This window comes from Miniopterus natalensis, chromosome 2 (assembly GCF_054644295.1).
Source record: "Miniopterus natalensis isolate mMinNat1 chromosome 2, mMinNat1.hap1, whole genome shotgun sequence".
In the NCBI taxonomy this organism is placed as follows: Eukaryota; Metazoa; Chordata; class Mammalia; order Chiroptera; family Miniopteridae; genus Miniopterus; species Miniopterus natalensis.
This window is the reverse complement of record NC_142082.1, coordinates 137,882,527-138,020,730: the sequence shown is the minus strand read 5'-3', so window position 1 is coordinate 138,020,730 and position 138,204 is coordinate 137,882,527. Positions and strand designations below refer to the sequence as shown.

Below are 138,204 nucleotides of genomic sequence, written 5' to 3'. Positions count from 1 at the left end.
TGACCAGGATGGAGATGACCTAAGGACCTTGGAGGCCACACTTGAAAATGGCAGACCCCTATCAGCCTGGGCCCCTGAATGACCACACAGAACCGAAGAGCGCTGTTCCCTCTGACTAGGAACACATGACCCTTTGGGCCATTTTCATGATGGGGTCTAGTTGTTACAACACCTAGAGACATGAGGAACTACTGGAGAAACCTGTGAAATAAGTCTGCAAGTTATAAATGAGTGTCACTGTGAGGGGCTTTGATCACTGCTCCAAGCCCAGCTCCTTTTGCTGGGCTAAACCAGAACCCATGCTCACCTCTAACCGCTGGGTGCTGGGCTGGTAGGCATTGAGAATGGGGGCCACTGGGAGCAGCCCCTGGCCAGGAACCTGTCGCCGGAGCCGAGGGCTCTGGAGACTATAGGACAGGGTCACCACAATGGCCCGAAGCTTATCTTTGACATTGTCCTGGAAAGGGGAAAGATAGAATGAATACAAAAACAATCCCCGGGCCCCAGCCTTGGCCAGAGCTCCAGCCAGACCCAGGACAAAATTCTGAAACTTGGAAACAAGTTTAAGAAGATGAAGGAGAGAGGTGGAGAACTGAGCAAGAAGAAGGGAGACCAACTGGGGTGGAAAAGGAAAGAGACTCAGGATCTAGGGCTTTGAGGACCAGATGTGACAATGGACCCTGCCATCTCCATCTCTGGGGAGTACAGAAGTTGGCAGGAGACATAAAAAGGCAATAGGTGAGGAGGAGGTCAGCCCATAAGGAAGGCTTCCTGAAAGTCAAGACCTCAGAATGAGGTGTTAGTATGTTAGGGAGGAAGCCAAGGGGAATCCAGGAAAAGAGATCCTGTGATAACAACGACCCTCAGAGGCCAAGGGTTAGTGTCCACCTGTAACTGAAACATGGTGTCTCCACAGACTTGGTCATGCTGGTGTTTCAGCCACACGGTGCCTGAGGCCTGGTGCTTAGGGTCATCTGGGCCACGGTTGAGGAAAGTCACACGGGGAACCTGGCCCCGGAGCCTGCGGTCTGTGTCCCCGTCTAGCACATAATCCAAGGCTGTGGGGAGAGGAGAGGAGACAGTGAGCTGGGGAACTGCTTCAATGTGACCCTGTTCCCAGGGGCCCTTCTCTCCACATTGGAGTGCCCCCCTGAAACCAAACAGGGTGGGAGGTGGGAAGGAGACCTCACTCACCCACAATAGGGCTGTAGCTGCTGGGTGTTGCGATGTAGCTGAAACAGACCCTTAGGTCCACACTGTGGGGGGCAAAGGGTAGCTCTTGAGTCAGGCAAGACTGATGGGCCAAGTCCCCACCCCCACCCTGCCCACTCCTGACCCAACCTCACCCCCAGTGCCAAACGAGGCAGAGAAATGGAGAACGAAGAGGAGCCTGGAGGCCCTAGAGGTCCCCACCCAGCCTCCCTCTCCTTGGATCCCATCTCACCAGACCGAGTGGCCGCCAGAACAGTTGGGCTGTTCTAGGTCGATGGCTAGTGGAGTAATCAAGACATCATGGGAGACATGGAGGACAGGTCTGGCCCTGGAGAGTGGGGAGTTGAGGGCACAAAAAAACATGAGAATATGAGGCTGAGAAATTGGGGGGTATGCAGACTCTTCAACATCAGATTTGGTGTGAGTGGGGCTTATGGCCTCAGGAAGGGAGAAGATAGAGGAGAGGCTGGGGCTCACCTGAAGAGCACAGCGGTGTCAGCCAGGGAGCCCACCAGCAGGTCAGGGTAATGGTTCCCATCCATGTCCAGGCCGCCCGACAGAGAGTAGCCAAAGCTCTTTAGGCTCACGGCCTCACCCTCCAGCACCTGCAGGACCTGACTGTCAGCTCCCCCACGCACCGCTCGGGCCCCTAGGTCACTGCCTCCTCCCCTGCCTTCTGTTGCTATGCCCCCTTATTCCACCCACACCCACTCCCTCACCTCAACAAGCCCCCTCACCTGGGAAGGTTTGGTGACAACTCCCAAGCTGCTCCCGTGGTAGATAAAGACTTTCCCATCCCCATCAAAGGGAGCACCCACTGCAATATCTGAGTGAGCAGAAAAGGTAGTCAGACTGTGGGGGCCGGGGTGACAAGGTCCAGGCCCCAACTTTCCCTCCATCACTCAGTTCCTATCATGTGTATTCTATCTTATTGAGAGGCCATTAAGTCCAGGGCACCGTACACACCTCATTTTTAAACCTCTCAGCTGCTCTCTGTAGATATTACTAGCTCAGAAAGGTTAGGTAACTTGCCCAAGGTCATAAGACTGGTAAATGGTAAAGTTCAGGTGTGAGCCCATGTTGCTTCCCTCCCCGAGCCCTCAAAAAATCTCCCCTTTGGCCAGGTCAGTGTGGCTCAGAGGTTGAGCACCGACCTATGATCCAGGAGATCATGGTTCGATTCCCAGTCAGGGCACATTCCCCTACTGTGAGCTCGATCCCCAGTAGCAGGCGTGCAGGAGGCAGCCAATCAATAACTCTCTCATCATCGATGTTTCTATCTCTCTGTCTCCCTCTCCCTTCCTCTCTCTGAAATTAATAAAGACATATTAATAAAAAATTTTTAAAAAGACCTCCCCTTGGGGGGAAAATGGGGAACATCTGTAACAGTGTCAACAATAAAAAAGAAAAGAAATAAAGAAAAGACCCCCTTTGTCCTCCAAGGCACTTCCCTGTCCCTGTCCCTGTCCCTGTCCTGCCCCTGTCCCTGCCCCCTCCCCTGCCCCCTCCCTCTCTTGAGTTCCCAGTTCCGGGTCACACCTGGGAAGCCGTCTTGATTGAGGTCCCCGAGGACAGCCAGGCTGATCCCAAACATGGAATTGGGGGAGCCACAGATCCGCAGAGGGGAGACCCCAGCCCAGTGACCCCCCTGGTTCAGGTACACATACACAGCACCCCCCAGCTCTTCTTGGCGCTCAAAGAAGTAGGGGGCACCCACTACCAGGTCTGCCCAACTATGGAGAAAGAAAGATAGTCAGTGTGGAGTCCCACCCAGCCAGGGGAGTCAGGAGGGGATGCCAGAGGCCCCTCAGACCTCCTGGACCCAGCTGCCCAGCTCCACCCGCCTCTGCCCACTCACCCGTCATTGTTGAGATCAGCCACAGCCAGTGAGTAGCCAAAGCCAGAGGTCAGGCGCTCGCCGGACAGCATAACTTCGGGCACCAGGCGACTGGCACTGTCTTTGCGCAGAATGACCACAGCTCCCTTGTGGTTGGCACGGGGGGCCCCTGCCACAAAGCTCAGCTCCTCTGCACGCACCAGACCCTTCCCCGAGTCAATAGAGAAACCTGGGCAGGGGTGACCTCCTAGTGAGAACTCTCCATGAGACTGGGGAGCCAGGGTGTGTCACAGCCCTACACACACACACACAGAGCTGGAGCCAAAGATGGAGGCATCTTCCAAGTTATCTCTGCCACAGCTGGACTTCTCCAACCCCTCCAGAGACCTAGCAGCCCTCCCCCATCCAGAGACTGGAGTTTGACACAAGAAGTGCAATGAGGTCGGCCTCAGGGACTGGGGAGGAAAGAGAAAGGCAATGGCTGAGAAGCCAGACATGGCAGGATCGAGAGCACTGGCAGGAGCTGGAGCACGACACACCCCTCAGATTCCCAGGGAACTGCTCTTCCCTCTGCACACCCGGGAGGCCCCTATCCTGTCAAGTGCACCTTCTTTGCCCCCATTCCCACCACACTGGCAGGGAAAGGAAGTCTTCACATGGAGGGGAGAAGCAAGGGGGAGTGGGGAAGAGCTTAATTCACCCAAATATCTCCTGGGTCTTGTTTCCTCCTTCTCTGCAGTGGGATGCAGATAAGACAATGAGAGGGACTTACCAACATAACTTTTCTCCAGCATGTGCCCACCATCCATCCCTGAGGAGACGTCCCCCTAGAGGCCTAGCCTCTCCTTCCCAGCATGGTCTCCGCCCACCTGGTTCTTCCTCCACGGAGACCCCTGTTCACAGCCCCTACGGTTCTCCCCCTTGGGGCCTCTTCTTGGGTCTGGTCACTGGGCCCAGCTTGTCTCTGAAACTTGGGTCCAACAAGTGTTTCCCTGGGTGTGTGTTGGGGGGCGGGGAGCAGGAGTGGAGGGGAAGCCAGGCCAAGCCCCCAGGGCCCAGGAGGATGTGGGTGGGCGCTTACAAACCTAAGTAGCTATTCAGGGCCAAGTCTCCGGCTGGTCCTGGGAGCCGGTCAGCGGGGTCCAAAGTTTTATACACCAGCTGGTCAGGGTCTGAGCTATCAATGTTGGTCACAAAGAGCAACCCTGTGGGGGTTGGGTGGGGGAGAGACACCAGGGAAGGGACATCCAGAGGAGGGGTCACGGAGTGGAGAAACAGAGCCAGACACAAAGGCAAGAAGGGGAAGAGGAGGTAGAGAACGAATATGAAAGAGACAGAGACCAAAGGGACAAGAATAGAGAAACAGAGACAGAGACAGAGACAGAGACAGAGACAGAGACAGAGACAGAGGTGGAAGGGTGGGAGTGTGGAGAGGGAGGACAAGAGAGAGGAGCAGAGGGTTAGAGTGGCTCTGGGCCAGGAGGGGTCCCTACCAAAGTAGCTGTTGGCAGGGACCGGGATGAGGTGGGGGTCCTGCTCCTTCTCTCCCCCCGCCTCGTAGGGCCCGTCGTCCAGGTGGGCCAGGTCCGCTGAGCCCTGCGCACAGAGCTCCACCCTGGCAGTGCCTGCAAGGACAGACCTGTTAGTGCCCAGGCAGAGAACAAGGAGCACCCTTCAGGCCAGATGCTAGTTAGACAGTCACACAGGGAAGCCCCTCCTCTCCTTTCCAGCCCCTTCTCCACCCCCTTCCCAAGCTTCTGGGTCCCGCAGACTTGGCACACACTCACCGAGTGTCAGCTCAGCCAGCGGCAGCGTGCGGAGACGGGAATGGGAGTGATGAGGTGTGGGCTGGTGTGTTGCTAAGGAGGACCAGCCGTGCGTGTGGGGCTCATGCCAGCGTGTTGAGGAACACTCGGCCATGCGGAGGAGAGGAGATGCCTCCATTCATGTGTGTGCTGGCATGATAGGAGTGGAAGGCATGGCAGTGCCCCAGGGCTACATGGCAGTGAACATGTGGGCATGCTTGGCCACGTGCTGCCCGCAATCCCCTCTCTGAGGTAAGAGGATGGTTTGGTTCCCTTCTCCCCTCCAGGGGGAGTCACTCACCCTTCCAGTTATAGGTTCCTGGGGCCCCAAAGAGGAGGTAGTGGCTGTCAGGGGAGAAGGCAGCGGCTGCTCCCTGCTGGCAGAACCCAAATTGTTCGTGGCCCTGGGGGCGCCCCTCACAGAACTTCCATTCGCCACCATCCAACTCATCATGGATGGCCAGGTCCTGGCTTAGCACAAAGCAGCGACCAATCACGTCCCTTGTCTCCAGGATTTGGTTCACCCGCTGCCTCGCTTCGTATCTGTGTGCACAGGTCTGCAGGAGGAAGGAATGGGGGCCATTCCAGTGGGTGGGCCAGGGACCTGCTTGTGCCACGCTGCCCACATGCAGGCATTTGGCAGACGCTGGTTCATGTGCACATACCACACACACACACACACACACACACACCCCACCCTGGCATAGTTACAAAAGTGGTACTCACAACAATCTTGCCCCCAGGTCCCTGGCTCCGAACACTAACTCCCAGCCACTGGTTCTCTTTGCTCTCCTTCTGCACATCAGCTGGAGGCAGGACACTGGGAATTAGGGGAGGGAAGAAGAGGCCAAGTCCTCTCCTCCTCTCCTCATGTGCCCCCCCCAACTCTACTCCCACAGGGCCCGTACCTCCCTGGTCAATGTCCACTCTGTAGCAGTCAGTCTCCTCCAGGCTCAGGGGGCAAGCGAAGAGGCCTCCAGTGCGGTTCGCCTGCTGCCCAGGCAGAGCCAGGGCCTGGGGAGCGCCTACCAACAGCCTGCACAATGGGGCAGGGGCAGGAGTTAGCAACCAGAATGCTCCCCCTGCAGAGCTGCCCAGGCCCAACCCCTCAGTATCTAGCAGAGTGTTGAAGGGCTATGGACAAGGGCGAAAAGTCAGCTTCCCAAGTCCTGACCAGGGCAGGTTAATATGCTTGGCCATGTAATCATCATACTACATATGCACATACTATCTGGATGAGGGACCACATGCACAGTATACACACACACACACACACACACACACACACACACACACACACATACACACACACACACACACACACACGCGTGCGCGGCAATCCAAACAGCCTGGGCAGCACTGCTAGTTTGAAAGAACCGCCTATTCCCAGCACCTGTTCCTGACCAGGCCTTTCCTACCCACTCCCTGGCCCCATTCCCAAGCTCTGCCCTCCTCCCTAGTCCTTTGAAACCTTCCCAGAAATGCCAGGAATGCTGGGAACAAAAGTAACAGGGGCCCAGACTGGCACCACGAGGTAGCCCAGGGATCAGCTTCGAGGCCAAGCAAGAGGCTAGATATGGGCTGCTTCCCTCACCCCTTCACCAAGGACACGTCAAAGACCCCCACCCCCGACAACCCTGCCAGCCCAGGATTCTATCACTGTGACTGGCAGCAAGATATGGGCAAATTTCTCATTTGGTCTCCAATCCCCCTCCATTCTCTCCACTCTTCCTGAATCCCATCTCCCATCCTGCTTCTCCTCCCCACAGCTATGATTTTCCCATTCCTCCCACCCCACCCTACTCCCTCCCGCCCCCTCCCAGTCTCCTCTCCTACCTCCCCCCCAGACGCTTTCCCAGCTACAACTTTCTTGGCAGGACAATTTTCCATAATCACAGCCAAGGCTTCTTCCCTGAGAGAGGACAGTGCTGGGAATGGAGGCTGCCTGGGTCCCTTGGGGTTGAACCCCCAGGCCAGGAGTAAAGGAGGGGGTGAGATGAGGTGATTGTCACCCAGCTGGACAAGGAGCCTCTTTTTGAAGGAGAGACTCAAAAGTGGCAGCAGGGTAAACCTCAAGGCCTCTCTCCCACACTGTCTTCCTCCATCCCCCTTCCTGCAGAGAGGCCCAAAGCTGTGTGGGGCAATACTGCAGACAGGCATCTGTGGGGCACTGTGCCATTGCTGATGGAGCAGGGGGAGGGGAGGGCACAGAGCCACTCTCCCTTCCCACAACTCCTCCTCCTCTCTGCCCAGCTGTCATCCCGTGTCAGAGCCATTGTCAAGAGAGAGAAGGGTGAGGGGAATAGTAGTAGGGAAAAGAGCATGGCATGCATTTGGCATTTGTTAACAACTATTTATCGAAAGCCTATTTGCCAAGCCCTGCGTCAGGCACTGGTGAGACAAGGAAGGAATATTTATTCGGCACCTACTCTAGGTCAGGCTCTAGGCTAAATGCCAGGGACATGAGGAACTAACATTTATCACTCTCTACGCAGGTGCCGGGGCTAGGCAAGATATGTGCATTATCTCATTTAATCTTCACAGCAATCCCACGTGAGGCTCCTTTTCTGGCCTTTCAACATGAGGACACTCACTCAGACACATTAAGTAGTACACTGGAATTCAAATGCACATCTGCCCAACTCCAATACCCATACCTTTCGCACCACACCCAGTGACAGGCCATCCCCAGAACAATGAGACCCTTCCAGAAAGGGAAGAGGAGGAAAGAGAGGGGAGAGGACCCCCAAGCAAAAAAAGAAACTGGGTGGCATGGCCAACCTTCAGACAAGTCTGCAGTGATTCCAACACATCAACACGGAGATGGCCATCTCTTAGAGGAGGAGAGCCGTCTCACTCATCTGCGTGCTTCCCCATAGGAGGCTGAAGCACACTTCACATGGACTCAGAGACAGCCAGTACCTTAGATGCTCAACACATAGCTAAGCACCGGGAGAAGCTAACTGTCAGTGTTCAGTGTTCACTTCTCCTCTGGAGGTCAAGAGGAGAGAGGAGGGAGGCAGGGAGGGGTCTACAGGGAGGAAAGAAGTTAAGCACATGAATCCACCCAGCCCCACCCCTGGTGAACAGACCAGCCCATCCTCCCTGGAACAAGAGTTCCCACATGTAGCCTCTCTGGTCCCTCCACCTCTGCCCCAGCCACACGCTCCTTCCTGGCTTCATCCCACAATCCCCAGACACCCCAGGCCTCTGGACAGAACAGTAGCCACAGCTGCAGCCACTACAGAGAGAAAAGCAAAAACATGTTGGCAGCTGGGGGCAGAGGAATTCCCTGGGATCTGGGATAAGTGGAGGGGAAAGAGAAGCCCACGACCACTGCACCTCTTAGCTCTCCACACGCTCCATGCTCCCACCCAAGTCCAGCCCTCTCTGACTCTCTCAGTCTGGGTGGCCCTCTGCAGAGGGTGCTGAGCCTGAAGGCTGGCCAAGCCTTTGGATCTGGGCTTGCTGTATGGTACTAAAGCTATTCTCTCACTCTGTGGATCCCAATACAGGAATTATAGTACTAACACTTTCACAGCATTAACTATAGGTCCTGCACTGTTCTAAGCATTTTACTTGCTGGGAAAAGAGACCTGGAACTCAAAAGCTGGGGATGAGCAAGGTGCTTGGTCTCTCTCATGTGCCAACAGGCAGCAGAGCGCCCCCTGCTGGAGCAAAATCCCGGTAGGCAGGCCCCTGTGGGAATGCCCTCAGCTTGACTCTGGGAGACAGAATCAGGGGCCACCTTCAGAGATGAGGGGGAAATGACAAGAGACCAAGCTATTAAAAATAACCTAGAATTTGCCTGGAAATAGCTCAGAGAGTTCAGCATGTCCTAAAAAGGCCTCCAGTTCTGGAACTCTGGCAGATGGGGGAAGGAGGGAGGGAGACAGATGAGGGAGGAAGCAGACAGAAAGCCAAGGAAGAAATGAAGGCAGTTGCTTTCTATCTCTCCCAAACTTTGAGGGACCGCTGACCCTGCTCCTTGATGACAGGGATAATGGAAGAAGAAAGATCAGAGCTAACCCCGCCTCCCAGAGGAGGAAAAGAGAAATGGGCTCTTGTCACTACCCTCTGCCCCCAGGCCAATAGTAGATGGCAGAAGACAGTCCCTGTGGATGGCATTGATCCCAGTAATGGACACTTAGTATGGCTTAAGCCTGGCCTAGGAGAGAAAAGCCCCCTGGCAGGAGGGGGTGGGAAGCTCTCTTCCCCCTCCTGTCTCTCTTATTAAAATCATTCATGTAGCTGGAGCGAACAGGAAGCATGACAGTCACTGGCCCCATACACAAGGGTGTCCTTCTCCCATGGGTCCTGGACTGATTAGAAAATAACCAGAATTGTCCTCTGCCCCTCACTCCTCCCTGCCTTCCCCCACTGCTGAGATTCCTGGAGCTGGAAATTTCCTGAGGAGGAAACGGAGCAGCCTGGCCAGCATCCTTCCTGGATCTCTGTCTCACTGCTGCTACTACAACTTGTGGGGGCTCTGTTCTCTGCCACTCTCTGTCACTGAAACACCTAGTGCAGGTTACCAGACCCTGCCAGGTCCTCTCCCAGCTTTCCCTCAGTCTTGGGCCACAGAAGTGGCAGGTCTCTCCTGGCCTCCCAGTGTCCTGCTGCCCTGACTCCATCCTATGGCAGGAAGTTATTTCTGGAGTCTACCCTGCACCCCTCCCATGGCACTCTAGCCTCTCTGTCCTTTCCCTCTTTTCCTATCCTAAGAACAAAATGCTCAGTCCCCCTCCCCGGGGGAATTCAGCCCTCTGAAGGAGGGGAGCCACCCGTCCTGGGACTGAGGCTAGGATGCAGATTGGGGGGATGGGAGAGGCAAACCGAGAGAGTCCCTGCCAAGACAAGAACCTTGCTCTCCAACTCATCCCCAAAGCAAGAGCCTGGGTCTTGCGACCCTCACTCCTCCCTGCCTTCCCCCACTGCTGAGATTCCTGGAGCTGGACATTTCCTGAGGAGGAGGAAGGGGAACAGCCTGGCCAGCATCCTTCCTAGATCTGTCTCGCTGCTGCTGCTACAACTTTTGGGGGGCTCTGTTTTCTGCCACTCGAGACAGATGAGGCACGGGTACAGGATGTCTGTGGACAGCCGAGTCTTGGTGGGGTTCGAAGACTGAGAGATGAGGTGGGGGTTGGGGATCTGTGCCTCGGGCACAGGGACTCCGGGCGGGCGCAGTGACTCACCAGCTCTGGGGTCGGGGCTGTAACTGCCGGTGCAGAGCCACAGAGAAGCCGAAGAGGCTCCCTGGCTCGCCCTCCTTGCGCAGGGCGCCCATCACATCCAGATTGAAGGCGACAGCCCCCGAGGAGAGCAATCCGGCGAGCAGGGTGCCAAGAAGGTAACAAATCCCGGGGGCGCGCCGAGGATCGCGGCCGGGAGTCCCGGCCATGGGGAACCCCGCGCGCTCTCCCCTCGGGTGCCAGGAAACTCGCTCGCGCTCCGAGCCCCAGGTCTCCCGGGCGGGGCCCTGGTCCTGAGTCCCGCTGGTCTTCAGGGGTCTCCCAGTCTTTCACCTCCCCACCGCCCCACCGCCCCACGCCTGTGGCACCACTGCGGCGGCCGCAGCTCCGCGTCCGCTGGGCTCCCGCCCCCGCCCCGCGGGCCCCGCCCCGCCCCGCCCTCGGCCCGCCCCGCGCTCCGCTGCAGGTGGAGGCTCCGCGGCGTAGCGCAGGGCGCCCAGGGCGGCCCAGGGCGGCCCAGGGTGGGACCCGGCCTCGCTCCCCCCCGGCCCCGCCCCAGCTCCGCCCTCCGCCCTCAGGGCCCTCACCCCCCCACTCCTGCCCCGGCCCGCGAGGTGCGGAGGCGGCGCCTAGGAATGGGGGGCGTGGAGCGAGCGAGAAGCGCCGAGAGAAAGGGACCGAAAAAGAGAAAAGGGGGTAAGAGATGAGAAGTGGGTGAGGCTACAGGAGTCTGGGAAGAGAGACCGGCGAACGCGAGGAGAGGAGATGGAAGGGGAGCGGCCCCGAGCCTGGGTCCCGTGTGGTCCCGCAGCGCTCCCTTCTCCCCTGGGTCACACGAGGCACCTCTCGTGCTGTTTCAGCCAAACCGCTTCCCGCGGCTTCCTCCCCACCCGCGGCGCCGCGTCCTCCGCATTCGAGGGAAGAGAGGGACAGGCCTGCCCGAAGAGAAACTCCGCAGGCCTGGGGAGGGGAGCAAAGGAGGCAGGTAGAGAGAAAACAGAAAGAGAAAAGAGATGGAGAAAGAAGCGCAAGAGTTTGTTCAATAAGGGGTGGGAAAAAACAAGAAAAAAGACTGAGGGTGATAGAGGAACATACGCTGGGAAAAAGGAAAGATGAGAGATTGGACCCAAGAGGCAGAGGGATGGGAAGGATGTCTCCAGCTCCCAGGCCCTTCCCAGGACTGTGCATTTCCCACCTCCAAAGGGGTGAGGATTGGGCTGACCCAGGCAGGAGCTGGGTGGGGCTTCCCGGGGATCTCCAGGGGACCCGCAGGCCTGTCCATCTTCCTCCCCCCCCCCCCAAGCTGAGACAGAGCAAAGGGAGGGGGGACATTTTCCAACTCCCTGCTATTTATAACTCCAATCCAGAAATGGGGCCAGGAGGAGAGATAGGAAATAATTTGGCACAACTGGAACCTCGCTTGCTCCCACCTCCCCTTCCTAGTTGCCTTTCTTACTGGGTGTTGGTCTTGTGTATATCCATCTGTCCATCTCTCTCTATCTCTCCCTCTCCCTCTCCTCTCCCTCCCCCTCTCTGTCTCTCTCTCTCTGGTTTTGGCTCATCCCAAACTTTATTTTTGTCCCCCTTCTTGGAATCTTTCTCAGACTATTTCTCAAGGTTTCTAATGTTTTCTCTGCCCCTCAAACACTGTCATATTCTTGCGATCAGGTCCTCTCCCTCCCTTTCTTAAAAGCCCCAATATGTGTCCTACCTAGTTTCTCTTCACATGCTCCCTTTGTCTCTCTTACTTCTCTGTCCAAGATTATACTTTTAAACAAAAAACAAAAAAACAAGTTAGCTCTTACTCTGCTGGCACTGAGGCAATTCTTGCCTAGGTAATTACTATACAGGGTTGGGCCTCCATTTTTTACAATATTACACTTGTGGCCATTTCCCCCAGGAGACTAGGCAACCTCTACACAGGTGCTATTGAGGAAATACAAGTGCTGCCAGCAGGCTGGCATTGAGATCCTACTGTTATTATCCCCTAGATATGCTCTTTCCATCCCTTTTCTATTTCAGAGCCACAGACAATAGAGAAGAGCTGATATGAGAATGCAAAATAGTAAAATAAGGATAGGACCCGGGACTCCCGACCCTGAGCCCAGACCACAACCAGGGTCAGAGTTCCTTTAGAGCCACCGGCTGCCTTCCTTTTACACCTACAGCTTCTGCCTCCCTCCAGCTCTACTCCATTGCTCTTGCTAAATACAAGGCTGAAATCAGATGCCAAAAATCTGCTGCTGACTTCCTCTGGCCAAATATTTGAGAAGTCACCTCACTGCCACAGGAGGAAGGAGAAGGAAAGAAGAGAGAGAAAGGCAGCCCAAAATTAGCCTGCCTATAAATAGTGGGGCAAGGGTTGGCGGGAACATGCAAGAGCTCTAAAGCAGCCTAGTGAGTTTAGACATGTACATTTTCTCTAACAGAGAAGTGAGACCAGATTGTTGGAGTGGAAAGCAATATATTTTTAGGAATATTGTAGGTGAAAGGGGGAATGACAAAGCTAGAGGGATCCTGAGAACGGAGGAAGCTAAACATTAGAATAAGCAACCTGCTAGCGAACTTTTTTTTTTTTTTAGTATATCTTTATTGATTTCAGAGAGAGGAAGGGAGAGAGAGAGAGAGAGAGAGAGAGAGAGAAACATCAACAAGGAGAGAGTCATTGACCGGCTGCCTCCTGCACGCCCTCCACTGGGGATCAAGCCCACAACCCCGGCAAGTGCCCTGACAAGGAATCAAACTGCAGTCTCCTGGATCATAGTTCCATGCTCAACCACTGAATCACATCGGTTGGGCACCAGAGAATTTTCTGTATTTGAGTCAAGAGTTTGGGAATTCATTAAATTAAAACCAGTGCTGAGCCCTGTCAGCATGGCTCAGCGGTTGAGCATTGACCTATGATCAAGGAGATCACAGTCTGATTCCCAGTCAGGGCACATGCCCGGGTTGTGGGCTCAATTCCCAGTATGGGGGTTGTGCAGGAGGCAGTCCATCAATGACTTTCTCATCATTGATATTTCTGTCTCTCTCTCTCCCTCTCCCTTCCTCTCTGAAATCAATAAAGACATATTTAAATACGTATATTCCAAAAAAAAGTGCTGATACTGTATGATTCCACTCATAACATTCTCAAAATAATAAAACTATAGAGACGAAGAACAGATTAGTGATTGCTGGCCGGGGGTGAGGAGTGTTAATATAAAAGAATAGCACAGCAAGTTCCTTCGTGGTGATGAAGACTTCTGTTTCCTGACTTTGGTGATAGTTATTTGAATCTACACATGGGATAAAATTGCATAGAACTACACACATGGGGACACACATACACACAAAAAAAAAAATGAATGCATGTAAAACACTGGTGGAAATTGGATAAGGCCTATAGACGAGTTAATAGTATTGTAGCTGTGTCAATCTCCAGGTTTTGATATTGTGCTACTGCTATATAAGACATCATCGCTGGGGGAAGCTGGGGGAAGCTGGGGGAAGGATACACAGGACTTCATGTACTATTTCTGCAACTTCCTTTAAGTGTATAACTATTTCAAAATAATTTTTAAAACTGATAAATGCTCAGGCTCAGCAAAGATTTGTCTGAGTGGAAGCTGAGGCTTTCTCCAGCCCCCCTCCCTCTAACAGCCTTCTTCCCCTCCATCCGGGATCCCTCTTTTCCAGCTGCTGTCTCTAGCTTTCAAGTAAATACTTCCAGAACACACACTGCCCGGTTAACTTCTCCCTCCACCTCATCTGGCAGCAGAGCCTTGGTGCATGTGTCCCAGGGTCAGCCTTTTCCTCCTCACCACACACAATGTGATGACTTTCTCACCCCACCCACCTCTCCAGCACTGGAATCCTTCTGCCTGCCTCTGAATTCTGGCTGTAGCCAAAGCTTGAACTATGGGAGTGGCTGGGAGAGAAAGAATAGAAATGTGATCAAGGGGAGTCACTGGGGAAACGGCCACTCGGGTCTTTGAGGGTCTAAGACAAACCCTTGTATCTTGGGGAGAAGGTCTAGGAGGTCACTTCCCACAGGGAGCCATTTAAACTGTCTTGAGGGCCTCTTTTCTTTGAGCACTGGCTGCAAGCCAACATTTGGAACTTGGCCACACCACCAACGGCCCCCCTCTTGAAGCCCAACCAGATTTCCAAGTTTGAGAGGCCTTCTCCACTCACGCCATGCCCTCCCTCAGTCCTCACCCAGCCCCTAACAACTTAGCAGCTTCCGGCTCCTGATGTTTCGCCCAGTCAGTCAGCTTGGAGCTTGCTAATTAAAACTAACTCAGAAAGAGACCTCAAAAAAAAAACAAAAAAAAAAAACAGGGAAATGAGTGGCGAGAAAGAGCATGGAGTTACATTCATTCATCCTAAGGAAGAATAATCAGGGTGGGACATTGTAAGGAGAGGTGGGCAGAAAGAGATTTCAGATATCAAGGCTCATTGCCCGGATGTGCATACAGCTTTTCTCTATCTCTACCAAAGGCAATGGGGCTAAGCTTAAACAGCAGAAACTAAGGCTGGACAGTAAGCAAGAAAGACCCAGAAAAAGAGCAGCTGGAGGATGACCCTGGAGAGATCAGCTGCAGTCTTCAGATACAGGTACCCATGTCCTCTGTCCAGCTCTAGGGCAAAGGAACAGCCAGTACACCAGAGAAGAGGGCGGGGCTGATGTCTGCAGAATACTGGCAATCTTTATGCTGATTGTGAAAATGTCAGATGGTCGTGCCAAGCAGGGTGAGGGTAATACAGAATGGGCCTGGCACTCTCTCTGAGTCAGCCTACTCTTAATATTCACAGACTCACCACTGAAACCCCCAACACCAACCCCCCTCATTAGCCCCTGCCCTCTGTTTCACATCCCTTAAGTCATCATTCTCAAGTCCCCCTTCCAACCCCTGCCCTTCTTTCCCAGGCTCCACAGCTCTGGGAGTGAGGCACCAGGCATGTTCCAGTCTGCCTTTATTTTGCTTGCTCACTGCACTTAGAAGCTGGAGCCAGGGGGGGTGGGGAAGGACTGGGTGAGGCTGCTCTGTGATGCTCTCAGTCTTCCCGCTTCTATTGACCAGCCATTCTCTGGAGAGGAGCCTCTTCCCAAACAGTCCTCCCCTGCCAGGATTCCCTTCACCTGATGCCCAAGCTGGAAGAGCATATTGACAAGAGACAGGGCCTCCCTTCCTGGGGTCGCTCCCATGGTGTCTGCAGTATAATGCAGTGGTTACATCCAGGCTTTGGAGTCAGATAGCCTGGATTTGTATTCTGCCTCTACTTCTTGTGAGTTCTGTTACTTCACCACTCTGTACCTGAGATTCTTCATCTGCAAGTTGCAGATGACAATTATAATACTTTACAGGATAGTTCTAGGGATTAAATTAATTAACACATGTAAAGTGCTTGAGCCATATAAGTACTCAGGAAATGTTGGAAAAAGCAGTTATAGTACACACATAAGCAGAGACACATACATACACATAGACATATAGACACATACATTCAGAGAGAGGAAGGGAGAGGGAGAGAGATAGAAACATCAATGAGAGTCATTGATCCGCTGCCTCCTGCACACCCCCTACTGGGGATCGAACCCAAAACCCGGGCATGTGCCCTAACTGGAATCGAACTGTGACCTCCTGGTTGATAGGTCAATGCTCAGTCACTGAGCCAGGAAGGCCGGGCAGTATCCAACTTTTTTTTTAATCTTTATTGATTTCAGAGAAAGGAAGGGAGAGGGAAAGAGAGAGATAGAAACATGAATGATGAGAGTCATTTTTGATGGGCTGCCTCCTGCACGCCCCCAACTGGGAATCAAACTCTGATCTCCTGGATCCCAGGTAGATGCTCAACCGCTGAGCCACACCCAGCCAGGCTCCAACACTTTTATTCAGAATTTTTATTTTGGCACTTAAGGTTCTGCTTTATGCTACCATTTAACCATTTCACTCACTAATCCTTTGATGGTCACACAACTCCCAGGATTTAAGATGCTACTCTGCAAATAGCTGAAGGAATCAAGCAATCAGTAATCCTCAACTCTTCCTCAGAAAATTCAAAAAGGATGTCTTATTCTAATTCAGTCAGCACCCATTTCTCCTTCCTCTGCAAGTAGATGTGATAAAGTCAATTTTCAACTATGTAACTGAATCACAAAATGAGAAAATGCCAAAGTTGGAAATAGCTTCAGATATGGTTTAGTCCAGTGATTCTCAACCTTCAATGCATTTTAGAATTGCCTGAATAACTTAGATGATAGATGACAGATAGATAGATGATAGATAGATAGATAGATAGATGATTAGATAGATAGATAGATAGATAGATAGATGATAGATAGATAGATAGATAGATAGATAGATAGATAGATAGATAGATAGATAGATAGATAGATATAGACAGATTTCAGAGAGAGGAAGGGAGAGCGAGAGGAAGAGATAGAAACATCAAGGACAAGAGAGGCATCGTCGATCACCCCCGACTGGTGATTGAACCTGCAACCTGGGATCGAACTGCGATCTCCTGGATCCTAGGTCAATGCTCAACCTCTGAGCCATGCCCTGCTGGGCCTGAACAACTTTTTAAAAAATACTTATGCCTGGGCTCCACTCCTCAGAGATTTAATTAATTAGTCTAGGGCCAGGGAATTTTTTAAAACTTCCCCAGGTGAGTCTGTTTAGCCAGGGCTGAGACTCACTGTTTTAATCCAGTCTCCTTATTTTATTAAGGAAAAACTCAAATCCAGAGTGGGTAAGCAATTTCCCATCATGTCAGTGCATGGTGCACGAAGAGAGACTGTGGCAATAGCAAGAATATGTTGGTGATGTTTATCATTTTTTCTCCTTGGAGTTAATCCCAGAAGCATTTTTCTTAGTTCAAAGAGGTGTTATATAATTTACCTTTTACTTTGACAGGAGTATTTATTCTTCTGGTAAGACTGAAATGGGTTCACATTCCCTGACCACAGAAGGACAGAGATGCATTTGCACATTACCGCACATAGCCATCAAATTGGCAACGCTCCCTAGGAGGCCACTTGAGGTGCGGAAGATGCTGCGTCTCTACAATGATCACCCAGTGCTGAGGGACCTCGGCCGTGGTGAGAAGAGAGAGGGCTGGAAAAGAAAAGAAAGCGGCCCCTCCTAGAAGGAAGGAGCTGAGAACTGAGAACCGGCCAGAGCTGCCAGGAGGGAAAGGCAAGAAAGGAAAAGAATTTCAATGAGTCTAGGGAGCCTCTGCTCTGGCAACAACCAAACCGTGATGGACAGCCTGGCAACATCAACCTCCCTCCCGCCACAACCCCACCCCCACCCCGCCCCCCCCCCCACACACACACACACACGCGAGACTAGATCCAAAAGAAATGTTAAAAGTTGGCTCTGCAATATGAGTGCTAAAGAAAACTTCTCCCAACACTCACCAAAGAGTGAACTCCCAATAAAGACAAGAGCTCACCTGCCCCCAACCCTCTACTGTTCCCTTTCTTCCCAGCCAAGATCTTCACTACCTGCCAACCTTGGCTCAAAAAAGGGGGCGGGTCCCTGTCTCACGTGACAGAGCGGTCACATGACCCTGGCCTCCCGGGAGCTGAGAGAGGAGAGCGGTGGGGCTCCGAGGGTCTGCGGGCATCGGGCGTGTCCAGCCTCCCAGCCCCCAGCCCGACGCGACCATGCTGTCCCGCCTGCTGAAGGAACACCAGACTAAGCAGAATGAACGCAAGGAGCTGCAGGGTGAGCCGAGATCGTGTCTGCGTTTTCTCTCCTGCCGGGCCTAGCCTCAGCCCGGAGCCTGGACCTCGAGTAATGGCCCAGATCCAGGGAAGGGCGCGGGCTGGTGGGTACGGGCGTCGGGTGGGGGTGGGGGGGCTTTTTTGGAAATCCCCGCCCCTTGCCGATGGGCTCGAGTCCCGTTAGCAACACCCATCCCCCCCCCTCGGGAACGCCCCTAGGCTCCGGCTCTCTGGCCGCTTAGTCCCGCCCCCTGCCCGTGGAACGCTGTGCCGATTGGTCCAGACAGCCTCTCATCCTGGAAGAGGAAAGGACGCTCCTGAAGGGAGGAGGGTGATGGGGACCCGACAAAGATGGGATTCTTGGAGGCCTGACACCACCGAAACAGGTGTGGGGCGCTTGTTTCCTAAACCTGGGCTTAGGATCCCAGAGTTACCAGTTCTTAGGCCAAGAAAGTGGGAAAAGAGTGCCTGGGAGTCTGGGGTCCTGAATGTTGGCACTGACTCGTTAGCGTCCCCTAGGCAAGTCGCTTCCCCTCTCAAGGCACCAGTTTCCTAACCTCTAGAATGAAAGGTGTTTGTGTTTGGCAAAGTCCTTTTCAGCTCTGGCACTCTGAGGTTAGTTGAGATGTTCCCATAACTAGCAGAATAGTAATGAATAGGTGGGAAACCTTCAGCACCACTCCTCAAAAAACCAAGTCGCCACTCCAACCCCTTTCCCCCTCCCCCCAGAGAAGAGGAGGCGAGAGGCTATCACTGCAGCGACCTGCCTGACAGAAGCTTTGGTGGATCACCTCAATGTGGGGTATGAACCTCTTCCCATCAATACCAGCTGCCCCCACCCCCAAGCTTAGGAACAGGCAAGGTCCAGCCGGCACATTGCTCTTGAAGGGATGAGATGTTCCACTCATTCCCCTACCTTCCCCCAACCCAGTTTAAGTTTATGGAGAGAAACTTGAGTCAGCTCTGACCCATAACACTGGGCAGGGAGGAGCAGCTGCAGTGGTTTGAGAAGCAGCCAGATTTCCCCCTCCCCATAATAACTTCCCTGGTGTTCACAACTTTATGCCATCTGCCCACCTCCTTCCACCCCTCCAAGTCCAGCTGTCACTTTGGTGGGAGGGAGGGTGCCCTCCTTCACCACAGCTTACTACCTTCTCCTCCACTTCCCACCCTCTGGCAGGCCTGGGGAGCAGCTGGCAGGAAAGAGATGGCACAGCTGGTGAGGGTGAGGGCAGAACCTATGCCAGTAGCTACAGCAGAGCCAGGCTGTCTCTGCCCTTCCTTCTGGGTCTCCAGGGATCACCCTCTGCTCCAATCCTAAATGAGAATGCCAGTAACAATCAAAAACTTGGGAAGGAGCAAAGAATACTGTCTCTTGACCCTGAGTCACCCAGGAGAGTGCAGAGATGATGATTTGATAGGCTGGCTGGCTGGCTGTTAGAAGAAAGGGGGCAATATGATGCCTTCCACCCCAGGGCAAGTAGAATAGCTTAGTTGTGACTCCAGAGACTGAGTCACCCAAGTGAGCCACACAGGGGCTGTAGTCTTCATTACTCATTTCTGGGGAAGATTAGGGGAAGACAAGGCTGTGGTCTGGGCCTCTGATCTCCCTCCCCTCCAGGCCTCTCCCTTCACTCAGTATGAATAATGGAAAGCAGGAGAGAAACAGGAAAAAATGGGATTTCAGGAACTCCCAGAGGAATCTTGAAACATTGAGAGCCCCTTACTCTTACTGTTTCAGCTCCTACACCACCCCCTACTGTGGCCCAGCTGTCCCCATAGAGAGGGGACAGGGTCCACCCCCTCTCCTCCCTCCCACATAGGCGCCTCCTGGCTCTGCTGTGAAGTTGGCCCAGGCTTCTCCCTGTCTTCTTCCTTTGCTAGGGGCCACCCCATTTTCAGTTCAGAGGGCAGCTAAGCCAAAGCCAGATTAGAAAGGGTTTTGTGCTGCTGCCCACGGCTCCTCTCATTCCCCAGAAAGGAACACAAAGGCCCTGTCTATCTCAGCCCCATCAGGTGTCCTTCCCACTCTCCACTCCCCCAACCTCGTGCCCCCTCCAGCCCCCACAGATTCCAGTGGGTGGGGGCACCGGATGTGGAGTCTCCCAGCTGACCTAGAGCTTTGGGGTGGAGAGTGAGAGATTCAGCCAATAAGAGAGAACAATTTTGCACAATTATTGCAGAAGGCTTAGGGGGACTAAGACAGGCAGAGAATTGAGGATACCAACCTCTTGGCAGTAATGGTAACTGCAGCCAGCACCTTGGTTGAGGAGAAAAAAACTATTGCATAGAGCATAAGGAAGGGAGAAAGTGTACATGTGTGTTCATTCATTTGTGTGGGCAAAAGGAGAAGGGTTGGGAGAGAGACTGAAAGCCAAGAAGAAGTCCCTGGGAGATCTACTCTCGACTCTGTGTTCCTGGAGAGGGGATTGCTTTCCCATCCCACCCCAGATTCAGGGAGCAGCCCAACTTCTTGCACAGATCCCTGGGCTTCCAATTGCTGCCAGATGTGTCCCTGCTGCCAGATTTTCCCAGCTCCCCCCTTTTCTTTCCAGCTTCTTATTCAGGGATATCCCTACCAGGTTAGCCCTCGCTTCCCCTACCCAGCTTCAGGACTCCTTTGGGGGATAGGAGATGGTATATTTCTAGTCAGCTCCCAGCTAGGGTCTCCTGGGAATCCTGAGAATGGGAGGAAGAAGCTGGGTTCATTTGCATGTACTGGTTTTGTTTGCATCACATCCAGGAATGGTCAAAGTCACAAAGTTGTCCCCAGCCTGACCCCTGGCTGGCCTCCCACTCTTACAGTGGGATATTAGGCCTGGAGACCACCCCCACCAGTTGGGTGAGTTGATCTCCTCTCTCCTCCAATCTCTAGTGTGGCCCAGGCCTACATGAACCAGAGAAAGCTGGACCATGAGGTGAAGACCCTCCAGGTCCAAGCTGCCCAATTTGCCAAGCAGACAGGCCAATGGATCGGGATGGTGGAGAACTTCAACCAGGCACTCAAGGTGGGCCACACTCCCTGCATCCCCCTCCCCATCTGGGCCTCCACTGACTGCCTTCAGTAGGGTCACCTCAGGCCTGGGATTAAAGTAGAAGTGGGGATGGCCCCAGAAACCCCATCTATGGCCCCAGTTTCAGAGAGGCTAGAGAAAGAGGTAAAAGTAGTTGGTGGGTTGGAGCAAAGCCCTTTGTAGGGGATTGGTGGAAAGTACCCCATTCATCCACTACAGCTACACTCTGCCCACCCTGATTTGAGGACTCCCACCTTCTCCCCTTCTCAGGAAATTGGCGATGTGGAGAACTGGGCTCGGAGCATTGAGATGGACATGCGCACCATTGCCACCGCCCTGGAATACGTCTATAAAGGACAGCTGCAGTCTGCTCCGTCCTAACCCCCTCCCTCCCCTCTACCTCACTCCTACACTCCTATACTCACCTCCCCATGGGGCAGGAGGGAGGCTGAACAGGCCACAAATAAAACACAAGCCTCCATTTTTCTGCAGTACATTTCAAGGAGCACTAGCTCAGTATGGTGGGTGGAAGTGGAAGGGTCAAAGACTGTTTCCCTAAGGGACAGGCACCTTTTGGGTAGAGAGTGGAACTAGCTTCCTCTTACTGTCCCAACACTCTTTTCCTTCTCCAGCCTGGTGAAGGTGCTTGTTGGGTAAGAAGAGGTCAGGAGTTTCCTATTCCTCCCCAGAGAAGGTCCCAGTAGGGGCCCTGCCCCAAGCATCCTAACTCAGGACTTCTGTTTCCTGCAAAGGAGAAATAAGACAGGGATCAGGTCTGGTCTGGGCTCTGGCACTCTGCCTCTCCACGTGCTCATGGCCTCTCTCAGCTTGGTGCTAAGCCGTGTCATGAGTCTGGACCAAGTGGAAGATTAACTCTTGGGCATGGGGGCACTTCGGGGCTGGGAAGGAGGAGGAATGACAGGTACAAGGTCACCAACAGAGAGGAGCAGCTGTCATACTTGATAGATCCCTCCTCCTGGGAGTCTATGACAGGGGTGGTCAGGATCCCCAGCTGGAAAAGATAGCCAAGCAGGGGATCTGGGCACGCCTGGTCTATGCCAAGCCCTGGCTTCAGCCCACGGGCTTCAGCTTCCCTGACTCCGCCTCCCAGTCCACCCACCAAGGACTTTGGCCTTAGCTGTAGCTCGTGTGGGAGCCAGGGGAGGCTGGGAGCAAAATCTCTCAAACGGAGCAAAAGAAGAAGCTTCCGCTGTTGTAGTACCTGCTAGCTTTCCCCAGAGGAGGTAAGCAGGGTGCTGGGAGCTGGGGTGCTAGGAGAAGCAAGATATTGCATGTGTTGACAAATCAGAGCCTGAAGCTTTTAACGTGCTTCCTTACACTTTCTCCCTTTTGATCCTCTAAGCTCCCCAGTGGGCGTGGTGGGTGTTAGTCCCCCTTGACAGATGAGAAAACAGGTTCAGATACAGTGAGATGCTCAGCATCCCACAGCAAGTTTGGGGCCACCAGGACTGGAATGCAGGGTTCTTTGCCCTGTGTATGTTTCCTAAAACAAGGCCAAGCTTACATTTAGAGAGTTCAGATGTCCCTGGTTTAGAAGGAGAGAAAAGGTGACAGCAAACTAGAAGATCTTCTCCCACGCAGCTGGGCTGCACTCAGGACCAGCTTATCTGGTTTTCATTAAGTTACCCACAAATATAGGATCTGCCCAGATCCTTGCTTTGCCTAAATGAGGTATAATTGGCCATTTATCTGCCAAGTAGATAATTTTTCAAAATGCTCGGACCAGAGACTTCTAGCTAGTGAGGCTATAAGGGGCAAGGGCTTGAGGGCCAGAGTAAACTACACAAGTTTTATTGCCCAGCCTTGGCTTCTACCTGCAGATCACTTGGGCTCTGGCCATGTGGCTGCCTCTACTGCTGGGAGTCTTACTCTGGGCAGCACTGTGGTTGCTCAGGGACCGGCAGAGCCTGCCCCCCAGTGATGCCTTCGTCTTCATCACTGGCTGTGACTCTGGCTTTGGGCGGCTTCTGGCACTGAGGCTGGACCAGAGAGGCTTCCGAGTCCTTGCCAGCTGCCTGACCCCCTCAGGGGCAGAGGACCTACAGCGGGTAGCCTCCTCCCGCCTCCACACCACCCTCCTAGATGTCACTGATCCCCAGAGTGTCCAGCGGGCAGCCAAATGGGTGGAAACATATGTTGGGGAAACAGGTGAGTATGTCTGGACTACTGGGAACATGGTTTAGGGTTTTCACTCACGGGGGCTGTGGGAACCAGAGGGACTGAGAGGGGAAGGAACAGTGCTCAGGTCCTCCCAGGGAGGATAGGGACCATTGGAATCCTTCTCCTACCCTCAGTGTGTCTCCCCTCCCCACAGGGCTTTTTGGTCTGGTGAATAATGCTGGTGTGGCTGGTGTCATTGGGCCCACACCGTGGCTGAGCCGGGATGACTTCCAACGGGTGCTGAATGTTAACACACTGGGTCCCATCGGGGTCACCCTTGCCCTGCTACCTTTACTGCAGCAGGCCCGAGGTCGGGTGATCAACATCACCAGCGTCCTAGGTCGCCTGGCAGCCAGTGGTGGGGGCTACTGTGTCTCCAAGTTTGGCCTGGAGGCCTTCTCTGACAGCCTGAGGTGAGGGGGCAGGGCCCTGGGCTTCCAGCCCATTCACAAAAGAGTTAGTGTCTGCCCTGCAGAGATGATTAAAACATGTAATGGAATACTTTGGAGGAGATACTGTAGGGCTCGACTTCGTGGGTTCAAATTCCACCTCTCATGCGAGCTTTATGACTTTAATAGGTTAGTTCCCTTTACCCCAGTTTATTCCTCATCTGTTCAGTCAGGTTGAGAAGACCAACCTCATGGGTGATGTGAGTGAATGAGGCACATGTAAAGCCCCAACAGTACCTGGCACACAGAAACTGCCCAAAAAGCTACTATCATAATTATTAGTGTTATTAATAACTATTATGATGAGCTGGTACTTTTACATAATATTTTCTTATCAATTCTCCCAGCAACCTTATCAGGGCAGGTATTAACACCCTTAGAGTAACATAACTTACCAAGACCACTGGAACTGCTCACCTACCGAGCTCGGTCATTCTGTTCTCCTGCCCCTCATCCTCAGACAGTAATGTTTGAAGTCCCATGAGAGCACAGTAGAAATTTGACAGGGATGATACAGGAGCAAGGCCTGAATTTTTTTAAAGTTTTTTTTATTGATTTTTTTTTTTTGAGAGAGAAAGGAAAACATTGACATGAGAGCAAAGCATCAATAGGCTGCTTCCTGCACGCCCCCTACTGGGGATCAAGCCTGAAATCCAGGCATGTGCCCTGACCGGGAATCAAACCAGCAACATTTTGGTGCACGAGACAATGCTCCAAGCAACTGAGCCACACCGGCCAAGGCTAGGGCCTGAATTCTTTATACTTGGATTTCTGCATCAGTGCTAGGGTGGCCAGATATATCCCCACTTTTCTCCCAGCAAATACCAGTCTACCTCTTCATATCCAGCACTCAGGGCTCAACCCTGTGTTTTGGGAGCTAGGAAATGGGGTTCTTCTAGGTCTGGAGTTGGCAAACTGTGGTTCTCAGGCCAGATCTGGCCAGCCGCCTATAAGCCATTAACGGTTTTTACATTTTTAAATGGTTATATAAGTACCTACAGAATATTAATTTTTAGTCTTGCAGTACTGAAAATATTTACTACCTAGGCCCCTGCTCTAGGCCGTAGAAGAGAATACAAGTGAAAACAAACCTCCCTCCATCTGTCTCCACTTGCCCCTCATCCCAGGGCAGCAGGGTATCCCTTACTGTCAGGACCCCTGTCCCTGGCCTAACTTTCCTGTCTTAGCCTCCCACCCAAGTCCCTGAACATCCCCTCCCTATAAGGGCAAGAACCCAGAAGGTTCCCTCTGCCCCCACTCCAGGCGGGACATGGCTCCTTTTGGAGTACATGTCTCCATCGTGGAGCCTGGCTTCTTCCGAACCCCCGTGACAAATCTGGAGAGTTTGGAGAACACTCTGAAGACCTGCTGGGCACGGCTGCCTCCAGCCACACAGGCACACTATGGGGATGCCTTCCTTACCAAGTGTGAGTAGCTGGGCCCATGTAGGGGGAAATGAAAGTGCCAGAAAGGTCAGTCCTGCACCAGCAGGGAGGAAGTAGGCAGCGCAGTCAGGGGGTGGGTGAGGGTGAACCGGATGCTATGGAACACCCAGGCCATGTGGAGCCTGCCCATTCCACAAATGGGACTAAGGATCCCTCTCACCACGGCTGGGCAACAAGCCCCAAGACCCAGAAGAGGGCCTGAGATGGGCTGCAGTGGGACAGGGACACTGATTACAATTACCCCCTGGGCCTCAGACCTGAAAGTGCATCAGCATGTCATGAACCTGATCTGTGACCCGGACCTGACCAAGGTGAGCAGGTGCCTGGAGCATGCCCTGACTGCTCGTCACCCCAGAACCCGCTACAGCCCAGGCTGGGACGCCAAGCTGCTCTGGCTGCCAGCCTCCTACCTGCCAGCCAGCCTGGTGGATGCTGTGCTCACCTGGGTTCTTCCCAAGCCTGCCCAGGCAGTCTACTGAATCCAGCCTTCCAGCAAGAGGTTGTTCTTCAAATACAAGAACTTTTATTTCTGTCCCCACGCTGGTACTACCTGGTGCCTGGCACAAAATAGGTGCTCAATAAATTGTGTTTTTAAAATAAGTAGTTGGGCATAAATGAAGGTGCTCCATTTAAGTGCTAACTATCCTTCACTGACTTACTGCCCAGGGTCTCAGCCTGTTCAGTGCCTGCATGACTAGTACCCACTGGAGGACACGAGAGGGCTGTCTTGCGGTCTCTAGGTGTCTTTAAAGCTGCACCTAAATGGCCACCAGAGGGCACTATTGGACATTTCCCTTATTTTCTACAAGGAGTAATACTGTAATTCGGTGTTTGGAGTGGGAATGGCCCTTACATATTTTTCTTGGGGGGCAAGGGTAGGAGGTATGGAGGGGTCATGTCTAGGCTGGGTGGTTTCCATGAAGAAAAGGCAGTACCCACTTAAATTCTCTATTATCTGATCTAAGTCAAGAAGGATGACACTGGCCACACAGATGTCAGAGCAACTTATCACCACCCTAAGGAGCCAGGCCCCTGGGCTGGGGAGTTGCTGGGCTCTGAGTTGGACATGGTAGATGTGGGCAGGCCTCTCCCACGTTGGACCTTTCTGGGGACTCCTTTTGATTTCTGCAGGAGATGGCTTCACGAACGTTGCAGCACTGAGCCTGGCGGCACAAAACTAGGAGGCAGGGAGGGCAGTGGGCCACAGCCTCCTCCCAATCCCCGTTTCCAAGGCAAGACCAACTAACACCTTTCCCAAACATCCCCCAAAACAGGCCTTTCTTTCCTGGAGGTGCAAGTAGAATAAGGTCCTAGAGTACAGGAACATGGATGAGGAGAGAAAAGAAAGTATCACTCAAGACAAACTGCCTTTTCGGTCTGAAAAAATAATCCGTTTAATTGAAAAATGTGGAGTAGACTACCCTACTCTCCCAGATGAGGGGCAAAAAAGACCAGATTCCCTACATCACTTCATAGCCACTTTGGATACTCCTCACAAGGCAGCAGGCAAAGACAATTCCCAGGATCTAGAAGGAAGGGGGGGTGAGAGGAGTCAGAAAGGCAAGGTCCCCTCAACCACCCAGGAGACCCCAAACACACCCAGGGCTCACCTCCTCAGACGAGTACCTCCTGCCCACTACCCCCTACTCCCCAGATGCCCTAAAATGAGTCCCAAGAGCACCTCTCACCTCCACAAAGGCAATGCCCAGGGCTGCTGCAGCCACCACCAGCACATTGCTCCTCAGCCAGACCCCAATCTTCTCCACACAGCCCTGAAAGGTGGCAGGCAAACAAGGCAAGAATACCATCAGAATCTTCCCACCCACCTCCCCATGTCATCTGTCTCTCTGCCACCCTTGGTACCTTTCACTTGACCCCTAGTATTCCCAGATCCCCTCCCCATCCCTGATCCCCAACTTCTCAAAGCCCCAACCCTCTCCACATCCATCCCTGGTTCCTCTCACCTCTTGAAACATTTCCCAAGTTTCCTAAGTCCCCTGCTATCTCATCTCAGCCTCCTCCCTACCTCGGTATGGATTTCATTCACTTTGAAATTAATCCCACAGTTCTGAGTGACATTGATGCAGCAGGAGTCAGGGACACGGCCCTTCGGCTCAAGAGGGATGGTCTCCCAATCTGTGTAGTTAGCCGCCCCGCAGCACCTGAACTGGGGGAGAAGAGAGATATGGGAGAGGTTAAGTGAACCTCCACCTTCAATATGGAGGTGAGAATCTTCTTCCCCTATTACCCTTGGTCCCAGCAACCCCACTCACTTTTTTCTGCAACCTGTCCAGGATAAAAACTGTCTGGTTCTGTTTGGGATAATTCTTCATCTGCTGCTGGAAGTCCTTATTAAATTCTGACATCACCTGAGAGTAGAGAAGTTGAGGTCAAGATTCAGGGCAACCAGGCCTTAGAGGTAAGGCTCTCCCCTTATTCTTGCTTACCTTGTTTCTAAACACATAGGCAGCAATGGCTGCGGCCACCTCCACCAGCACAATAAGAGACAGGAAGATGACAAACTGCAGGCACAAAGGAAAGGAGTCAGGTTTGGAGTCTAGGTAAGAGGGGCCTGCTGTGGCCCAGCCAGTCTCTAGGACTGGTTTTCCTTACCTACCCACCTCCTGAGCCCCCTCCACAGAAGTGACCTTCCAGAAGTCCCACACACCCACACTGGCACCACAGCCCACTCACTGTGATCATAAGACAGTAGTTCTCCTTGCAGGCGCCACAGCAGCCCACAATGGCCACCAGGAAGAGGAAGGCACCCACTGCAATGATGACCACAGGCAACACGGAGCCAGGAGTGGCCCCTTGGCTGATAGTCTGACTCAGGACATACTGGGCCCCTATACCCACAGCGATCAGTCCCACTGCACAGGCCTGCGAAGAGAGCAGGTCAGGATTAGGCCAGATCCACAACCCATCATGGTGGAGGGCAACGGGTGCGCCCAGTAGTCGACCTGACCCCATCCTGGAAAGAGATTCTCACGCCTCCAGGAAACTTGACTGTGGGGGAGGAGGATGACCCATCCTTGCCCACAGTTTGATCAAATGCAAAAAGAGAAGTTCCCAGAAAGACTTGACCCCAGGGCACATATTCCTAACCAAGAGTACTGCTTCCTAGGGGCCTCATGGGCTTCTAAAACTTCCCTCTCTCTGTCCTCCATGCCCAACTCTTCCCCATCAGCTCTGAATAGGGTTCCTTGGGCCAGCTAGGCCAGGGAGGAGACGGTGTTCAGAGTGATATGCCCTTGCCCTGGCCGGTGTGGCTAAATGGTAGATTGTCAGCCTGCATGCTTACAATCTACCTGAACCTGCAACGAAGGGTTGCAGGTTCAATTCCCAGTCAAGGGCATGTACCTGGATTGCAGGTTCGGTCAGGGCACGTGCAGGAAGCAACCCATCAACGTGTCTCTCTCACATCGATGTTTCTCTCTCTCTCTCTCCCCCTCCCTCCCTTCCACTCTCTCTAAAAATTAATGGAAAGCCCTAGCTGGTTTGACTCAGTGGTTAGAGCGTCAGCCGGTGGACTAAAGGGTCTCAGGTTTGATTCTGGTCAAGGTCACGTGCCTTAGTTGCAGGCTTAATCCCTCGCCCTGGTGGGGGTATATGTGGGAGGCAACCAATCGATGTGTCTCTCTCACAGTGATGGTCCCCCCCCCCCCCGCCCACTCTCTCTGAAAGCAATGGAAAAAAATATCCTCGGGTGAGTATTAACCAAAAAAGAAAAAAAAAAGAGTGGTGTGCCCCAAGTCCTAGCCAGGCTGCGGGTTTGATTCCTGGTCAGGGCATATAAAAGAAACAACCAATGAATGCATAAATAAGTGGAACAACAAATCAATGTTTCTCTCTCTACCCCCCTCCTCTCTCTCTCTAAAATCAATAAATGAAAAATTAAAAAAAAAAAGAGTGGTGTGCCTCTCCCTGGACAAACAGTGGCCTCTCAAGGCAGGAGCCCAAGGCAGGAGCAAATTGAGGTGATAGCATCAGCCGTTGGCTGGTTGCCCCACTACCTCTATCACAAGTGGTTGGGTCACCAGACAGGAAGGACCAGGAGGGGTAAGGGTGAGGGTGCTGGGCATCCACGCTGACCATTCTCACCCATACCAGCCTCAGAGGTCCCTAAAGGCTGGAGGAGGCGGTGGCCGTGCCGCCTTCGGCCGTTCCTGGGGTTTCCTTCCACAGCTGGTCTCCAGCTGCCTTCATTCTTGGTTCCTCAGCCCTCACACTCCGAAGCCAGGTCTCCCCGCACCCTGCCAGCGCGCCCCCTCCACCTCCCCACCCCACTCACGCAAAAGGCCAGCAGAAAAATGTAGTGCAAGAGCTTGACACATTTCATTCCTCCTTCCACCGCCATGGCTGCCGGGCCTGGGCCGGACGGGAGGGCAGGGGGGTTAGAACAGGCCGAGGGGGCCCTCGGTTTCCGCGCTCCCTGCCGGCCCTCGAAGCCTTCCCAGCTCGGCCCCCATTCCCGGCCCCGCCCACCCGGAAACCCGCGGACACATCCACGTCTCCCAGCCCCCTCCGCTCCCGGCCCGAGAGGGGTGGGGGCGACGGCCGCGCAGCGAGGGCCAGCCCCCCGCGCCGCGCCCGGGACAGGCCCGAGGGCGCGGGCAGGGGCGCGAGCCCCAGGCTTTAAACACCCCTCCCCCCAGGCCAGTTCCCAAAACGGTCCTCAGCCCAAGCCCGACCGCGGGTCACTACCCTGCGCTCTGACCACCCCCAAAAAAGAGAGGTGCGGCCGGCACCCCCACCGCGCCCCGCCCCGCCCGGGCCTCTGGAACTTTTCAAAAGTTGCAAAGTTGCCAGGGCCCTGGCGCGGCAGGGAGCGCGGCGGGTCTTCGGCGGCCGGGCACACCCGGAGGAAGGGGCCGCCAGCGACCCCAGCCCCGGCGGGCCGGCCGCCGCCTCACCTGGGCTCCTGGAGGCTGCGCGCTGCTCTCCTGCCGCCGCTCACTGGCTCTCTAGCGGCGCCCCGGCGCGGCCCCGCCGGCCCGCCCGCCCGCGGCCCCGCCCTGGCCTCAGCCCCAGCCCCCTCCCCGCGAGTGGCCGCCGGCCTCCCTCATGTGACGCGGGAACAGCTGCGGCCTGAGTCACCCGGCCGCCGAGGGAGGGCCGAGCCCCACGCTGGGTCAGGCCACGTGGACCCCACCCGGAGGGCAGCGCCCAACCCCGGCCGAGGGAGGGCGCCAGGGGCCGGACCTCAGGGTGCCTAGGACCTTCTGGCGCCCCACCCCGTGCCAACCGGGGTAGGAGGGCAGCGGGTCGGAGCGCCGCCCGCTTCTCTCCGGCTCAGGGAGGCAGAGGAGGTGAGTGAGAGCCAAAGCTGGGATGAGTGCCCTGGCCGGAGGAGCTGAGGCCGGTGACAGGATGGTCGGCCAGAGGCACCCTTGTCCTCCACCCAGGTCCCCCTGCCTCCGAGGGCTGCATCTCTATTCACTCCATCCCCGACTGCAGTGCTGTTGGCTCCCTGGGACCGGGTGGGACTAGAATAAACACTTCCGGAAAGTCCCCAGCCGCACACCCTGGGAGTCCCCCAACATTCGAGAGTGGGTGTTCCTGTTCCCCTCCGTTATCCCTTCTCCATTTCTCCGGCTCCTGAGCAGAGCGCTGAGGAGGAGAGGAAACCCTTCTCCAGGCCGTTCCACACAGCCTGTCATGATCCTCCAGAGGCGGGCCCCTTCCCTCTGGGAAGGCACTGACAAGGCCTGCGTTCCCACCACTCCTGGGTCAGCCTGTCCGGCAGAGGCGGGGGGATGGACACTAAAGCAGACGTAGCGCATATCCCCTGGATTTCACATCCCATCCTAGCAGACAGCCCTTCTTATCCTACAGGGCAAAGCCAGGTGAGGGCTAGAAGGGGAGGTGACAGGCTCAAGCTGCCACCCTCCCATCTGTGCCATGGGATCCCCAGAAGGAGCTGTGTGAAAGGGCCCAGGACAGAACCAGCCAGCACATTGCCACTCCCCCAGCCTGGGCCCCACCCCTCAGGTTCCTAGGGTCTTGCCTCAAGAACCACTTCCTGAGTCTTGGTGAGTGTACACAGAGACGGAAAGAAACTGTAAGAGCAAAAGGAAGGAGATGTGGGCTGGGCTGGGCACCAGTTTCCAGGATCACAACCTTCCAGCTAGACACACCAAGCCTACTGGGGACCTTTCTGTGCTGTTACCACAGCAGGCAGGCTGTGGAGGAGGATTGAAGATGCTGAAGAAAGAGGTATTCGAGGGGTGTTTTTTGTTTGTTTGGTTTTTGCTGCCTCTAGATGCCAAGCACGTTAGGCACAGGGGTGGGAGGACAGCGAGGGCGGGCAGGACTGTAGCTCTGCCCTCTACCAGCAGGCGCAACCAAGCCTCACTGTGAACAGAGGCAGAAACCTGGTGGCAGCTGGATGAGCTCAGGGAGAGGGACAGGTGATGCCTCAGCCCAGGAAGGAAAAAGAAAAAGAAAGGACTTCACAGAGGTGGGTGGTGCTTTCCAAAGTGACTCTAGAGAAGGAGCAAGCTCTCAATTCCAGGGACAAGGAAAGGGCCAAGTGTAAAAAAAGAATAGTTTACAACTCCATGGCAAGTTGGGATTGGATGGCTTAAAGGCCTCAGGAAGGAAGTGGTGAAAGATGGACTGGAAGGAAGGTGGCCTAAAGTCAAGATTAAGAAACTTTAGACACATAACAACCAGGTATAATGCTTCTTTGATTGACTCTTTGGACAAACTGTGAAAGATATTTTGGGAACAACTGGGGAAATTTGAATATAAGCTGAGAATTAGGCGTGAGAAAACATTTTTGTTAGCTGCAATGATAGGATGATTATATAGGAAAATTACCCTTTTTAAAATATATTTTTTTATTGATCTTTTAGAAAGAGAGGAAGAGAGAGTGGGAGAGAGAGAAACATCGATGTGGAAGCAGAACATCTATCAGCTGCCTCCTGCTCCCCCTACCAGGGATCAAGCCCGAAACCTGGGCATGTGCCCTGACCAGGAATCGAACGGGCAACCTTTCAGTGCACGGGATGACGCCCAGCCTACTGAGCTACACAAACCAAGGCTACTCTTTTTTTTTTTTAAAGACACGTACTAAAATATTCAAGGGAGCCCAGCTGGGCGTGGCTCAGCGGTTGAGCATCGACCTAGGATCCAGGCGATCGGGGTTTGATTCCCAGTCAGGGCACATGCAGGCTCGATCAATGACTCTCTCATCATTGATGTTTCTATCTCTCTCTCTCCCTCTCCTTTCCTCTCTCTGAAATCAATAAAGATATATTTTAAAAAAATAAAATATTCAAGGGAGCCCTGCCGGGCATGGCTCAGCGGTTAAGCATCGGCCTAGGATCCAGGCGGTCAGGGCACATGCCCAGTTGCGGGCTTGATCAATGACTCTCTCCTCATTGATGTTTCTGTCTCTGTCTCTCCCTCTCCTTTCCTCTCTCTGAAATCAATAAAGATATATTTTAAAAAATAATAATAATAAAATAAAATATTCAAGGGAGAAATATCATGTCCGTAATTTGCTTTGGAATACACTAGGCAAAGCACAAAGAAGACAGCCTAAGTGATAAGACTATTGAGAACGCAAAAGGCTATGTTGGGTATGTTTCAAAGGCAGTGCGAAGTGGTGGAGAGTTATCAAAAGAGTGAACTATCTTGGCATTGGGCCTACATTGAAATGAGGAGGAATGAATGTCAGGTGTACTGGAAGAAAGCCGGGACATCACTGCTATCGTCCAGTCGGGAGCTGATGAAGGCTGGAACCACAAAGAGGAAGAAAATCTGAGGGGGCATTTCAGAGGCAAATTAAAGGACTGGGTGACTGCTTACCTGTGGGATGGGGAGAGGAAGTAAGAAGAGTCCCAGATGACTCAGAGGGGTACCCTTGCTCCTCCCCACAGAGCAGAGCCAGGCAGTTCTCCAGGCTCTACCACCCCTCCACCCAAGGCCAGCAGGAGGGCATTATGCCCACAGGTGTTCCAAGTGAAGGGAGTGCCACCTGAGAGCACATAGGCATTGGCCAGAGCCAATGCAATGCAAAACAGCCTGTAGCCAGTGCCCGAGGCCTCCTAAAGCCCACATCCATACAAGGAGCCCAGACAACTTCTCTTCTCCACTCAGCAGGGCCCCATTGAGAGGGGGCTGCTCAGAAATGAGATTCAGTTGTTCCCAAAATATCTTTCACAGGTGCCCTGATAGGACAGGCCCATGAATTCAGAACTGCCACCTGTGAGACTGAGGAGGGTGTGGCATGGAAAAGGAAAGGAGGAAAGAGAAAGGAAGAGAAGGGCTGAAGAAAGTTGGAAGAGGGGTGAGGAGAGAGAGGAGAGAATAGAGGAGGGTGGAAGACTTGGGAAAATTTGGGGGACATGAGAGGTGAACATAGACATGAGGGACGGGTGGGGAAAAGGAAGAGAAGGAGACTGGGATGGGAGAAAGAAAGAAAAGGAAGGCTGCATCTGCATGAAGGCCATCTCACTGGGGAGGGGAAGGGAAGGGAGAGGAGGGGAGGGGAGGAGGAAGCATAGTGGCTAAATCTTAACATCAAGAGGTTGGGTGTGAGTTAGGGGCTTGAGATTTAAATCTTAGAGTCCCCAGTTTTGGATATGAGAAAGCATGAGTGCTTGATGGCAGCCCCCAGACTACAGGGTTAGATCAAAACCTATGGCTCTGCAGGTCCTGCTGGTAGAAAAGTCCATGGACCACCCCAGCACAGGCTCCACAGAGAGTCAGTGATAGATCCTGATGAGCACCAGGGCTGAGAGCAGCCCCAAGAGGAAGATACCCCACACTGGCTCTGTGGGGACAGCACCACTGAGGTACTGGTTGGTGGAGTCACTGTGGTTTCCAGCTCTGACTTCCCCCAGCTGTCCAGGCAAGACTAGGTCACCGAGCGCACCGTGGTACCCAGGAGAACATCATCACTGCCATCGTCACCTGACATCCTTGCTTCAAGGAAAGTTAGGCTTGGAGAGATTAAGCCACTCACTCAGAGGCAACCTGAGGGGGAGAACCAGGGTCTTGGCACACAAACTCCAGTGCCCAGTGCACCGCGCACACCACCAGCAAGAAGCGCCCCGAGTCAGAAGCCCTGGTGCAAGACAGGTTCTGACCCTCACGCACCAGGTGGGGTGGCTTTGCTAAACTCTAACCCTCCCTGAGCCTGTCAGGCAGGAGGAAAGCCACTCCTTCCTCACCTCACAGGATGGATGTGAGGAGCATAGAAGAAATGAAGGGATCAGTTTAGTTACATTAAGAAGAATAAAAGCAGCCCGGCCAGGCGTGGCTCAGCAGTTGAGCATCAATTTATGATCCAGGAGATGGAGGTTCTGTTCCTGGTCAGGGCACATGCCCGGATTTCGAGCTTGATCCCTGGCAGAGGGTGTGCAGGAGGCAGCCAATCAATGACTCTTCATCACTGATGTTTCTCTCTCTCCTCCCTTCCTCTCTCTGAAATCAATAAAGATATATTAATAATAATAATAATAATAAAAGCTTTATCATATCCTGTTTTTAGACTCATGGGAATTAAAGTGATTTTGCTTTGAGAAATATCTAGACTCCACCTCCACCCCCTTTAAGGTTGCCAGGGAAAGGGTTGAGAGCAACAATCTGGCCTCCTTTGGCCCCTCCTGCCCAACTTCCCTTCAGCCGAGACCCAGTTTCAAGCTCTAGTTCCAGCCCCACCAGGCCCCACCCTCCACTGCCAGGCTCAGTCTTCAGTGTTCTGCCCCCCTTCTTGCCCTTTTCCTTTCCCTACTCCTTGGGACCCCACCCCATGACTTCTGGCCCCTTGTTCTCCCCATCCTTGCCTGGCTCCTGTCCCAGCTGCCTCCCAGCCATTGTCACTATTATCAACAGGGTCAATCTAGATGCCCTGCTGGTGACTGAGCAGGGTAGGCAGCTCCAGCCCATGGCCTCCTAGTATACAGCCAGGACCAGGAGCTCAGCTGCTGTGTGGTTCTGGCCCAGGACCAGCTCAGGAGTACAGCTGTCTCCACTGAGAGTCACAGACCTACACAACTAAGTTTTCTCCTGGGAAGGAGCAGAGATGAACAGGAGAGAAACAAGAAAGAGGCAATGCAGGGGCAGGGTGGTTAAGAACAGCACATCTGCCTAACCAGGGGTTTGAGGAAGAATTCATTCATTCACTCATTCATTTATTCATTCATTCGGCTATTTACTGAAAGCCTAAACATGCCAGGCACTGGGACTATACAGAAATGAGTAAGGCATGACCCGCCTTTAAGGTGATTACAATCTGTGAACACAGATTTAAAAATGCAGTGTGCTGAGGGCTATGACAAAGAGAAGCACTGGATGCTGGGGGTCACTCTGACAGGTAGCGGGGTGGTGCAGCAGGGCACCGCAGGCCTTGGGGGTATTCACTCAGGCTCTTCTCAACTGTTGGACTCCTCCCCATGAATGTGGTTTTGTAGCTCAGGGACCTGGGGAGGAGGAGGTGAGGCAGGGTTTGAATGGAAGAGGGTCACACACATACCCCTCATCTGGCAACAACCTTGACCTTCACTGCCCTGTGCTCTCTTCTGGATACTGAATTCCCTCTGAACATTCTTATCTCCAGCTCCCCTCTGCTTCCCAACAGTTCCCCTCACCTGGCAGCCCAGGTCATGCTTTGTTACCTCTGGCGTCAGCAGATCTGCCAGTGTTTTGAGGTCCTTGAAGAAGTAGACATTGTACACAGACCCCTCCTTTTCTTGACCAGCAGCTGGAATAGTGGTGCCTCGTGCCGGCATAACTGGTCAACGGGGCCAGCTTTGGCTGATGCCCCCAAGCGGCACCCCAGCTGAGGCCTGGAGAGGGAGTAGTAGGTGAGAAAGACAAGCAAAGGTGGGGAGGCCTGGGGAGTGGAGAGTGAAGGTGGAAAAGAATTGGAAGGCTGGGCGTACCCTAAGAGGATAAATGGAAAGTGATGGGGTGGGTGTGTCTTCTGGGAGACAGAGGCAAAGGAAGATGTGACTCCAAATGATTCTTGGAACTCCCCACTTGTATCCCAGCTCTCCCCAAACACAAACTCCCTCCTCCCAACCTCCAACTTTTCTTCGAGGGCCTTGGTAACAGGGCGGATCTAGGCAGGATAATTATACAGTTTAGAATGTGGTGTGGAGAATATGGTAATTACAGTGAGGTCCTCTGCGGGGGTGGGGGTGGGCGGTGTCAGGGTTTGCGGGCAGAGACCTGGAAGAGGTCCATTCCACCAAGAGAACACCCTCAGCCCAGGATAGACTCCCTCTCCGCACCACACTCCCAGAGGCTTATGCTGGGGGGAAGGGGCGAAAGCAAGCCTTGGAGGGAAGCCCCCTTCCCTCAGCTGCTTCTCAATGACCCAGCCCATCCCCTCCTTGGAAAGACTTGACATGCCTAGGATTGAGTCCACTGACCCTAAAAATAGGGCTTTTAGGAGGAAAAATGGAGAAGAGAGAGAACTAGGGATTCTGAGTTCCTCCCCATTTAGTCCAGCTCGGATGCACAGGCAGTTTGGGTGCGGGAGTAGCGGGCTGAGGGTGGCCTGTGTGGAAAGGGTTAAGGAAAGCAGTGGTTCCCCGTTCCCGGGGTCAGCTCTGAGAGTGGTCCAGGGGGTCTCCGGTCCGAACCCTGGTGACTGGCACCCAGGGCCTGCAGTACTTCTTCCTGAGGATGTAATGGACGCTCTACCGGGGGCTACACAAGCCCCTCTTTCCTTCAGCAGCTCCTGAAAGCTCATTCCCTCCCACTGACACCCCCCAGCTTCTCTGCCAGCAGCTCACGCTCTTCAAACCGCAATGCCTCCCTTAGGCCCCGACCCACATTTCCTATGAACCAGTCAGGACCTTGAAGGAGGCGGGCCTGAACTGTTGCTTGGGTAACGCAGGAAGAGCGGCACCCAAAAGGCAGGAACACAGTTGCCAGGGAGTCCAGGACAGTGGGCGGGGCCCCAAACCCTGGTTGGCGGGTATTGGGACAGGAAAGATCTAAATGTTCAGATCTCTCCCAACTCTTCCGTAAGGGCAGCCAGGCTCGCTCCTCGGGACTGGGTCTAGGGAGAGACGAACACGATTTAATGCATTATGATATAGAACTCCTTGGACTAGAAATCGAAAGTGAAAATATGTGAAGTATTCACTACAAAAAGAAAAAACAAACAAAAACAAACAAAAAAAGCTTTCGGTCCCACCTCCAAGAAATGAAAATTCCAGATTCTACCACCAGGTGGCAGTCTTCCCTATTTATTGGATTAAGCGCGGTCTCGGACCCCTTGGGGAGGAAACCAGGAGGTGGAAATCTTCTCTGTGTCAATTGTGCCTGACTCTTGTTCTCTGGTATTTGGCAGGTACCCATAACTCCTCATGACCATACATACAGTTTTCTCTTCCCAAGCGAGCTCTGACCAGATTCAGTCACAGGGTTCGTTCATTATTTACTCAAAGCAGTTAATAGAATACTTCGGTGAAAACAGTAAGGTGGTAAGTTGGGGTAACGGCAATGACTAATGAGCTCATTTGGAACTGTGTGTCAGGAAGTTCATCTTTTTAACCTTCTGGAATAGGTACAATATTGTTTTCACCATCTTATAGATGAGGAATCTGAAGTATAAAGCCAAGTTCACACAGTCAGAAAAGGGGGAAAGCAGGGACTTGAAACCAGGCAGTCTAGTTCTAGTCTAGAAGCTTTGTGATTAACCCCCATACTCACACAGAATGATGCAGATGAGCTAGGAGGAGCATCTGCTGTAGACTTGGGGGTCAGAAATGGACTCCTGGAGGACATGTCTAAAATCTCCTCTGCCCTGAGCAAAAAATGAATATGGCCAAGAGACTGGGGGGGGGGGGGGGGGGACGGGACTGGTGAAAGTAGGAGAGGGAGTTGTTCTTGAAAGAGGAAACAATTTGTACAAAGACTCAGAGATAATCGATGATCAAGAGAAAGAAAATGAGGCCTGGCCGGGTAAGTTAAGTTGGTTAGAACACCCTCCCAATGTGTCAAGGTTGCAGGTTTGATCCCCACTCAGGGCACATACAGTAGTCAACCAATGAATACATAAATAAGTGAAACAATAAATTGATGTCTCTCCCTCCCCCCTTTCTCTTGCTCTCTAAAATTAATAAATAAACATTTTTAAAAGAGAGAGAACGAAAATGAAGGCTACGTCCAGATTTATGGCCTGGATGATTGTCATTCACTAAAAATGAAAAATATCAGGAAGGGGACATATTTTAGAGGGAGAAAATGAGTTCTCTATTTATCTTATTTAACCTATGATGTTTGAGTTGCCTTGTGACTTCCAGATGGAGATAGCAAGGAGGCATTGGCATGGAGTTTTGGCCAGTACTGTTTACTTAGTGTCTTGTCTAGTCTATATGTTCCCTGAGGAAAGGGGCTACCTTATTTATCTTTGCGTCTTTCACAGACCTACCACTAGATACATGTTTTGTTTTGTTTTTTCAGTTTTTTTTAATATGTCTTTATTGATTTCAGAAAGAGGAAGACAGAGCAGAGGGAGAGAGAGAGATAGAAACATCAGTGATGAAAGAGTCATTGATCAGCTGCCTCCTGCATGCCCCTAACTGAGGACGGAGCCCGCAACCTGTGCCCTGACCAGGAATCGAACCTCGATCTCCTGGATCCTAGGTCAATACTCAATTGCTGAGCCACACGGGCCATTCTGCTACAGTTTTAGTTTCTGTGCTCCATAAAAATGTATAATCTCTTCATAGCTCCCCAGCATGGTCCTCCTAAACCCTACCTGACCTTCTACCCTCACACCTGGACTCCCAGTTTATTCTTTCATTCCACTCCAGCTCCCCAGTCCAACTCTGTCCTTATACCTAATGCTCCATCAAGACAATATTAAGACACTGAATTGGGCTCTAGTCCAGAGAGGAAACCAGTGTTTCTCTATTCTGCCTGACAAACCCAATAATGTTCTTCCATTAGTTCAATAAACATTATGTATGCCAGGAAACTAGCAAGATCCAGTCTCCCGAACATTTTCAATCTATTTGTTGTCTATTGACCTCCATGACTGTAGACTCAAGAAATAAGCCTGGAGCCCGGCCGGGCGAGGCTCAGTGGTTGAGCATCAACCTAGGATCCAGGAGATGGCAGTTCGATTCCCGGTCAGGGCACATGCTTGGGTTGTAGGCTCAATCCCCAATAGGGGACATGCAGGGGGCAGCCAATCAATGACTCTCTCATCACTGATGTTTCTATCTCTCTCTCCCTCTCCCCTCCTCTCTCTGAAATCAATAAAGATATTTAAAAAAAAAAAAAGAAGCCTGGAGTGCTCGCTTCGACAGCACATATACTAAAATTGGAACGATACAGAGAAGATTAGCATGGCCCCTGAGCAAGGATGACACGCAAATTTGTGAAGCGTTCCATATTTTTCAAAGAATTTATATGCATATATGCACAACCCAAGGACATGGACAATGGTGGGGAGAGGGACTGGGGAGGGGGAAGGGACGGGGTGGAACGGGTCATTGGGGAGAAAAAGGGACATCTGTAATATTTTAAACAAAAATAAAATTAAAAAAAAAAGCCTGGAGAAACTGAGGTCTGGGAAGAGGTATTCAGAACCAAAAGTTAAGTACTTCAGGAGTATTTTAGTGCCTTGGCAATTTTTTACTCTGCCTTCTAGCTGTAGGACAAGTGTGATCCAGGGTCACACTTGAAGACTAGGACTAGTCCCATATCTGGGTTTCTCCCTTTACAACTTGCTGTCTCCAATTCAGACATCTGAGGGCAGACCTCTCTCTTACTCTTACACCTAAAACTACTAGCGCCTTCTCAGATTTCTAAGTCCCTGCAGATCCAAAAGTCTAGCCAGGAGTCCAGAGATCCAGATTCCTCTGCAAGCATAGCGGTCTTCACCCCTGCTCCCTCCCATCCCACCCTCAGTGGCCCTCAGTTCCCGCCTCCTCCAGCCTGCTGATTACCTTATCCTTACAAGCCTCAATTTCAAGCTCATGAACTTTTCCCAGCTCTACGTCTTCCTCTGGTCTCAGGGCTTCCAAACCACCTCTCCACCTTCTCAGACTCTCCCTGTCCTCTGACTGCTGGTCTCCCTGGCTAACCGTCATCTCTCTCTTTCGAATTCCCCCAGCGAGACAGCCTGAGGCTCTCCTCCATGGCTTCTTTAAACATCTTCTTTGGGCTTCCCTTGGTAGCTAGGGCTCATGTGGGCTCAAAATCTCTGGGTCGTCCCCCTCAGGCTCTCCACGCTCACAATAAAGCTGACTCTTGTCACTGTGCTGTCTCTCCTCCCCTCAGGAGTCTGTCTTCTTATCTCTCTCTGCCTTCCCTTGCTCCTCTGTGTGGGCTCCTCAGGGGCTCCCTGGTATCTCCAAGTCTCTGCCCCTCTCCCTCTGCCCCCTCTCTTCCCCGGGTTCTGGTCCCTGTCCCATCAGTCCCTCTGCCCCTGCTCCCGTCTCCCTGCACACCTGACCTCTTGGGGTCTGGCTCTGTAGACCTCCATCTCTTCCCTGCCCAGCCTACCTCTCTCGGGGCCCTAGTCTCTCCCCTTACCTGTCCCTGACTCTCCCCACTCCAACTCCCCCACTAGCTGTGCCTGTCTCTCCAGCTCAGTCTGCGCTGTCTCTTCCCCCGCTGACACTCTCTTATCCCACCTCCCCTTTGTCTCTCTCCTCCTGTCCCTCCTGCTTTTCTTGTCCCCGTGTCTCTGATCTGTCTCTTCCCTCTTTATCTCCCTGTCTCCCTCGGTCTCGCTGACTTTCTCTCCCCTGCTTTCCCCCAACCCCGTATCCCGGTCTCTCCATCCCTCTCCGGGCCCTCGCTCCCTCCCTCTCTCTCTTTTCCACGGCTCTCTCCGGCTCCCTCTCTCGCCTCGGATGACAGCGCTGCCTCTTTTGTTGGCTCCGCAGCCAATCGCGGCCGCTGACGACACGGGGGCCGGGGCTATAAAGGGCCTGGCCCGGGCTCGGGCCCCCCCAGCCTCCCGCCCCGGTCGCCCGCCCGCCCCGCCCGCGCGCCCACCGCCCCCGGCCCCCCCGGGCCCCCCTCGGCCCGGCAGCCCCCAATCCTGCGCCGCCGGGACCCCCTCCTCCTCCCTCCCTCCTCCCTCCTCCCTCCGCCCCCTCCCCTCGGGACTCCGGCGTCCCCGCCCCCCAGTCCTCCCTCCCCTCCCCTCCAGCATGGTGCTCGCGGCCCCGCTGCTGCTGGGCTTCCTGCTCCTCGCCCTGGAGCTGCGGCCCCGGGGGGAGGCGGCCGAAGGCCCCGCGGTGGCGGCGGCGGCGGCGGCGGCGGCGGGGGTCGGGGGGGAGCGCGCGAGCCGGCCGGCCCCGTCCGCGGCGCCCGAGCCCGACGGCTGCCCCGTGTGCGTGTGGCGGCAGCACAGCCGCGAGCTGCGCCTGGAGAGCATCAAGTCGCAGATCCTGAGCAAACTGAGGCTCAAGGAGGCGCCCAACATCAGCCGCGAGGTGGTGAAGCAGCTGCTGCCCAAGGCGCCGCCGCTGCAGCAGATCCTGGACCTGCACGACTTCCAGGGCGACGCGCTGCAGCCCGAGGACTTCCTGGAGGAGGACGAGTACCACGCCACCACCGAGACTGTCATTAGCATGGCCCAGGAGAGTAAGTGGATGGCGGGGTGCGAGCGGTGGGGTACGGACCCGGGCTCTGGGAAAGTGAGCGCCTCCAGCTCTCAAGCGGGGCGCTCCGGTTGCTCGGCCCGGAAGCCGTTTCTGCGAAAACTTGACGGATTGGGGGGCGGGGGCTGCTCCATAGAAGTTTTTCGAGCAGTGGAGATGGGCTGCGGAGTTGCGTGCACGCCCCGTCCCTGGAGGGGGTGGGGCGGCAAATCGTGAGGGTTGCGAGATACCGCCTTCTGTCCCCGGGTGTGCGAGACGGACCCGTGTTAGCGGGAGTCCCGAGAAGCTGGGGCCCGCCCGCAGCCGAGGGGAAGGGGCAGCAACTGGGTTCTGAAGAGTCGTGGTGCAGAGGCTGGGGAGCAGGGTCGGGAGGCTTCCGGAGCCCCGCCGTCGGGGCTGGGACGCAGTGCTTCCTGCTTCCCAGTGCCCCTGGCACCAACTCTCCACCCCTGCCACCCTGGGCTCCGCAACGCGCCCACCGGGCTACGGAGAACGGAGTGCGCCTCTCCCTCTCCTCGGAGTGAGATCCCAGAGCCCTGTCTCTCTCCCGGTACGTAGCCCAGGGAGCCCTCTGACACCCGGCCTCCCTAAGGGACGGAAAAACTGTGCCTTCTCGGTACTGACCGAGCTCAGAGAACTCAATTTCATTGCGCTGCGGTTACTGGCACCCTTTTGGCTGCTCAACCCTTAGTGTTCCATCACTTATTCTTCCGCCCCTACCCGTACCCGGACTTGAGGAGAGAGGGGAAGACCTAGGGAGAAAAAGAAAGAAATAGATGGGGAGGGAGGAGGAACCCAGGCATCCAAGCCCCTTGCCAGACGGAAGATGAACATGTTAATAGACTTGAGCTGCTTTGAAATTTTATAGCCTGGAAAATCCAGGCCAACACTCCTCCCAACACCCCCAAACTCCTAGCCCTCCCTAGGGTCAGATGACTACCTTTCCCCTCCCCCACTGAGGTCTTCCCCCACCCCCTCCAACTCCAGGGAACCAGGCCCTCTCTTATTCCCTAGAGGTTTGGCAAAGTAACCCCCGGCCCCCCCCCACACACACACAACTGTTTGGTTTTATGGCTCTGAACCGAAGAGGGGGGAAACTGTTTTATTGGCAGATGGGTCATAAAAAGCTGGGGGCTGAGGGGAGTCCTAGTGGCCCACCCCTATGGGAGAGGCGCAGGAACCCAGGTGCGCATTTGGGAGGCAGAGAGCCTCACACTGCCACCAGTTTTTCTGCTGACCCTAACTCCACAGTACTTGGTCAGGGCTATAAAGAAAAGAGAACTCAAAGAACTAGGAAACTAATTTGGGGGTGGGGTGGGGTGGAGGTGAAAACCTAGGATCTGATCTTGGGTTCCCTCAGTCTTCCTTCTGTTCTTGAGGCTTCTGCTTTATAGAAGCTAGGGTTAGTCTGAGATTGACTGAGGGCAGGGATTGCGGTGGGGATTTGTGAAATAGAGGTGTAGAGGAATTCTGAAAAAGAGTTTTCTGGAAGATGAAGGGTACTGAGGGAAAAGATCCTCTGGTCTGTGTGGTGTAGTGTGTGTGAGGATTTCCAGATGGGTGATAGAGCTGTGGGCTTCCCCTTACCCTTTTCTATTCCCAGCATCCCTTAACCAATGGACCTGAGTCCAGAGTTAGCCCTGGTAATGGGGATGCGGGAAGCGAAACAGACTCTGCATGCCTGGATTGGGAAGTGCAGGTTAGGCTGGAGGGGGGGGGAGGAGGAAAACAGCAGGTGGGGTTCCACCCCAACTTCCTCCCTCTTGCCACCCCAGGACTTGGATAACTGGGGACTGAGTCTACGGCCAGGTATTGTACGTCCCCTTTAAGAGCCAAGCTGAGATCTTAAGAGAGGGAGGGGGAGCAGAGGGAGAGGAGGGGAGGGAGAGAGGGGAAAAAGGAAAAAGAGACTTTTATAGTCTAATCCCCAGGGACCCGCTTTAATAAGAGACTTGTGCTCTGCTAATCGGGGGAGGTGTTTGTCAGCAGAGATGGCCTCCGCTCCCCTCCCCCTTCCTCCCCTCCCCCAGTCTTCAACCCTGGACCCCAGCCCCCACCTCTCCTAGGCTGCAGTGCCTGCCCTAGTTCCCTCCACCCTCTCAGGCTCTCCCACTCCAGCCTTCATCCTGGGAACCCAGCCCCCTTGCCCTTCTGGGAGCCAAGCCCAGCCCCTCAGTTTCTCTCTCCTCCCTACACCAAGAGGCCCCTGTCCTCTCAGCCCAACCTCCTGCCCCTAGGCCTTCCAGCCTGGGTAAGATGAGTGTGTATGAGAGTGGGGGGGAGGGAGATGTGGTGAGCAGTGAGGGGGTTGGGCTTTTGCTGAAAATAGTGCAATGACCTCTCTCCAGACCAGCGCCGCCTACTAAACCTGACCTGCTGCCTGCCACCAACCCGATCAATCCAACACAGATGTGGCTCCTTCCCCTCCCCTTGGGAGCTGGGCCTATGCGTGTGTTGGGGACTCTCTCAAGCCCCTTGTTTCCCTCTGTGGCTCTACCTGCTTCTCCTTTGTTCCTCCTTGTGTATCCTTCTATCCTTTCTCTTTATCCCACTAGGCTTTGCTACCACTCTCTTTTTGCTTTTTAACCCCCACCCACTCCTTTAAATCCCCCCTTCTCTTCCAGTGTTCTCCAAATCCCAAACTGATTTCTTCTCCCCCTACCATGATCTTTTCTTCCTTCCCCCCCATTCCTCTGCCTATCTCTTCTAACCTGCCTTCATCCCTAAGTCCCTTCTATTATTTCTCTCCATCTCCAGTCTCTCCCCATCTTCTCCCCTTTCCCTTTTCTTTCTCCATACATTGTCTTAGTCCTTCCCCTTGTAGTACCTGACTGTCCCCACATCCACTGGTGATTCCCTGGGGTGGGGATGGGGGACTCTGCTTAGAGACTTAGAAGGATGGGGCCCTGGGGCCCAGTCCCGTATCTCTAAAGCCTTGGGTCAGCTTAGAAAACTAACAATAAAACAACATTTATTGATAACCTACTTACTATTTTCACATTCTTTATTTAATGCTCAGCACTGCTATGGAACAAGGATTATTATCTGTGTTACTGAGAAGTTTGGTGGGTAAGGTCAGATGCTGGTTAATGAGAGTCGGGCAGTGATTAAATCCACTTCAATTGTAGTCAAAGAACAGTGTTTAGATGCCAGGAGGAACTTTGAGACACTGGCCTGTATAATTTAAGATTGGGAGTTTAGGGAGTTCATTCATTCAGCATGCATTTATCGCACACTGCCTGGTACTATGGGAGGCACTAAAGCCACAATGAGCAAAACACACAGTATCAACACAGTGTTCCCACGCATGGAGATTAGTACCTAATGGTGAATACGGACAGGAAAATAAGACAACCCTTATGCTAAAATTGGGCTTAGTACGCTATTTGGGTTGTTCGCCACTCCCCCATCTCACCAGCAGCTTCCCTGACCGAGCTCTCCTGATGTCCGAATCTCCACTCCACAAACTCTATCCCACTGCACCATGCCTGCAGCTCCAGCAGGATAACTGGGAGGATGACCAGTGCCCTGGGACCTCAGAGAAGAACCAAGGGAAAGAGAGCTGCAGGGGAACTTGGTGTCTCATGTCCTGAATATATGAAGATCATTAAGCACTTTCCTCCCCATCTCACTTGGAGAATCCTCCTGGGGCAGGGATGGGGGAGTGCTGATGGAGACCACAGATGCTAAGTCCTCCATGATTATGCAGAACTCAGAGACCTGGGCATGATACATATGCACTTGGACTTCCTAATCATACTTACATGGTTCTGAAAGCTCCTTCCTGATTCTTCCTCTCTGTCCATTTAGAGTGAGAATGGCTATTCCTGTCCAATGAAAACATGATTTAAGGCATTCCCAACTGATTTAAGGGATTAGAAAGGGGAACTGAGAGGAGCTGCAGTGGAAGCAGAGGCAGATATTGAGAATCATTCTTTAGACCCAAGAAGGATCAATTTGTGGTCCAGAACAAAGGGAAATGGGCCAAAATGTAACATTTGGATGTTAAACCTTTGTAAAGAGTTATTGGCACTGTGGACAGGAAGCTTAGGGGAGAAAAAAAGACTGATTATAGTTGATCTGGTGTGTTGAATATTATTTCTGATGCTTTGGGCAAGTAGGAGGAAACAACATAGAGGTAGATTTTTCCTTCCTCAAAAGCTCAGGTAGTAATGGTGATAAGAATGAGGAAACTGGTTTTCAGCTTAATGGGAGTCAAATGCACAGGAGTACTTGAGTAGTTCCAGTCTTCTGGGAATGTTCGTTCTAGTGGTAACGATGCCAGGAAGCCTAGATCTGAATTCTGGTTTACTTCATGGAACAAATTTAGCCCGTGCTGTCTATCTGGACCCTGAGTTATACACTCTCTGAGGCCATCTGCTTTATTTTATTTTGTGTATGTGTGTTTGTGTGTGTGTGTGTGTGTGTGTTTTGCAGGGTGGGGTGGGGTGTGTGCGTGCTGTGCCAGGCTCCACCTGGCCACTAGACAAAACAGCAAAAATGGGACAAGGTGATCTGAGGACAGCAGGTGTGATATGAGGTTTGGCTTCTATAAAGAGCATCAAAGGTTCAGAAGTTGGAGCCCTACATGTTGGGGAAAGTTGGAGAAAGGGAAGATTATAGGTGGAAGAATTCCCTAATTAACTCTTTGAAGATTATCTGGTAGAGGAGAACTTATGTATTAGGGACAGGGTACAGATCAGTAAGACCTGACAGAGTAGTCATCCTACAGGGAAACACTGTTCTGGGTACCAGTGACACAGTAGTCAACAAGACAGGCATGGGAGAAGAGTAAAGAACTGGAAAACTCAGGTTGAGAAGTCCAAGTTGCCAGTGCCACCCAAGGCTGCTGAGCCCCTCCACAAACGTCTTTTGCTGACCCTGTACCCCCTTTTTTCTCTTATCAGCGGACCCTGCAGTACAGACAGATGGCAGCCCTCTCTGCTGCCATTTCCACTTCAGCCCCAAGGTGATGTTCACCAAGGTACTAAAGGCCCAGCTGTGGGTGTATCTACGGCCTGTGCCCCGCCCTGCCACAGTCTACCTGCAGATCTTGCGGCTGAAACCCCTAACTGGGGAAGGGACTCCTGGGGGAGGGGGGGGAGGCCGACGTCACATCCGTATCCGATCACTCAAGATTGAGCTGCACTCACGCTCCGGCCACTGGCAGAGCATCGACTTCAAGCAAGTGCTACACAGCTGGTTCCGCCAGCCACAGAGCAACTGGGGCATCGAGATCAACGCCTTTGATCCCAGTGGCACAGACCTGGCTGTCACCTCTCTGGGGCCAGGAGCTGAGGGGCTGGTGAGCAGGGAGCCTGAGATGGTGGCGGATATGTGTAACCTGGCCCTGAGGAGGTGGGATGTTGGAAAAGGTAGACCAGGAATGTGAAGAGGGTTGGGGACTAGCATTATTTATTTGGAGCCAGGAGCTGATTCTAGAGGAGGAGTTTGGGAGAGAAGGGGAGTGGCAGCTATCCTTTTTCAGAGATCCAAGCCAAACCAACAGCTGAAAACTGGATTTGGGGTGAAGGTGTGAGAATGGGAGATCTGTGGGAATACAAAAATGGACTCTTTACGAGGCCTTGAGCCAAGGAGCTAACAAGGGTTAGGTTGCCAGGAGAGGAATTAGGAAAGGTGAGTTGGAGAGATGGCTAGCTGGCAAGAAAAGTGGGCAGAAGATAAGGGCTGGGGATTGGAGCAGTGGGATAGTTGAGAAGTCAGTGGTCTCTGTTCTCATGCCCCTGGTTGAGGGGCAGGTGAGAAATGAACATCGAGTAGGAACTCTTCAAGACTATCACATCTCTTTCTCCTCTCCCATCCCAGCATCCTTTCATGGAGCTTCGAGTCCTAGAGAACACAAAGCGGTCCCGGCGGAACCTGGGCCTGGACTGCGATGAGCACTCAAGCGAGTCCCGCTGTTGCCGATATCCCCTCACAGTGGACTTTGAGGCTTTTGGCTGGGACTGGATCATCGCACCTAAACGCTACAAGGCCAACTACTGCTCCGGCCAGTGCGAGTACATGTTCATGCAAAAGTATCCGCACACCCACTTGGTGCAGCAGGCTAATCCAAGAGGTTCTGCTGGGCCCTGCTGTACTCCCACCAAGATGTCCCCAATCAACATGCTCTACTTCAATGACAAGCAGCAGATTATCTACGGCAAGATCCCTGGCATGGTGGTGGATCGCTGTGGCTGCTCCTAAGGTGGGGGACAGAGGATGCCTCTCCCACAGGCCCTACCCCTAGATCCCAGCCCTGACCCCCACTTCCCCCCCAGGCCCTAGATCTCCCTCCACCTCTTCTCATGAACATCACACTTGTTCCCTGCCCAAGCAGTGTGCAATACAACAGAGGCAGGTGGGGATTGAGGGATGAGGGGCTTGGGGGAAAGGGAGAAGAGGAGGGGGCAGGTCAGGTGGGGAGTGTTTGAGGTTTGCAGGTGAGAAGGTTTTGCAAGAAGACAGAGAGGCATAGAGACAGGAGGTAGAGCAGAGGGATAGAGACAGAGGAACACTAAGAGCAGCAGTGAGAAGGCAAAGGGATGGAGAGGCAGAAGAGACAGACTAGGCAGAGATAAATAATGAGAAAGAGTCCGAAAGGGAGTAGTAAGAGAAAGCCCCATACCAAGCCTCCTTTCTTCCACTGGCAAGGTGAGGGGCTTGGTATGTTTTGGGGAGACCCCCTGACTACCATTCTCAGTAGGAGAGGAAATCAAAAATCCATTCTTAGTTTCTTCCTTTCTCTCTCTAGCAGTAGCTGGGGGAAGGGAAGTGAGGGCAGGGGCAAAAGTGAGGATTTTGGAATTTTATTTATTTATTTATTGTGACTTTTCATTTTTTTGGTATTTGGCTTTACTGAAATAGAAGGGCCCCTGCCCACTGTGCCCCATTTGTCCCTTATTCCCTAAACCCTGTCTTCCCTCAATACCCACCTACTTAAGCACTTGTATAAAGCCTCCAGGGGTGGGAATGGGAGTAAAGGGCAAGAGGGCTGACATATGGTGACGTTTCCAATCCATAATCACCCTACTTAATTAACCTTCCTGAGCCAAAGGGGTTGAATTCCAGCAGTCACAGAAACAGTAAGAGGTTAGGGTTTAGGAGCTGGGGGATGGGAGTGGGGTGGAGAAGCCAGCCCTCAACATCCAGGATCTATATGAGAGCCACTAAACTAACCCTCAGGTCCACCCTCATAGTACTGAGTTATTTAGCCAGAGAGTGTGGCCTGTTTATGCCTAAATTCCCCCAGCCAAAAGAGAGACCAAAGAGCCTGTGGAATGCCCTTGCTCCCAGCCTCTATCTTCAGGTCAATAAAAAGAAGAGTATAGAGATCCCAGAGTCCCCTGGTCTGGGAAGGGTTAGGAGGGGTCAAGAAAGGAGCAGTAAGGAGGCTGATGGTTATAGGGCATTGGAATCCAAATCACTGCTCTGGGCTAGGGAATGGAGCCAGCAGACCAAGGTGGAAGGGATTCTGGAGGGGGGACATTTTAGTCCCTCAACCCCAAAGCTCAGGGTGGAAGAGGGGAGAACAAGGGAGCAGAGTGTCTATAATTATTTTTATGTTTTATTTTTGGAATCTAGCAGTACCTGGAAGCAGGGATGGGGATAATACAGTGGGGAAAAGCATCTGACAAGGCCAATTGAGCAGAGGATGGGAAGGATAGAGACTCCCTGGTTTTTTTAGAAGGCTAGGAAGCAGGCAGGGACTGGTTACCACTCCAAGTCACTAGCTGGGCCTATTCATTTCTCCCACAATCCTGACCCACCCTCCTCTGGACTCACTGTGCCTCAGTTTCTTCCCCTCGATGGAATGAAAAATAGCAGCACCCGCCACAGCCAAGAGATGAATTCTGAGCACTTACCACGGGCACTTTATGGACATAAAATACCTCTCGCTGTGGGACAGATAACCAGGGCACCAGAGTAGTGGTGAAGAGATGTGAGGCTTAAAGGAGTCACAGGCTTCAGAGTACAAGTTCCCCTCTGCCTCCCAGCTGGACAGTGCCTGAAGCCAAGGAGCTGAGAATCTCCTGATCCACACCCTAGCCATACCTCACCACCAGACTTCTTGGCTCCAGGAAAGAGCCTAGGAGGTCAGGAGAGGAGGGGGAAAGAACCTTCAGCAAAACTGTTACTCTTAAGTAGAGCCAGCAGTTATGGTTCTGATACAAACGGTACTGAACTACAGTTAAGCCCGAGCTGGAGAGCTGACCAGGAAGGCTTGTTTTTCCCAAGAGCATGACTCTCTTACCTGGCCAAGCCAGTGGAAGGGGCAAAGGCATGTGACCACCCTAGGGAAGGTGGTGTTGGTGAGCTTTAGTATCTTATTCCCATTCCCATAGTGAAAAAGTGAGATAAGGTGTTTCAGTATAGGAATGGGCAAGGGCTGTTAAGCATTTCAACTCACCTCCTCCCCTACAGCAGCTATGCTAAACCCCCCAGCCTTGCCTCTCTGACCCTATTCTTCATCCTTCCTTCTGGGGACATAGCCCAGTGGCCCAATCTTGGAGAACCATCAACACCATACACCTTTTCTTGGTGGAAGGAGAGGAACAGAGAAGTGAAAAACAGATGCCTTCTCCAAGATCAAATGCCCACATCTCTTGATCTTGGCACATGGTGGGGGTTGGGCAATAGGTATCAGGTGACTCCCCTCTACAAATTCTAGAGAGCTGGGGCATTAGATTTGGGGACACTTAGAATATGCCCCTTTAATACCACCAAATAAAGACCTTTGGGGGAGGGCCTTTCTCTTATGAACATAAATCTGTGAGTTGAAGTCTCCTTTCCCTGGGCCCCCCCACCCCCAAAGAGGCCTGGGGACATAGCCCAGCGGCCTAGTGGGAAATAGCACCCCCCCTCCCAAGATGTGTGTGGACCTCACCAGTGCCCTCAGATCATAATTAGTGTAATTATTATTTACTTTGTGTATTTGTTACACTGTATGGGTGATTGCCTTTGTTAAGGGTGTCTGAGGAGTATGGAGCTGACAGGGGCACTGGAATGCCGGGAAAGGACTTTTTCACTGAGATCAAGGATTCCTGGAGGGAACCATTGCAAAAAGGCCATCAGGCAGTTTTCAAGTTATGTGACAGAGGGCAAAGATGGCCATAGGGTGCTCTGAGTTTTGGGATGGTCACATGACACAATCCAGCACTTGAACCTGAAAAAAGAAAAATAAAAGCAGTCAAAGAATTTGGAACTCAGTAATGAGCTCTTCTCCCTAACCAAGCGCCAACATTTACACCTCAGACCAGGAACAGAAGATGATCTGAGAGAGGATGTAACTTTGTGCTCAAGAACTAAGAAGATGGTGGTCTTTGGAACATGGGAAAAACACTATGGGCATCTGGGATGATGGTTGGGACATGCAGCCCAAGGGAGGGGACCTCAAATAACTCTAAAAGCTTGATCCAAAATAGTCCCAAAGATTACAAAAACCCTCTCCCAGCTTCCTGAGAATGGAAGATCTAAAAGTTCTCTTGAGATGATCCCACTAATGTCTGTCCTATTCTGCAGTTCCCTGATCCTAGGTTTCCTCAACAAAGTTTTACCAAAATCCACAAACTAAACCAACATAGCCATTCACCTTGCCTGTGAACAGTGGTTAAGCATCTCAAAAGTGTCTCCCATTTACCTAGAGCACATTTCCAAGGCTTAAGAGTTGGGTGTAGCAAAAGAATCTTGCCTAACTTACATGTTTAAAAAAGGAAAAAGCTACTGTAACATCAACCCGATCTGGAATAGGGAGACAGGGTCACTGAGGGGTCAATGTGCCACTATGCTTTTCCTGTCCTGTCAGTTCTATCAACAGATTGACCCCACCTCAGACCAAACTACAAGACTGAGGTTGAGAGGAGAAAAGTGCAACATACTGTATCCTTCCAAGGAATTGCTTTATCCACACTGATCCCTAGCATCTTACCTGAGCTAAAAATGTTTTCTCCCTTTACTGCTCATTGTTTCCTAAAGAGGACACTCAGAAGAAACTGCAAGGTGACTTTTACCCCAAACATCCTGCAACCCAATGCATGAGTAGCTAGCCTATACTCATCTTTGTCCATTTTTTTGGATGATGGGCCCCAAGCTAAGCACCACAAGGCAGTCGCATTTAAAGCTTCTGCTCTCTAGTGAAGCAGAAGCATGGAGTCTGCCCCAGGCAACAATGTCAGTTTTCCTACAAGCAAGCTGGGTGTAAAGAGCAATTAGGACTCCTACCTCTTCCCACTCTCTGAACCTCCTAATAATGTACCTGCATATGTAGTGTACACACACACACACAAACTAATCCACTCAATCCCTTACCCTCTAGCTGGAACATACTCAGGGAAAAGAAAATCTTACCACTGTAAATCACCTAGTTAAATGAGCTAATATTTATTGAACAATTACTATGCAAACTATAGTAAACAAGTTGTGCTGAGTACATATAATTTCTCACAGGGTTGCTACTGGTACAGGGTCTGGAGATAGTCACCGAATAAGCAATTTGCCCAGAGTCTCGGAGCTGGCAGAGCTCAGTTGTAGAACAAGAAATTACACCTAAGTAGTTGCTACACAATATTCCATTCTAATATATTAATAGTGTTTTGAGAGGTGGAAAACTAATGGCAATGACAACTGAGAAAGGAAAAGAAAGCTGGGAGCACCCTGGGCTCAAAGGGTCTGCAAAGGCAAGTTTAAAAACAAGTGTGGACATGTTGCAAGAGAGGTGGAGGTTGTTAGGTTTTGATGGATTTCAATAATCAGGTGAGTGACCTTGCCTATCAGAGACCCTCATAGAACAGGGAAAAACAGTTAAGTTCCTTCCCCTTCATCTGTTTCTCATGTCAAAAAGGACTCAACACCAAGAAGTCCTGCTCTTATTCACATCTTTCTATACCCCTCACCCCCACAAAACTTCTAGCCTTGTATCTTCAGAAGTTCCCAGGAGTTGGGCTGGGGGAAAAGGGCAGTTTAGAGTGATTGTGGAGAAAAAGAGAATGATCCTGGAGAACCATAAAAAGGTGCAGATTTACAGCTAAGAAAGCTAGTTCCCTCCACATCTTTTATAGGCTCCCTCATTAAGAGCTTCCAGGTATGCAGAGAATGTTACAGCTTCAGGTCAGAAAAAAGAAGCCTCAGTTAGCTAACCACACCTGGGTCTTGGATCAGTTACACTAGGGAGACTGGAGAGTAGGAAGGAAGGGTACTTGGATCCCAGATAAAGGACTGGAAGCCTGGATGCCTATTACTGCCTTTAAAGGGGCTTACTATTTAAAGACTAAATTAGTGGAAAAGACAGGCATCTTGAACTATTACTGTTCAAAAAGTATGTGAGGAATGACTATGAGACAGGAATAGGAGGATTTGGTGATCAGGCTTGGAGATGAGAGACTTCTGCCCAACATAACAGCTGCTAGAATAAGATGAAAAGGTTAGTAAAAAATCCACACTATCAAGGATCTGGGGAAAGTGAGTTGAGTCAGGGAAAGAATAATTAGACTTCAGGAAGAGAATCCTGGGGGGAAGGCTCAGTGTTTTTATGGAAGGTTATAAAGGATAAGGAGGTGAAGAAAGCTTCTGAAGGACCCATTGTTCCACTCCATTATCACCATCTGCCCCATTCCTTTACCTATTACTTTTATCATCCTTGGGGAGAAAACCCTTAACAAATCTATAACCTCTCTCAAGCTGCAAAACAGAATTCTCTCTGGTTCTGTTTTCAGAGTAGAGAGAAGAAAAACTAGCCTCAAGTCAGGGACTGGAGAAAAGAAAAAGGAGACAGACAAGAGGCCAGAGGGAAGGAAAAGTTTACAAGTGTTCCCCTTTGTTCATTTTTCCAAGTCTCAGAATGGGGCAAAATGCACAACAAATGGTCAATCTTTGGATCTCCTCTCAAAGGCACAATTTTCCTGAAGTTTCTAAACTTAGGTCCCTACCCTCCTCAGCAAGCAAAGAGATGTTGTGGAAAGAGATTCTTGTTAGGAAGGGGATCAAATCATTACCTATTAATCACAAAACTAGACAGAAGGTTTTAGTAGAAATGGGAACAAGGAATTATACCACAGCCACACAGGATCTGATTGTGGTACCAAAGTCTTCAGGTAAGGTGCCAAGCTCTTAAGCTTTATTACCAAACAAAAACCAACCGTAAGTAGGTCCAGAAATAAAGATTAAGAGGAGGAAACCTTATACAAACACATCCAAAAAAATGAAGTAGCACGTCTTAGTCTATGTGAAACTTCAAATGCAAAGCAGCCTGCTTAGGAAAAGCCACACCTTTCTAAGTAGGAGGCCCAGCAAGTAAAATGGATTTTAGTAGTATCTAAGAAATGTTACAACCAAAACAGCAATAGTATACTTCTGCAACAGAAGACAAACTAGCAAAGGGCTTGATTAGAAAGTAGAAGCCGCCCGGTCGGGCGTGGCTCAGCAGTTGAGCATCGACCTAGAATCCAGGCAATCAGGGTTTGATTCCCGGTCAAGGCACATGTCCGGTTGCGGGCTGCAGCTGATCAATGACTCTCTCATCATTGATGTTTCTATCTCTCTCTCTCCCTCTCCCTTCCTCTCTCTGAAATCAATAAAGATATATTAAAAAAAAAAAAAAAGAAAGAAAGTAGAAGCCTCCAGTCCACTGTTTATGTTCCCAAAGATTCTAGGCAATAATGCTTAATACCTCTGACATCCTGTCATGCTTTGAATCCCTACACTTTCTTCTAGTTCTGAGGGGTATCCGGACCATCTCCTTTACTGAACTGCATAACCAACAAGGTTCCCACATGTTGGCTGAAACGAGATAGTATTACACCAGGTCACTTTTGAAACAAGGGCCCTTCTGGGCTCCATTCTATAACAGGCTACCAATCATTAGCCCTTGTATTTACATCCTTTGCACCTTCTAAAACCCAGAGTTTTCACCCCAATGGGTCACATGAACCTGCTGAAGTAAAAGACTCAGGGTAGCCCAGCCAGGCGTGGCTCAGCGGTTGAGCATAGACCTAGGATCCAGGAGACCGGGGTTTGATTCCTGGTTAGGGCACATGCCTGGGTTGCGGGCTGCAGCTGATCAATGACTCTATCATCATTGATGTTTCTATCTCTCTCTCTCCCTTCCTCTCTCTGAAATCAATAGAAGATATATTAAAAAAAAAAAATCCTCAGGGTAAAACTTGGCCTCTTCAAGGAGGATAAAGAGGTAAAAGGATGCCTATGAACATGAGAGAATATAAACAGGCTTAAAGCGATGGGCTCAATCCCTTTCCTTATCCTTTTTTCTAGTGGGTAAAGGCATTATGGCTAACTCCCTATATCTGTCCCTGAAGCTCCCCGTATCTGATCTAATCTGGCTCTAAGAACTCAAAGGAGTACATAATAAAACACACTGTTCTCTTTTCTAAAATTTTTTTTATTAACAAGCAAAATAATAATTAAAAAAACACAACACAACAACAATTTTAAAGTTGAAACAGCAGTAAATCAAATTGCTACTGTAGTTCATGGATGTACCTGGGGTACATGCTCTTTCATTGCGAGGCAGGACCTAGGCACATGACTGTGTATTTAGGAATATGTGACCAAGAAGAGTCAGAGAGATGGAAATCACTGGAGAACAGAAAACAAGTGTCTCATCAGGCAATCCCAAAGCGCTCTGCTCTTTTCCTCTTCTTTGCCTATAAGGAAGAAGCAGGAAGAGAAAAATTAGATTGCAAGACAATAGTGGCCTGGGTTCCTGGCTGCTTTAATCCAAACTCACATGGAATGTCACAAGGTCAAAGAAGGAAGGCAGGCCCAGGCTTAAGCTTGGCAGCCAAATATTTCATTTCTGAATTTCTCGTTATTCAGTTAGAGCTGGGGAGGTTTGGTGGAAAAGGAGGGTGAGAAAGGGAGAAGACTATGAAGAGTTTGTGGGGGGGAATAGTGGTAGGAAATGGAAAATGGAAAGATGCCTGAAGGAAAGAGGGCCACTCAGCCTTGTAGCAAGTTAGCCTCGAAACAGAGAAGTCTTAACAGGCTGATGAAAGTCTTCCATTCAGTGGGGAGATGGGAGATTTCAGAGGAATAAGGGTTGACCAACGCTCTTTCGTGGGGATGAGGGGAATGCCCTTCTGTGCAGTCAGGCCCACACAACAGCTATTTCTCAGGGCTCCAGATCCAAAGAGGCATAAAATCTTCAATGCCAACATAATAAATGGGGAGAGGGGGGAAGTTCCCAACATTGATCTCTTAAGGGGGAACACACTGGAGAGAGGGTACAAAATGGGGAGGGGGAGAGAAGAGAAAGACATTTTTGTTCTAAGAGTGCCTCACAAAACAGCACCAAATCCATCCTCACTCCAACCACTGTCCCCAGCAAAGGGGAAGCTTCTTTTTTATTCTATTCACACAGGAGGCTTAATTTAGATTAAAAAGAGCCAAGCGTATATAGGCCTGGACCACTCCACCTGGATTGACACAATTCTTTGGAATCAAATAAAAGTCATCTGGCTCATGTAAACTCCATGAACCTCAGAAGTTACTTCTTCCTTAGATACACTGACTCTCCCAACAAAGGCCAATATTCCTTGCCACCCAACAAAATCCTCATTTGCTTTATCTTGGAGAGGCCAAATGTACCAGCTTAGTGAGCATAGCAAGTTTCCTTGGGAAAGAGGGAGTAATTTTAACTGGAATTAAAACAAGCCTACATTTACTTCTAGCTCATCCTCGCAAATCACTAAGTAAGCAGATACTTACTATAGGTAATGATTTATTCTAAGTTAGCACAAAGAACACAAACCCCTCTAAGTTTTTTCCTAGTGAATAATATAAACTAATAAGAGTCTAAAATTTTCAGGGTTTATTTTTATTATTCATAAAGAAACTTTGTAAGATTTTGAGAGTGTGAGATAATAAATTTTCAGAGGATATCTCCAGAGGCAGATGGAAAGAAGGAAGTAAATTTGGAATAAATGGGAGAAAGAACATTCCAAACTCCTTACCACCCAAATAATTTCTATAATTCAAAACATATTCACTATTTTAACTGTTCTTTACGTACACCTCAGATGATACTTGGTCTCCGTTACAGATACTCTCAAATCAGCAAATCAGTATTGTCTGTCAATGTTCTGAGCAGTCTTCCAATGCTTAAATAGTCTCAGTGAATGTGAGTTACTCCAGGGGAAGCTGGGATGTGTATGAACATAAGTCTTAAAAAAAGGCAATCTTTCATTTTGAGAAATTATTTGTCAATAAAGTGATAAGAATAAGAAATGGACTCAGTGGACTCATCTGAGTCCATTGTCCTATTCCAGAGGGGAATTAGGCACAACTACACTTGTGTTTGGGTTGGATATGGCCTTCATTAAATGATCAAAGAAATATGCCTGGCAGCTTATCAGACATTGCTTCTTATTAAATACTCACAATATGAGAGGTGTTGTGTCAAGCACTCTACAGAGAACCATCCCAATGACGTGAGACGCACTGACTGGCTGCCTCCCACACACAGCGATCAAGCCTGCAACAGGCTGGGGATCAGGCCTGTTTCCAAGGTACATGCCCTTGACCGGAAATTGAACTCAAGACTCTTCAGTACATGGCCTGGCCTACTTCTTAAGTGCTCAGACGACAAGGTCTTTTGTCTTTTGCTTGACAGCTGTTACAAATTATGGTACTTTTTTTTCTTTTTTTCATCAATTTTATTTATTAGATTCCACAAATAAGTGAGATCATGTGGTATTTGTCATGTTCTGACTGGTTTATTTCACTTACCATAATAATCTCCAGGTTATGGTACTTTTCTTAACTTCAGTTTCATCATCTGGAATGCAGAGATATTAATACCTACCTGAAGTGGTATTTTAAGCATGAAATGTTTCTATGTAAAAAGGGATGATTCGTCCTGGCCAGTGTGGCTCAGAGAATAGCACTGGCTCATGCAACGAAAGGTGGTGGGTTTGATTCCCAGTCAAGGGCACGTACCTGGGTTGCAGGTTCGATCTCTGCCTCAGTCGGGGTGTATGCAGGAGGCAACCAATCAATTTTTCTCTCTCTCTCTCTCCTCATTCCCCTCCACTCTCTAAAAATCAATGGAAAAAATATCCTCAGGTGAGGATTAAAAAAAAAAAAAAAGAAGTAGGCCAGGGAAATAACAGTGTCTCACCACTCCATCTGTTCACCCTCATTTCCCTTCAAGGGCTCTATGAAGCATTTATATATATTTTACCTCTGAATCCTCTGTGGTTCCTGTTCCAGCTGAACTTGTGACAATTCCAAATCGTTCCTTCCTCTTTTTCAGCTTCTCATCATCTTCAGACTGTTCAGGGACAAAGAAAGGGTTGAAACAAGTTAGCCTCCATTCACAAAGTAAATGAGAATAAAGCATAACTTATGGGTCACAATAAGCCAGCCAACCTTATGATAAAAACTAAGGATCACACAAACAGAAAAAAATAGACAAGATAAGCTAGCATATAGTATGTTGTCCCTAAAATGACCAAAAACTTAATTTTAAGTAGGGCCTCGAAGATGGCGGACAACCCCAGCCACCAGGAACATGGAGATGGGAAGATCACAAAACTGATTAAGAACTTGGAGGCGGCCCTAGCCAGTGTGGCTCAGTTGGTTGAGAGCCTGGTTGGATTCCTGGTCAGGACACATACCCAGGTTGCAGGTTTGATCCTCAGTCGGGGGTACATGTGGGAGGCAACTTATCGATGTTTCTCTCTTTCTCCCCCTCTCCCTTCCTCTCCCTAAAAAGCAATAAAAACACACTAAAAAAAAAACAAAACTTGGAGGCTGCCCGCAGCAATGGCACAAGCATGATATCACTGATCATTCTTCCCAAAGACTAGATTTCACGTGTGGCAAAAAGGTTAGCAGGCTGTTGGTTCTGGCCAGTGTGGCTCAGTTGGGTGGAGCATCCCATGCACCAAGAGGTGGTCAATTTCAATTCTAGGTCAGGGCACATCCTAAGTTTTGGGTTGGATTCCTGCCCCAGGATCAATTAAAAAACAAAACAGCCCGGCCGGGCGTGGCTCAGTGGTTGAGCATCGACCTGGGATCCAGGCGATTGGGGTTCGATTCCGGTCAAGGCACATGCCCAGGTTGCGGGCTCCATCCCCAATGACTCTCTCATCATTGGTGTTTCTTTCTCTCTCTCCCTCTGCTGCCCTCTCTCTGAAATCAATAAAGATATATATAAAAAATAAAAAAATAAAAAATAAAAACCAAAACAAAACAAAACACAAACGCTTAAAAAAAAATACTTTAGCAAATTAGTTTGGAACTTCATCTAAAGTCAGGAGTAAACCATCTTTCAGTCCTGGAGCCATTACATCTGTATAACAAAGACTCAAACTTTAAAACAAAGTACCTGCAAATGGCTCAGTTGTTTACTATGGTACAATTGTAACAGAAGGAGGAAAGGAAAAGAAAGTCAACACTGACTCTGAATCAAACCAATTAATACATTATTGTATTTGTGTGATAAATTCCATACAGAGGCTCTTACAGAGCACTACTTTCAGATGACAGCAAATTTGGCTTCATTGTAATAGATGGTAGTGGTGCACTTTTTGGTGCACTCCAAGGAAACACAAGAGAAGTCCTGCACATATTCAAAGATCTCTCAAAGAAACATGGTAGAGGAGGTCAGTTAGCCTTGTTTTTGCCTGTTTAAGAACGAAAAAGCAACATAACTATGTTTGGAGACTGGCTAAGACTGTTGTGCAGCTGTTTATTTCTGGGGACAAAGTGTATATGGCTGGTCTCATTTTAGCAGGATCAGCTGCCTTTATGATTTTTTTTTTTAAACCCTCAACTGAAGATATGTTTTTATTGATTTAAAGAGAGGAAGGGAGGGGAGAGGGGTGTGTGGGAGGGAGGGTGGGAGGGAGGGGGAGGGAGAAGGGGAGAGAGGCAGAGACAGAGAGAAGCATCCATTGGTTGCCTCCTAAATGAAGCCCAACTGGGGACTGAAGCCGAAACCTAGGTATGTGCCCTGACCAGGAATCCAACGACAACCTTTCAGTACACAGGACTACGCTCCAATCAACTGAGCTACACCCATCAGGGCTGGATCAGCTGACTTTAAAACTGAACTAAGTCAGTCAGATATGTCTGATCAGAGGTTGGAATCAGAAGTTTTAAAATTAATTGATATATCCTATGGTGGTGAATATGGATTCAACTAAGCTACTGAGTTTTCTACTAAAGTCCTCTCCAATGTGAAATTCATTCAAGAGATGAAAGTAATAGGATTATACTTTGATGAACTCAGCCAGGACAGAGAAAAACATTCTCTAACTCCGGAACCAGAGAAGAATAAATCTCATTTCACAAAGAGACAAGACAAAAACGAACTAATTTAGAGCATGCCCCTGCTAGAATAGTTTGCTAACAACTATAAAAAATTTGGAGCTCTGGCCAGTGTGGCTCAGTTGGTTGAGCATTGTCCAGTGCACTGAGGGTTAGGGGTTTGATTCCTGGTCAGTGCACATGCCCAGGTTATGGGTTCAATCTCTAGTTGGGGCGTATGTGGGAAGTAGCCAACCAATGTTCCTCTCTCACATTGCTGTTTCTCTCTACCCGTCTCCCTTCCTCTCTAAAAATCAACTAAAAATAAAAGTATCTTCGGGTGAGGATTAAAAAAAAAATTAAGAGCTACATTGGAAATTGTTACAGATAAGTCACAAGAAGGATCCCAATTTGTGAAAGGATTTGGTGGAATTGGGGGTATCTAGTGGCACTGAGATTTTTAGAGTATGGAATACTAAGGAGGAGATGATGAATTTTTTTAACCTTGATGACTACTATAGGTAGTTGACATGGGTCCGGCAAAATGAGTTTCACCCTCCTGCATCCAACCCAAGGAGCATACCCATGGTGGAATCCAAACAGATCCCTTCCTTATAGTTGGGACATTTCCAGAACTTAACCCATGAGCATTGGATATTGGGGGGGGGGGAAAGAAACAAAATCTGACTGAATCCTATACTTTGGTTTGTCCCTGTGTCAGCGCAGCAGGCTACAACTTAGTTGTGTGTTTTTTTAAATATGTCTTTATTGATTTCAGAGAGGAAAGGAGAGGGAGGGCTAGAAACATCAATGATGAGAGACTCATTGATCGGCTGCCTTGAGCCCGCAATCCAGGCATGTGCCCTGACCAGGAATCAAACCCCAATCACCTGGATTCTAGGTCAACGCTCAACCGCTGAGCCACGCCCGGCCGGGCTACAACTTAGTTCTTAAATGCCACTTTGGGCTAATTTAAACAAGAACCCCAACTAGATTTTTATGATGAGCAAATAAAAATCTTTATGTGATTAGGTAAAAAAACAAAAAACAATCAGAATCCCAGCTGTTACTTTTACTCAGTGGTAAAATTAGTTGTTCTTGTATTTTATGAAAAAGAAAATGATTTTTTTAACCTTCATACATAGAAGCAAAGATACTTTAACTGCTGTAAACCTTCAAAAGTTAACAGAAATGAGATCGTAAAAATAAATAAATAAATAAATAAGGCCTCAATACTCATAAGACAAGTTAAAAAACAACAACAGTAAATTTCTATGCTGAAGAAACTTTTGTAGTTCACAGAGCTGGGCTAGTTAGTTAAACAAACTGAACAGGGAAAGCTGGATAGCTGCCCTGCTTTTGACTGAAGAGATGCTCCTGTGATCACAGGAACAAAGGCAATTCCTTGGCTGGGGTCAACAGTAGAGGTATTAAAATATTCCTATGTTTCTGTAGGTCTCTTGATTGCCTTTCCTTTTGACTCTGTAGGTTTGGGGACACCCAGAGACACAGTCTGCCTGCAGACTGCAGGAATATCAATCCTTGGGGTTTTAAAAAAATTCCACCTCAGGAGCACCACACAGCAGCTTTGTTCAAAAGTTTGTTTGAACTCTTTTGACCTGACCTTACTTTGGTTACCAAAGAAACTATCCTGGCCCACAGTGAGGGTGGGTATGTGTGAACTGAGTAGAGGGTCTCCTGAGGTGTATGAGAGGAAAGATTCTATGCCTAGATGTGCCAAGTTTGGGGGGGGGGGGGGGAACGGGGGACAAGATACCCAGACAGCCCATCTGAGTTTAGATATTTAGTAATCCTAGGCCTGGGCTTTTAATTACTGGTGACTGGGTGTGCAGAGAAGGTGGAAAATGAGAAAATATCTGTTAAAGTGGGATAAATGAAGTGGCAGGTCTAGGTCCTGATGGGAATATGTATGAGACTCTTACCCTTAACAATACTGGATGTGAATAGTAGCTTAGTCTTTAAACAACTCTAGGAGAATGCCCAGCTTCAATTGTAATTTAGTAAGCTGAAACATCCTCTCCAGTTACAGGGCAGGCATCATGAGTCTCTTGGATGCTTAGAAAAGGTGCACAGTATCTCTCTCTTAGCTGACTACAGCTGGTTCCTTGACTCGCCTTACTTCAAAATCATTTCAAACTATTCAGAGCTTTTTCAGCTTGAGAAACATTTTCATTTTCTCCCTTTTGCTGCACCTGCCTTTTACTGATTAAGAAAGGAGCTAAGGAACGTTGGTGGCTATGAAGGATTGAAGAATTCCACATATTGAGTTATCACTTAATTATAGTGTAAAACTAGAATAGACTTTAAAATTTATTGATTGATTTGAGAGAGAGAAACATCAATTTGTTGTTCTACTTACTTAGGCATTCACTAGTAGATTCTTGTATGTACCCTGACCGGGGATTGAACCCACAACCTTGGTGTATCAGGACAATGCTAGGGCTAGAATAGAATACTGCCTACATAGTTTTTCTGCCTTTTCATTATAACCACCAGCAAAACCCATAGTGGCTGCAAAACTGATGTAATCTAAACTATTGTAAAAGACTGAGCCAGGTATCAAGAAAAAAGAGTATCTTGTCTTTAACTTTAATAATTATAAATTAAAATAATATTATAGCCACTAACATTTAAGTGCTATATCTCATTCACTTTTTATAGCAATCTTAAAAATAGTAGGTACTGCCTGGCCGATGTGGCTCAGTGGTTGAGTGTCGACCCATGAACCAAGAGGTCACCGATTCCATTCCCGGTCAGGGCACATGCCTGGGTTGCGGACTCAATCCCCAGGCGCCGATTGATGGTGTTTCTCATCGATGTTTCTATCTCTCTATCCCTCTCCCTTCCCCTCTCTCTAAAATAAATAGAAACATATTTTTAAAAAATAGTAGGTACTATGACATACGTAGTACGTACTTCAACTAAATTCATTTTACAGATAAGAAAGCTGAGGCCTAGAGATATTAAGTAACTTGCCCAAAGTCTCACAAAGTCTTATACATAGTAAGGGGCAGAGCCAGAAATGCAACCCAGGACATTTTTACTCAAGAACCCACCTTCCAGACTTTACCATCTCCTCAGGCATTTTACATAAGCATTTCTTTGGAACAATAGCAGAATGGAAAAAGTGCTTAATTCCCAAGGGATAAGAATTACTAGGACCCATAGCTAAAAGTTGTGAACTACTTTAACGACTTCCATATCACTTAAATAACTTGAGTCAGTGCTAGGATCCTACTCCTGATTCTTACCATACCAAATGTCTCCACTTTATAATTAACTAGGGATCTAAGGAAAGGACTCCAGTTAGTAATCTATTTTTAAAATTTATTTTAGAGAGAGAGAGAGGAGGAGAGGGAGTGAGAGAGAGGGGAGAAAGAAAGAGGGAAACATCAATTGGTTGTCACCCATACATGCCCCAACTGGGGGACTGAACCCACAACCTGGCTATGTGCCCTGACTGGGAATCGAACCCACGAGCCTTTGGTGTACAGGATGACACTCCAGCCAACTGAACCACACCAGCCAGGGCTCCAGTTAGTAATCTTATACTAAAATTTTCTCAACCAAGTTTGTTTCTAATTCTGGCTAACCGGCTATTCCATCTGCTGAACTGTAATAAAATAATTAGGACGGTTTCCAATGAACACAGGCCTCTACATTTTTCCTTACCTAAGTTACTAGGAAAAGTTCTGTCTACCACCACCAAGATAAAAGTGAATAATTGGTGTGGATTGGTTGGGCGTCATCCTGTGTACCAAGGGGTCAAGGGTTCAATTCCCCATCAGGGCACACACCCAGGTTGCAGGCTCAATCCCCAGTAGGGGGCATGCAGGAGCAGCTGATCAATGTTTCTCTTCCCCTCTCCCTTCCACTCTCTCTAAAATAAATTTTAAAATATTTTTTTAAAAAAACTGAGTAAGGGATATAAATGAAAATTTCAAAACTAGAACTTCTATAGAATATTCTAGATAAAAATATCTCCATTTCACTAAGTCTCCGGGCCAGGTGCGAAATAAAAGGAACATTCCATATTCTTCTTGTGGAGAGGCAAGACTAGACTCTATCTTGCTAAACTTCCACACTTCAATTCAATGCTAGGGATACTTCAGCAAGTTCAAATTACAAAATTACAGAAAGGGAGATGCTACTCCTGGAACCCAGCCATTCTCTCAGTACAAACCCTGGGACCACTCCCTTCACAAATCTCATCTCAAAGTCCATTTGGAGCCTGGCTGGTGTGGCTCAGTGGTGAGCACTGACCTATGATCCAGGAGACCACAGTTAGATTCTCAGTCGGCCCGGGTTGCAGGCTTGATCCCCAGCAAGGGGTGTGCATGAGGCAGCCGATCAATGACTTTCTCTCATTGGTGTTTCTGTCTCTTTCCCCCTCTCCCTGAAATCAGTAAAATTATAAAAAAAAAAAAAAGTCCATTTGGAATGTGTGGGACATCCTTTTTTCTGGTTCCCTATTTTGCTATATCCTGAAATGGGAATTTTGAGCTCAAAGGTGAGGCAAGAACAAGGGAGGTAAAGAATAGGGGGAGGGAAAGGATACACTCTCTAGCCACTAAGGATAGTATCAGAGATTTCCCCATGAGCTTCCTTTTTAATCAAATCTTTGGTGCTTCTCCTGGAGATCCAGGCAGAGCATCTGGTCCAAATCTACCCCGGTGGGGGGGAATGGATGGGGACGGGGACAATGACGACAATGACAACAATAGAGATTCCCCCCACTCCCTACAAACAGCCTGCCCACCCCTCACCAGCAGAGACCAGTGAGGGTTTATTTTGTGCAAGCCTGCTCTTCCCTCACCACCCAGAGCCCCTCAGCTACCGTCCTAAAGCCTCTTTCCTTCTTGCCCTGCAGGGAAAGGGCACAACAGGCCCAGTAAATCAACACAGTTCTAATGATCTCTCTCACTTGACCCTTCTAGCGTGACGGTGTCGCATGGAGACAAATGTACAATAAACTTCACTCCATCTTTAGCTCCTTGCTGACAGATTTTGATTCATGGGATGGTGAGACCCATCTGAGGGAAATTACCTCGATCAAAACGTATTTCTCTGCCTTCATCAGGCCAATGGCCCCCCGGCCATGCTCAAATGCACAAATGGGGTTATGCATCTGCAGGCAGCACTGACTCCTCTAGCTCAGTGTCATATGCATTTACAAACCTTTTCCTTCTTTTCAACCCCCACCCCCACCCCATGCCCCTCCTGCAAGCCCTCAACCACTAACAAATCTTTATTCTTCCCATGCATGTTTCTGTGTCAGAAGAATAGTGCTGGAATCTGAAGTGCCCTTATTTCCTATTAAATGAAAACTCTTAAACACATACAACTTACATCCAAAATCTGAAAAGAAACCTGTCCTCACTAACTAAATGCAGGCATTCGGTGTTCAGATTGACCCGTATAGTTCATTTCTTCCATCCTGTCACTCAACATTTAAACAGCAAGCCAAGTGCCTGACTCCAATAATTTCAGCATACATAATAATCCTACTTCCCCCAAAACTGCCTTTTCTTTTTAAAAGCTCATTGATAAAAATTAAAAAGGGAATTGTGTAAAAGAGGAAAGCCCATTTATAAGAAGCACAGGACAGAAAGCATGATATATATTTAATAAAGCCAAATATCCCCATCAATCACTATCACTGTATTTTCCAAACCGAACCCTTCAGAAGACATTTTCAACTTTCCAAAAATCACTTTTGTCCTTGTTTCTCTTTCGTATTTGAAAAATCCTCAAGCAATATAAAGAAAATAATACCTGCTGAGGGAAAAGACTGAGAAATTCAAAGCAAGAATATAAATTACATGTGTGAATGTGCTTAGTATGTAGGAACTATCATATAGGTAATTGAATAAATATTAGATATTAGTTTTACTGTAACATTCCTTCTGGTCCTTGAAACAAAGTGTGAGACTACCAACAATTTGAAGCTAACAATGCCATATATTCTTCATTAGAAGTGAAGTCACCAAAAGTTGGTAAGAATCAGGCTCATTACCAAGGCAACAAGGAAATTCCTTTTGGCTGCAAGGCAAATGAGTATTTGGAAAAATGACTAAATTTAGGGTTAAAGTGTTGCAGAACAATAACCAAACAAAACCAGTCTTCTCTACCAAGTGCTATTAACCATCTTCTCTTTCTGGAACCCTAAATCTGTGCTGCCAAGCTTTACTGGCTTCATCATCCCTAATAATTAATGACTACCAAAAAAAAAGATATCTATATAAGGAAGTATTTGAAGGAACTGAGCAAGGATCCAATTTCTAACTTTGTGGACCCAATCCCAGGTACTTTAATGTCTCTGAGGAACTGCTTTCACTGAATTACCCAACATTGGTTTCTATCAACAATTTCGATAACACTAAAACTGTAAAATTAATCCACTCACTCGTCATTCAGGTATCTACTGAGTGTCTATTTTTGGTCAGGCACTATATTGGCATTGGGAATAGAGAGGTGAATAAAACAAAGATCCTTAACCTCATGGGCTTATGAATCCACAACTGAGTTACTGTAAAGATGTGTGCCACTGTTCATTACAGCACTGCATTATGAGGAGCCATGGGAAAATTTTCTTTCTGGTCCCCAGAACCAAAATAATTGCTAGTTTTTACTGTCTGAACCCTGTGAATAACTAAACAGTACAACTGTGTTCTCCTCTTTCTACTGACTACTATAAAGTAGCCAACTATGTGACCTCTCTCTGGGGAGTGACGCTGAAAATATTTTTATTAAAAAGGAGAAGCCAGTCCTGGCCTATGTGGCTCAGTTGGTTGGAGCCTTATCCCATGCACGGAAAGGTTGCGGGTTCGATTCCTGGTCAGGGCACATGTCTAGGTTGTGGGTTCAATCCCTGATCAGTCACGTAAGGGAGGCAACCAATCAATGTATCTCACACTGGTTTCTCTCTCTCTCTCTCTCTCTCCCTCCCTCCCTCCTTTCCTCCCCTTCTAAAATCAATTAAAAAAAGAAAAGGAGGGGAAAGGCCAGAGTATCGTGGTGAAAGACAAACATGAGATCCAGAGGTGGAAATCTAACACCCAGATCCCAAGGTAGAGGCTTAGCAGACAAGATGAAGTGCAGTTAGTTCCAGGGTTGCTGCTGTACCCTTAAGAACTTATTCCTCTTGCCCAGGACAGTGTGGCTCAGTTGGTTGGAGTGTCCCATCCCCTTTCCCCCTCCCTCTCTCTCTCAAAAATAAAATCAATAAAAACAATAAAAACATACCCCCCCCAAAAAAGAAATTTTTCCTAAATATAATGACATTAATTTAAAAAAATACTTTACAGCCCCAGAAGAAAAAAGAGAGGAGATACTAGGTTATAACTAGAAAATTTTAAAATAAAGGCTCTTGTCAATGGTTTCCATGGCATATACACTGTAGCCAGGAATTAAGTCCCAAATCGAAGGCCAACTGCAGTAACAGGCAGTCTGAATAGCTCAGACATTCTTTCTAAAGTGATTGCCTCTTTTTATGGCAGAGTACCAAGAATAAGCTCTCAACCCAAAATGGAATTCTACCTTTGTTATCTTCCAAACCAAACTTGTGTCTTGAAGATTCAAATTCAAGAGAACATTTTTCAAAACTTACTAATTTTATCCTGAATACAACAAATACTACTATTCTAAGCTTAGTGTTCTAGGGTTACTTGCTCTGCCAAAAGGAGTCCACTTTGATTTAATTAGCAATAGTACCCCATGGACTGTGTGTTGAAAGCATTCACCTTCTTCAATCTTATTACCAGTACCACTCTGGATCATAAAGAGAAACTAGAAGAAACAAAACAGTGACCCAAATGTAATGCGGGCTTATTTAGGGAATTTGAACTCAGTAATTCCCAAAACACAATTGAGCAAGAGTATTTTCTGAATTCAATTAAGAGACATAGTCACTATTCTTAGAGGAGACCAAAAGCATTAACCAAGCCAGGCATTTTTCCTGGTCAGTGCAACAAGCTCACTCACTTATATCATGCACAGGAAGCAGAAATTTCCATCTAAAGAATTCAGCCAGTTATCTTTACAAGTAAGAAAGGCATTTAAGGGAAGCTCAGGTACTGCTATGAATTGGAGCTGGCCATTCTCCTGTTTAAATAATTAAGCTACTGTTCACATCCAACACTGTTCAATGTAAAAGTCTCATATAATACATTCCCATCAGGAACTAAACGCTGCCACTCTATTTTTTTAAAAAATATTTTTATTGATTTCAGAGAGAGAGGAAGGGAGAGGGGGAGAGAGAGAAACATCAATGATGAGACAGAGTTACTGACTGGCTGCCTCCTGCATGCCCCTTGCTGGGGACCTAGCTTGCAACCTGGGCATATGCCCTGACTGAGACTCTAACTGCGATCTCCTGGATCATAGGTCGATGCTCAACTGCTGAGCCACACTGGCTGGGCAATGCTTCCACTTTATTTATCCCGCTGTAACAGTTATTGTCTCAGAAGTCTTTCCCCTCGAGTGATGGAAAAGAGGCTAATATTGACCTAAGATGGTCACATTTTGCAAAATTAACAAATAACTGTTCCCTTTTGAAAATGAATTACTATACTACGTTAACAGTTCTCAGGTCAACCTGATTTTCCAAGTGAATGTAAGGTAAGAGTGAGGCAAAAAGGAAAAGAGGGAGCTTTATGGTCAAATCCTGACTCTCACTGCCACGTCACTGACTGATGGCAAGATGAAAAGCAGAGCCTGGGGGCTTTCAGGCAATGGTAGATTAATAATGACGTGGCCTTGACTTCCCAGAGGTAAAGGTTATGAAACACTCCAGGGTAAGTGGGCTTCCAATTTCATACTCTCAGGGTGAATGACAGCAACTGATGGTTTTTCTCTCAGAAACACTTCAATGCTTAAACACACAGCTGTCCCCTCCCTGCCCCAGTTTCTGAAATTCATCTGTACATGTTTACTCCTGAGCCTTATGCCAGCCAGACTGCAGAATATGGGGTGGTCCTAAAAACCAATGCACAGAATCTAAAAGAGGACTAAAAGTGAAAGACTAGACTAGGAGAGGGCATACTATCTTAGCACATGCAGTACACAGTAAAGAGACATTCTAACCCCCCCCCCCCCCCGCCATACATAACACACTTCCGAAAACAACCACCTTACATACTCTCAACAATCTTTCAACTGTGAGGTCAGAATCAACTTTCTAGGGCCAGAAGTCCCCATCTCCCTTCCCTTAAAAGCCAAAAAGCTGTTGCTTTTAAAGATAAGTGATGTAGAGCCTGGAAGAAATGTCAAGAATAAAGCTAAAACCTTTTGAGGGGAGGTAAACGCTGTCTTGGCCAAAATATACAGAGAATGACGGATGACAGTTACCCAAGAAGTCACAAATTTAGAATGAGCACTAGGAAAACATTCTTTTCACCTCCAGTATTTTAAAATGCAGATTTCTGGCTTCACCCAACGTAATAAATCTGAATTTCAAAAGGAAGAGCTTAGGGAGCTGAATTTTAAAAAGGGTTCCCTGGTGACTCATGTGAAGCTATAGTTGGTAATAACTGCAAATAGCTATGAGTATAGACAAAATTTAAAAAATTTCTCACCAAGTCCAAAGAAGGCTGTCACTAATTCCAATTTGTCCCTCAAAGCACTAGGGGCCTTCCAAAAAAGTTTAAGATCCCTACAATCAGGATATCTCTGCTGCAGAAGTGTGAAAGGAAAAAGAAAGTTAGGAAGGAATCACAGCTGGCTCTAAAGAGCACACCTGTCTTGCTGCCTTCCTAAATCCAAATAGAGGAACAGAAAGACACTTTTAAGCCAGAGGAGTTCAATAAACGAAGAACATGCCAAAACAAGATCAGGGAAAACCTCAGGTATGTGGAGGAAAGAGAGAGGCGCAACTAGGCTGATGCACACAAAGGTATTTTCTTCTACAGAACTGATAAGAGTTAAAAGAGAGAATATCAATAAAGTGGAGAACAGACAGATGTTTAGGATCATGTGTTTTGCTTGTTCATGTAGAGTGCTAAAGAGGGCCATCATATAAGGCCTCTCATAGCTCTGTTCATTTCCAGCTTCCTTTCCTCCTCAACCATTTCATACCTAAGTACAAGCATAATAGTGAAAATTCTGTAACTGCCTCCCTCTACTCTGTAACTCAATAAACTCTTCACCCAATAAATACTTCCTAAAACCTAGACACTAAGCATTTCAAACATAATCTCCTTAATAACACATTCACTGCTAGGGACTTAAAAGATTCAATATTTGATATGAGCTCCAAATGTGGAACACCCTGAAAATAATTTCTATTTCTGTCCTAAGAATCTGCTCTGGGGATGAGAAGGTAAGATTTAGTTAAAATATTAATTTTTGAAAATGTGAGAAAAGAGTAGCAAAGGTAAAGGAGAGGAGGAAAGAAGTTAACATTTTCTAGATCTTAACAAGGGACCTCAGATTTTATTAAGTGGAGGCTATTTACTAGTTTGCAAACATCACCAGCAAGTATTCCCCTATAAAACAGCTCCCAATCTGATATCCTGCCTCATCCCCATGCCCATCTCCAAAATACTATAGAATTTTTTCTGACTGGCTTCAGCTATCAGGCATAAAAAGCAACTGTGCTATTTTGGTGAGTACATTAAGAAAAATGAACTGTCGTATAATTATTAAACCTGAATGGAACCAAACCTTGAACTTTTAAAAAATAAAATATTACCTCTCTTAATCAACGTCCGCCCAAAAAACAGTATTATTATTCAAGTGTAAACCTTTCAAGTATTGAAATAAATCTTAAACATGCTTGTACTGGTACAGCACTCACATCATGAGGAGCCTTTTGAACACCAAAATTCCCCCCTCCCAGCAAAAATAACAATACACACACATACAAACCCCCCCCAACCCAAAAAGTAGCCCACACTTTTTCCTCCCATGCAGATTTTGAAGGATGGATAGATAAGACTTGGATTCAGATAGATAGCTCACGTTTCACCATAGCCAAGAAGCCTACCTGGGAGTGATCAGAGATATTGCTCTGCTTAGAAAAGCCAGGCCAGCTACTGGTCACCCCAAAATTAGACATAAATTAGACAACCAATTATATATAATGTGATTTACAGGTGGGCTTTAAAAGTTATTCATCTTATGTACTAAAAAGTAGCACTTAAACAATTGGAGGTTATTTAAAAGTAAAACAGACTCAATCTCAATCCCCTCCTTTCCAGGCTATGTTTACTCTTGGGACAAAGACTACAGAGGGACCACAGAGGCATAAAACTTGTCTTTTATCAAGTCGTCAGTTCTGATGTTAGAAAAAGGAATGCAAGACATTAGTGAGGGTGGAGTATCGAGTAGGGGAGACAGAAAAGAGAATGAGTTTGTTATCTAACTATATAAACTTTCTTACCTACTAGTTCTTTGGGTTCAAACTCAATGAATGAAATCAGAGACAGAAAAATCACACGAAAAAGCACAAGATCCTAGTGGTCTCAACTATGTACCTTAGGGAAGTATAGGCCCTCTGTCACAAACTTCTCAAAGATCCAATTTATAGCCCTGGCCAGTGTGGCTCAGTTGATTTGAGCGTCACCTAGTGCACCTAAAGGTCACTGGTTGATTCCTGGTCAGAGCACATGCCCAGGTTGGTGTTCGGTCCCTGGTAGGGATGTGTATGGGAGGTAGCTGATCGATTGATGCTTCTCTCTCACATCTATGTTTCTCTCTCTCCCTTCCTCTCTCTAAAATCAATAAAAACATATTTTACAAAAAGATCCAATTTATAGTAAACAGGGCAAGACACCAACCATGAATGTTAACATAGCATCAAAAATTTAATCTTGCTTCCCCAAATTTTTATAGCTTTTCCTCTTAAAGTGTTCAATTTATATTCCTAACAAAAATTTTTCGTCTTACCCAGCTAGGTAAAAAGTATGTGTTTGAAAGTTAGGACATAGTGGGAGAGTAAAATTGTTGAGCAAAGAAAAACCTGACTCCTACTTCCCTAGTTAAAATTAGAATACATTTTCAAGAGCCCTGGGCAGGGGAGAGAAAAATTCCATTCTGCCTCTTTGCTCTTCCAAATTCCTATAGCCAAGTGGTTCAACAGCAGTTGAATGGCACACATAATGACATCATTGATTAGAACCATAATAGAAGGGAATGAGAAGGGGGGCGTAGGAATGAAGGGAGGTGAAGATGTATTTGTGTTACAGACAAAAGACAAGTTCTGTTACTCAGCAGGGACAAAAGAAGAACCAGATGAGAGGATAAACTGAGGTCAGAGAGTTTTCCCTATTGTTTCCTCTTTAAACAGCTTCACCACTCCCTAAAGGTTTGTTCCAATGGTTGGGTGGAAACAGCAGTATAAAAAATGCCAAATATTTATTTTCATGTTATTATGAATTAGAAGGAGAATTAAAGGACTGGTTAAATTTGGTTGGGCCCTAAAATGCTCCAAGAAATGCTGAAGACTATGTGGGGCTGGGTCTTGTTTATTCCCTCAGTCATCCTTTCTGGTAGCCTCTCTCAATTGCTGTATCTAACATATATATAACCCATTCTTATCTTCTTTTCTTGTTGATTAATATAAATTAAAAGAATAAAATTTTTCAAATGGAGAAATTTTGGGGAAAATGACAACCTAGGATGAAGGGGGTGGGGGATTCCTCCAAAAGCCCTTGATCAATGAAATATAATGACTAAGAGGATCACGCAAGTTTTTTCCACCTGCAATCCTACTGTCTGCATTTTTCTTGGTCTTTTTTTTCTTTTTTTCTCAATCCTCACCTGAGGATATGTTTTTATTGATTTGAGAGAGGATTTGAACCCGAAACTTTTTTGGTGTATAGGACAATGCTCCAAACAACTAAAACACCAGGCCAGGGCTTCTTGGTCTTCTTTTTTTATGGTTTAAACAACAGAAATTTATTTTATTATGGTTCTGAAGGCTGAAAGTGAGATCAGGGTGCCAGTATGGTTGATTTCTGGTGAGACCTCTTTCTGGTTTGTAGCCACCCACCTTCTTATTGTGCCTTTACAGGGCCTTTCCCCAGTACATGCATGTGGGGGAGGGAGGGGAAGAAAGAGAGGAAGAGGAAGAGAGAGAGAGAGTGGGGGGAAGGGAGGGAGAGAGAGGAAGGAGGGAGCTTTCTTGTTCTTGTGGGGTCCTATGAGAAAGGGTATGAATAGAGAATTAAACGTTAAACTTGGGCTAGGTACAGCTGCTTTTGTATATTTGGATGAATATAAGAACCCAAATCTACTCAGCAGGCTATTTTCCCAACTTATCCTGAGATCTAAATGTTCTATCATTTACCTCTTTAAAAAATATTCTACCTAACACCTCGCCATAGCTTATGGTTCCAGGTTGGTAATGTCTTATGCATGGCCCCACGGTTCTTCCTTTGGAAAAGGTCTGTATACCCATACCTAAACTCTCTAACAAAACCCAGTTATAGACTCTCTAAGAAGGCTGGTGATCAACTTTTAAATCTATAGCAAGAACTTCCCTCTCTCCACATCCCAATGTCTAACCTCTATGCCAAAGACTCCCGCAGAAGGGGAAGAACAAACAAATGTTTCTTCATTTATTTCAGATGCTGGAAGGGCTAGATATAAGCAAATGGGCCTTCTAGAAGACAGTGACTGGAGACCAGACTGCCAACAGTTAGACACAATGAAATTTGTATGCCAGGAGACACTGGTGCCTTCCTGTGCTTGGAACTGACTTTTTTTTAAATCCTCGCCTGAGGACATTTTTCCATTGCTTTTTCAGAGAGAGTGGAAGGGAGAGAGAGAAAGAAACATCAATGTGACAGAGAAACATCAATTGGTTGCCTCCGCACCTGCCCCAATCAGGGCAAAGCAAGAAACGGAAGTATGTGCCCTGGGCCAGAAATGAACCTGGGACCCTTCAGTACCAGGACTGACACTCTAACCACTGAGCAAAACCAGCTAGGGCAGAACTGACTTTATCCAAGCTTCCTCTTCGATATCTCAACACATTTTAGTGACAAGCTCATCAAAAAGAACACAAGTCTAAAATCTCTCTCACTCTGAAGTGGTTTATCTCCAACCAATGGGTGAGCAAAAATATATAATTATATGAAAGGTTTATGAAATTAATCACTGCATCCACCCAAGAATTTTCTAGCTACCAGCCCCATTAAGAAGAAGATGGTCAGTGGAGGGATAGTTTGTTTTCAACTTTTAGATTCTGACACTGTGTAACTTAAGACCACACTATCAGGGAAGAAACTGGCAAAAATCACAAACTTGTTAAGATAAATCATTAGCATAGTTACCTATATGAAGAGCCACAAGTAGGGAAAAGCCAGTTAATATTCTAGTAGAGAAGTAAGGAAAATGTATTAAGATTAATAGGGATACAAAATACTTATAGTTTCTACTACTACTATTAATGAATAGAAGCAGCCTGGCTGGTGCGGCTCAGTGGATTATCATCCTGGGAGAGGGGTGAACAGAAGGTGGCCGACTGATGTTTCTCATCTCTCTCATGGATGTTTCTATCTCTCTCTCCCTCTCTCTCTAAAATTAAAGAAAAAGATATTAAAGAAAAGAAGCAGTAACACATACCCCTCTGCTTAGTGCCTGGGTTTTTTCTTTTTTAGATACTTACCTGGCTGGATTTCCTGCAACTTCCTAAAGTATCAATTTTTACTTTCCCAAATATGCTAATATTTGAAAACAAAATAAAACAAATCAACTCAAATTAGCTACTTTTGTTAACACTATAACTCTAAGCCCAGACTTAAGTTTTTACCAAAACTGATGTCCTATGACCAATATACAAGGTAGGGCAAAAGCAGATTTACAGTTGTTCGTATGGAAAATAATACAATAATTAATAAATAATAATACAAGAATAAACTGTGTTTCTCATTCTTACAATTTTAAACCAACTTCTGCCCCACCCTGTATAACTGATTTGGCTTCCCATCTATTCCCTCTATCTCTCATTCCTTTCAGAGATGAGTTTCTTATGTGCCAGGCCAAATCCTGTCCTTCACCAACAGGACTAACCCAAACACTATTTCTCTTGGGAGGCATGGAAAAGTGACAGGAAAAAACAATAAAAAAACAACCAGTCAAGCACAAGACTGAAAACCTAGCTAGTGATCAATCAGAGCCAATCAGGCAGAGGTTATTTATCTGGGTTTTGTTTTGTTTGACGAGTGGGAGGTTTCTCAGCCCATAGTCACCATGAGGCTTATATGAGAAAAGGCATGCCATTCTATCCTCAAATAGTCCAAAGAAGGGACAATTTACAGCCTCTTGTGTAAAAAATGTCTATAAATGCCAGTGCCATTCTTTGCCCTGTCACTTTCCATTATCCTAAACCAACAGGATTCTATTCACTGAGACTGGAGCTGGAAACATGAACGAACAGGCCTTTCTTGGGCAGGGTAAAAGAGGTTTTGTGTATAGTATACTAGTGGAGCTGAAAACTGAAATATATGAACAGTCATACAAAAGTCAGCCTAGGAAGAATAGCTGAGATTCAGAACCCTCAAATCTGTAATATGCTCAAGCTATAAGTCTAAATATAAAGAGATGATCAGATTGCAACAGTTTAAAAAAATCAGTCATAAATACTACTGATCCATGGTTCACTTCTCACATACTTCTGCTTTTTATCATATATACTGGTCTGCAGCAAAATCTACTGAAGAGAAATCAGCAAGCAATCAGGGCCTTAACCTGGATCAAGTAAACACAAACCCTGTGCAATGGAGATGACAGGGGGTGGTTTCTCATTGCACCTTTTAGGTTACTAGGATGAAGAAGAGGCATCTCCACACCATCTACCAACTTACCACTACTGGCATCATCTCTAAGTGAATGGCATCTGTATCTAAAGAATCGTAAAATTTACAGACAGGTGGCCAAATTACGTAGAAGGATGCTATACTAGAACCCAGGACCCCAAAATAAGGTGTACAAAGTGTGTTGATCTGACTGGTCCATAAACACAAACTTAATCATGTCACTATCTTGGTCAACCAACCAAATACTAGGTAGCAAATCATCTCTGGTGATAAAGAACAGTTAAACATAAGACTGAAACAGGTAACCCTCACCAAGAATGTATCCAGTTTATAATTTCGGGCTTTGGATCTAAGACACTAAGTTCTAGAAAAGATGTTACTTGAAAAAAAAATAAAATAAAACACTTTCTTTTACCTTACTTCTTTTCCTCCTCTCTCCTTCTACAGATTCAGTGTAAAACTGTTTATATCCTACAAGTACTAAAAAATTCTGGGCTACAAAAACAGTGATTCAATTTATGTGGTCTGATAAAGGGATTCTATGCTACTTCCAAGTATAAAAGCTGTGTGGGAGATATAAAGTAGACTTGAATAGTTCAATACATATGTGGCCATTCACTTAAAAATTCAGTTCCTCAGTTACACTAGCTACACTTATAAGATCAGTAACCACATATGGCTAATTACTACTATATTAGATAACTGACTGTTAAGTAGAACAATATTCTATAAAGTATTTACATCATCACAGAAAGTTCTATTGGACAGTAGTGGTCTAGACAGCAAAATGTCAGCATTTTTGGGACATTTTAATGGTTTATGGGGAAAATTACAACAAACTGTTAAAATGAGGATGATTCTGAAAATCAGGATTTATGATCAATGTATAAGGAATCTATACTCAAAGAAGACATCTCAGAAAGTCAAAAACCTCTAAGCAAAGTGGTACCTGGAAGAAATCATATACTCTAGTACGGTGCTACTCAAAATGTGGTCTGCCTCCTGGTACTGGTCCCCAAACTGTTTGTTACCAGCCTGTACTTAAAGTCCAGAAATTCAGAGTGTTTTTAGAAATTTCCAGAGTAATTTAATACTGCTGTGACTTTATTGTATTCTACAAAAGTACCACTCTGCAATAAAATGGAAATTTAAAGAAGCTAGTCTTTGCCATAGAATTTGAAAAACACTACTCTAGAGAACATATGACAATAAATGTGATTAGAGAACAGAGCTCATACAGAGTTCTACCAATTACCATTATCTGATTATAAACTTTGAAATTTTTTTTAAAAAATATGTCTTTATTGATTTCAGAGACAGGAAGGGTGGGGGGAGAGAAACATCAATGATCAGCTGCCTCCTGCACTCCCCTCACTGGGGATTGAACCCACAACCCAGGCATGCGCCCTGACAGGGAATTGAACAGTGATCTCCTAGATCATAGGTGGATGCTCAACCACTGAGCCATGCCAGCTGGGCTCCCTTTAGAAATTTAAAATGAAAACTGACATCTTATCAGTGACCAAATAAAACAAAGAAGTTAACTGATTTAAATTAGTCATAAAGTCAGTTGGGCAATGGAACTGAACTAAGAAAGGAAGAAAACTAATATTTATTGAGGGTCAAACTGTCACCATGTTAGGTAATTTCAAACACACATTTACTCTTCACAAACACAGTGTTAGGTATTACTCCCTTTTTTTTTCGGTTAATCTTCACCTGAGGATATTTTTTCCATTGTTTTTCAGAGAGAGTGTGTGGGGGGACGACGACACACGGACAGGACATCAATGTGAGACACGACTGGTTGCCTCCTGCAGGTGCCCCGACCAGGGCTGGGGATGGAGCCTGCAACTGACGTATGTGCCCTTGGCTGGAACTGAATCTGGGACCCTTCAGTCTGTGGGCCAGCGCTCTAACCACTGAACCAAACTGGCTAGAGCCCGAAAATATTTGTTCCATTGATTTTTAGAGAGAGTGGGAGGAAGGAGGGGGGAGAAAGGAGAGTGGGAGAGAAACATTGGTGTGGGAGACACACACTGATTGGTTGCCTCCCACACACACCTTCACCGGGGCTGGGGATTCAACCTGCAACCCAGGTACATGTCTTTGACCGGGAACTGAACCTGCAATCCTTCGATGAGCAGGCCAATGCTCTAACCACTAAGGCACACTGGCCAGGGCATTACTCTCATTTTTATAGATGAGAACCAAATAAGTTTAATATTTTGCTCAAAGTCACAAAATTAAGGTATCATCCTTCATGTTCTACTTAGCCTCCTGTGGACTGAAAATGAAACCAGGTAAAATATGGAGAAAGATTCCAGGGAAGGGAAGAGAAAAGCTGATGTCCCTGTAATGAAATGTTATCAAACTAACTCGGGTGGACAGTATAGGTGAGGGACAAATTCCTCTCAGGAATGTTTCCATGTGAGCCGAGTAGTAGGAGGTACAAAGTTCTATTTAATTAATTTTGATGGAACACACAAACACACATAATTCCCTAGAAGAGTGAAGTTATTGCTGAGATTCTCGGATATCTAGCCCTCATATACAAAAGTAGATAGATGAGATCCAGGGCCACAGAGCCAAGGCACCCTTTCCCTTGGCCATCTGGCAAAACACAAATGACTGGGTTTATAATAATTCTTCCCAACTAAGCTGCATATGGTTTAAGAATCACATAACTCCGTCTTCCTCTCAACTAAATTTTAAAAATTTCACATAGCCCAGCCAGCATGGCTCAGCAGTTGAGTATCAACCTATCATCCAGGAGACTGAGGTTCAATTCCTGGTCAGGGCACATGCCCGGGTTGCAGGCTAGATCCCCAGCAGAGGGTGTGAATGAAGCAGCCGATCAATGACTCTCATCACTGATGTTTCTCTCTCTCCCTCCCTCTTCCATCCTCTCCCTGAAATCAGTAAAATATATTAAAATAAATTTAAAAAAAAATAAATTTTTGACATAAACCAGGAAATACTCCTACTGAAGATCTATGGTCTCAGCATCAAGCTGGGCACACAGAGCTGATGTTGTATTTCTGGTAAACATCAAAACTGTAACCTAAAGGAAAGGAAGATGAAACACAGTTGTAAGCAAGGTTATGAGTCCCCTGGGGGCACAAATGTTTACTTTTTAGTGTTCAGTTTTTTTCCTGAGCAAAAATATAACCACTGTCAGGTCAATTTTTTCCTATGGATTTCCAGAGAGCTCAATATTTCCATACTCAAATGGGAAGTAATCATTTTTTTTAAGTGATGTTTTTTATGGTTTGAAATATTCTTCCCTTAACCCTGTCACCACTTCGACAGCTAAGAGAAATACAGAGCATCCTCAAACAGCCTGAGTAGAAACTACGAAAACAATCTGTAGAAAAATACAATTAGCTTTGTGAAACAATTCCTGTAATGTAATCAATAGTCAGTGAGAGGAAATGAGAGTCAAAGGACCGTGTGAAACGAAGTGTTACATTCTCAGCCCAGTGCCCTAATGTTGCAAAAACTGTCATTTCCAGTGACATAGTCCTCAAGCTGCTCTAATGTTGCAAAAACAGTACTTTACCTTTCTGGAGATTGAAGAGACATTCAAACCAAATCTTTGAGCTCTTTCCTTTAGCTTGTCCAGGTTAACCTACAAAAACAAGGGGTGGAGGAGAACAACAAAAAAAATCTGTATTTTAAAAAATCAAAATAGAAAATACAGAAGGTAGAAACTTATGGTCCAAAGATAAGAGGTAAATAAGCCTACATCAAAGATACCTTATGTGCCAAATTAGGAAACTTAAGCAGAACCCATCCATGCCAGTAATTATTAAAAAGCTTCTTCTGGAATACAGTGAAAGAGTCAGCCCTACCTCCTTCATTCATCAAAGGTGCCAAGAACTTCAGGAGGGTTTAAGATCAAAGTAGGACAAACACTGCTTGAAAAAGCAAACCAATGTCTCAATCACCTCCACACAAGTCCACTATTCACAGTCCAAAATCATTAATTCCTGTAGTCTCTGCAAATAATTCACTCTATCTCCTAACAAAAAGAAACCATCACTGCAGATCTACTTTATTTAGAAGACAAATCTACCACCAGTACCCCACTCAATTTTCTTCCTTTTTCTTGTAAGCCTTGATATATCAAGACTTATTATTATAAGGATATATAGGATGCCTTTTTTTTTTTTTTTTTTTTAGGTAGATGAAGGCTGTTTTGAATGATTAATGCATGTAACTGCTGAGGCTACTATGTATAGGTAAGAGAGGTGGAGCTTTATTTCTTGGTCTCTTCCTCCTTGGGCAGTCTTGATGATTTCCTCCTTCTTGGCCTGGAGGCATTCTTCACAGTGCTTGCATTCCTCCTTGGTCTTAAACCTGTGGGCCTCAGCCTGGTCAGCAGAAGTTTCTTGTGAGCCTTGTCTGCCTTCCTTCAGCTTATAAATGTGTTCCAAAAGAATCCGCTTGTTGTTGGCCCACAGACTGAAGGGTCCTGGGTTTGATTCCAGCCAAGGGCATGTGCCTCAGTTGCAGGCTCGGGCCCCAGTTGGGGTGCGAGAGGGAGGCAACCAATTGATGCACGTCTCTCACATTGATGTTTCTGTCTGTCTCTCTCCCTTCCACTTTCTCTGAAAAAGCAATGGGGGGGGGGGGGGAGAATCTGCTTGTTTCTGAACATGTTACCTCTCATTTCAGGTACAGGCCGTGGTCAGTCTTCTTAGATTCATGGCATATTCTGAGCAGCCGGAGAATAATTCTCATTGTCCTCATCCAGGTTACCTTCTCAAGCATTCAAGCACTGGCAGTACCCTTTGGCTTACCTCACCCATATGTCTACCCTTCTTGCAGGCCACAGTGTTTTCCAGGCATCAAGCTTGGGGAATGGACAATCACAGGCTTCTGGATGATCAGTCCATTTTTGATCAGCTTTTGAATCTGCCGATGGGAGTTGGCACTGGCAATTTCATTGGTTTCATTAGGGTCCAACCCAACCTTCTTTTTGCTTCAACAAAGGACACTGCAAGCAAGCCTCTTCTGAGGCCTGAGCATACTCATGGATGTGGTCGCAGTGTAAAAGTATTTGGGAAATTTTCATTACTACTACTACTACTACTACTACTATTACTACTACTAATAATAATGAACTGTAACCCCAAGAGCAGGATTTCACAAAGCCAACATATTTTTTATAGTAAATACTGATTTTTAAAAATTTAGATTGTTATTTTTTAAATCCTCACCTGAGGATATGTTTTTATTGATTTAGAGACAGAGGAAGGGAGAGGGAGAGAAAGAAACATCAATGTGAGAAACATCCACTGGTTGCCTCCAGTATGAGCTGACTGGGGATCGAACCCACAGCCTGGGTATGTGCCCTGACCAAGAAATGAACCCGCTACCTTTTGGTGTACAGGATGATGCTCTAACCAGCTGAGCCAAAGACAAGCTGAACATATTTCACATCATTTATTTCCATTTTCTAAACATGTCTACTAGTCACAATGGCCCAGAAGTGTCTTATTCTACTAGCCTTTATTTTCTGATTTTACATTTACTAGGTGTGTTAAAAAATACCAGTACCTATAAAGAGAACTCATTAAATTGCTTTCACAGATTTTCTTGTGGTAATTAAGAATCCAAAGCCACTGGACAAGGCCTAAAACTCCAGCACCATAAAAAAGAGTTACACGGACTGTCCTCTAACAAAATCTATTCATTTTTTCAAGAGGAGTGATAGGAAGGAAGATAGTTATAGTATTTTTGATGTGGCAATTTTCCTGACTCTTGGTACTTCAAACAATTATTTTTATTCAGGACATAAAACATTACTGAAAAGTCATCAAGACCATATGATTTCAGTTTCCTCTGACCTGGGGAGAAGGAGGATTCTCTACAACTTTAATACTAACTGTATAGAGTTAAGTTTTGGGTCTCAAAGTATAAAAAAAGTTTTCTTACCATAGGCTTGGTGTCGGATGACAAGCCTATAAAAGAAAAAGTTTTATTTAATATTTTAAAAGTCATAAAAAAGGAAGCTCCCAGTCTTCAAATCAAATTAGATAGCATAGAAATAGTATATAAGATAAATCTCCTTTATGATGAGAAGGAAAAGGTAGATTGCATCTAGAGATCATATCTGCATTCACTGAGAACATAAAATGGTATAGACACTTTGGAAAACAGTTTGGCAGTTCCTCAAAAAGTTAAAACATAGTTTACCATATGACTTAGCAATTCCATGCCTAGGTATACACACAAAAGAAATGAAAACATACACCCATGCAAAAACTTGAATATGAATGTTCACAGCAACATTATCCATAGTATCCAAAAAGTGAAAACAACCCAAATGTCCATCAAATGATGACTGGATAGATAAGATATAGTATATCCATACAATAGAATATTATCCAACAATAAAAAGAAATGAAGTACTGATACATGCTACAACATGATGAATCCTGAATACACTATGCTAAGTGAAAGAATTCAGTCACAAATAGCCACAAATTATATTATTCCACTTATATGAAGGCAAATTTACATATAGAGAAAAAAATTAGTGGTTGCTTGGGAGGAGAGGATAGAAACAACTGCTAATGGGTACGAAGTTTCATTTTTGGGTTATGGATATGTCCTAAAATTAGGCTGTGATAGCTGCACAACCCTGTGAATATAAAGAAATCACTGATTATATATTTTAAGTGGATGAATTGAATGGTATATGAATTATATCTCAATAAAACTTAAAAAAGAGAAAGATATCCTATCTGGAAAAAAGAACAGAGCTACTATTGTGAGTTAAAATTATGGTCTCTTTAAAACAATGTTCTGTCCTGAAATACTAAGCAGCAAGTAGTAAACTGACCTATATAATCAACCCTAATTTAGTCAATAATTACTTAAAACTTTTCAAAATTTTATTTTAAACAATCTGTTTTGTAACTGTAATCAGTTACAGACCACTGTAACTCTCCACTGTAAACATTTATGAATGGATTCAACTTTTACCACAATCCATGTGCTAGGAACTGTTAGGTGTTTTTATGTTCTCACTCATAACACTAACTCCTTTCAAATGTTCTGTTCTTTTAAGAGCTACTCTGTAGTTCTAGGATGTCAGAATTATGGTAACACTGTAAATGTTATCTATACATTTTTATTGAGCAGGGTTACTTTTCAGACTAGGTATTAATGTTAACTTTCGTTCTTTCTTAAATAGCACTACCTAATGTCTTTAATAATTTTTGTCGTACTATCACCAATCCCATTATATCTCTCTTGTCATAGCTAAAAGCCAGAAAATATCTTCTTTCCAATAATGGCCAGAATTTTGCTGGTCTTTTAAAAAGCATAGCAATCCACTATAAGATCTTTGGAGGGCATTTTCTTAACACACTTAAAACTACAAACAAATCACCAGGAAGACTGCACTGGATAAGGAAACTACATTTAAAGTTTAAGTCACTGAGAATAGGAACTATGTCCTTTTAAAAAATAACTTTAAAAAAAAATGACAAAATGCATATTCACTGTAGAAATTTTAAAAACAAAGACAAGCAAAAGTAGTCACTCAAAATTCTACCCACCAGATAGTATTAATAATTTAGTATATATCCTTCCAGTATTTTTTCCTAGCTATATATGCACTTTTATTAATAAAATGAGAACCTACTGCAAATTTTTTAACTTGCTTTTTTCACTTAATATCTTTCTAACAAATATTCTTCAATATCATTTTGAATATCTGCCTGGTCTTCTACTATACCATGGCACACACTTACTTAACCAATTCTGTACTGTATATCACATTGCTTCCAGTTACTGATCACTATAAATAATGCATGATAATCCTTGTGGTTAAATCTTTAAGTATACCCAAGGTTCCTTGTAAATTCCTAGAAGATTGTTGAGGTAAAAAAGACTCTCTTTCCCTTTACCATTTTACCACTACACCAAGAAGTATAACACTAGACAGGTACATAATAATTATACGCTGATTTGATACACCAGAATAAGTAAGTGAGGTACTAGAAACTTCTCTGAAAATGTCCAAGAAAAGGAAAATAAATGTTGGCACTTTTTCCTATTCTCTTAACTTCAGTACCGTCTCTAAATTGCCCAAGAAGGCTTAAGTATAGCCTTATCTAAAGCAAAGAGGTAAATGTTATAACCTCTTAAAGGAGTCTAAAGCTTACAAGTTTATCTTAATTTGGAGAAATTAAATCTCTTGTGCCAGAAAAGTAAGAATATAGAGATAACTTTCTCAGAAAAGTCTCTGTATGCTTACCTTTTGATGGAACTGAAGAAATTCCAAATCTGTAGAAAGAAAAACAAGCTAAATTTTAGGAAGCTGTTCACACTCCTGGTCTCCGTGTCAAGTGTACATATGGCACTTCTTGCTTGTGATCTCAAGCCTTGCAATCATTAGCTAATTCTAACAACCCCATGAAAGAAGTTCCGTTCATTCTTTTTCTCACCAAGAGTCCAGATAATAAGCTAAAAGGAAGCCTTATCAGAAGTAGTCAGGAACTGACTTTTACCTATTACAAAAACCCTGCTTGATAATAAAACCCATCTATAGCTACTACATCCAAATCAACAGAGTTCTGAATGGAACAAAAAAAGTTTCTTTTCAGCAAGGCCTATAGACACCTTACAAAGTCAACAATTATTTAAAACTTAGGATGACAGCACCTCACCTTCATACTATCACTATCTCAGGTCCAAAAGGCTGGGGACACTCACCTAGCTGCCCGGGCAGCTTTCTTACTCTCCAAGCTCACAGGTACATTGAATCGTTCAGCTCTCTTCTGCATTCTCTAAGTGATAGTGGAAAAAAGAAGAGGAAACGAAAAATTCAATTTCTGGTTTGCTTCCTTTAAGAGAAAAGTTGTTTAGAGGTGTATCTTTAGAACATCAGGAGTAATTTCTTAAGGTCTAAACTGAGAATACTGACAATCTTAGAGGATATCAGGCTATATCCATCTGAGGGCTTAACTCAACAGCCCTTTCCCGAAAGCAAAGACAAAAAGACTATTATTGAATTCATGTCCTCAAAAACAAAGGAGAAGGAATAAAATAAAACCCACATTCTGCATGAAGCCAAGAAGACAGAAAGCTGTGTCTAGTTGACCTTTGAAAAGAGATCAAAGGAATATAGCTTTGTTCCAGCACTGGTGGTACTCTTTCAGGTAGAAATGAGGCAGTGTGTCCTATGCTACCTTTACTTTAAAAGTACAAAAACAGAGCACAGATCTTGACTGGAACCTAGTTTTAGATATCTTAACACAGAATCCAGAGAAATTTCAATCTCATCAGCTAGTGGGTTGTAACTTAAGGGTGACATCTTCCCTTGTTACTTTTCATCTCTCCCAAGGTGCAATTTTCCCAAACGCCAATCCTAGTTTATAAACATCCTAAAGAGAATTACCACTAAGACCACAGTTCAGTACTATATACAAAAAGACTAGGGTTTCAAAGGTGATTATGCCAGCCCAAATATTTTCTCAAGTGTAGTTGGTGGAAAAATATATCAATACCAAAATCTGTCAATATTGATTTTCTGCCTATGAGTAAATTTAAATGACGATACAGATTAAAGGATAAGAAACAGAAAGATATATGTACACAGCAACTGCTCTTCTACTAAGGAGCAGAATACCTACCTCAGTCTGTGGTATTTCAGATGTAATTTTTACCACTTTCTTTTCTGCTGCCCTGGAAAAGAGGAAAGAGATTTTTAAAATTAGAAAACTGCTATTCTAAACCAAAAATTAAGAATTGTGTAAGAATTCACCTGAATCATGACTTCTGTTCCATAACTCTCTACCACCCCTTCTTAGTCCAAAAAACCACAAAGCGCTTAGAACTTCAGTTTCTTGAACTGTCATCTATTGATAAGAGCTCAAATAACAGACTAAGCTACTTTGCTAAAGTATAAGAAAGTTATTAGGAAAGAAGTCTGGTTAAATATATTGGCTGAAGGGAAATACTCAAAGGATACCGGAAACCATTTGATTTACTTTTAGGAACTTCTAAATTTACTTCTGGACTGCTAACTATTCCTCTAACCCTCATTTAAATATCAGCTCTCAATTTTCATCACAGGAACAATTAATGTGTGCTCTACAAGCTCTGGTTTCTTTCTTTCACAAATCTCCTATTTCTCCCATGGGGACTGTACCTTCAGCTGAAATAGTCAAAGTGGGACAAATAAAAATGCCAAAAGGAGTGGGAAGAAAAAAGGCTAAGGGGAGTATGAATTAGGAAAACCTGGTAAGTTACTAGTCAAAAGGCTTAAGAGAAAACAAAAGAGGGGGGGATCACAGGGATGAGAGACAAAGTTCGGAAGTACTCAGGATAAATGGAAGGGCTTTAACCCTCCACCAAACAACTCCCATAAAACTGTGGGTCATAACCAGTCTCATTAAGGTCCCTCATTTAGAGACATGGACAGCTTTTGTTCCAATATCCCAGACACTTTTCCCATTTGATGCCCTGAAAGGTAGTAATGGTTTAATGGCATTTTCAGAGGAAGCAATTCTGGAACAGGAACTTACTCTCTCCTGTGTCCTTTTGTTGGAGGTCCCTGAAATAAAAGATAAGCAATGGGTGCCCCCTGCTGACCATAACTAAGTCCTACAATATTTAACTGACTTGACAAGGAAAAAGGAAAAAATCAAACTAGAAATAGGAAAATTTTTGGAGACTCTCAAGCCAAAGAGGAAGCAAGGGGATCTCCTTCTGAATGTTCAAAGGACCTAAATTAGCCCTAAATATTCTGACCTTTAAAGAAATCTCTGAATTCTTCCTATTTCCTGGTCACTCTTCCTTCCCCAACCCTGTCTTGTTAAGGCAAAAATGGACAAAGTTGAATGTTTTTCTTGACGTCCAATGCCATTAAACAGTCCTCTCCACCAAACCCCACGCTAATATCTTCCTTCACATTCCTGTCTTAAAGCACAATCACTGCAGTACACCTCATAGGGAATCCCAGAGAGGAAGACTCCTTCTGTTCCATTCTAATTTCCTCAGGCACAATTAAACACAAGCAATAAAAAACACATCACATTCTGGGACTCATGACACAGTCACTGTCTCCGACACTACAAAACACCGTCTAAACTATAGGGACTCAGAACCTTTCTGTACTGCACATATTTTAGTCTAACCATTACTTCTCTCCAAAAAGCAAAATTACCACCCTCACACACATTCAATTTCCCTGTTCAGAAATTCATTAATAAAATTAAAACCCTTTAAACAGCCCGACCGGCATGGCTCAGTGGTTGAGCATTGACCTATGAGCCAGGAGATCGAGGTTCAATTCCCGGTCAGGGCACATGTCCAGGTTGTGGGCTCAAGCCCCAGTTGGGGGCATGTAGGAGGCAGCCGATTAATGACAACTCTCTCATTATTGATGTTTCAAGTCTCTCTCTCCCTCTCCCTTCCTCTTTCTCTGAAATCAATAGATATATTTTTTAAAAAACCAAAAAAAATCCTTTAAACAAATTACACATTTTACAAATTCTAAGGATAATGAACTTCCACAAATTTCCAAACTTTATTTTTCAAAGTATTTATTTATTATTGATTTTTTTTGAGAGAGAATCATCAATTCAAGAGGGAAACATCAATTGGTTGCCTTCTGCATGCCCCTTATCCCCTACTGGGGATGGAGCCCACAACCTGGGCATGTGTCCTGACCAGGAACTGAACAGGCAACCTGTCAGTGCAGGGCACAACACCAAACCGAGCCACACTGGTCAGGGCCAAACTTTATTATTTTTAAGCCACACAAGCCAATCATCACTGTATTTACCTGATATTCCTTATTGCCCCAGAAGTCCCCAAAACACCTCAATTTTAAAGCTAACCCATAAACCATTTGCTCAAAGCATTGTATCTAAACAAAAACCTTCTATGATAGAAGATAAAGAAAAGGCTTTCGAAAGCAGTAATATTTGACAAAATCTAATAAAACATTAAATGCACTTCCCGTGATGCAGAAAATCCAGGGACTTATCATAACTATGTACATACCTGCATAAGTATAAAAACAGTTGCATAAGGACATGTAGCACTGCATTTTTTGCTATTATGAATAACCTACATGTCCATCAACAGGAGACTGGTGAAATTACTGTTCATCCCTGGAATGGAGTACTATTAGCTTCAAGAAAGAATAAGGTTCTAAGCTGATAACTACTAAACCTGGGTAAATGGGTACATAACTTTTACAGATACTTGTAATTTCCCATAATAACAAGGTAAAAATTAATCCTACCACTTACTAGGACAATTAGCCCCATTTCATAGGGTTGATGTGAAGATTAAATGTATATATGTACAACACCTAGAACTTTACCTACTATATAACTAACATTTAAGAACATTATTGTATGATAAAGATTTCCAGATGTAAAAAAAAATTCAAGAAACCAACAATATGCATAGTGTGTAAATATATATATCTGTACATACACATACCATGTAAAATATTACAAAAGGATATATTGAAAACCTCTAGGAAATCAGATGAGGGTGAAAACAAGGGTACTTGAGTGTATGTACTGTTTGACTTTTTACTAATCCATATATTGCCTTTTATAATTAAATGCATTAATACAGCTGTAAGGAACAAAAATGTTAAAAAGGACTCAACTGTTCTTAATGTGCTGGAGTATAAGATGCCAGACATCTGTGGAAAGAGCCCCAAATAAAAAATGTTTATGATAACACTGTGTGGTCGTTTGAAATAAATCAAGATCTACTTTCCACGCTAGTATTCTGTCCTCCACTCCTCTACTGTAAATCAAAGAGGAAGAGGGAACAGTGTTGCTTGAGACAAAATCTCTGCTCAGCAACCGCCTTTCTTACGAAACTCCTTATATGAAGAGAATCTGTCTGATTCCCTATACAGAAAAAGAATCATCTTTAATGGTGATATAACAAAGGCTAGGAGACCTAAACTTTGTCTGTGCTTAAAGTCTCCTGGTCCTGATTATCTATTACATAACCCAGAGACAAACTACTTTGCTTCACTGGTAGTAAATAAATCTCCTGAAAATGTATGATCTAATGAGAAATGAAAAAGCCAAAGGGAATGAATAAAAGGTAAACAGAATGAAACACTAACACCCCCACCCTCCCAACAAGAACTGTCTGCTCTGTACTCATATTATAAAAAGAGATAGTTACGCATCAACAGTTTTTTCAGGAGGTTCTTCCTCTTTGACAGGCAGTTCTATGGGCTTTGGTTCTTCTTCCTATAACCAAATCAAACAGGATGGTTAGCATAAATCCAGAGTAAAAACCTGTCAGCAGAAGAATATGAAAACTCCAAAATGAACCAGTCTTTCAGAACCTTCATTACCCGACTACGCTCCCCTAACAAGTTAGCATTTAAGCCCTCTAGTGATTGATGTTAAGCAATGTTGCCAAGGTAATGGCACACTGTCAGGTCAGTGACTAACCTTACTCTCTCCAACTCACCTCTGTTTCATCTCCCAGTACATCTTCTTCATTTGCTTCCTCTTCAGCTAAAGAATATTAAAATATTCAGGTCAAGCCCTGCTACAAAGCCATACTGATCACTTCACTCAGGCTAAAATTATAATAATTTTGCTTTCCCAAAATAAAATTCAATAATGAAGGCGAACTAATGCTCATAAAATTGCTTCACATGGAGGAGATAAAACTGTTTTCTCTACATAACATAAATACAAAGCTGAAGGCCAGCTCAACTGAAGAACTAAATGTGATGTCAAATTTAAACATTAATACAAAGTAATATGGGAGTATACCCTTAAGATTTAGTGGCTGGGAAGGATTTCTAAAATAAAAAAACCAGAAGCAAAAGTAGTATGAGAGAGCACCCTGGCTGGTGTGGCTCTCTCAGTGGTTGGAACATTGCCCAGTGCACCAGAAGGTCGAGGGTTCAATTCCCGGTCAGTGCATACTGGAAGCAACAGATCAATGTGTCTCTCTCACATCGATGTTTCCCTCTCTCCCTCCCCCTCTAAAATCAATTTTTAAAAATGTAATATGAAAAAAATCGCAGGTTTTTCAAAACTAAGGAAAAACATCATGGAAAAAGAAACAAATGACAAAGATATTAGTGTCTAAAACCAACAAGCGAATAGTTACTAGAATATAAAGAAATGGCTTGTAGACAAACAAGTGAATGATGTAAAACCCTAAAAGAATAAATAAGCAAAGGAGAAACCCAGAGCCATGAACACAGGAAACGTTTAAACTTTTTAATAATTAGAGAAATGTAAAGTGAAACAACTAAGAGATTAGCAAAAATTAGGCTACTTGATAAGACAGCGCCAAGTTTAGGTTTGTGGAGGTGATACACAAATCCTCATGCACTCTATAGATTTACAGAGCAATTCTGGAAAATAATTTGGCAGTGCTTAGTCATATTAAGTATACATTATAAATAGGTATTAATTAGCAACCCATTCCTAGGTATATATCCCAGAAAGACTCTCAAACAGGAATATGAAGGAACACAAAAGTAGTAGTTCAGGAGGCAATAGAGGTGTTTATCACTGGGCGAATTAAAATGTGGTGGATTCACCCTGGCCAGCGTGGCTCGGTGGTCAGAGCGTGGGCCTACACTCGGGAGGGTTACAGGTCCAATTCCCAGTCAACGGCACATACCTGGGTTGCAGGCAGGTCTGATCCCCGCCCCCAGTCAGGGAGCATGTGGGAGGCAATAGATTGATATGTCTCTGTTACATCAATGTTTCTCTCTCCCCTCCTCCACCCTCCCTTCCACCACTCCCTCTAAAAAAATAAAATAAAATAATCAATGGAAAAATATCCTCACTTCTCAGGTGAGGACTTAAACAAATGTGGTGGATTCTATACATCATAGGCTACTATATAGGAACTGGAATTAATAGACTAGATGACAACACAGCCACAGGCCACACAAATACATCTTTAAAACACAGTAGTTAGAGAAGTGAGAAACAGAGCAAGGCTATAGCCTCATTGCCAATTATATAAAAATATTGTACACTAAACAATACTACATGGCTTTACAAGGACAAAGACAAATACTACCTATCAGACATGTTAGAACAGTTGTTTAAGAGAGATGGGATAAAAGGAATGGGAATAAAAAAAAAAATTAAAGAGGGAACTTGTACAACCTGGGATGATATTATGACTTAAATGAAGTTGTTTTTAAAAAGGCAGAATTAGAGAATGTCAGAACTTACAGCGGACCAGAGGTTATCTAGGTTTATGAATTTCAAGGGTGGAGATGAGATATTTGTTTCATTTCATAGATCAGAACAGAGAAATGTAAATAGTAAGCCATGAAAAGTGACTGTCCAAAGTTACCTAGTAAATTTCTGGCACAAAAGGAATTAGAATTAAAATCTCCCAATTCTCAGGTTAATGATACTTGCTTTACCATACTTCCTTTTAAATAATTTGCTGAAATAAAATTATACATATTTAAAAACGGGAGGGGGGGGTATTTTTTGTACTATCACCACTGTTCTGGTTGGCCAAGAGTTTTCTTGATATAGTTAATTAAGAACTTACATTACCAACAACTTACAGGAAAAAAAGGAAATCTTCCATATGTCAGAGCCTAAAAATCAATACCCTCAATCAAACCACTCTTTGCCTCCACAAAGCACTTACCATGCTCTTCAAGATAGGCCTGGAGCCTGTTGATGAGATCTTGTTTTATTCCCTTGGTCTCCAAACCACGAGCAAGACATTCCTGCTTTAGTTCAGCAAGCTGAAAAAAAATAATAATACTTTTCCTTAGTTAATAGAATGACCTGCCCCCCCCCCAAAAAAAGGTACAGTTGACCCTTGAACAACACAGGATTAGAGGTGCTGACACCCCATGCAGTCAAATATTGGAGTATAACTTGAATCCCTCAAAAACGTAACTAATAATAACCTACTGTTGATTGGAAGCCTTGCCTTACCGATAACATAAACAGTCAATTAACACGTATTTTGTATATTATATACTATAGACTTACAATACAATAAACTACAGAAAAGAAAATGTTATTAAAAAAATCATAAAAGAAAATACATTTACTGCCCAGCTGGGGATGGCTCAGAGGTTGAGCCAGGAGGATCCAGGAAGATCACAGTTCAATTCCTGGTCAGGGCACATGCAAGGGTTATGGGCTTGATCCCCAGTCGGGGGGCATGCAGGAGGCAGCCGATCAATGACAACTCTCCCATCATTTCTGTTTCTATCTCTCCCTCCCTCTCCCTTCCTCTCCCTGAAATCAATAAAGATATATATATATATATATATATATATATATATATATATATATATACACACACACATTTACCATACTGTACATATTTATTGGAAACAAAGTCCCGAGTATAAGTGAACTTGAACAGTTCAAACCCATATTGTACAAGGGTAAACCGTAGTTCTCACAAAAAAGAAAAAAAGTTCAATCCCAAACAATTGCTCTTAATCCCACCAAACCTCTAGATTCAAAGAAGGTACACTTCCTTCTAATATTCAATATGCAGGAAGACTTTCCTAACACATGATGAAGAATAAACGTCCTACTTTAATAAAATTCTGACCTATTCATGCAACTTTTTATTATTACAAATCTTTAGCATTTCTGAAAAGAGGAAAAGGTTTAATCCCCTCCCCCCAAAATTACTGTACCAGCTAGTTAATAGAAAAGCAAATTCTTCTCTTATCCCAGATCCTTTACTGAAATCTACCATAAATATGCATTCAAGTCTGACTACTGTAGGATTAGATAAATGTGTTAGCCAGCTTTAAGTTAACAATGAACCAATTAAAATCAGTAACTTGACTAGTGATATAACAGGTACTCTTATCAACTTTGCAGACAACAGTGGAAGAGCTGATGGATTACCGACAGAATTAAGCTGAGGGAAGGGGGGAGCTCTTCAGGGACAACAATGAGCCAAAAATATTCAATTTAGAAAAAATAAGATGCATATCTATAAAGTACTACAATTATATTCAAAACTTAAATTGTTCAAAAACCAGATGAGCAAGATCTGGCTTAACAGCAACTCAAAGGATAAAGACCTCAGGGTTTTAGATGATTACAAGTGCAGAGAGAGTTAACAATATGATTTGCGACCAAAATAATTCTAGATTATGGGTAACCGAAAAATAGAATATATTAAATGATGTAACAGCCTTACGGGGCTCCAGATTATTTTAAGAAGCATAATGATGTGCTGATCCAAGGAGAAAGCAGGAAAAGGAAGGTTCCAGAAATCCTATATGCAGATCAGTGCACGAATAGATGTTTGGCCTGAAAGAAGATTTTACTTGTTTGGAAGTACAGATGGAAGACTAGCCAGAAGTTAGAAAGCAGATTCCTATAGAAGAAAGAACTTTACAACTAAGGGGAATATGCTGGGCATCTCTAGGTTTTCGATCAAGGGAGCATTTGGAAATGGAGACGGGAAGCTCCCCCACCCCAATACTGTAATTGGCCAGGTGGAACATTCAGTTGAGTGGGGGCAGGTAGGCAGGGATAAATACAGGGTAGGGAAAAGGTAAGTTTACACTTGTGAGTACATGAAACAGTTTATTCTTATATTATTATTTATTAATTATTGTATTATTTTCCATATGAACAACTGCAAACCTACTTTTGTCCCACCTTGTCTGTGGAAAACTGTCCTACTCAACAAGCCAACAGCACTCTCTATTCAGAAACATGTTAGGTAATCATCCATTATTAGTGTGGAATGGCTGCATAGCCTAATTATGGCGTCTGAAGCCAGACTACCTGGGTTCAAACTCCAGCTTTACCACTAACAGCTGGATAAACAGGTGCATAACTTAATCTCTCTGTGCCTCAGTTTCTTGTGAAAGGGGGATAATGCAACCATACCTATACCAAAATGTTGTTACGAAGATTAAACCAGTAAATATTTGTAAAACATTTAGAATAGTGCTTGGCACCTAGTAAGCACTTTATAAGTGTTAGACACTAGGTTAAAGATTAGGCAAGATTAGACTGAATCATTGCTTCTCAGATTTCTGAATTTCACAGATCAATATATTTTTAAATAGGTAGATTGATAGGGCTGCCAATTTTTTATAATATGCCAACCAGGTCATAGACTGATACTTTTGTACAAAACAATAAAAACCAATTACCAGAAAAACAATAATATGTCTCAATGTGGTAGCAGTGATGTCAAACTGCTATCAAAGTTTCTAAAAGCTTACTCAATTTTACTTATCCCTAACCAGTAACAAACAGTTCATGGACAGGCAAGCACTAGCCTGCGGCCATACCTTGAATAGTATTAATCTAGACTCCAGACTCTAAGTAGTCTTTAAGGTGCATTTCTAAAATAAGAATTTTTACATATATATGTATTATATATACATATATATTTAACTGATTTCAGAGAGGAAGGGAGAGGGGGAGAGAGAGAGAGATATCAATGATGAGAGTCATTGATAGGCTGCTTCCTGCTGGGGATCAAGCTCAAAACCAGGCATTTGCCTGGACTGGAATCAAACCGAGATCTCCTGGATCATAGGTCGATGCTCAACCAACTGCTGAGCCACCCCGGCCGATCTTAAGAAAGAATCTTGATCTTTCCGTCCTTGGTACTTTATTTCCTTTCAGCTTCCTGAACAAGTCTTTTAATTTTAGTTACACTTTTAAAAGTATTTTGTTAAGCTTTTTGTTAAGTCTTATGTTCACCATAGTTTGAAAATTCTGAAAAGTATACAGGAAAATAAATCTTACATAATTCCAACACCGAGGTCACTTAACATTTTAAATATATCATTTTGTGTGGGTGTCTGTGTGTCTGTGTGTGTCTTTAGACAGTGTTGGTTGTCTACAAAGCAATACATCTTCTTCAGAAGCCTCAATTCCTTTTTTTTCCTGATTCAAGTAACATTTTTGGTAAATATTCAGGCAATTCAAAGTTCAATTTTCTAGTAGAGTTGTTTCCCCCTTCTCCTTCCTTCTCAAAATTGTGCCTAAGCAAGTTTTCAAACACTTCCAGATGAGAGGAAAATGTACAGTCAGACATGGTTTTTACACAGATGCTTATCTGATATAGTCTGATCTAGGCTGGAAGCTGACAGATTGGTACAACTGGTTGTTTACATGGATAGTATCCGTCACTGCTGACCACTGGCCTTACCACTGCCTTGGTCACTGAAATCTCAGCCCCCCACTGGCTCCCATTCCCTAACCCCAAGGTCTTTGGTTCATGCAGGAGTCTTCTCAGCACCTCCATGTCCCCTCTCTGGTCAAATGAAAATGTTACATATGACTTTTACATGTTGTCTTATTTTAGTTATTATATGGTGGGTTCTACTCATACACTAGGACATAACTTACAATATCAAATCTTACCCATTTTTATATGCATTCAACTTTAAAATATTTTAAAAGAACATATTTAAAAAACAAGGAAGCCTGGCCAGTGTTGCTCAGTGGTTGAGCATCTACCTATGATACAGGAGATCGCAGTTCAATTCCTGGTCAGGGCACCAGCCCGGGTTGCAGGATCAATTCCCAGTCAGAGGCGGGCAGGAGGCAGCTGATCAATGATGACTCTCTCATCACTGATGTTTCAACTCTCTCTCTCCTTCTCCCTTCCTCTCTCTGAAATCAATAAAGATATATTTTAAAAATAAATAAATAAATAAAAATTTTAAAAGGTATATTGAATGAATTGTATGGTATATGAATTATTCTCAATAAGACTAGTTTTAAAAACCAAGTTATAGAACACTGTATACAGGATACTAACTTTAATGTTAATGTAAAAAATAATGCACACAACACACACACACCCATGTGATGTATATACACAAGATACCTGGACAAGAAACAGATAAATTAACACTGGAAGAAGCTTGTTGAGGACAAGTGTAGGAAGGAAACTCATTACCATATACCTTTTTGTACCTTTGGAATTGTGAACTTGTACATGAATGACCTATTTTAAAAAATTTATAAAAATTTTATTTTTCAGTATCAATAGGCATTTTCCATTCTATATATCCAACCTACAGAGAAAAGACCAATCAATGGCCCACATAATATATTTAACGTTAATCATTTATTGCCCTGTGATTTTTTTCTGTTTACTAATCTTGAATTTTGATTCAAATCTTTTTCATCTGTTACCTCTTGATATTGTTTGTAAACCTTTGAGGGCAGAGACATTTCATATCATTTATAACATTTCATACAACAGGAACTCAAATTTATTTTTAAGTAGTAATACATGCCAGGAAAAAAGCTAAACTTTGAATGTCATTTCTTCATTTAATCCTTACAACAAACCTAAGTAGTTGGTATTATGATCCCATTTTCTAAATTAAGAAAATGAGGCTTAAAGAGATTCAATAATTTACTTAAAAAGCATATAGCTAGAAAACAGTGGAGCCAATGTGCCAGCTCAGGTCTCTCTGACTTAAGCCCAATCTTAACTACCAAGATGCTGACATTGTTCTCATGTACATGCTCTATCGCTCTTCATTTTCCTCTTACGTCTCCTCCTCAGCCTCCTTGCTAACTCTTCTTCCACTCAACCCTGTAAATAGCAATATTCACTGAGATTCCTTCTTTGGCCTTCTCATTCCACTTGTATCAAAGGCTTTCTCACTTTCCAGAATCAAATCACTGGCAAATCCTGTCAGCTCTACCTTCAAAATACATCTAGGATCTAATCCCTTCTGGTCTTTTTTTCATATTCTTGTAAAAACTTTGCAGCCCTTGCACCTCATTATAGTTTATTCTTAACAACGTAGTCAGAATAATCTTTTGAAAATTTAAGTCAGAACATGTCATTCCTCTATTCAAAAATCTTCTATTGCCTGGCCGGGCGTGGCTCAGCGGTTGAGCGTCGACCTAGGATCCAGGTCATAGGGGTTCGATTCCCGGTCAGGGCACATGCCCAGGTTGCGGGCTGCAGCCGATCAATGACACTCTCATCACTGATGTTTCTATATCTCTCCATCTCCTTTCCTCTCTCTGAAATCAATAAAGATATATTAAAAAAAAAAAAAAATCTTCTATTGGTTTCCTATCTCTAAGAGTAAAAGCCAGAGTCCTAACAATCACCTATAAGGTCCTCTTACACTTTGCACAAGGCTCACTCCTTCAAGTCTCTGCTTAAACATCACATTCTCAATGAGTCCTTCCCTAATCACCCTATTTTAAATTACAATACTCTTCCCACTGTACTCCCTATCCTGCTTTCCTATTTTTCTCTACACACCTTACTAAATTTTACTTTATTGTGCCTTCCCCCAGCAAAACATAAGCTCCACAACAGAAAGAATGTTGTCTACTTTGTTCATTGCTATATCTCCAGCACCTATGTGAGCTGGCATATAGTAGGCACCCCATAAATACTTTTTTGAGTAAGTTCCAAATCTTTATTATCAGCTCTCAACTTTTGAACAGGAGGCCCACATTTACAACGGATTACCAAACATTTCCAAGTTCATGTCTCAAAGACACTTAAGCCCCAAACTGAACTTATCTTCTCTATTGCACAAAACTGGCTTCTTCTCTTCCTCCCAACTTAGACTAACGGTGGTATTACTACTCAAATCTTGGAGTCATCTTTCATTCCTCCCACATCTAACTGATCTATAAATACTTACAATTCTATATCCCAAATTAAATTCATTCCCTTCCAAGTAGACACTACCTTATTTCAGGTCTTACTAAGTTTATTCACTTGACCAATAATTACTGAGTACCCTCTGCATGTCAACCATTAAATTAGGCACAGGGAAATCATCATGAGCAAAATGGATAGCGTTCTTGCCCATATGAAGCTTACAACCTAGTAAGGAAACAAGGTAATCAATGATCATATACATAATACTTAACTGATTAAAAAAAAGTAATGTGTCCTATGAAGGCATTTAAAAAGTGGTCTGTCCATGTGTGGGTAGGGAGAACCTATACTATCTAAGGGTTGCTTGGATAAATGATGTTTGACATCTGAAAGGCAGCTAGCAGTTAATTAAATGAAGATGTGGGGAATGGGGGTGGCAGGAGCACTGCAGACAAAAGCATGTGTAAAGGTTCTGGGTTCTGAAGTAAGGAGAGGAAGTAATGTGCAAGGATTAAGAACATAAATTTTGGCCTGGCCAGTGTGGCTTAGTGGTTAAGAGTTGACCCGTGCACCAAGAAGTCACAGGTTCAATTCCCGGTCAGGGCACATACCTGAGTCAGGGGCTCCAATAGATGTTTCTCTCTCATCATGTTTCTATCTCTCCCTCTCCCTTCCTCTCTAAAATCAATAAAACATTTTTAAAAAAAAGGGGGAATAATAGAGGCATTAACTTTCAAGAGTTATTGAGAGAATTAAATCAGTAATGTATGTAAATAGCTTTGACCAGTGTTTGCCACATAGTAAACGCTATTGTTAAGCGTTAGCAACTAATGAACACATTCATTCTGACGAATGAAATAAAATAAAGCTACTGTGGTTGGAGTGTGAGAAACTAAGCTGGAAAGATTGGCAGGTATAAAATTAAAAGGTTTTAGGCAGGGGAGTGAATAATATAATAAAAATGTAATTGGTGAAATCTCTCCCTCTCCAGATCCCATCTTCCATACTGCCAAAAGGACACACATGGATCACATCAGCTTTCTTTCAAATTTCCAAAGGCTCCCCACTTTCTGCCTACATGGCAAAAACCAAATGCCGTAACAACTTAAAAGGCCCTTTTCAATATCACTCCAATCTACTTTGTAGTCACACAATTCACCCAGTTCCCTTTAAAAACAAACCACCACCAACATATATGCACTTTATGCTTCAAAATTACACATCTCACTTTTTCAACACTCTGGCAACTTGCAGACCCTTCTCATTCTCTCTTCTATAGTACTCCCTTTTCTCACCATTGACTGGAAATTTGGTACAGTTCAAAGCATTTTCACCCACAAGTCAGTCTCTACAACTGTGTTAGAATGGCATTTCTACAAAATCTTGACAAATCTGCAGCTGATGTGGACTTACCTATCAATTCAGATATTTTTCTTCCTACTTTAAAGCTTGTTCCTTTCCTCTGAGGTCCCATTCTAAAAGCCCAAAATTTCTTTATAAAAATGGAAAGACTTAAAAAAAAAAGAGAGATAAAACCCTAGGTAAACCCAAGACAAGATTACTCTATCAAGATCAACAGTGGAACCAAACATTAACTGTCCTGGAAGTCAGAATTAAAGGCATGGGTTCTTAACCAGAGGTCCATGGACTCCTCAGGGCTACATGGAAATTTTATGAAGCCCCTCAAATCGCATGCAAAGTATGTGTACATGCCTTTTTCTGGGGAAAGGGTCCATACCTTTCATCAGAGTTTCAAAGATATCTGTGACCTCCAAAAGGTTAAGAAGTGCTCTAGAGAAAAAGCAAAGACAAGCAAATGTGATTAAAAGAGTGAATCTTTTTTACTTTTTAGGCTGTCAGGGGTACCTCATGTTCTTAGACTATAATACCTGAAATCAGGTCAGAGGACATTATCCAGTCAAAATAAAATTTAATACAGTCCAAACAAACACAGCTTTTATGGAAGGAGGAACTCCGTAAACCAACACAAAATCCATAAAGGCAAGTCACAAGGCTGGTGGCTTACTCCAGGGGTTTCAAAAATGGGACTAATAGGAAGAAAATATTTGATCTTCTATTCATATTTCCTTTTTATCTCATTCATTCAAAAATTCCTTTTCTGTGTATGTTTTATGACATACATAACAGTATAACATTATTTACATAAGTATACATACAATGGAAGTGGTTGCTGTTTTTTTTTACTTGTGGTAATAGGAGACCACGGATATAATCTACACATTTCAGTACCACCAAGTTAATAGTAACTCCAGAATAACACAAAAAACCACTAGTACAGTTTGGAATCCAAGAGTTAGAAATCTATCAGCTTTTACAAAAAAGCTAATCGACGTCAACTAAAAAATGACTAAAAGGACCTCTCCCTAACCTTACTTTCGCTACTTTTATTGTTTTTAAGTTCAACAAGCTTTACTTTAAAAAAAAAAAAAAAAATTATCTTTATTGTTTAAACTATTACAAATGTCCCCTTTTACAATGAGCTTTAAAGGGTCAGTTTTCAGCTTCAGCTAAATAAGCTTGGTTTGTCCAAGGTTCCCAGGATGATGTGACCGAAACATTTAATGGGAAAACTACTTGTGAAACCACAAATGGTCAACTAACCAAGATATTCTCATAATTCACCCTAAAACAAATTATTCTCTTCTTCCAGGATAATAATAATCTAAATGTGAGAAAACTACCAAGATTCCCAAGGCACAACTTTAAACAGGTGATTGAGAGTGTCACCCAGTAGTGATACCAAGAGATGCAGAGTCCATCGCGATATGAAATGGGACAGAGATAACCCTAACCTTGGAAATGCTTTTCCAAAATATTACAGCTATAAGTGAGTTGTCCGCCTGGAGGGAGGTAGGGGGCGGGGGTTTGCTGGCCGGGGGAGAACCGCGTGAGAGAACTCAAAAAACTTTTAAAGCCGAGCTATCTGTGCCTTTATTAACTCAAGGTTTCATAAACCCCAGGTTTCTATGGGGAGACCTATATTCTGAGGCCCCTCCTCAGGTTTCAAGGTTTCCCACGAGAGCGTAACCCCATCTAAAAAAAAAAGAAAAAAAAGAGTGGACGTATTTTCTGGATCACGTTTGAGACCTAAATAGATAGAAATACACAAAGATGCCAACATCTGCTAACGGGAACCTCAGCATGGGACAAGAGATAGGAAAGCATCAACCCAGGATAAAAAAAGGGGTGCAGGGTGAGGCATGGGGCAGAGAGGTGGGACCACTGACGTAACGCAGTTCTGACGAGAAATGAGAAGAGAACAGGTTGAAGGCACTTACACAACCCGGTAGAGAAGTGACGGACGATACAACGATGAAGAAGGGAGCCGAAATAACAAGTACAGATACAATAAAACCGTGAGGAGCATGGGAAATTAGGACAGGCGTAGTGAGGAAGAAATACGGAGGGAGCCGGAAAAAGTGGAAGAGCCTACAAGGAGAACACTTACGAAAGTGGACAAGCCACTCCCAGAATCCAGTCCCCAGAAAAAGTCCAAGTCAGCCCTTTTCCCCCTTCACAGTACCTTCAGTTTATGGAGCTCCACCGTCTCCGCCGCCATCTTGTTACCCCTCCACTCCACTAGGCCCCCACCCGCTGCCTCGGCTTCCAGGAGCTCCCGCCTAGGCGCAGACAGCCAGGGCTAACCAATCACTGCCACTCTTACTACCACCTCATACCATCAACTCTTCCCATTAGTAAATAGCTGCCGTCCTCACTCCCCTAGCCAGCTTTCCCCACCTCTCTCGAAAGGTGGGGCAGGGAGAGGGGCGGGTTCTGTGCCTTCCGAACGACGGAAACGGAGACCAATTGTGCGTCCCCATTGCAGACCGCCAGCCAATGGGTAGTGGCAGCGCTAATTCTGTTCCACCCATAGGGAGACTGCAGATGAGCAAGGGCGGCTGCTTCCTGGCGACCACGGGTGTAGAAGCAAGCGCTGCGCCCCTAGCCGACTGGCTTTTGAAGCTTGCAGGTAGGGGCTTCCAGGAGACTGGAAAGGGGTGCTGTGGGAAAATGGTGGGAGGCGAACGGTGGTGGGGGGCGAAAGTGGGTGGGCGGGGGACGCGGGGGTGGGGGTGGAGCGGCGGCCAGTTAAATACCGAGAGAAGAGCGCTGAGGAGAGTCGACGTAGGAGAGAGGGAAGCTGGGAGGAGCATGGGGCATGTTCAGTATTAGGGCTTAGGGAATTTTAGGTGTAGGGGGCAAGAGCTGCTTTCTAACTAGACATCATCAATTTGAGACCAGCACGATTTTAAGAAGCCAAGTTCAGGCGATCTGAGCCGCCCCTGGATTCGGGGCTGGGGCTCTGTCTGGAGGCTCTCAACTCAAGTTCCTTCCTAGCTCAATCCAAAATCCTGGGTAAATTCCTCAAACGCCCTACGCTTGAGAAAAGGAATTGGGATGTTGACTGTTTATATGCCAAGGGGATGAGAGACAGGACGGACAAGCCTCCGAGTAAAAGTGGAGATTGGAAGCTTTCCCCCCTCACTCCTCTTTAGTGAATCCTTGTTTCCCCTGGCCTTCTTCTGGATTATGGGTGTATGTAATCTCTTCATGCTTCTTTATTAATTTATTCAGGGAAATAAAGTGAGATACTTCTGTTTCCCATGCTCCTTGAAGCAGGTGCCCAAACCTAGACTTACTCCTTCAAGTGACAGCTGAACTGTAAAAATCAGAGTATATTATTACCACGTTTCTAAGATGTAGAGAGGACTTCTCTTGCCTTTTAAGTTCCAACCCCTCCCCCAGTCTTCAGTTTTTCTTTGTGCATGATGGGGATGTTCTTTCATTCCCAACAGAGTTCAGGGGATTTGAGCTATTCAGGAGATAATGTGGGGGCAAAAGTCAAAGAGGGGTGGACAGGGAATTGAGGTGGACTCTTGCCTGATCCCCCACTGTGGTAGGATGAATGTGGGGGTGGCACACAGCGAAGTAAACCCCAACACACGAGTGATGAATAGCCGGGGCATCTGGCTGGCGTACATCATCTTGGTAGGCCTGCTGCATGTGGTGCTACTCAGCATCCCCTTCTTCAGCATTCCTGTTGTCTGGACCTTGACCAACGTCATCCATAACTTGGTGAGCACTAAACCACACCCTTGTACCCACCCCAGGCCTTTCCCAAACAAAAATCAAAATCCCCAGTTACTTGGGAATATATATCTTCCTTTTGGGATCTTAATTCTTGGGATAAAGGACTATATTCTGTCCCTTCAAACTCCTCCCTTCTCTCCTCCCAGGCTATGTATGTCTTCCTACATACAGTGAAAGGGACACCCTTTGAGACCCCTGACCAAGGAAAGGCTCGGCTACTGACACACTGGGAACAGATGGACTACGGGCTCCAATTTACCTCTTCCCGAAAATTCCTCAGCATCTCTCCTATTGTACTGTGAGTCTAGGGGGAGATATGGGAAATGCTCCAAAAGCCAGGTACAAAGGCCCGCAGGAGAGTTTTAAAAAGCAGTCTAATCACTTAGACCCTTTGAAAATATTATGACATACTAGGTATAAAATCTAGGGAGTGCAGTAAAAAGTAGAAGGCAGTAATCAACCATTCTTTTCTGCCTCCTTGGTGGTAGGAGAATGGACTGAGAAAACCAAGTAAAACCAAATGATTTTATACTTCCAAAAGATGTGAATAAATCAAGGCAGAACTGATGTAAATCTGTGAAAACTGACTGGGGAGTGGAAGCAAAGAGGACTTACCAGTGATACAGGCTGAAACTGTTTCAGCTATCATTTGCCATGTCATTGACAATTAAAAACACACAAACTTACAAATCTCCAGTTAGAGGTGCTCATCATCTCCCTGACCCCTAGGATATTTTCAGATATCATAGGACTACATGCAATAGAACGGGTCATTTAAAATAGAAGAGAAAGTCACTGGAAAGGCCAGCTTCACTTAACCTATTTCTTTTCTTCCCAGCTACCTCCTAGCCAGCTTCTACACCAAGTATGATGCTGCTCACTTCCTCATCAACACAACCTCATTGCTCAGCGTACTGCTGCCTAAATTGCCCCAATTCCATGGGGTTCGTCTCTTTGGTATCAATAAATACTGAGGGATGGGACTAGGAACAGAATTGGAACAAAAGGCTGTAACATCTTTCCCTTCTCCATACTGTCGTTATCTTGAAAGCCTGAGAACTACACAACTGTTTCCAAACTTCCAAGATGAGAACAGATTGGAAAATGGGGCTCCCTGGGCCTAGCCCTGCTAGGAGCAGGCTTCTTTGAATCAGGAAAGGCAAATGAGGTAAGGGTCAAATCACTCTCCTCCACAGGAGGCCATATTTGGTCAGCGTGTTTGGTTTTTCCATGTCTTCCACCCCCATTACCCTCAGTTCTGTTTTGCTGTGTATTTCCCTTAAAATAAAGGTAATTTTTTTCAGATATGGCTACTATTTGGTCAGCAGGGAGGGTAGGGAGATGTCCTCATAAGGCTGGGGAAGAAGATGGAAGAGTGACATAATGCACAAAACCTCTTTAAGATATTTTTTTATCCCCTTTCCCTTAGTTCAGTAGGAAGTGCCCTTCACTCTCAGCTAACACTTATAGAAAGGATTCTCAAATAAGAAAAAGGACACCAGCTATAAAGACAAAAAAGAGAGGGAAGAAACAGGTTGCCAGTTACATATTTATAGAAAGATAATCCCCTGGCTTTAAATAGTTATGTATATACAAATACGAACAACTTAAAAAAATACAAACCCTTGGATCATAAGGGGGCTGCCAGGAACCCCTTTATCCTTCCCCTCTTCAAGGGAAGAGGGCATGAGTCTGATTTTTTAAAATCATTAGTTTTGGCCATCCCTGTACCAACAAGCATGAAGTTGGGCAGTTACCCACAAGGTGAAAGTCAGGAAAAATTCAGAGTTCCCACTCTCTGAACTCTATGTATCTCCTTTAATTAGGGCTACATGCTTTCTTGTTCTGTCTTAACTAGTACATTGGGTTAAAGGAGGGAGCTCCCTCCTAAAATGGGTCAAGAAATAAGATAGACTCGTAGTTTAAAAAGGGGGGGTGTCATCTGCTGTAGAAGCAGAAGACAACAAAGGCATACAGACCCCAGGGAAATACCGAGTTCCCACACTACTATGGGGAGATATTGTCCAGCCTAGGTCCATGCCCTAGGTGCTTTGCTCTAGCCACCCCCTATTTCTTTGGTATTGTCAGAAGACAAGATTCAGTTCCTGGGTGCTGGTGGAGGCGAGAGAGTGGTTCTGGGGCTTCCTTACAAGTACTGAGTGAACAATTTGAGCTTAAAAGTTTCCCTTTTCTAAATATTTAAAAATAAATCAAACTCCATCCTGTGCTGTACACAGCCCTTTTGACTCCCTGACATTGATTTGAGGAAAGAAGAAAACAAGTGTCAACGTTGGAAGGGCCTCCTCACTTTCTTCCGCCTCTTCGGTTTGGCTTCTCCCTTGGGTACTGTGCTGTTGGGCTTGGAAGCTGCAGTGGCCCCAGGGCCAGGATGAGGAGCTGCAAAGAAGTTCCCATTGGACATCTGTCCTGGGGGTACTTGAAAGATCCGGCTCAAGAAATCCTGAAGGTCAGCAGGAGGAGCATCTGGGGTGGCTCTGAGAGGAAATCAAGAATGAGGCGAGAGAGATTAAAAGTCAAATGGTTACCTATGTTGCCTCTTAATACCCAAGTTAAAGATATATTCAGTCAGTTACCAAACTTGTTAAAGGGTGAGACATCTAAGTGTCCTAAATACCATGTCATCTGTAACCATATTCAGAACTAGAATAATGGATAGATTATTGAAAGAAATACCACCGCCCAGCCAGGCATGGCTCAGCGGTTGAGCATCGACCTAGGATCCAGGAGATCACGGTTCGATTCCCGGTCAGGGAACATGCTTGGGTTGTGGGCTCAGTCCCCAGCCAGGAGCCTGCAGGAGGCAGCTAATCAATGACTCTCTCATCGTTTCTATCTCTCTCCCTCTGTCTGAAATCAATAAAGATACATATATATTAAAAAAAAAAAAAAAAATACCACCTACCTCTGTCGCCCACTGGTTCCTGGGATCCGAGAACCAAATGAGATGTGATAGGGCACTCTGTGAGTATCTGGGGAGATTCCCACACGCTGGCATCCAGCCCACTCTGCACACATGAGAAATAATTAGCTAATACATCACAATAAGCCTGTATTTCTAGAGAACAGATGTGTACCTGTGATGTCATACACTTTTCCGTCCATCAGTGCAAAGAAGGTGATCTTGAGGCCCAACATACTTGACTCTGCCCAAAAGTCTCCTTCTTCAGCAGGATGCAGCCTATTACACTCAGCACAGTACCTGGCACTCTTAGGTTCCCGGTCCATTTCAAACCTCCTGCAAACCAACAGAAGGACAATTCCTCAATAATTTGTCAAGCCTGTGTCACTGCTGTAGTGTTATTACTGACAAATGTGGCTGAAGGACCTTAAATTATCTCCACTCAGTTGTTATATATGCCTGTGCATACCCTTCTCTCAATCTTCTATCTTAAAGCTAAAAAATATCTTTTTTTTTCTTACTGATTCAAATCCCCAATCTTGACATATCAGAAGTGGAAACCTAAGGGTTCTTTTACTTACCATCTGTATCCCACAACTACCAATAATACAAAGAAGGTCTTTCGCTACCCAACCCCTAAGCTGTGGCTGTTCCATTCCTGTGTATCTCATACCTATGCTTTCCCTGGCATCGGCTGCACATCATAGTATTCATTGCCTCTTTGAGGTCATCCTGCAGCTTGGACAGAAACTCATTCACTGACCGGCTCAGCTCATTCTCTGCCATTCGTTTCCTAAGAGAAGAAAGGTTTTGTAAATCAGAGGGTATTGAGCAAGGGACAAAAGGAGACAGATCTATTGGCTTCTTAAGGCCTGTGGCCTACAAGCAACCTCAATTCTCTCCACCTCAGAGAGCCTCCACCTATAACTTCAGGGACCTCTGCTATTGAAGACTTTTCATTTACCCCACCTGACAATTTCCCATCTCCAACTTACATCTCATATTCCTTCCGCCTTTCAGGATTGCTGACAATGTCCCAAGCTGCCCGCAAAACCTTGAAGGCCTCCTCAGCCCGGGGATGATGATTTTTGTCAGGATGAACCTACCAAGACAAAGATTTCATCACATCCATTCCAACCCTCTCCCCATCTTGGGTCAAAACCTCATGTTAAGTGGTAGCCCTGGCCAGTGTGGCTCAGTTGGTTGGGCGTCTTCACATGCACCAAAAGGTTGCTGGTTTGATTCCAAGTCAAGGGCACGTGCCCAGGTTGTGGAATCAATCCCCAGTAGGGAACATGCAGGAGGCAGCCTATTGATGTTAGCTCACATTGATGTTTCTTCCTTTCTCTCCCCATCTCCCTTTTGCTCTAAAAAAAAAATCAATAAACTATTTAAAAAAAAAAATCACGTCAAACGGTTCTCTTTCACTATCCTTTTGGAGAGTCAACATAGCTTAATAATTAATTGCTCTGGCTTTGTAGAGAGATCTTGGTTCAAGTTCCAGCTCTGTCACTATTAGCTATATGACCTAGAATATTTTATCTATCATGGATTGTTGGGAATATTAAATGAGAATACATGTGAAGTATATAGCACAGAATCTGTACTAGGGTGATCCACCACCCCAGTGCATGTGGGATTGTCCCAGTTTTAGCACTGAAGTTCATGTCTCAGGAAACCCCTCAATCTCAGGCAAACAGGGATGGTTTGTCACTTAACCTAGCATGCATACTAAGCCTTCACATTTTAACTTTATTGTCAGTTATAAAGTAAGAGTTTCAGATATGTTACATCCTCAAACACTTTCCTAACTTTAAATTCTCGTATTTACTTAAAACTTCAAATAGTTTGCCCTTCTGTCCCAGAAATGAAATAGCATGATATTCACAGGCTTTTTATCCACTTTTCAGCCTTTTCTCCAAGACAGACAATACCCTCTCTTCCTACAGCTTCCTTATTGTTCCCATCTTCATTCCCCCAAACCACAGAGATAAAGCTAATCTCTTGACTGATGCTAAATAAGCAGAATGCTGTTAAATCCCCCATATTCCCAAGCTTATAGAACAGCTTTGTAGTCATGGTCACTCTGGGGCCTAATAAGGGTGGTAAGAGGTTCTATAAAAAGCCCACAGGCACTCTGACCCAGAACAAGGGAGAACTCAGAGATGTGGGTCAGGTGTGTTGAGGATCAGGGAACTTATCATCTCTACTCCAAGGAAGTTGAAAATGAGATTTTTTTTTTTGAAGAATGGTATTCCCCAAGAGAGGGTATCTGCTAAAAGACATGAAGGTGAGAAAAGTGTTTTATTAGTAACAATACGAGTGTAAGCAGTTGTTCACCATTCTAAGTATATCCCAGGCTATCCACTAAAGGGCATCCACTTCCCACCAAACGAATTTAGTCCTGTGATAAGTACAGGTCTGGTACGTTATTGTGCCTTGAATAGTTAATGGAAACCATGGTTGCCCATTCCTCTGGTGTCATGCAACTATCAAGGTAATCTACACACTGGTATTTTACCAGTCCAGTTCCATACATTCAAACAGGTTTCCTGTGCAATTTACACACATTATATTCATAATATAATTCTACTTGTACAGGAATAGCAACAATCATATCCAAAAATAGCAACCTAATATCAACCTAATAGCAATTTGATTGCACGCTTGTATTAAATCATTTCTCTCAAGCATGTGGTGCATCACAGCTTCCACCTGTAAATCCCCTTTTATCAACAAAAGCAACCATATTTTCAGGTATGACATACATTTGCACATGTATCTCTAAGATTTATATCCCATTTTCCTTCCCTTTCCCACTCTGGGTTGCTGGTCTTGAAACAGCTTGTTTTCTTTCACCGGGTCCTGGAATAATCACTCACATGCACTCCCTGAACCATCCCATACTAGGTCCACACTTGCCTTTCTGGGACAGATTGTTGGATTTCCCTGTATTCAAAAAAGAGCCAGCGCAGCTCAGTGGTTGAGCCTCGACCTATGATCCTGGAGATCAAGGTTCTATTCCCAGTCAGGGCATATGCCCTGGCTGCAGGTTCAATGGCGTGCAGGACGCAGCCAATCAGTGACTCTCACACACTGATATTTCTCTCTCTCTCTCCCCCTTTCTCTCTATGAAATCAATAAATAACATTAAAAACAAACAAACCAAAAAAACAACCACCACCACCACCAAAAACCCTCATTTGTTCTGGGAGAGGAACTGACAAGCTTTCTGACTAGGCCTCTTCTCCACCCTAGCCAGAGGGACTTCATCTCAATGTTTCAGGGTGAGTGAGTCCAACAACAGGTCATTTCTTTTGTTAAGTGCCAGAAGCCCTTCCATCCTTGCTGCTTGACACGGTCCTTTAAGGAGGAGACATCTGCACAGCAAATGCTCCATGGGACTTGGTGTATGGCATATCCCTCTTCCTATGCTTGTTCCCCTTTCTAACGCTCTGTGTCCCTTACCCGAGTCACTGCACCAGAAAAGGGCATTGCCCTAACTGGAAACTTTTCCCTGCACCAGAAAAGGGCATTGCTCCAGCTGGAAACTTTTCCCTAGCAGGGGGATTGGATGGGACTAGAAAAGACAATGATTCAATAAAAGCCCCAAGCATTGCAAAAATATCATGTGCTGCTTACAGGAATTCAGACTCAAGACTGTCAGCAGAAGAGTTAGGACTTGTTAGGCCCACTATCCCGGGGGCCTTCCCACCAGGGAAGAGGCCTGGGTTGGGGCCCTGCTGACTCGGCTGCCCAGGGCAATCCACAGGGAGTCCACCAGTGAGTTCCCACTAAGGAATGTATTACTGGGGGATGTTTATATTAATGGAAAACTCTGGGAATCCCCACAAGGAAAGAGCAGACTAGGAAAGAGAGTATTTCAATCTACACCTGAACCCTTATCATACACAGGATGTTACAATGAGGATGGACACCGCATAGTTAATTACAAAGGCAAACATACACAGGTACAAAACATCCCAAGCTTCTTAGAAAGGCTAGGGAGAACAGGACCCCCTTGGTGCCTGTTAGATGAGAAGGTGAAAAAGGCTTTGCGCAAACAACTTAGAAAATGCCATTGTAAATTATGCAGGCAGTTCCCTTATCTGACGGACTGCCGCAGGGAGTGTCAGCGGAGAGACTACGAATAGGCGCCAGACGGTAGTTACTTCCCTTTTAGCTTTATGGTAGAACAATAAAGTAGTAACCTTAGAATAGAAATAACAAACGAGATTAATCTGTAGAATAGCCTATAGAAATATAAATAATAGACAAGACTAAAATCAACATAGTTAAACAGAAATAAATTCTTTAGCAAAAGTCAGATAGAAGGTATAAACATTAACTGTGAAGGGTTAAGACAGAAACCAGAGCAAAGCATGATGTCATGTTGTTTAACCAGCAATAAAATCAAGTAGTATAAAGAGAGTTGTAACAAGGCAACAGAGAAGCTGACTGTCCTGACGCTCTGAACGCTGTCTCCGTGTCCTTCATTCTTTGCTGATGCCGTCCACACCTTTGGGGACCCCTGGACCGCTGGGGCTGGACCCCGGCAGTTAAGAAAAAGAATCTCATGACCAAAAAAAAACACCCTTAAAAATGAAGGAAAAGTCAGAATCCATAGTAGAGGTGGCAAAAGTCTTTATGACTCTTTTCTAAGAATTAAAGTTACTCTTCCACTTAAAGTTGACTTTCTTCTCTGCCTTCCCTTTTTTCTGCTCTAAAATTAGAAAAAAAATACAGGAACAAAGAGGGACAGGAAATGGGGGAAGGATACTCACCATCACTGCCAACTGCCTATAGGCCTTCTTCAGTTCAACATCTGATGCTGTGGCTTCAACCCCCAACACATGGAAAGGATTTAGCTCATCTTCAGGAACCCCAGCCATAGTCAAGAGTCGGGTCACTTCCTCTTCAGGCAGGCAGTAGCGACTACTAGCTACAGGTGCATTCCCCTGCCTGTTAGTCCTCTGTTTGACCCAAGGCAACTCCAGCCAATCCCACTGAACCATTCTTACCAGCTGCTGCCACGGCCTGCTATCTCTCAGCAAAATCAGACAACGCTGCAAGGTGGGAGAATCCAGCCAAGAGAAGAGCCAGATAGCTTTACCCCTCCAGCCTAACCGATCACCTAGTCTCACAAGAAACCTCCAGCCCAACTGCAGACAGCCCAACAAGAGGGCCAGAGCCAGGAGCAGCAAAGCACCCAGTAGCCTAAGAACACGGGTGAACAGCCCTGACCCATAGCAAAATCCCTGGTTCAGAAATTGAAACATCACCTGGGCCCAGACACCCAGCCGCCCTGCCCAGGCTCCCGCCCAGACTCGAACAAGGTCCAAATCACTGCCTTTCAGCTTCCTGCATGCATAGATGAGATGGCCACAAGTTTCCACATATTCTCCCACCAATACCAGCAGTTCGATCAACCACCAAAAGCCTGCTTGTCCAAGCTGACACAGTTCTTCTGCTCCCCATAATCCCAGGCCTCTGTGCTTATTTGCTTGACTTCGTTTCCGGCCCAGCCGATGTCGACCAGGGGACCTGGGATCTCTGCGTCCACCCTTCCAAGTATCCTCCTTGGCAGGAACACGGTGCCGCTGTCTCCGAGATAGAGGTTTCTTTCCACTGGACATACGGGAAAAATCACTGGGGAACTTGGGTTCCTCATCATCATATTCCTCTTCCAACTCTTCATGTTCCCCTAAAGCTGGAGAGGTACAATGGTGGCAAAAGTTGCTAGAAGAGCTATCTCCTCCCCCAGAGTAAGGCCCTTCTGGGATTCCAGGGGTTCCCTGGCAGTTGCAAGCAGATGGAATGGAAAGAAAAGGGTTCCCATCCTCCTGGTGCCCAGCCTCATTCTCTCTTGAGAGTTCCTGGTCCACTCCTGACTCTTTTTCTGCCTCACTCTGGTCAGAGTCCTCTCTATCTCTAGGGGGTCCTGGGCCCCTTGGGGGGCCATGGCTTGGATCCGACCAGTGGGCTGGGTTTGGGGGCTGTGTGTACTTAGGACTAGAGTGCTTTGTGAGGCAGCCGGTACCATTAGGAGAAGGCCTCGCTGAATCCCTGAGTCCTGAGAATGAAAGTATTTCAGGGTCCACAGAGCGTCCTAAAGTCCCGAGGGAGGCACCACCACTGTGGTGGCCTCCACACAACCCACTTTCTCCGGGGTGCTTCTGGGCCATGACCCCGGGGCTTCCTGAAGATTTTAGGTCACAGCCATCATGGTAAGTTCTGATGCCTGTAACAAAGGTATCAAGGTGGGGATAATCAAGGATAGGACCAAGAAAGGAGTTAAATAACCTTAAATTGAGGATATATATAATGCATCCACCTCCCTTGGCTTTTCAAGTTCTTTTGGGGAATTCATTACCCCTAGCAATAAGCCAATACTACATGAACCACAACACTGCTCCCTACCCCCTCCTCCAACTCCACTTAAGCTTTTCTTCTTTCCCCTGAAAGATACAGTTCTGAATCCCGGAAAGAGGTAGGTACCCCAAAGGGTGTGGTCTTAGGGTCACTCTGGGGAAAAAAGGAAAAACAATCGGAAAGGAGGGCCGTAGGATTCCTGAAAAGGGTGGGTTAGAAATGGAGCTGCCTTTTGACCCAGTGATTCCACTCCTAGGAATGTATCCTAAGAATCCTGAAACATTAATCAGAAAGAATATATGTACCCCGATGTTCATAGCAGCAGTTTACAATAGCTAAGATCTGGAAACAGCCCAAGTGCCCATCAGTAGATGAGTGGATAAAAAAGCTGTGGGACACTTACACCATGGAATACTACACAGCTGTAAAGAAGAATAATCTTGTACCCTTTGGGACACTATGGAAGGACCTGGAGAATATTATGCTAAGTGAAATAAGCCAGGCAGAGAAAGACAAACATCACATGATCTCGCTTATAGGTGGAATCTAAAGAACTTAATAAACTGATGAACAGAATAGATTCAATGACATGGAAGCATAGATGAGACTGACCAATGTCAGAGGGAGTGAGGAGGGCGGGTGGGTGGAGGGGGAGAGAGTAACCAAAGAATTTATATGCATATATGCACAACCCAAGGACACAGACAATGGTAGGGAGAGGGGCTGGGGAGGGGGAAGGGACGGGGTGGAACGGGTCATTGGGGAGAAAAAGGGACATCTGTAATATTTTAAACAAAAATAAAATTTTAGAAAAAGGGTGGGGACCCTGCGGCCCTCAAAGAAAACCTGGGGGCGGAGCTTGGGGTTGCCCCTAAAACAATCTAGGGGACCCTAAGACTGGGTAGACCGAGAGAAGGTAACGTACCAAAGAGCGACGGTAACTCCTCCCCCTCGAGCTGCAGGACCCAGAGCCAGGGGAGCTAAGGGAGGAGCTCCCCCGGCTCCGCCTCCCGCTCAAGCTCTGCTTCCGCCTTCCGTCTTAGACACAGGCGCCGTTCTACGCCTATTTCCACTTCCGGGGTCACCGCGCAAGAGACAGGAAGGGAAAGAAAAAGCGGTTGCTGGAGGCGCGAGCGGGTCTAGCAAGCGCCGTCAATCAGAGGAGGCGGTCCTCCGGAAGCAATGGCACCTCCCCTTAAAGGGCCCTCGCTTGGCCCTCCGCGTGCTCGACTTCAGAGTGGAATCCCCGCAAGTTGCACCCCTGAAGCGAAGCAAGGGGGTGCTGCACCAGTGCCTGCGGTCTGGGGGCAGAGTCTCAGGGTTCCTCTTGCTGGATTCTTGGGCTTTGCCGAAACTGGGAGATAGAGGACAGCCACCAAGCCACAGTCTGTTTCCCTTGCAGACAAAACTAGGGAGCGTAGAAGGGCCACCGCCCTGATCCCTTTCCCTACTGGCTGTAACGAAGACAGAGGCCCTTTTGTATCACGTCCTCTCATAGAATCGAGGAGAGGGCGCCCCGGGCCAGCCCCCGCCCAGGTTCCCCTAGCGCTGCCCCTGCTTTCCCAGCAACCCTCGGCCTCCCCGGCTTCTGACCCATCTGGCGAACTGCCCCGTGTAACTGCAGCTCCCACGGCCTGGATCCGCCCCTCTGGACGCAGCTCCCAGGCCCCGACACGGACCGGGGCCCAGGGACTGACAGCGTAGCTCCGCTGGGCTCAGGACCTGAGCGAAGTGCCAAAAAACACTGCACTCATCTGCATGCTGCTTTACATCTCATTTGCATCCCGAGCTGTTCGGTCGACGTCGACAAGCGACCCCTCCCCCACGCAGACCCTACTCGGGTCCCCGCTCTGTCGGTCCCCTCCTCTGCACACGCCTCTCTCGTTAGTCCCTCTTCCAGACTCCGTCTTACTTCGCAAGTTTGTCCACCCACGAACCCCTCGCCGGCGCCCCCGGCAGCAAAAGCCCCTTCCCCGAATCCCCAATCCGGACCACCAGGTTCTCCAGAAGACAATACTCCAATTCTCTGGGAAGTGGAAGAAACCAAGCCAAAGCTAGGGGGGCGCTGAGACCCCAGTTGGGGCTTTGATAGCTTCCAGTCGTCGAATCATCGCCTAAGTATTCAGAGACCTTTCTCCAAACCTCCTGTGCACCCAGGACCCTTCCCTGCTATGGTTGGCGGGGGGGTCTCTGGTCCCAGCCTCCAGCAGTAGGCAAACTGGGTCCCCCACACACAAGGGAAAGAGTTGGAGGGGCCCGCCCCGTGATGTCACCCCCCCACCCTGTCCCCTTCCTCCGCCCCCCAAGCTGATTGCATTTAGCTCACCGGGCTTGGGCTACGACTTGCAAGAGTTTAGGGGGCAACGAACTGAGTGGCCCTGTTGGTACCCACGCCCGACAGCCGCCCGGACACCTAGGACCTCCGGGCAGGGATGCAGCTGGGGGTCTAGGGAAGCACTTCTACCCCCTTCCTCTCCTCAGCCCTGGCAGGGTGGTGAGTAGTTAACACCCCCTCCCCGACCTCTCCTTGTTTAGGGTCCCTAGGCTTCCTAGAGAATTGAGGAGAGGAACCCCAGGGATTCCCCAAGCCAGCCCTCCAGCCTGTTAGGGTCTTGATGTCCAAAAGAAGACAGCTGAAGGAATGTGCCTGCATCCACCCTACCCGACTCCCGCAGTGCCCCCAGTGCCAGCCCCTCCTTGGTGTTCTCCTCTCAGGAACTGAATTCAAATCCCACTGGCATCCCTGACACCTCTGGGGAAAGGGAGGGGTAGGAAGTCCCAGCGTCCTGAGGGGAGGAGCAGGAGGCTACCAGGATGTGAGATATCTGTGGGCAAGGTGCCTGCTTATTACATGGAGGGGGGGGCGGGGGGTTGGACTGTGGCTGGATGCCCCTTCCCCCAACAACTCCATCTTCCTGTGAAGCAGAGGCTTCAAACCCCTGACAAATGTGGATGACTATCTCTACTTGATTCCTTGTCTCGAACTCTTTTGGTGCCTGTTTTCCCCCGCCCCTCTTCCCTGGGGTTGGAGCAGCTGTCTGGAGACCCCACCATGACTCATTCTCTCCTCTTTCTCCTCCTTCTCCCCCCTTATTAACCCCACCCTTCCTAGTCCAGTGTGGTAATATTGAGTCCCAGCTGCAGATGGGGCAAGCTTTCTTTTCAGCTGGAATAGGCTGCTGGGTCTTTAGCCTCCAGTCCTATTAGAGCCCCTGGACCCTTCCCTCCACAGATCTTAGGACTTCCTACTCCTCCTACCCCACCCTGGAAAGTCAGGGGGCAGAAAAAGGTTTATTACCTTCTAAGATTTTCATTTTAGTTAGTATCCTTGTTGCAGAGGGTAGTAAAGAGATAGCTGGCTCCCCTCAACCCAATCCTGTAGATTTCTTTAGTTACTCCAGCAGGGCCATGCTCCCTCCTGAAATTGGCCTTTCTTCAAATGAAATAGAGGTACAAAATCCTCAAGATTCATGGGCACCTGAGTTCCTGCCCCATACCCCCTTGCAGGTTTCCCAAACCCCTCAAGACATTCATGGATGGATGAGAGGAGCTGACACTGACCTCCCCCTCTGTGACCACCTTTTCTTCCTGCCATGGAGGAAGCTTTGCTGCCCCTGGCCATGACCTCTGACCCCAGGCCCTTTAATCAGCAACTCCCAGAGCCTCCAGACCCAAGATGTGTCTTGGAACCCCAGGATAATCCTGAACTGGCACCCGCCCTGGTGTGTGCTCTTTGCTGCTGCTTTGGAATCATCTACTGCTGCTTCGGTGAGGGTGAGGGCAGAGCCAGGGTTCTGGGGGGCAGCTGCCCAAGACTGTCACCCTCAAGGATGATGTTAACTTTCTCCTTTGCTCCTGGGCCACCTCTGTTCCTCTATAAGGGAATGCTTACCTTCAGTATGGCCCATGCTGCTCTTGCCAGCTCTTCTTGTTTATCCCCCACCCCCATGCCCTTCAGCTGTGACCCCTGGCACTCTCCCTTGCCTTCTACCTCAAACCTCCATTCCCAAATTATCCTCCATGTTTAAGGCTTCTTCACCCTTCCCCAATAACCTGAATCAGCTTATGCTGATTTCTTCCCATCTACCATCCCTGGAAGGATTAGACCTTCTTTCTGTACTTACTCCCCTCAATGCATCCATCTTACCTGATTTTTCCCTCCCATTCCCTCTCAGTTCCTGAGAAGTCTCTACTCTCCTGAGATTAGCCCTTTCTGCGTCTTGCCTTGAGGTCCCTGGGTGTGCTGCTCCTGTCTTATGCTCTTCTGCTTACCATCAGAGCCATCCCTGTGGACTCCTCCACCCCTTTCGGCCTCTCAGTGCCTGCTGCCTCCCTTCCCAGGCTACCGCTGCTTCAAGGCAGTGATGTTTCTCTCCGGCCTGCTATCAGGATCTCTGGTGATCTTTCTGCTGTGCCACAAGGAGCGAGTTCTAGAGACACAGCTGAGCCTGGAGGTGAGCGCGGGCATTGCGCTGGGCATCGGACTCCTCTGCGGCCTGGTCACCATGCTGGTTCGGAGTGTTGGGCTTTTCCTGACTGGTCTCCTGCTAGGCCTAACCCTGGGTGCCGGGGCCCTGCTGGGCACCGAACCCATCTACCAACCACCTTCAGCCTGGGTGCCGGCCGGGGGGCTAGTGGGGCTGGCACTGCTGGGAGCCCTGCTCACGCTTCGGTGGCCACGTCCATTCACCATTCTGGGCACAGCCCTGCTGGGTGCTGCGGTGCTGGTGGCCTGTGCTGACTATTTCCTGGAAGGGCTGGCACTGGGCAGTCGGCTGGGCCAACGCTTGCAGGCACTTCCAGCCTTGCCTCCTCTCTGCTGGTATAGCTGGGTCTTGCTGGGGACCTGGCCAGCCCTGGGGGCCCTTGGGGCCCTGGCTCAGTGGAAGCTCATGGATGAGGAACATGGAGGCCACGCCAATGGTGAGTTAGTGCCATGGTACAGAAGCACCCAGCCTGTGCCTTCTCATGTCCCCATGTCCCAGACTTGAGGAAGGGAAGGGGGAAAATATACTTGAGAGGAGGGCAGAGGTATCTAAGGTAAATGGGGCAGGGCATTGAAAGGAAGTTAAAGTTGGAGGAGCCAAAAGTCAGTAAGAATGAGAAGGAAAATTGTCAGGGGAGTGGGAAAGAGCTGTTGGAGACTGTTACGGAAGAAAAGGAAGATTTCAGGAAAGTCGGGGAGGAGAGAGTAGGAAGACTACTCCAAAGAAGGGTTTCTTTTAGAAGAACTGGGGGAGAAGACAAGGCTTGATAGAGCCACAACAAGGAGATCAGATGGATTTCTCTAGAGTGTGTGTTTGGGGGTGGGATTCTGGGTCTAAAGAGGCCTCCCTCAGTCTGTATTTCCCCCTCCCAAGCAGTGGTCTTGAGCCACCAGCGAAGGCATCTCCAACTCCTTCGGATCCACCAGCAAGAGGCCAAGTGGCACCGGACCTCCCCTGGGGTGGGGCTCTGTGAGGGCAGCTACCGGCGCCAGCTCCCCCACAATGCCCGGAGCCCTGCTGACAGTCTGGCTCCAGTGAGTGGGGGGAGGGGGCACTCTGCGGGATGGGGCAGAGGGGTACATGGGGATGGTCAGGGTGGGACAGGGACTGACCCAGGCCCTTCCTTCTGTCCTCTCTGCCCTGTGCTACTCCAGAGTTATCTCCAGAGCCTTCGAGAGCGCCAACTGGGACCGGGCAGCCAGGCCACAGCCCCCCACACCATCCTGGACCTGGATTCTGACTGTGGTTCCACTGTACCCCTTACCACACCTTCTGGTTCCACCCAGACCTGAGCCTAAACCTCCACTGATACCCCCATACCCCTAGCAAGGGCTTGGGAACACTATGTGGGCAGGGCCTGAGCCGTCAGGACTCACACACAAACTTCCTCACCTCTTAGACTTGGGGATGGAATCTGTCCTCCAACCTAGACCAGCCCTGTAGGGATAGGTTTCAGAGACAGAGAGGAATCTTGGGGAGGAGAGCGGAATGGAAATATGAGTAGCTACCTCTGTCCAATAATAGAGGTGCCTTGCTCCCTAAAGTAACTCCCTAATTCCCTCCAAATCAAGGGGGGGCCCCTTACCCAGGTAGCCTTTTATATACCCGCCTCAGTGTGCCACACAATGGTAAATTAAGGGGTTTTGTTTTTGTAGGAACTGTAGAAAATCAGGAAGCCTCCTAAAGCACTTGACAGCTTTTTGATGGGGAGAAGGGCACAGAGGAGCTCCAGTATCCCCCAAGCCCCTCATTAGAGGACAGTTGGGTTTCTGATTAGCCTTTCCCCCTGGGTCCCATAGGCCCAAGCCCTCTTCTCCTACCTCAGTTGGGGTTATTGTCCTCCATGGTGCTTCCCTTTCTCTCCTTCTCGATGTAGGGAAGACCAAGGGTCAGTGCCTGGCTCAGCCCCTGCCTCCCCCAAAAGCTGGCTTCTTGCTCCAAGGAGGGAGCATTGCCCACATGCCAGAGTGTTGCCCTTTTGCCCAAAGGAGCCTTGTATTCTGGGCTATATGGGAGACAAGTGCCTTCTCTGCCTCTCATTGTAGGTGATGCTAATCTCTTAATCAGAACTTTGTCCCAGCCACTAACCCTTTCTAACTCTGCCCACTATGACTCTTTTGCCTGATTCCCCAGACAGCATAAAGGAAGACATATCCCTCCTCTGGGAGCAAGGCTATGATGGGAGGGAGGAAGGACCTGGGAACAGGTAAATAAAGTGGCATTAAACACTGAACCAGGGAGTCTGTCCTCTACTGTTGCTGCTCTTTTGTTTCTTTGCACCCCAAAACAAAGAGCCATACTGACAAGTCCTATGTCCACTAAAGATTTGATAAGGGTTCTCTTAGCAGACTAGGCTACTGTAGGAATTACACACACACAGCCAGAGGAAGAATTGTTCAGTCCTCTCTTATGAACAAGGAGTTAGCCTTTATTAAGCACAAATGTGCCAAACACTTCACATATAGTGTTTCATTTAATGCAGCAACCCTGCAGGATTGGCATTAACCTCATTTTGCAGATGGGAACTCTGAAGCTCAATGAGGTTAATTAATTTGCTTAAGTCATAAACAAGCAAATGTGATTCTCAAGAATTCCAAAACCCTTGCTCATTTTACTGGCCATGCTGTTTTCTTGCACTTTATCTAGAAAGAACAGGACCCAAGCATTCAGCTTCCCAGCTGTTGTCTCCTATCAGGCCTGATTGACACCTTCCCTCTACCACTATCTTCCAGAGAGTAGATAACACAGTTGGAAGTGCTATCTAGAACTCAAAGAAATGGGTAGATTTGGGGGCTGACCCAGAGCATGGGAGAATGGGGACTAGAGCTAGGACATTTAGAGGTCTGAGGTCTATGGCCCATGACCCTGCAGCAGCACCTGCAGTCCAGTGAGTAGACATTTGGTTGAAGTCTTAGGCCTCTGGGAAGGTGACATTACCAGGGAATAAAAGGGTGGAGCCTGTGACTGAGGGGGTCATATCCAAGATTGTGTCTCTGGGTGAGCGGTCAGTGTTCAAGGTGGTATCTATGGACGAGGAAGTGGTATCCAAGATTGTTCCTGTGACTGAGTGGTCAAGGCCTGTGGCTGAGGGAGTGGTGTCTTCATCTGATGGGGTAGTGTCTGGGATTTGGGGACGACAGTGCATCCAGTTGTGGGCAGTATCTCTGGGATAGCCCTTCTTTACTCGAAGCTGCCGGTTGAGATGCCAATACTGTTTGCCCTTGAAGAAGTAGACGCGGCCATCCTGCCAACTCATAGCGGCTGAGAGCTGGTCTGGCACTCCTGTAAACAACCGCTTGATTGGCTTGGGGTAGTGGCTGAAGTCAGGTCGGGCCAGCTCATCCCACTGCCAGTACCCGGAGCCCTAGGAGTGGGGTAGATAAGGAAAAGAGGAGGATGAGGAGAGGGCTCAGGGGCCCCAGCTACCCTCAGACCACTGCAGCTGCAAATCTCCCTTTAGGAGCAGGTCTTAGCTTCTTGGTGGGAGGTTGCCTGCCCATCCCTTAAGAAGGGATTTACCCTTGCCTTTAAGTATATACCTTAAAGAGGAACACCTTTTGGTTGACTGGCCAATAGAGAGCTGCATCCAGGTTGGGTTCTACCCTATTCAGCTTCTTGGGGAAGCCAGGAGACATCTTGAAATTAATATAGCGCCACACCTTGTCTCCTGAGAACATACAAGAACAAGTCACCTCTGTCCTCAGGTGATAGTTTCAGTTCCTCCTTTGCACCCTCTCAGAAACTTCTCATCTCTCCCTCCCTTTTATAGCTTCTTTGATGGTAGGCCCTTCTTGGGTAAGACACATAAATTAGTCCCTTTACCCTTAAAGAAGTAAATCCATTGCGTTCGAGGAGAGTAGACGGCAGCATCCAGGTTTCCTGGGAGTCCCTCCCAAAGAGCAGACACTTGGAACAAGGGACCAAGCCCTGAATCTGTCACGGTCCACACATAGCTCCCCTTGAAGGCATAGGTCTTCCCACGGGGCCCTGAGAGCAAAGATGCATCAACAAATTAAAAAGATAGGGGTCAAAAGACTTGTGGTTATCTCAGACAGGCTGATAATTTGCCCTCCTCCTACAGGCTGATTCCTCAAAAATTCATTCAACTTTAATTCGTTAAGATTAAGGGGGCAGAGAAGGAGGACCCAGAGTTCAGCCTGTCCTTTGTTGTTCAAAGCAATTGAGCTCTGATCCACTCAACGAAACAAAAACCCTACAGATAACTGCTCCCCCTTTGGGGGCCTTACTTTCCACCCCAGGTGACTTCCAAGTTGTCCTTCATTGCAGGTACAATACCCTCTTTAATAGACATTCCAGTTAATGTAGTTTTCTCCATCTTGCTGTATTTCCAGATGTGTTTTAGTGGCTCTTACAGGGTAGCAACCTAGGGAAATGCCTGCCTCGCCCATCTTTAATTTGGCCCTGAACCCTCCCTCCTCATGCCACATGCCTCCTTCCATGACCACTAACTCCTGCCTGATACCTAACCTCCACTGCTCATACTGCTATCCCATGTCATTCCCATTTGTCCAGCCTCGAGGTCAGCGGGCTGCCCCACTGCTTGCCTATAGCCTGGAGGGGAAGAACCTCACCCAGCATTATGGCATCCAGTTCACCACGGCAGGGGTCTGGCATGGGACTGGGTTCTGTGGGCATTTGGGGTACAGTGAGGAGCTCCGTCTCTTCTTCCTCATTCCCTACCTCAGGGCTCTTCTTGCCTGCAAGGTAACATAATGCTGCTCAGGGAGAGAACTTGTAACTCGACCTCCTCACGCTCCTGTAAGTTTGGCTCAGAGGCCCCATAGAGAAGAGGAAAGGGAATCCCAGAGAGTTTCCCTGGGTGGGAGGCAAGATCATATTGATATCAGCAGGAGACATGTTTTAGTTTAGGGGGAAGGAGATTTGCTGGAATCTTCGTTCTCCCCCAAAAATGAGTCTGAGGGGAGAGAGGCCCCAAAGGAAGATTAGATGTGGAAGTGTCAAAAAACAGTTCCTGAAAATATAAGTCTGAATAACTGGGCAAGAGGGAGAGAAATAAGCCAAGCCATTTCCCTCCATGGAGGTTAGACCTGCCTCTTCAAGCCTGAAGAGATGCTGATCAGACTGACCCTCATGATCACTAGGGGAAAGGACTACCATAGAGAGCCTGGATCCCTGCCACATCATCTGGGTGCAGCTTGAAGTGGGGCCGGTAGCCAGAGTAGACAGGGGCCATGAGGGCTTTGGTATATCGGGAGTGCCCAAGCCCCAGGGCATGGCCCAGTTCGTGGGCTGCAATGATGCGAAGGTTCACCCCGTGGTAAGTCCTCTCGGTCCAAAGCTCATCTTCATCAAAGTGCACACTGCCCAGCTCTGGGATGTCGGCATGGGCCAGGACTCTCCCTGGACAAAGGCAAAAGTGGACAGGAAAGAGGTCAGAGCTCCTAGGCTAGAGCTCCCCTGCCTGTTATAAACTCCATTACTCCATTCCCATAAAATTCTCCCATCTATGGTCACTGTCTCTTGGATGCCACTCTCTCTTCTTTCAGATTCCTGTCATCACTCAGTTCTCACAGGGATGCCCATCACTCTGCCACTTGATCTCCCAACCACTCTCTCCTCTCTGGCCCAGTCCTCTCTGAGGTGTGCCTTGAGCAGGGTCCCAGGGAGGTAATCAGCTGCTCCCCAAGGGAATGTTAGGTGGTCAGAGAGTGTAGGGTGCAGCTGGGCATAGGGACCAGCCTAAACATTAAGGTTCCAGAGTCCCTGGCTCAAGGGGACAGAGATAATCTCAGAGGTCTGTTTGGTGAGAGCCAAGAGCTGGTACCTACCAGGCCCATCAAAGGTATTAGAGCAGTACGGGCTTTGGCGGCCATGGAAAGAGAGGCGGATGTCAGCCCAGCCAGCCTTCACCTCCCGGAAGGTCAGGGGGGCCACATTGCTCCAGTACTGGAAGGCTTGAAGCAGAGCTGCCCGGGCTGTGTGGGATGGAAGGGTGGAAGGCAGGTTCAAGATGCGGAAGGTCAGGTGCTTCTTTCTCCAGCGGCCTGGTTATTGGACCAGAAAATAGATCAGGAACAGGGATCTTTCTGCCAACCCCAGAGAGCTCTGATGAGTTTGTGCATTGATTCAGCAAAGCTATGTAACAACCCCTCCAGACAAGTGATAATCGGGTAATCACCAGGTAACCATCCATTCAACACTTAGCTAGTCCAGGCTGTCCATGCCACCTCTGCCTATACCTCCCTTTTCCAGGCTCAGGCCTCACCCAGCAGCAGATATTTAAGGGTCTTCTGGTTGAAGGGGTCCTCCAGACCACAACGGGGTTGCCTCATGCGGGCCCTTGTGGCATCATCCAGCTGACCTGAGACTGGGAGCTCAGATGCTTCCTGAAAAGCTCTGAAAAGAGGTAGAGGATAGGTCTAACAAGGTAGGGGAATCTGAAATGACTGGGAACTGGGGAAAGCTCTTTGGCCTTCTGCTGCCCAATGTGATAGCTGAAAAAGCACAGTCTCTGAAGCTGATGGCGTCACTCCCGTATCCAGTTCTTATAATTTGGACCTTCTCTTCTGTTCAGGAGATACGATGATATTCCAACTTCACCTCCCCATCTCCAGTCTCTTATTTGGATAAGGTTCCCCTCTCATGGTGCCTTTCCCCCCACACACTGCAATCTAACCTGCTCTGGAGACTCTCCCACCACTGTTCCCACCTGAGGGCCTGTCATCCCTCAGCCTTCTCCCCTCCTGGCTGGATACCCCATCCCAGCCCAGCCTGCTCTGGAGCAATTTCATTCATCGGGCACTGCAGTCACTGTGGCTTTTCAAGGGATCGCGAACATATGTGAGAGCAAAAAGAAAAATCCAATGGATCCAAAATATAAAAAGAGAACTTCAAAATAGAAATAAATGATGAATTAAATGTCTACAAAAGGAAACATCATGTCAACTACCCAACCCCAACTCAATTCAACTCATAGTTTTACATATACATTATACTTAATGTGGAATGTGACTCAATATTAGTATTTGAATACAATGTGGAGCTTCCAAAGGAGTGCTTAGAGCCTTAGAAGATCCACTAACTGCTTCTCATCTTTGAATCCCCATCTCACCCCATGCCCACCACCCTAACAGTGATAACCACCCATTCCCTAGGTCCCAACATGGATTTGGGTCAGGCAGAGGTGAGCCTAGGGAGAGGAAGAGAGGAGAGGAGGAAAGACCTTGCAACCTCAATCCTTGCATGCTTCTTATGATCTCTCACCTCAGAGCCTCCTTGATATCTTCCAACTTGAAGTTATCAGGTCCTTCTAGAGGCTTCTGTAGGTACCCATATTGCAAAAGGTAATCCTATGACAGAGGTAGGGTTTAGCAGAATAAAAAAGGGGGTTAGTGTCAAGGTAAATCCTCTAAGGGACCTAACAGGCCCATGAGGATAGGTGGGAACAGATGTGGAAGGATTGAAGGAGAGGCACCTTAGGGAAGGGGCTCAAGTGGAACAAAAGGAAGGAGTGGGAGATGGGCAGGGGTAGATTGTGGAGTAGAGGAAGGAAGGAAAAGGCAGGCAGGTCAGGAGGGAGGCTTGGATGGGACTACAGAACAGTACCCCAATCCACCCCCTGGCCTAGGTCCCTTGTACCCAGGGGACTCACCATTGCTGCCTCCTTCTCTGCAGGCCCCAGGGCCCGGCCTGTGACTGTCATGGGAAGTAGGAAGCCCAGCCACAGCGGCCACCAGTTCATGGTCCCACCAGGCAGGAGCTCCAGAGGCTGACTGTGGCCCCTGCCCTGAAATTTCTGGGAGCCTCAGGGATCAGGGATAGGTGTAGGGGGGCTCTTGCCTCCAGTTCTTTTCACTCTTAAGTCTCTGGTCCTCTTTATAAAACTTCAGGGGAGGGGAATTGGGGGGAGTGGCAGGGGGAGGTGACTCAGCTCAGAGATATGTTGTAATTCACCATTAACCCCTGCCCTGCCAAGAGTGCAGCGTCAAGAAGACCCATGCCCCAGGGTCTTCTGTTGGAGATGGGAAGACTTTTCATACTGTTCCGGGGGTGGGTATTTTAGGAGGATGAGAAGCAGAATCTTTGCAGATAGAGATAGGGACCATGACCATCTCCTGGAGCTGGACATTCCTGTGCCCCAGGATCCCTGCAAAACTCCTCATCTTCAACCTTGATGTCTCTCTGTCTACTCTGAAATGGGGGGGGGGGGGGGCGGATAAAAGCTAAGAGGTAGAAAGCAGCTTAGGTGCTTGTGTTTCAGGTGAAGGAATCAAGGTTGAGGTCTTAGATGTTTTTGTTCCCAAGACCAAGTTGGGAATTTAAATGCTCTTGAAGCCCACTTGTGTCTGTTTTAATAAAAAGTCCTGATTTCAAGAATTTCATGAGCCTGGTAAGGGAGTAGAAGTTAACAAGGGCACAAAGAAGTAAAGGGTAGGAGCCCTAGCCAGTTTTGCACAGTGGTTAGAGCGTCGGCCCTCAGACTGAAGGGCCCAGGGTTTGATCAATCGATGTGTCTCTCACACCTTTGTTTTTTCTCTCTCTCTCTTCCTCTTCTACTCTTTCTGAAAAGCAATGGAAAAAATATCCTCAGGTGAGGATTAAAAAAAAAGAAGTAAAGGGTGGGAGACTGTTCACAGGGAGCTTACAGCCAGGGTAAGGCCAACCCAAGTACCTGAAATGAGGGGAACCAGGATGCCAGGCAGGGGGTGCCCATCCTAAGAGTTATGGGGTTGTGGAAAGGGTTGCTGAGAGGAGAGACTTTGGAGGCTGCCTATGACTTGGATGAGTGAAAGGGTACTGAGGGACAGGGACAGTGTAGATCTTGAGTAAAAGTGCAGAGCTGAGAAAAACCAGCTGTGCTCAGTAAGTCCTGAGGATCTGTACTACTTCATTCATCACTGAGTCCCTAGTGTCTACCCCAGGCTAGCTTAATGCTTCAGGTGGTGCTTAATAAATATTTGTCAAATAAATGACCATGATGGGAACCAGAGGCTAGAGGGTCCTAAATGCTATATAAGGAAGAAGAGAAAAAGTTAAATTTTAGAAACCTACTGTGCATTAGTTGATTTCTATCTCATTTAATTCTCATAACCCTCTTATGAGGGAAGAGTTATTCTGGCCATTTTTAAAACATGTTTTTATTGATTTTAGAGAGAAAGGAAGGGAGAGGGATAGAGAGAAACATCGATGAGAGAGCATAGATCAGCTGCCTCCTCCCCTTGCACTGGGGATTAAGCCAGAAACCCAGGCATGTGCCCTGACTAGGAATCAAACTGTGACCTCCACGTTCAAGGGTCGAGACTCAACCACTGATCCACAGCAGCCTAGCGATTCTGGCCATTTTTTGTTAGAGGAAATGGAGATCCAAAGAGGCAACCTTGACTAAGGACATGAAGTTCCTAATTGGTCTGGCCTATATTCAAACCCACTGCTGACTCCATCCATAACCCATGCTCTTTCCATGCACACTGACTCTTAGAGCTTTATTCTTTTTTTTAAAATTGATTTTAGAGAGGAGGAGGAGACAGAGGGAGAAATATCGATGTGAGAGAGATACAACAAAGGGTGTTGCCTGCTGCAAGCTCTCGAACCAGGGATCAAACCTGCAACCTAGGTATGTGCCCTAACCAGGTTCAAACCCGTGAACTTCCAGTGCACGGGACGACTCTCCAACCAACTGAGCCATACTGGCAAGGGCTAGAGCTTTTTTCTTTAAATGGTTAGGAGCCAGGGAAGGTTCCACTATCATTTATGCATCACACAACATTTGTGTACTGTTCAAATGCACAGGGAAGTAGTGATAGGTATGGGGGAAAGGGTTACTAAACTCATGTTCTCAATAGGACTCTAATTTCGACTCCTTCCCCACACTGCAGCCTGAAAGGCTGATAGACTGCAGGGGAAACCTTCACACCCCAAGATCGAGGCTGGGGATATTCCTGACTCATATTGTCGCCCTCAACGATGCTGGTCACCTTGACCCACCCTGCACTCAACTGGTAACAATCAGGTGACTAAGTCCCAAATGGCCAGTGACAGGCCAAGGAGGACAGAGAGCTTCTGACTGATGAGTCACAGAGGCCATGACCGAGGCCACCACTGAGGTTGATGCCCCCAGGAAATGATGGGGTTGGGTAACCAGCTCATGCTCAGCCCCCTGCAGGACTCTTTCTCCATCCTGCCCATCTGTCCCTCTTTTTCCATACCCCACCCCTCAGTCTCTCTTCTTCTTCTTTAAATATATTTTATTGATTTCAGAGAGAGGCAGGGAGAGGGGGAGAGAGAGAGAAACATCAATGATGAGAATCATTGATGAGCTCCCTCCTGCACGTCCCTGACTGGGGATGGAGCCCGCAACCCGGGCATGTGCCCTGACCAGGAATTGAACCGCGATCTCCTGGATCCTAGGTCGATGCTCAACCGCTGAGCCACGCCGGCTGAGCCTCTTCTTTTGAGAACAAGACATGGACCAATTGAAAATTATAATTTTTTTCTGATTAAAGTTGTTGTTTTTTCTGAATAAAAGTTATTCATTGCTCATTGTAGTAAATTTGGAAAATACCAAAATAAACAAAGGAGAAAATGAAAACCACTAGTAAGTTCTACCCAGAAGAGAACCACTAGTAACATTTTGATGCATTTACTTGAAACCGTGGCTCTGAGTTCGGCTCGGACGCTGCCTGCCCAGCCTCACTCAGCCCCTAGAGACAGGCCGGGATGGGAGAGAACCAGCAGGAAGTAGTAAGGATGGTGGGGGAGGGCCAGGAGCTGAGGGCGGTGGGGGAGAGGAGAATACAGACCAGGAGGGTCTGAGGAAAAGGCGGGAAGTAAGATGAGCGTGACTACAAACTACTCCCTCCCCTTAGGTACCTCATATAGGAAAAAGGCGCGGGTGGGGGCTGCTTAGGAGTGTGTGTTAGTGAGAGGTGGTGGTTATCATGGCAGGTAACAAACAGTGGGCTCACTCTGGCCTCGGAAGGCCCTGGGGGATGGAACCACCTTCTAGATACTAAGAATCCAGGAGAGAATAGTGTAAAATAGTGAAAGCTGCTAAATAGTTTATTTATTTAAATCTCAACAATAATTCTGAGGGCTGGTATTATCCCCTTTTTATAGAAAAAGAAAATGAGTCTCTAATAGGTTGCTTTGGGTCACACAGCTGGAAACAGCAGGGCCTCAGGCTCAAGCTATGATCTTTGCAGCCTCCCAAGAGTTTCCACGGGCACCCAAACAAACCCCCCAAGAGCCGGGAGCTGCAGGCAGAAGACAGGGCATATGCGCAAGAACCGCATGACTAAGTCTGTTCCCATAATGGCGTCATGACCACCCCTTCTGCCAGCCCCACCCCCTGAGCCAGGCTGACCCAGCTCTTTTTCCCTCTGAATTTGTCATGTCTCGCTGGGGGAGACGTGGGAATGTGTGTGAAGGGTTAGAACATGTGGTCTGCCTGCCGCAAAAAGAGAACTTGATTCTGTGAGAGAAAGAACTCCTGGGTTCTTTGGCGTGCTTGCTCCCTTCCTGCAATCAGTTTCCCTCTCTGCCCACAGATTGTGGCAGAAGAGTTTGTATAGAAATATTTTTAATTATAGTATGTTAAACTGTCACGGGGGGATTAGGTTAGAATCTGAGAGTACGTTCTAATGATCAGAAGCTTTGGGTATATGGGTGGAGGGCAAAGGTTTGTAGTCTCTAAGCCCAAGAGAAGCCAATTTCTAAACTGTCATCCACCCCCTCTGATAGATACCCTTACTCAAATGGGGTGGCCTGAAGGGCTACATCCTGGTTTATAAAGGGCAAGTCTGGGTCCTGAAACTGGAAACTGGAGGTGAGAAAAAGGTAAGTAGTAGCCAGGTTAAGGCCAGCCCAGGCAGATCTAGAGATGCTGGTTTTCTCCTCAGGGAATCAAGATAAAGGGAACTTTCTCTTGCTGAATGGGGTTGAGTTATTGCCAAGCCGTTACTCTGGAAACCTCTGTTTTTAAGAAGAAACCTGCCCACACACATGCACTCCTTTAATTAGCCATGAGTTCTTAGAAGCCAGATGGGAAACCATGGCCAGGATTGTGCACAGCTGGAACTGGTTAGTGATCAGGGAAGTGGGAGGAGTTTGGGAATGGCTCAGGCCTTGGGCCAGCACATTGTGTTCCCAGGATGCCCCAAACTACCTCGACCTCCATTAAGAACACTCTGGAATTCCCACCTACCCACTGGCCCTGGAACACTCACCCACTAGGGTCCTGCCTGAACTGGCTCAATTGAAAGGCCATCAGACCCAATTCTTAAATTCTTCAGCTCCTGTCAAAGTGTGAGAGGGACCAAGATCTGCCTCCCTTCTCCAGTTCACAGAAAAAGGTGTTATCCCACAGGACTTCCCTGGAGATTGCTGTAGGCTTCTGCTTGTGGTCCCATAACCCAGCAGAGTGCCAAAGGGATGCGTGAAGGGATAAATTCTAGCCTCTGAAACAAAGAGGAGAGTAAAGAAATAAGGAGCATAAATGTCCTTTCAACATTTGGAATGATAAGGAAATGGTAGTTACAAAGAATTTTTGCTCCCTCTGAGAATGACAGCCTTTTCCTTAAGAAAAACCAAACTGATCTTTATTGCTTTTCCCAAGGAAAGTGGAATGTGGGGGAGCACTTGGCCTCGTGTCCTCATTCTGTGACCCGAGGAAATAGATCTGTCCTAATACTTGGAGACTGTCATGGGTCTGTAAAGTCCATCTTTGTCTCCTTTTTTGTTGTCAAAAGCATTTTATAGGGGGTTGGCAAGGAAAGAAGTTCAGCACTGACTTCCCCTTTTGAAGAGGGTAGTAACTAGGTAGGGGAGGGAGACTTGGAAAAGATTCAATTCTATTTCTGCCACACCAGCAACGTAGAGAGGGCTGTTGGGGTGACAAGGCTGCCCTTGATGGGGGAACTATGTAGGAAAAGGGGTTGCCTCTGTATCTCCTGTTTTTCCCCTAACTTACCTAAGAAGGATAGTGGGTGCTCACCAGTGTGGTTTGGGTTTTTAGTGGCTTCATTAATTTGACAACAGCGAAAGAGTTGACATTGTGTACAAGTATATCCTCATAAAGGGAGGAAGAGCTTGGGGTTTGAAAGTGCCAGAGGGGCACAATTCCAGTTTGAGCTTGAGCTACATGCAGCTTTGGTATAATGAGCACCACCCCTCACCTATGAAAGAAGTTTTTGAGATGGGAAATAGGAAAAGATAGCTAAGGGAGAAGAGCATTGATCTTTTTTTTCAATCCTCACCTGAGAATATTTTTCCATTGATTTTTAGAGAGTTGAGGGAGGTAGGAAGGGGAGAGAGAGACAGAGAGAAACATCGATGTGAGAGAGACACATCAATTGGTTGCCTCCCACAACTGGGGCCCTTGACCAGGAATAGAACCCTCCACCCTTTGGTCTACAGGCCAATGCTCTAACCACTGAGCCAAACCAGCCAGGGTGAAGACCATTAACCTTAAGACTGAATTCTCAGATTTTTTTTATCCAGAAGCTAATCTTAAGGATGTGTATGTTTGCCTATTGCTCATTAAAATATATATATATATATCTTTATTGATTTCAGAGAGAGGTGGGAGAGAGATGGAAGCATCAATGATGAGGCTGATAGGCTGCCTCCTGTGTGTCCTCCACCGGGGGTCGACCCTGCCACCCAGGCATGTGCCCTGACCGGGAATCAAACCTCAATCTCCTGGATCATAGGGCAGTGCTCAAACACTGAGCCACGCTGGCCGGGCTTATTGCTCACTTTTGTAAGACCCATTATAGTGTTTGTGTGCGCGTGCGAGCTCTTTATTATGGAAGTGATGCTTCTGTTGTAAAAAAAAATGAGATAACTGTCTGCCTGCTTTCAAAAAGGAAGCCAGATATTGATGGGATAAGAGCACACTGAAAGGAAAGAATTGAGAGATCTTTGAAAATCAAGAGCTGGAACAGGTGGAAAAATATCCAGTTGATCACTGACCACAAAGCAAGGCTGCCCATTGACTGCAATAGCCCGGGTGGTCAATAAGATCAGAAAGAACTGAGCAGCAAGGTTGTTAACCCTCTGCTATGAGGCAAATGGTGGTAGCCAGTAGCAAAAATGGAGTAAAAGAGAAACAACTGAAAAAGGCAATCAGGCCCTGGCCCTTGTTGCTCAGTGCTTAGAGGGTCAGCCCTCACACCAAAGGGTTGTGGGTTCGATTTCTGGTCAAGGGCACATATCTGGGTTGCAGGTTGATCCCCAGCCGTGGTCAGGGCCATGTGCGAGAGGCAACCAATTGATGTGTCTCTCTCACATCAATGTTTCTCTCTCCCTCTTTTTCTCTCTCCCTCCCCACCCCTCTTTCCCTTCCACTCTCTCTAAAAATTAATGGGGAAAAATATCTTTGGGTGAGGATTAAAAAGAAAGAAAAAAGCAATCAGGATGGGGGCTGAAGTAGCACGGGAAACCAAACCCAGCTTGAATGGAGGGCAAATTGAAAGAGTTCTTCTTCTGGCTAGCAGACAGAATGTACCTTTGCAAATATAAAGAATAAGTACAGTATTGGCAAAAGTTGTCTTCATCCATTAGTCATTGCTTCACTGATTGAATCTACCAGTGCTTCTTAAAATTTTCTGACAAAATTCCCCAGGTAGATTATGAAAAGATATGCTCAGAAGGTAGAGGTGTGTGTATGTAACTGCAGTGGTCACTTCTTTGGGGTATTGGTCCATCTCACAATGATTACCCCTTCTCTGTCCCCCTTCCATGGGGTCACATGGGTGGCTTCCAGCAGCCATGTTTATGCTATGTAAAACTAAATATAGAATTCTAGGTTGATAGTTTTTTCTCATTTGAGTACTTTAAACTGTCTTCTGATCTCTATAATTTCTGGTAAGAAGTCCATGGTAATTCAAATCATTGTTCCCCTGTATGTAATGTGTCATTTTAATCTGGCTTTTTTCAAGATTGGCTCTAATTTTTGGTTTTCAGTAGTTTGACTGTGATGTGCTTAAGTGTGGTTTGCTGAGCTTCTTTTATCTGAAAATTTATGTCTTTCACCAAATGTGGGAAGTTTTTTCAGTCATTATTTCTTCAAAGACTTTTCTACCCTATTCACTCTTTCCTCTCCTTCTGTGACTCTAATTACATATATATATATTAGATTTCTGATATTGTCCTACAGTTTTCTGAGGTTCTGTTCATATTTTTCAATCGTTTTAAAAATAAATATGTTCTTCAGACCAGATCATTTCTATTGATCTTCAGATTCACTGACTTTTTCTTAGGTTGTCTCCCATCTGCTATTAAGTCCATTCAATGATTTTAAACTTTCTTTTTTCCGCCATATATATATATATATAGATATATAGATATATATATATCTATATATATATATCTTTTTCCATCACCATTTATCCCCCCTATACCCTCTTCCACCTCTACCCACCCCCAATCACCACACTGTTGTCCCTGCCCATGAGTTATTTCTCTTTGTTTCTTCATTTTTTGTTCAATCCCTCCAACACCCACCCAGCTCCCACCTCAGCCCCTGGACAGCTGTCAGCCTACTCTCTATTTATAAGTCTGTCTCTATTTTGCTTGTTAGTTCATTTTGTTCATTAGAGTCAACATATGAATAAAATCATATTGTACTTGTCTTTCTCTGACTGACTTATTTCATTTAGCATGATGCTCTTCAGGGTAAGATTTCCTTCTTTTTATGGCTGAGTAGTATTCCATTGTGTAAACGTACCACAGCTTTTTTATCCACTCATCTGCTGATGGACACTTGGCCTGCTTCCAGATCTTGGCTATTGTAAATAATGCTGCAATGAATATAGGGGTATGTATATTCTTTCAAATTAGCGTTTCTGATTTCTTTGGATAATAAAATTTCAAATATTATATTTTTTAGTTATATAATTTTCATTTGGTTCTTTTTTATAGTTTCGACTCCTCTGCTGATATTTTTTATTTTTCCATTTATTATGAGCATATTTTCCTTTACTTCATTCAGAATTATTATAATAGCTGCTTTAGAGTCCTTGTCTGATAGTTCCAACATATAGGTCATTGTATAAGTCTGGGCCCAACCGGAAAAGAGAAATCACACAGTAATTTAAACAAGAACAGTTTAATATGCTAAATGTCAGACAAGAAGCTGTGGTGCACGCCCACAGGACTTGCTGGAAGTCTGACCTCTAGAGTGTCAGGGAAAGCTGTTCATGAGAACATGTCTCACCTTTTGATACAAAACCTCCTGAGAGGGGGGTTACTATGGAAAGTTGCTGGCCTCTGGGTGCTGCTGGCTACCATGCACCGGAGAAGTCATGCATAATGCAGGAGCCTACTAAGTGAGCACTTCAGAACTAGGAAGCAAAAGGCTTCTCTCCTGTAATGTTTCTCTAGCATCTTCTACTAAGAAAACTTCAGTGCGCACTGACAAAGGAAAAAATATTCAAAGGATCCCATCCATTTTTACAGAGCAGGCAAAAAGGGTAAATTTGGAGCAGAGAAGCAATAAATCAATAACCAGCAAGGTAGTCTTGGGGTTGATTTCTGTTGATTGTCTTTTTCCTTGAGAATTAGTCACACTTTCCTGTGTGTGTGTATTAAAGACTCTTGGATTGTATCCTAGACATTGTGAACATTATGTTGTGGAGAGTCTGTTATCTGTTATATTCCTTTGAAGAATATAATTGTTTCTGAGTAGATGATTAACTAGGTTAGAATCAAATTGCAAATTCTACACCTGTGGTAGGTGGAAGCTCTGATCTCAGTTAAATTATTTCAGCTTTTAAGTGCAAGCTGCTTTGAGTCTGCACAAGCAGAGATTGTCCAGGGACTTGGACAGTCTTTATAAACAGATGCAAGGGACACATTTTCCTGCTTTTTTACATTTCTGGAACTACCTTCTCACTTTCCCATGGCTGTAAGTGCGCTCAGCACTGAACTCCGGTTTTTCAGGCCAGGTAGAGGGTGGGTTTTCTATCAAACTTTTAGCTGTCGCATGCTTAACTGTGACTGTGGTCTGCCCTCAGGCTAACACTGCAAAAATGGGAAACTCACTCTTAGCCAATTTCTTCTTCCAACTTTGATTCTCCTCTAAAATGGGCCTGCTTTGATTCATTCTCCAGAGCTTGCAGGTAGTTATTTTTTATATTGTGTTTTGAGTTTATAATTGTTATCTGCAGAAATGTAGGACGGTTACAACTTTACTTCGCTATTCTGGAAGAGGAAGAGGAAGCCCCTAGACCCATGTTATTTTTATTAGTAAAGAAATTATTCATTCAGAATTAAGCTACAGATATCAACATAGAGTGAATTATAACAGAGCTAGGCAAAACCACTAATAAAAGAAATAGAATAGTTCCCACACAAAGAAAGAGAAAGAAAGAAAGAAAGAAAGAAAGAAAGAAAGAAAGAAAGAAAGAAAGAAAGAAAGAAAGAAAGAAAGAAAGAAAGAAAGAAAGAAAGAGAGAGAGAGAAAGAGAGAGAGAAAGGAAGGAAGGAAAACTAGGTCAATCAAAAGGAGTTTTGTTAGCCATGGGGGCATCAAAAAGCAGAGTCATAGAAGCAAACACTGGCAATGCCCATTCAAGCACTGTATTGAAAGAATGAATCTTGGCAATGAACTTGAGTATTCAGGCCATTTGACAAGGCCATTTCTACTGTGAAAGGAAATGCATTAAACAATGAAGCATTATGCCTTCAGCCTTTCTAGTGTATAATTTTCTCCCTTAGTCCCAATTTCCATCCTGCTGAAGGCTGAAAAATATGCCTCCCAAGAAATAGATCTGCCTTCTAACCCCTGGAACCTAAAAATATTACCTTATATGGCAAAATAAATAAATAAATAAATAAATAAAAGTGTGGGGATAGGAGATCTTTGCAGATATAATTAAATTAAGAATTTTGAGATGAGAAAATTATTTTGGACTATCTGGGTGGGCCCTAAATGCACTCACATGTATCCTTATAAAGTAGGAGAATGAGATTTCACACACACAGAGAAGACAATGTGAAGATGGAAGCAGAGGTTGGAGTGATGCTGTCATAAGGCAAGAAATGGTGGCAACCACCAAAAGTTGGAAAAGGCCAGGAATGGATTCTCCCCTAGAGCCTCTGAGGGGAGTGCAGTTTTGCTAACACCTTGATTTTGATCCATTGATAATGATTTTGGAATTCTGGACTTCAGAACACAGAAATTTCTGCTGTTTTAAGCCACCATGTTTGTGGTAATTTGTTACAGCAGTCATGGGAAACATACATGCACACCAACCAACTTTCTGGATATAATTCGGTGAACCAAATTAGGTGCAACGTTTGTGGGAAGTTAGAGTACTAGTTGTGCTGACCCAGATATTCTGTTCCTCGTGATAGGTATAGTATATGTAAACTGGTAAGCTGACATCCTAGCTCATATCCTCTCCTCTGGTTTATGTATCAACCTGTGAGCTTGACTAATATGAGTCTGACTCCAGGATATAACTTCTGTGCTAACAAAACCAGATGCCTGTGTCTGTAGATATATTTGCAAGTCCCTGGCCATGGTAAACACACCAACATACTAAATAACATCTTGTTGAATTGTCTTGGGTAGCATCTATGTGGTCTTCCCTGGTTATTTCATGATCTTACCATCAGTTCTCTATTTCAAAACTTTATTAATAACTTTAGCATAGAACTTACAGTTTACAAAGTGTCTTCATATTCATTATCTCATTTAAGTCTTATAACAATGTTGCTGATTAGGTTTTATCATCATTTTTATCTTTAAATGTAGGAAAGTAATATCCAGAAAAATTAAGTTTTTCCCACAAGTGGAATTTAAATTTGAACCCAGGTCTTCTGACTGTGAACCCTAGGGACTAGATTCATTCCACAAGCAATCATCTATATTGTGTTTCATTATGTGCTAGGTCCAAGAACCAGGGATTCAGGTACTAATAAGACTAATTTCTACTGCTATGAGGAGCTCCCATCTTAGTAGGAAAAAGTATGTACAAAGTGTAAAAAATATTTGAACCAAGGGGAGAAAGAAGTAGAGCAGAAAACATTGAACCTAACATTGTACATTAAAAACTATAATTCGCCCAGCCGGGCCTGGCTCAGCAGGTGAACGTCCACCTAGGATCCAGGCAATCAGGGTTCGATTCCCGGTCAGGACACATGCCCGGGTTGTGGGCTCAATCAATGACTCTCTCATCATTGATATTTCTATCTCTCTCTCCCTCTCCTGTCCTCTCTCTGAAATCAATAAAGATATATTTTAAAAAAAAACAACAAACTATAATTCACCGAATTTGCATTTGTATTAAGAAGTTTTAGGATTGTTACAGCCTGTGCACTATTTTCTGGGACATTATTGCTAGATAAGATAATGTTTTTATGATTCAGTTAGAACCAGCGTGCCATCCCAGAAGTGGAACGCTGGATTTGCATTAAACAAAACCACACTTGTAATTAATGGTATGTGTGTCTATGTTAATTGCTTGATGAATATATAAGTTGTTTACAGTGTTGTTCCTCCAATAATTTCTTTTATTTCTAAATTCTGGGTTATATAACCCATCCATGTATCATTAACCCTAGAAATATCTGCACTCAGGAGGACCCAACACTTACTCTTTTGTTGTTGTTGTTAATCCTCACCTGAGGATATTTCCCCAGTGATTTTAGAAAGACTGGAAGAGAAGAGGGGAGGGGAAGAGAGAGGGAGAAATATAGATGTCAGAGAGACACAGCGACTGCTTGCCTCCTGTGTGCCCTGACCAGGGATAGGGATCAAACATGCAACCCAGGTACGCGCCCTTGACCCGGAATCGAACCATGACACTTCGGTGCCCAGCAGATGCTCTAACCACTGAGCAACACTGGCCAGGGCCTTAACCCTTCCTCTTGATCAGGTTTGGTGCCTGGATCAGACTAGACTTTGCCTGAGTGTGGCAACTTGAGTGTTACAGATTGTTAATCAAGGGGTGCTGAAATAGGCAATATTACCAATTTAGGACGTGCTCAGCAGGAGAGGTAAATGAGGTTCATGAATAACTTTGATACACAGGGCCGGTATAAGTACCATGAGAGACATATGAGGGGCTATAAAATTTGGATAAGGAAAGACCCATTTTCAGTTGGAGGATTCTGAGAACAATTCACAGATGAAGAATGACTAAAATATATTTTTAAAAACCTTTATTGTGCACCCTAGCCAGTTTGGCTCAGTGGTAGGAGCGTCAGCTTGCAAATTGAAGGGTACGGGGTTAGATTCCAGTCAAGAGCATGTACCTTCGTTGCAGGCTCGATCCCTGGCCCTGGTCAAGGCACATGTGGGAGGCAACCAATCCATTGATGTTTCTCTCCCTCTCTCTCTTCCACTCTGAAAAGCAACGGAAAAAATATCCTCCAGTGAGGATTAAAAAAAATAATAACTTAAAAAAAACACACCCAAAACCATTATTGTGCTCTTTTTGGTGTATTAAAAATAATGCAGCCCTGCTGGGCATGGCTCAGCGGTTGAGCATCAGCCTAGGATCCAGGAGATTGTAGTTCGATTCCTGGTCAGGGCACATGCCCTGTTGCGGGCTTGATCCCCAGAAAGGTCTCTCTCATCACTGATGTTTCTATCTCTCTCTCACCCTCTCCCTTCCTCTCTCTGAAATCAATAAAGACATTTAAATATATATATATGTTTTTAATGATTTTAGAGACAGAGAGAGAGAGAAACATCTATGTGACAGAGAAACATCGATCAGTTGCCTCCTTAATGAGCTCCAACCAGGGATCAAACCTGAAACCTGGGTTTGTGCCCTTACCAGGAATTGAACCTGTGACACTTCGGTGCACAGAGTGACAGTCAACCAACTGAGCCACACAGCCAGGCTTCTAATATTTTTATTATTTTAAAAATATATTTTTTTTATTGATTTCAGAGAGGGGAAAGGAGAGGGAGAGATAGAAACATCAATGATGAGAGTCATTGATTGGCTGCCTCTTGCACTCCCCCTGCTGGGGATCCAGCTTGCACCCCGGGCATGTGCTCTAACCGGGAATTGAACCTCCATGCTCAACCTCTGAGCCACACTGGCTAAACTTATTACTAGTTTTTAATCCTCACCAGAGGATATTTTTTTCCATTGCTTTTTCAGAGAGAATAGAAGGGGGGGGAGGAAGCATCGACGTTCGAGAGATACATTGACTGGTTGCCTCCAGCACACACCCCAACCAGGGCCAGGGATCCTGCAACCGAGGTATGTGCCCTTGGCTGGAATCGAACCAGGGACCCTTCAGTCTGAGGGCCAACACTTTAACCACTGAGCCAAACCAGCTAGGGCACCTAATATTTTTTAACAAATTGTTCCTACAAGAAGACTGACAATTTGCACCACCAGAAGAATGTGTGCCCATTTCCCTGATACTTACCAACCCTGGGATCTTTTCGTTGTTTTACTTTTTTTATGACCCCAAGAATTTGTAATTTATTCTAAATTCCATCCTTAAAAATATGTAAAAACTGAGTTACTTAATACTCTTAACATACTAACTTGTAAATAATGTAAAAATATAGAAACATGAAGTATTAATTGTATATTTTCCTTTATATCTCCTACTTCAGTAGTGCATGTGGGTGAAGTTATTTTCTTCCAAGTAATTGATACTTTGTACCTTTGTTTAGCACCTTTAAATAATAAATATGTAGGCAGTTACTGTAGAAATGATTTTATGTGCAAATAATGTATAGACATTCTACCATAAATTTGATTTTCCAAAAACAACTTGCTTTTTAAAAGAAAATCAGACAAAAATGTTAAAAGGCACTGGATTTCTCTGCTTCCAAACCATTGCTGAGCTGGAAAAATAAAGTTTGTTCTACCCGGAATCTCAAGTTCGAATTTTTCTTCAAAGTGGAAATTATAGAGCCAGTCCCATTTCAGGAGCAGTCTGTTCAACTCTCACCCTCAAAATCCACAACTACCTCTTCAAACAGTTAATCCAGGTCAAACAGTTCAAGAGAGGTAAGCTTCAATCTGAGGTCATATGTTCTTCTAAGACGTTAATAAACCAAAACAGGAAATACTGAAATAAAAAGATATGAGTACTTGATGCTAATTATCGTACAGAGTGTTAGTGCCTTGTTGCATCTCCCTTTGTATAAAGTTAATAAACAGAATATTTTTACTGCAAAGAAAATTTTATATATCACTAGCCATAAATTTTTGTCATTAGTTATTACATAAATGCTGCCCAGC

At 46.3% G+C, this 138,204-nt stretch overlaps 10 protein-coding genes, 1 non-coding gene and 1 pseudogene across 19 annotated transcripts in view; 7 read left to right on the top strand and 5 right to left on the bottom strand.

Annotated features, from left to right (window-relative positions):
- ITGA7 (integrin subunit alpha 7) overlaps positions 1-10,372 on the bottom strand; it is an 18,932-nt gene extending 8,560 nt beyond the window's left edge. The window contains exons 1-14 of one of the 4 annotated variants that reach the window (XM_016214402.2): positions 10,050-10,372; positions 5,763-5,890; positions 5,581-5,660; positions 5,156-5,411; positions 4,543-4,674; positions 4,135-4,254; positions 3,071-3,278; positions 2,752-2,945; positions 1,950-2,038; positions 1,690-1,817; positions 1,445-1,540; positions 1,195-1,256; positions 889-1,058; positions 308-457 (exon numbers count right to left, since the gene is read on the bottom strand). In XM_016214402.2, the coding sequence (XP_016069888.2) occupies positions 308-457; positions 889-1,058; positions 1,195-1,256; positions 1,445-1,540; positions 1,690-1,817; positions 1,950-2,038; positions 2,752-2,945; positions 3,071-3,278; positions 4,135-4,254; positions 4,543-4,674; positions 5,156-5,411; positions 5,581-5,660; positions 5,763-5,890; positions 10,050-10,255 (2,019 nt within the window). In that variant the 5' untranslated portion in view covers positions 10,256-10,372. Of the gene's footprint in view, positions 1-307; positions 458-888; positions 1,059-1,194; positions 1,257-1,444; positions 1,541-1,689; positions 1,818-1,949; positions 2,039-2,751; positions 2,946-3,070; positions 3,279-4,134; positions 4,675-5,155; positions 5,412-5,580; positions 5,661-5,762; positions 5,891-10,049 lie in introns of all 4 variants that reach the window. The other 3 variants (XM_087814629.1, XM_016214403.2, XM_016214404.2) reach the window with 3 other exon arrangements.
- A 7,249-nt stretch (positions 10,373-17,621) lies between these two features.
- Positions 17,622-21,287, top strand: BLOC1S1 (biogenesis of lysosomal organelles complex 1 subunit 1). Of its 3 annotated transcripts, XM_087814628.1 has the most exons (5): positions 17,705-17,764; positions 17,983-18,149; positions 18,493-18,565; positions 20,639-20,771; positions 21,048-21,287. In XM_087814628.1, exons 2-5 carry the CDS (start codon positions 18,098-18,100, stop codon positions 21,156-21,158), a joined length of 369 nt encoding a protein of 122 aa, XP_087670754.1. In that variant the 5' UTR covers positions 17,705-17,764; positions 17,983-18,097; the 3' UTR covers positions 21,159-21,287. The 3 variants fall into 3 exon arrangements, with proteins under 3 accessions (XP_016069875.1, XP_087670754.1, XP_016069876.1); XM_016214389.2 differs by lacking the exon at positions 17,983-18,149 and having other exon boundaries at positions 17,622-17,764; positions 21,048-21,284; XM_016214390.2 differs by lacking the exons at positions 17,705-17,764; positions 17,983-18,149 and adding an exon at positions 17,822-17,867 and having other exon boundaries at positions 21,048-21,282.
- A 133-nt stretch (positions 21,288-21,420) lies between these two features.
- Positions 21,421-25,452, top strand: RDH5 (retinol dehydrogenase 5). The gene is made up of 5 exons (XM_016214387.2): positions 21,421-22,021; positions 22,619-22,946; positions 23,113-23,371; positions 24,671-24,834; positions 25,108-25,452. The coding sequence occupies exons 2-5, from the start codon at positions 22,637-22,639 to the stop codon at positions 25,329-25,331; spliced, it is 957 nt and encodes a 318-aa protein (XP_016069873.2). The 5' UTR covers positions 21,421-22,021; positions 22,619-22,636; the 3' UTR covers positions 25,332-25,452.
- Positions 25,453-26,221: 769 nt separating this feature from the next.
- CD63 (CD63 molecule) lies at positions 26,222-29,223 on the bottom strand. The gene is made up of 7 exons (XM_016214388.2): positions 29,147-29,223; positions 27,547-27,735; positions 27,300-27,374; positions 27,126-27,221; positions 26,879-27,019; positions 26,541-26,624; positions 26,222-26,378 (listed from the first exon to the last, which is right to left on the bottom strand). Exons 1-7 carry the CDS (start codon positions 29,210-29,212, stop codon positions 26,313-26,315), a joined length of 717 nt encoding a protein of 238 aa, XP_016069874.2. The 5' UTR covers positions 29,213-29,223; the 3' UTR covers positions 26,222-26,312.
- Positions 29,224-39,121: 9,898 nt separating this feature from the next.
- Positions 39,122-39,228, top strand: LOC148093839 (U6 spliceosomal RNA). The gene has a single exon (XR_015714172.1). It is a non-coding gene; the product is annotated as a U6 spliceosomal RNA (small nuclear RNA).
- A 1,719-nt stretch (positions 39,229-40,947) lies between these two features.
- On the top strand, positions 40,948-50,645 carry GDF11 (growth differentiation factor 11). The gene is made up of 3 exons (XM_016214372.2): positions 40,948-41,430; positions 46,355-46,752; positions 47,274-50,645. Exons 1-3 carry the CDS (start codon positions 40,995-40,997, stop codon positions 47,652-47,654), a joined length of 1,215 nt encoding a protein of 404 aa, XP_016069858.2. The 5' UTR covers positions 40,948-40,994; the 3' UTR covers positions 47,655-50,645.
- Positions 50,646-54,819: 4,174 nt separating this feature from the next.
- On the bottom strand, positions 54,820-100,753 carry SARNP (SAP domain containing ribonucleoprotein). Of its 2 annotated transcripts, XM_016214371.2 has the most exons (12): positions 100,653-100,753; positions 91,154-91,253; positions 88,979-89,025; positions 88,685-88,752; positions 85,150-85,201; positions 84,230-84,303; positions 83,772-83,800; positions 81,440-81,465; positions 79,059-79,127; positions 57,643-57,732; positions 57,189-57,237; positions 54,820-55,105 (listed from the first exon to the last, which is right to left on the bottom strand). In XM_016214371.2, exons 1-11 carry the CDS (start codon positions 100,686-100,688, stop codon positions 57,205-57,207), a joined length of 624 nt encoding a protein of 207 aa, XP_016069857.1. In that variant the 5' UTR covers positions 100,689-100,753; the 3' UTR covers positions 54,820-55,105; positions 57,189-57,204. The 2 variants fall into 2 exon arrangements, with proteins under 2 accessions (XP_016069857.1, XP_016069856.1); XM_016214370.2 differs by lacking the exon at positions 57,189-57,237.
- On the top strand, positions 57,945-59,265 carry LOC148093838 (eukaryotic peptide chain release factor subunit 1-like; annotated as a pseudogene).
- A 257-nt stretch (positions 100,754-101,010) lies between the features above and the next one.
- ORMDL2 (ORMDL sphingolipid biosynthesis regulator 2) lies at positions 101,011-106,523 on the top strand. Of its 2 annotated transcripts, XR_001603298.2 has the most exons (6): positions 101,011-101,099; positions 102,031-102,205; positions 102,367-102,518; positions 103,059-103,388; positions 104,458-104,687; positions 106,161-106,523. XR_001603298.2 is itself a non-coding variant. In XM_016214386.2 (4 exons), exons 2-4 carry the CDS (start codon positions 102,032-102,034, stop codon positions 103,192-103,194), a joined length of 462 nt encoding a protein of 153 aa, XP_016069872.1. In that variant the 5' UTR covers positions 101,011-101,099; position 102,031; the 3' UTR covers positions 103,195-103,523. The 2 variants fall into 2 exon arrangements, 1 of the variants encoding a protein (XP_016069872.1); XM_016214386.2 differs by lacking the exons at positions 104,458-104,687; positions 106,161-106,523 and having other exon boundaries at positions 103,059-103,523.
- On the bottom strand, positions 103,756-113,023 carry DNAJC14 (DnaJ heat shock protein family (Hsp40) member C14). The gene is made up of 7 exons (XM_016214384.2): positions 112,438-113,023; positions 109,925-111,381; positions 106,136-106,242; positions 105,814-105,933; positions 105,316-105,476; positions 105,144-105,246; positions 103,756-104,715 (listed from the first exon to the last, which is right to left on the bottom strand). The coding sequence occupies exons 2-7, from the start codon at positions 111,323-111,325 to the stop codon at positions 104,505-104,507; spliced, it is 2,103 nt and encodes a 700-aa protein (XP_016069870.1). The 5' UTR covers positions 111,326-111,381; positions 112,438-113,023; the 3' UTR covers positions 103,756-104,504.
- A 1,016-nt stretch (positions 113,024-114,039) lies between these two features.
- On the top strand, positions 114,040-118,232 carry LOC107538224 (transmembrane protein 198-like). 2 transcript variants are annotated; one of them, XM_087814626.1, is made up of 4 exons: positions 114,040-115,280; positions 115,902-116,435; positions 116,873-117,033; positions 117,154-118,232. In XM_087814626.1, exons 1-4 carry the CDS (start codon positions 115,106-115,108, stop codon positions 117,289-117,291), a joined length of 1,008 nt encoding a protein of 335 aa, XP_087670752.1. In that variant the 5' UTR covers positions 114,040-115,105; the 3' UTR covers positions 117,292-118,232. The 2 variants fall into 2 exon arrangements, with proteins under 2 accessions (XP_087670752.1, XP_016069884.1); XM_016214398.2 differs by having other exon boundaries at positions 114,045-115,280; positions 115,854-116,435.
- Positions 118,233-119,585: 1,353 nt separating this feature from the next.
- On the bottom strand, positions 119,586-123,773 carry MMP19 (matrix metallopeptidase 19). Its single transcript, XM_087814627.1, is given in 9 exon segments — positions 119,586-119,666; positions 119,822-119,986; positions 120,488-120,541; positions 120,543-120,717; positions 121,136-121,381; positions 121,810-122,025; positions 122,247-122,377; positions 123,245-123,330; positions 123,633-123,773. Coding segments are annotated over 8 exon segments (1,161 nt in total). The 5' UTR covers positions 123,723-123,773; the 3' UTR covers positions 119,586-119,666; positions 119,822-119,823.
- Between the last annotated feature and the right edge of the window lie 14,431 nt (positions 123,774-138,204).

Bases quoted from the DNA above. Each gene is read 5' to 3' on its own strand.
- RDH5 (XM_016214387.2), top strand. From the start codon at position 22,637: ATGTGGCTGCCTCTACTGCTGGGAGTCTTACTCTGGGCAGCACTGTGG. The intron at 22,947-23,112 runs GTGAGTATGTCT...CCCTCCCCACAG, and splicing joins AACATATGTTGGGGAAACAG to GGCTTTTTGGTCTGGTGAAT. The intron at 24,835-25,107 runs GTGAGTAGCTGG...CCTGGGCCTCAG, and splicing joins GGATGCCTTCCTTACCAAGT to ACCTGAAAGTGCATCAGCAT.
- GDF11 (XM_016214372.2), top strand. From the start codon at position 40,995: ATGGTGCTCGCGGCCCCGCTGCTGCTGGGCTTCCTGCTCCTCGCCCTG. The intron at 41,431-46,354 runs GTAAGTGGATGG...TTCTCTTATCAG, and splicing joins CATTAGCATGGCCCAGGAGA to CGGACCCTGCAGTACAGACA. The intron at 46,753-47,273 runs GTGAGCAGGGAG...CTCCCATCCCAG, and splicing joins GGCCAGGAGCTGAGGGGCTG to CATCCTTTCATGGAGCTTCG.
- CD63 (XM_016214388.2), bottom strand. From the start codon at position 29,212: ATGGCGGTGGAAGGAGGAATGAAATGTGTCAAGCTCTTGCACTACATT. The intron at 27,020-27,125 runs GTGAGTGGGGTT...CTTCTCCCCCAG, and splicing joins TGGACAGGTTGCAGAAAAAA to TTCAGGTGCTGCGGGGCGGC. The intron at 26,625-26,878 runs GTAGGGAGGAGG...GCCACCTTTCAG, and splicing joins TGAATGAAATCCATACCGAG to GGCTGTGTGGAGAAGATTGG.
- LOC107538224 (XM_016214398.2), top strand. From the start codon at position 115,106: ATGGAGGAAGCTTTGCTGCCCCTGGCCATGACCTCTGACCCCAGGCCC. The intron at 115,281-115,853 runs GTGAGGGTGAGG...CTCCCTTCCCAG, and splicing joins AATCATCTACTGCTGCTTCG to GCTACCGCTGCTTCAAGGCA. The intron at 116,436-116,872 runs GTGAGTTAGTGC...CCCCCTCCCAAG, and splicing joins ACATGGAGGCCACGCCAATG to CAGTGGTCTTGAGCCACCAG.
- DNAJC14 (XM_016214384.2), bottom strand. From the start codon at position 111,325: ATGGCCCAGAAGCACCCCGGAGAAAGTGGGTTGTGTGGAGGCCACCAC. The intron at 106,243-109,924 runs GTGAGTATCCTT...TTGTCTTGGTAG, and splicing joins ATAGGCAGTTGGCAGTGATG to GTTCATCCTGACAAAAATCA. The intron at 105,934-106,135 runs GTAAGTTGGAGA...TTCTTCTCTTAG, and splicing joins AGGCGGAAGGAATATGAGAT to GAAACGAATGGCAGAGAATG.
- ORMDL2 (XM_016214386.2), top strand. From the start codon at position 102,032: ATGAATGTGGGGGTGGCACACAGCGAAGTAAACCCCAACACACGAGTG. The intron at 102,206-102,366 runs GTGAGCACTAAA...CTCTCCTCCCAG, and splicing joins CCAACGTCATCCATAACTTG to GCTATGTATGTCTTCCTACA. The intron at 102,519-103,058 runs GTGAGTCTAGGG...TTTTCTTCCCAG, and splicing joins AGCATCTCTCCTATTGTACT to CTACCTCCTAGCCAGCTTCT.
- SARNP (XM_016214370.2), bottom strand. From the start codon at position 100,688: ATGGCGGCGGAGACGGTGGAGCTCCATAAACTGAAG. The intron at 89,026-91,153 runs GTAAGTGCTTTG...AATATTCTTTAG, and splicing joins GGCCTATCTTGAAGAGCATG to CTGAAGAGGAAGCAAATGAA. The intron at 79,128-81,439 runs GTAAGAAAACTT...TTGTTTTTGTAG, and splicing joins CATCCGACACCAAGCCTATG to GTTAACCTGGACAAGCTAAA.
- BLOC1S1 (XM_016214389.2), top strand. From the start codon at position 17,704: ATGCTGTCCCGCCTGCTGAAGGAACACCAGACTAAGCAGAATGAACGC. The intron at 17,765-18,492 runs GTGAGCCGAGAT...CCCTCCCCCCAG, and splicing joins TGAACGCAAGGAGCTGCAGG to AGAAGAGGAGGCGAGAGGCT. The intron at 18,566-20,638 runs GTATGAACCTCT...TCCAATCTCTAG, and splicing joins GTGGATCACCTCAATGTGGG to TGTGGCCCAGGCCTACATGA.